This window comes from Muntiacus reevesi, chromosome 3, assembly GCF_963930625.1.
Source record: "Muntiacus reevesi chromosome 3, mMunRee1.1, whole genome shotgun sequence".
Classification (NCBI taxonomy): Eukaryota; Metazoa; Chordata; class Mammalia; order Artiodactyla; family Cervidae; genus Muntiacus; species Muntiacus reevesi.
In genome coordinates this window covers 104,065,419-104,207,075 of record NC_089251.1, presented here as the reverse complement: position 1 = coordinate 104,207,075, position 141,657 = coordinate 104,065,419, and the positions used below count along the sequence as shown (strand labels likewise).

The 141,657-nt window shown below is 55.1% G+C and overlaps 1 protein-coding gene and 1 non-coding gene across 3 annotated transcripts; one reads left to right on the top strand and one right to left on the bottom strand.

Moving 5' to 3' along the window:
- Nucleotides 1-31,524: 31,524 nt before the first annotated feature.
- Nucleotides 31,525-133,940, bottom strand: PAX7 (paired box 7). 2 transcript variants are annotated; one of them, XM_065927482.1, is made up of 9 exons: nucleotides 133,856-133,940; nucleotides 131,062-131,297; nucleotides 130,367-130,496; nucleotides 128,956-129,090; nucleotides 78,533-78,732; nucleotides 70,664-70,829; nucleotides 69,281-69,483; nucleotides 38,395-38,641; nucleotides 31,525-31,640 (listed from the first exon to the last, which is right to left on the bottom strand). In XM_065927482.1, the coding sequence occupies exons 1-9, from the start codon at nucleotides 133,938-133,940 to the stop codon at nucleotides 31,525-31,527; spliced, it is 1,518 nt and encodes a 505-aa protein (XP_065783554.1). The 2 variants fall into 2 exon arrangements, with proteins under 2 accessions (XP_065783554.1, XP_065783555.1); XM_065927483.1 differs by having other exon boundaries at nucleotides 128,956-129,084.
- TRNAG-ACC (transfer RNA glycine (anticodon ACC)) lies at nucleotides 114,421-114,492 on the top strand. Its single transcript has one exon. It is a non-coding gene; the product is annotated as a tRNA-Gly (tRNA).
- Nucleotides 133,941-141,657: the final 7,717 nt, after the last annotated feature.

Genomic DNA, 141,657 nt, shown 5'->3' with positions numbered 1-141,657 from the left:
CAGTCTTCCTTCTCACATTTATTCCTTCTCTGCGTTTTGCTTTATGAGTTTCTAGTTATCAGAGTAATAGAGCATCTGTTTGGAGAGTAAAAATTGAATCCTGTAATTCCATTCTCAGTGGAGATTTTTATGAACACTTTAACAAATTTTTTAAAAAGTTTTTTATATTGGCATGTAGCCAATTAGCAATGTCGTGGGAGTTTCAGGTGGACAACAAAGGGATTCAGCCATGTGTGTGCCTGTATCCATTCTCCCCCAAACTCCGCTCCCATCCAGGCTTCACATAACGCTGAGCAGAGCTGCCTGTGCTGTCCACACATCCATTTTAAATACAGCAGTGTCGAACACTTTTATACTAGCTCTCCCTGTCTGCCTTCTCTGCACTTCAACACGTTGGAGATCATATCAGAAAGAGAGGTTTTCTGTTCTCAAATGTTTGGTTCATCGTTGGAACATCCAATTCCCTGTGCTGTTAAAAATGTCGTAAATGTCCATTTTAAAGGCTGCAGGATAGCTAATTGAGTGCAAATACCATAGTTCCCATAACTATCTCCCTATTGTTGCACTTCAGGGTTCTTCTCACTTTATTTCAGTTTTCTGGGTGTTCATTTAGAGAGAACTTTGCCCCCATCATAGGTTTTATTTCTCCCTGAGTCTTGGATTTCCAGGGGTGGAATCCCTAGGCCAGTGATTATGAAGACGTTCAAGGATCTTGATTCTCCCCATTTCTTTCTCCTCCAATCGGTTTTATTTTAATGTGTGGCTTAGCCAATCCTTCCTCCATAACGGATAGGGCTCTGACCCGAGAGGCATAAATTTCACATTTGTTTTCCCTAAAGCGTCCCTGAAGTCCCTGAAGCCAGGACCATTAGAACTTGGTTTAGATGACTTTCCAAGGTACCCAGGATGGCCCTTCCCCACCATCAAGGCAGCTCAGTGAAGGATAGAGAACTCGGTCACGTGCAGCAGACTTGTCCCCACCCATTCCCAACACCATCCCCATCCCCGTCGTTTTGTAGCTGAGCGCTGAAGAATTGATGCTTTTGAACTGTGGTGTTGGAGAAGACTCTTGAGAGTCCCTTGGAGATCCAACCAGTCCATCCTAAAGGAGATCAGTCCTGAATATTCATTGGAAGGACGGATGCTGAAGCTGAAACTCCAATACTTTGGCCACCTGATGCAAAGAACTGATTTCTTAGAAAAGACCCTGATGCTGGGAAAGATTGAGGGTGGGAGGAGAAGGGGACGACAGAGGATGAGATGGTTAGATGGCATCACTGACTCAATGGACATGAGTTTGGGTAAACTCCAGGAGTTGGTGATGGACAGGGAGACCTAGAGTGCTGCAGTCCATGGGGTTGCAAAAGTATCGGACATGACTGAGCAACTGAACTGAACTGAACTGATCTTGCAAAAGAGCTTAGTCACACTGACCATCCATTATTTTAAAATAGAGTTAATCCTCCACTTCATCAGAATGCCAGCTGGTGATTTCCTAAGGTTGCTAAAGTTCTAAGAGGACTTTGCTTTCAGTCATTCATTTACTTGATACATATTTAATTGATGCTGAGTCAGGTTCTAGATTTGGTTCCCCACCCCCACAGTTCTATTTACATGCATTGGTTCGACAGAGGCGTGAGCTGGGGTCAGACAGTCGTGGGTGTGGTACTTGGGCAAGTCACTGAACTTTTCCAAGTGTTTGTTTTCTCATCTGTAAATTGGGAACTATAATGGTAGCTATAAGGTGGTTATAAGGATTAAATGATAAATATATCACATGTACTTCAGTTCAGTTCAGTTCAGTCACTCAGTTTCCCCATAATCAGTGTGAATCAGCCATAGACACACATTTGTCCTCTCCCTCTGGCACCCCATCCCACCTTTCTCCACACCCCATCCCCCCAGGTTGTCACAGAGCACCAGCTTCAGAGCCAGAGTTTTCAGCTCTGCCACTCCCCAACTGTGTGATCTTGGGCAAAAAAACTAACCTCTCTGTTATGCAGGTTTTCCATCTGTTAAGTAGAGTTAATAGTAGCCTTATAATATTGTTGTGAAGATTAAATGAGATAATGGCCCTTGCATAGTGCTTGTAACAGAGAGTAGATACTTAATAAACATTATTATACATATAGTGAGAGTTTGTGATAATTTATAATAATATACAAACTTTCCTTCCTGCTTCCCCTCAGCTCATACCACCTCCTCCCTGGATGTTTGCACATTCATCTTTCAATACCCTCGTGTCTGCTTCAGGCAGAGTAACTTAACTCAGCCCCAAATAACAACGTTTCTCAGTGATAGACATTAAAGGACTTGGGGTTTCTTGATGAACTGGAAGAATTTTTCTTTTAATATCTTAAAATCCCTTAGCAAGTTGGGAGCCTCTGCAGGAGAAAGCGGAAAGTCACACCTGCTGAAGTCTTGCCGTGCGCTCTCAAAGTCAGTTCTCATAGCCTCTATGCAGGAGACGTGTCATTACCTCCAACCTCCAGGTGAGAAAACAGAGGCACAGAAGCCAATTAATTTGGTGAAGATCAGAGATCAAGAAAGAGACGGCAGTTAGGGTCTGAAACTCTTGAGTGCTTGACCCTGAAACCTGTATTCTTTCCACTGGAACAGCCCATTTTGCTTTCTGAGCTGGAACATGACCTGGTTTTCATCTGGCCCTGGGGTCAAGAGGCAGGTGAGAGGGTGGATGATAAGGTAGGACGGGTCAGAGCGAGAGGATGTGGTCCAAGCTCACCAAGTCCCAGGAAGTATTTTCCCAACAAGTAGCTGGATGGCAGGGCAACAGGTCTGGAATTGCTTTGGCAATCTCCCGCGTTGGTCTAGAATACCTGGTTACTTCCTCTGTGACGGGCTGAGTGTGTGAGGTCCTCCACACAGAGCACTCACAGGATGGGACCTAGTTGAAGCAAGTGAAAGCGCTTGGAAAACAAAGGTAAATGTACTGAGAAAAAGCCAGGGCCTCTGAGCCCTGCATCCTGGCCTCCCCGTTTCTCCTCAGGCCCTTGGACCTCTCGGGGAGAAGGCAGGAGGACGGCCACGCTGCAGGGGGGACGGCTAGGCCAGGCTCTTGACTAGCCCAGGATGGACTGGGCACAAGCCTGAGTTACCCGCGAGGAGGGAAAGGCAGGACGCGGCTGGAGGAGACACGAAGTGAGAACGAAGTCGGAAGGCACAGCAGGTGAGAACCGCGGCTTGAGGACAGCAGCTGGGGGCCTGGGAGGGCTAAGGCCCCAGCGAAGAGGGTGGATCCCGGCAGGAGGCTCAGAACCGAGACGGAGAACTGGGTGTGAGGTCGGAGGTCCGCGCTTAGGTGGTCTGCATGCGGGTCTAATGGCCCAAGAGGTCGCCCAAAGCGCAGACCAAAGGGATGGGTTGTTCAAGATGGCAGGGCTTACAGACACAGGGCAAAGACGGATTCGTGCGGGAATGACCTTCATCAAGGTCACCCAGCTTGGGCAACAAATAGAGAATCCCACTCAGGAACTAGGACCCGCTGGCGCCTCCTGCGGCCAAGGCTGCTGAACCCCAAAGTTGTCTACCTGACTCCCAGGGCTGGAGCAAGTCCCAGGCAGCGGCTGCTCACCCTTTCATCTCCGGCCATAAAGAGACAACAGAATGGAAAAATAATTAAAAAATAAGAGTGGAGGCTGGGGAAGGGGGGGTGCCTTGGTAGGGGGGAGAGCGGAGGGCTGGGGAAGCGATTTCCAGAGCCGAGAGGGATGGAGGGTTAGCTAGGCTGGCGCTGAGATAACCAACAGATGCGATTCTTCAGATAAGCGTAGCAATTTAGATAAATCTCAGGCTTTGGCGCTGGTCGCCTGCGTCCCCTCTCCTCCGTCTGCCTTTTTTCAATTTTATCTCTGAGCCAAGGGAGGGGCAGGGGAGGGGAGGGAACTCAGAGGGGTGAGGAGACGGAGGCGGGAGGGCAGCGAGGGGGGCCAACTTCATCTTCAGGGACTTTGGCTTTTCTTTTTAATGTGTTTTTCCCAGAAGGTGGGAAATGCCAACACACACTCGGAGACCTAGAAGGCGGCCTATGTTTTTTAAAAAGCGGCGGACAAAAATCAAAATATTTGAAAATGTATTTCATGGTAATTATGTCATATTTCATGGGCTGGTGCCACTACTGAAAGAGAGGCTGAATGCCTTAATTTGTATAGAAATTGTAATCATTTGTTCATTTCAAGGTGAAAATTGCATTTTTTAATTTAAATTGTATCCTGCATGATAGTCTATTATCTAGTAAAATTGTCTCCATGTCTGAATGCCTTATATGCAGCTGCAATGCTTGTTACAAATCCACTTATATTCATAAAAGCAGGTGGACATCTCAGGAAATGGAAGCCGTCGTGCGTGCGTACGTGCGGGTGCGTGTGGATGAGGCGGCTCCTCTTGCCCATCGCACTCCGGTCCCCTCCCACATGCTGCCTCCACCTCCGACTCTCAAGTCAGCATTTCCAGATCGGCTTAACAAATGATAATTAGCTGGAATAAATGAGGAAGCTGCACAGTGGGGAGGAAGGAGCCGGGACTGAGTCAGGGCTCCGGGCAGGGCTCTCTCCTCCTTACGTTCTACCCCTGGGTGGGTTGCAGCTTTGATTCTCGCTCCGAGCCTCAGTTTCCTGTCTGTAAAGGCAGACAGACGTTTGGCTTCCCCTGAGTGAAGGGTCTGTGCTTACTCGGCAACAGGGTAATTAAGGGTCTGGTTGTTGGGATTTCCTCGGTGGTCCGGTGATTAAGATTCCGCCTTCCAGTGCAGGGATGTGGGTTCGATCTCAGGATCGGGAAATAAGAGGCCACAGGCCTCGGAGCAACTAAGCCTCTGTTCCGCAGCTAGAGTCCCTGCGCTGCTACGCAGGATCCTGCAGGACCCAACAAAGATCTCGCTGCCTCAGCTAAGATCTGAAGAGTCTGGCTGTCTTTGCCCTTGCAGGCTGTGTGACCCGACACAAATTCCTCAACCTCTCTGAGACTCAGTTTCCTCATCTTTAAAATGGGGCAATGACAAAATCTGCTTCATCTGGTTGTTGTCAGCAAAGGAGGACCAGTAGACCAAATCCGCTCGACACTTGTCTATACAGCCTGCCAGCTTCTAGGGGTTTCTACGTTTTTTTAAATGTTGAAAAAGAAATTGGAAGCAGAACAACATATTGTGACATAAGATTACATAGATTCAAATTTAAGTTCTATAAATAAAGTTTTGCTGGAACACAGACAGGCTCATGGGTTTAGCTATGGCTGCTGTCACCCTGTATCAGACTGAGTGGTTGTAACAAAGCCCATATAGCCTGCAAAGCCTAAAATGTCTACTATGGGCCTTTATAGGAAAAGATCGCCAACCTTCAAAATAACTTAATAAAGTGCTCAGTCCAGCATCTGGGATGTCAGAAGCATCAATCCTTGTTAGCAGTTAGTATAGGCTGGGAGATTTAAGGAAGTTTGAGTGTCAGGAAGACAATCAGTCAACCAGTATTTATACAATAGTTACCATCTGGTCATAGATACAGAATTTCTCTTTGGGACAAAACCAGAATGGGGGGGGGGGGGGAACCTCATTTTCCCAGGGGAATTTTATCCAGAGTTTAGAAAAATTCCATTGCATTTTTAAAAATTGGGAAGTGCCAGAAGGGGTCCTGGAGCAGAATTAAGATGGTCCTTTCCATCCACCTACTCTGGGCCTTAATTTTCCATGTAAATGGATCCCTTCCAGCAAAAGGTACAACTCCAAGTCCCCCATACCACGTGCGTGTGTGAAGGGTCAGCATGCTCCTGGGCGGAGAGCTGCTGCCCAGGTGGTAGATTTCTTGCTCTCCTCTCACTGCGACAGTTTCCTCGGCCATTAGGGGATCCTGTTCAGAAGCACTTACTTCCATCTTTGGCTTCCCAACCATGGAAGCCCACGTGGTCCTCGTGGTAGAGAACCTGCCTGCCAGTCAGGAGACACAAGAGACGCGGGTTCGGGAAGATCCCCTGGAAAAGGGCACAGCAACCTACTCCAGCATCCTTACCTGGAGAATCCCATGCACAGAAGAACCTGGCAGGCTACAGTCCATGGGGTCGCAAAGAGTTGGACATGACTGAACCAACTTTGCTCGCGTGCAGAAAAAGCCCACTCGGCTTCCCAGGTGGCCCTTGTGATAACGAACCTGTCTGCTAATGCAGGAGACCTAAGAGACTTGGGTTCGATCCCTGGGTTGGGAAGATCCCCTGGAGAAGGGCGTGGCAACCCACTCCAGTATCCTTGCCTGGAGAATCCCGTAAACAGAGGAGCCTGGTGGGCTACTGTCCTTGGGAACACGAAGAGTCAGACACGACTAGAGCACGTTACTTACCATGCACGCCCTCCCATCTTTTAGTCCAGCTCGTTCCTTTTTCCCCTCCCTCTTTCCCTCCCACCTTCCCTTTTCCCCTCTCCTCTTCACTTCCTTCTTTCCTTGCCTCTTTCATCAAACAATTTCCAAGTATCTTGTTGTCCCAGACACTGTCTTGAAGGAGGCTTTATGTGGTCCCTCTTAATTCCAAGGCTCCCTTCAGCTCAGGAGGAAGACTCTTACACTCAAACACAAGCTAAATGTCTTTGGTGAGTGACTGAGTCTCTGAGTCTCATTTCCCCAACGAGAAAATGAAACTAATAATTTTCCTGTCATAGGATTATGGGGGAGGATTCAAAGAGATGATATGTGTCAAAATGCCTTGTCAACTGTAAAGAGTCACACAATTGTTATTTAAAAATTTATCTTTTTCAGGACTCAGGCTGCAGAAGACTTGCCCAAGACCACACAGCTAAAAAGTAACCAAATGAGTTTAACACTAATGCCTGATTTGTGGACTGCAGGTTTTTGTGTCCCCTCAAAGTGATGGTATTTGGAGATGAGGTCTTTGAATAATTAAGGTTAGAGAAGAAGACTCGAGAGTCCCTTGGATTTCAAGGAGATCCAACCAGTCCATCCTAAAGGAAATCAGTACTGAATATTCATTGGAAGAACGGATGCTGAAGCTAAAACTCCAATACTTTGGCCACTTGTTGTGAAGAACCGACTCATTTGAAAAGACCCTGATGCTGGGAAAGATTGAAGGCAGGAGGAGAAGGGGACAACAGAGGATGAGGTGGCTGGATGGCATCACTGACTTGATAGATATGAGTTTGAGAAAACTCCAGGAGTTGGTGGTGGACAGGGAGGCCTGGCGTGCTGCAGTCCATGGGGTCACAAAGAGTCAGACACAACTGAGTGACTGAACCAAACTGAAGTCATGAGGGTGGGGCCCCATGATGGGATTAGTGCCCTTTTAGGAAGAGGAAGGGCCATCGGAGCTCCATGCGCACTGAGGAGAGGCCATGTGAGCACACAGTGAGGAGGCCGCTGTCTGCAAACCAGGAAGAGAGCCCCCCCCAGAGCCTGACCATCCTGTTGCCCCGGCCTCAGACTCCCAGCTTCTGGAACCATGTGCAAAAAAAATGCCTATAGCTAAAGCCCCAGGCTATTATAATTTGTTATAGCAGCCCAAGTAGACAAAGACATCTGGGCTCTTCACCGTCTAACACACTTCCTCCCTGGATGTATTTAATTTAATTATTTAATTAATTTATTTAAAATTTTTATTTATTTTTGGTTGCGCCGGGTCTTCTTTGCTGCAAGGGGGCTTTCTCTTGTTGTGGTGAGCGGTGGCTACTCTCTGCTTGCGTTGCGTGGGCTTCTTATTGTGGTGGCTTCTCTTGTTGTGGCACTGCAGGGCTCTAGGCACATGGGTTTCAGTGGTTGTGGTCCACGGGCTCTGTTGCTCCACAGCAAGTGGAATCCTCCCAGACCAGGGATCGAACCCATGTCCCCTGCGTTGGTAGGAGGACTCTTAACCACTGGACCGCCAGGGAAGTCCTCCGGATATATTCTATGAAGGGAAGAGAATGCCAGCCTCTGTTTGCAGCCTGGAGAAATCTGGGGTAGGAGAGAGTTAGGGTTAGAGCTCCAGGGCCTCAGTTTCTCCCCTGCTTGTCAATACTGGCTGCGTGACAGAATCAGCTGGGGAGCTATAATGACAGTATCAGTAATGATGCCTGAGCTTCATTCCCAGAGGTTCTGATTTACTGGGTCCAGGAAGGACCTGGCCCGTGGTACTTTATCGTTCCTCCCCTGCCCCTCCCAACCGTCCCTGTGATCACACAGGGTAGTTCTGGGTGGAGGCCCTTCCCCAAGCAGCAGCATCTGGGCATGAGATTATCCTCATCCTTTCCCATCACCCCAGGGGACATGAACAGGTGCTGGAATGGGGCGGGGGGAGTTCACATGGCAAATCCTTCCATGCCTCGTACCCACCCAGAATTCCTGGAGGGCTCCCAACACTGCGTGCCAACTCCTGAGAGTCTGAGAATGTGGAAATGATTCAACCAGAGTGGATCCGGGGGCTTGAGAGCTGGGGCCCTGAGCCTGCACGCCTGGCCAGGGAGCAGTCATGTCACTGAAGAGGAGCTAATGGTGGACGGATGGGCACTGGGGAGGAGTCTGCAGATGGTTGCTTTCTTGACAGTATTCTCAACATGTTTAATTGTTAATGACAATATTTACCAATTAACCAGGGGCCTGCTGTCCTCCAGAGGCTTTGCTTACATCATCTCACCGAGGATCGACTAGGTGCCAGTGTTGCCTCTTCACCCCGCCTCCTCTTGGCTTCTGGCACCATCTGTCTTCTGGGTGCCCAGCTGCTCCTTCACTGATTCTTTCCCCAAATTCCTCTAAAGGTTGGAGTGCAAACAGCCCAATCATTGGTTCTCTTTTCTTCTATTTTCTTGGTTCTTCTTTCCTTCTATTTTCTATCTCACTCGCTCCCTCAACGGTACCAGCCAAACTTTAAAAACCAACCAAACTTCCAAAGTCACCCGTGAAGCATCACCCTCTTCTCCAGATATAGGAGCATCACGTGGTGCTGTCTCTACCTGGGAATTCTCAGCTGAGGGTGGCTAAACAGGCCTGTTGAATCTCTGCTCCTCACTTTATTAAAATAAAATCCAAACTCTTTGCCAGTCTATAAGGCTCCCATTATTTGGCCCCAGCCCACTTCACCCTTCCAATCTCCTACTGCAAGCGTGTGACCAGCTGGCTGACTGAATGAACAAATGAGTGAATGAACTTTCTGGGAAGGGCCTGGATTGAGAGTTAATACATGGACGCAACCTCCAATGACTCTGAAAGTTTGGACGACCACCCCCCTTGTCCTCTCTGGGACTTTGCTTTCAATATTTGTTGGACTGTATTTTCCTATGATGCAGGTAGTGTTACACTCATTTTTAAAATCTGTTTTTCATTGAAGGATAATTGCTTTACAATACTGTATTGCTTTCTGCCACACGGCAATGTGAATCAGCCCTAGGTATACACACGTGCCTCCCTCTGGAGCCTCCCTCCCACCTCCCATCCCACCCCACCTCTAGGCTGTCCCGGTTTGAGTTTGCTGAGTCAGACAGCAAATTCCCACTGGCGTCTATTTTACATATCATGGACACAGGATGGGGGGAAGAGGAAGGAGAGGGTGGGATGAACAGAGAGAGTAGCATGGAAACATACATACCCATTTTATAGGTGGAAAAAAAATTGTCTTGGGGAGGTTAACTGCCCGACCAAGGTCACCCAGTGGTAGCTGAGAGGGCTAGGGTTTGAACACAGGTCTCTCTGGTTACAAAGCCCATGCCCAGTTTTCACTGCACTTCTGCTCTGAATGTGCCGCCATCCTGGCCAGACCCCTCTGCTGGCCTCCAGGTTGGGACCAGAGGCACAACCAGCAGCTGCTGGAGCCTCCCCCTTCCCCTTCCTTGCAGCTGGGAGCCGGGGCCCCTCATTCTGCAGAATCATCCATCCCCCGGGACCCGGCCACTCCCAGACCAGCTGCGCAAGCTTGGAGAAGACACTTTCCAAGCCACAGCGTACCCAGCTGAAAACATGCACGTAGCCCCATCCAGCTGTCTTCCGGAAAGAACCAGATCAACTGCTACTCTGGTAAGGATGGAAAAATTCCGTTAATTTAATGAGTCTGGACACAGTGTGGGATGACTGAAGCCTCAGGCTCCCAGCCTCTGTGTGATGGAGCTAACCCTCTTCTGATCCTCTCCTAATCCCAAATTTCACAACTTCGGCACAACTGACATTTGAGTCAGATAATTCTTTGTTGCGGGGGCTGTTCTGTGCGCTGTAGGGGTTGAGTGGTCTCGCTGGCCTCCACTTACCACGCAGCAGGCCATTCATCCTGGTGTAACAACCAAAATGATCTCCAGGCTGCCAGGTGCCCCTGGTTCAGAATACAGGGCTTCCCGGGTGGCGCGAGTGGGAAAGAACCAGCCTGCCAATGCAGGAGACATAAGAGACTGGGTTCAATCGCTAAGTCGGGAAGATCCCCTGGAGTTGGAGAATCCCATGCATAGAGGAGCCTGGCAGGCAAAGAGTCGGGAACTGAGTGACTTAGCATGCATGTGCGCACACTCGAGAGTCACTAATCCTAGAAGTGAAGTGAAGCGAAAGTCGGTCAGTCATGTCCGACTCTTTGCAATCCCATGGGTTATACAGTCCATGGAATTCTCCAGGCCAGAATACTGGAGTGAGTAGCCTTCGCTTCTCCAGGGGATCCTCCCCACCCAGGGATCGAGCCCAGGTCTCCCGCATTGCAGGCGAATTCTTTACCAGCTGAGCCATAGGGCAGCCCAAAGCATAGCTTGATCCTTATCTGTCCTTACAGGATGTTAACCATTATCCTAGATGGTTGTTTTCCAGGCATCAAGCTTCCAGTTCTTGATAGTTCATGTTGAGCACCTACTAAGTGCCAGGCATAGACTAATGCAATCCTCACAACAGCCCCCTGGGATGGATATTATCATATCCTGTTTTACAAATGACGAGATAGGCACAGAGAAATTTATGTGAGTCCCTTGACCTCTGTTCCTGCAGACCATCTGCCACAGTCAGGCTGCCTGCTGACCATGTGACCACATTCATTCGCTCTTAGTGACTTTGCAAGTCACAGGGTCATGACGTCAGGTTCCCATGAGGAAACTGAATTTCACGCGGTTTCCATGAGATCACCCAGTATCCTATAGCCGCTGTAATGGGTAGAGCCTGGGTTTGAACCCAAGCTTCATGGTGAAGCCCATTATCCTCCCACTTCTCCCAACTAAGACTTGTAGAAATACTGTCAACTTGATAGGACCTTTAAGATTTTTTAATACTCAACAAGTATTTATTGATGCCCATTCCATGCTGGAATAGACCCCGATGCTGGGAAAGATTGAAGGCGGGAGGAGAAAGGGTTGACAGAGGATGAGATGGTTGGATGGCATCATTGACTTGATGGACATGAGTTAGAGCAAGCTCCGGGAGTTGGTGATGGACAGGGAGGCCTGGTGTGCTGCAGTCCATGGGGTCGCAAAGACCATGGGGTCGGACACGACTGGGCGACTGAACTGAACTAAGCATGTGTGGTGAAGGATCTGGGCTCTTCCTCATCTGTTAGAGAAACTTGCTGAAGTATCTAAGGATAAGATGGGTTGGGATCTGGGATTAGTTCCTAAGTATGGATGTGGAGGGGAGGTGGCCAAGGGTAGAGATGAAACGAGCTTTGTGATAAGTTGATAATTCTTGAAGCCAGGTGATGGCTCCATCTTTACTGCTGTGGAATTTCCCATCATACCACATGTTTGGAAGGTGTGGATACTGATTCCTTGTTTGGACTTAAATCCCAGCTTCACTTCCTTCCATATCATCTTGGGTAATTTTCTTGTCTCTCAAGACATCTGCAAAGTGAGAGGATGATGATTTGTAGTTTGCAGGTTGCTGTGAGGATTAAATAAGATAGTACAGATTATACGTGGTAGTTTCCGAGCAGAGGAAGGACCTGGCCAAGAGCAGGGCTCCCTGGGGGTCATCACAGCCCTGTCTTTCTTTACTGCAAAGATCTCAGTGTCTTCAAGGGCACGGGGAGACCCATCATCATGGCAGAACTCCTCCTAAAGGTATCCTTGGCCCACCTCCTGCCCTGGTCACCAAGCCTGTTGTCTGCCCTGTGATGGCTCTGGAGGGACTCTCACCCTTAGTTACCCACAGAACAAGACGAAGACAAAACTCCTAATCCCCATGAAGGACTCTAAGTTTGAGCAAGTCCCCTTTCGGTCCCAGCTGTGACGAGGCCTCATCTGGAATTTCTGGTAGCCAAACTGTCAGCAAGATCCTTGCAGAAGCTACAGATGAAAGGCCCTTCCTGCCCCCTGGGCCCTCTCCCCGCTCTCCCTCCGCTCTCCCGCAGTGGGGACGGCCCCTTTCCTTCATCAGCTGTCTGTGCTGGTTGAATTATTTCCATGTTCTCAGGCTCTGTGGGGAGTTGGCATGAGATGTTGGGAGCCCTCCAGGTATTCTGGCTGGGGACAGGGCACAGATGGGCTCCCCATGTGAACCGCTCTCCACTCGGTCCCCGTCCTCCTCGTGTGGGTTGACGGGAAGGGCTGGGGGTCGTCTCATGCTCAGAGGGCTTGACTTAGCCCCACCCCTCCTGAGAGATGAGACTCAGAGCAGGACCCCCGACTCCTCGTCATAAAATGGGCCGTCTTGAGAATAAAGACTGACAGTACATGCAGGATGTTCAGTACACTATCTAGCACCTATAAAATGTGCTGTTAGCATCATCCACAAGAATACTGAGTGCCTATGCATGTACACCCGGAATTAATACAATGTTTTAACTCAACTATCAATCAGTTCAGTTCAGTTCTCTTGCTCAGTCGTGTCCGACTCTTTGCGACCCCATGAATCGCAGCACGCCAGGCCTCCCTGTCCATCACCAACTCCCAGAGTTTACCCAAACCCATGTCCATCGAGTCGGTGATGCCATCCAGCCATCGCATCCTCTGTCATCCCCTTCTCCTCCCGCCCCCAATCCCTCCCAGCATCAGGGTCTTTTCCAATGAGTCAACTCTTCCCATGAGGTGGCCAAAGTATTGGAGTTTCAGCTTCAGCATCAGTCCTTCCAATGAACACCCAGGACTGATCTCCTTTAGGATGGACTGGCTGGATCTCCTTGTAGTCCAAGGTTTTCTCAAGAGTCTTCTCCAATATGTCAATTTTAAAAAGCTATGTGATTCCCCCAACCCCCCCTCCCCCAAAGGGTATCATTAAAAACCCACTATCTTTAGCAGCTTCTTTCAGTGATGTTAGACACTTCCAAGCATTAAAACTGTCTGCAGAACTTGGGGGCCAAGAAGGCACCGAAGCCTGGGGTCCATGGGGAGAAAGTTTATGGATCAGCGGCCACCTGGACCCCATTTACCTGCAAGTGGAAAGACCTCAAACCTTGTCTTTCCAGCCATAGGATCAGATTAAAAAGTTCCTGTGAGCCAGATAGTGTGAGAGAAATCTCCATTTTCTTTTCTTTTTTTAAAAGTAATTTTATTTGTTTATTTTCAGCTGTGCTGTGTCTTCGTGCTGCATGGGCTTTTCTCGAGTGCAATGAGCAGAGATTACTCTGACTGTGGTGTGTGGGCTTCTGGCTGCAGGGCTTGCTCTTGTTGCCAGTCATGGGCTCTAGGCACGCAGGCTCGATAGTTGTGGTTCATGGGCTCTGGAGTTGTGGGGCCTGGGCTTAGTTGCCCTGCGGCTATGGGATCTTCCTGGACCAGGGATTGAACCTGTGTCTTCTGCTATGGTTTTTCCAGTAGTCATTTTTGGATGTGAGAATTGGACTATAAAGAAAGCTGAGCGCAGAAGAATTGATGCTTTTGAACTGTGGTGTTGGAGAAGACTCTTGAGAGTCCCTTGGACTGCAAGGAGATCCAACCAGTCCATCCTAAAGGAAATCAGTCCTGGGTGTTCATTGGAAGGACTGATGCTGAAGCTGAAACTCCAATACTTTGGCCACTTGATGTGAAGAGCTGACTCATTTGAAAAGACCTTGATGCTGGGAAAGATTGAAGGTGAGAGAAGGGGATGACAGAGGATGAGATGGTTGGATGACATCACTGACTCAATGGACATGAGTTTGGGTGAACTCTGGGAGTTGGTGATGGACAGGGAGGCCTGGCGTGCTGCGATTCATGGGGTCGCAAAGAGTCGGACATGACTGAGCGATGAACTGAACTGAACTGAACTGATCCATACTGTCTTCCACAGTGGCTGTATCAACTTACATTCCCACCAACAGTGTAAGAGGGTTCCCTTTTCTCCACACCCTCTCTAGTGTTAGCTGTTTGTAGACTTTTTGATGATGGCCATTCTGACTGGTGTGAGGTGATATCTCATTATAGTTTTGATTTATTCTCTAATAATGAGTGATATTGAGTATCTTTTCATATGTTTTTTAGCCATCTGTATGTCTTCTTTGGAAAAATGTTTAGGTCTTTTTCCAACTTTTTGATTGGGTTGTTTGTTTTTCTGGCATTGAGTTGTATGAGCTGCTTTATATTTTGGAAATTAATCCTTTGTCAGTGTTTCATTTGCTATTATTTTCTCCCATTCTGAGGGTTGTCTTTTCACCTTTCTTATAGTTTCCTTTACTATGCATCACCCTGATACCAAAACCAGACAAAGACAACATACAAAAAAGAAAACTACAGGCCAATATCACTGATGAACATAGATGCAAAAACCTTCAACAAAATTTTAGCAAACAGAATTCAGGAACATGTCAAAAAGCTCATGCACCATGATCAAGTTGGGTCTATTCCAGGGATGCAAGGATTCTTCAATATATGCAAATCAATCAATGTGATACACCATATTAACAAGTTAAAAGATAAAAGCCATACGGTAATCTCAATAGATGCAGAAAAAGCCTTTGACAAAATCCAGCATCCATTTATGATTAAAACTCTTCAGAAAATGGGCATAGAAGGAACCTACCTCAACATAGTAAAGACCATATATGATAAGTGTACAATAAACATCATTCTCAATGGTGAAAAACTGAAAGCATTCCCCCTAAGATCAGGAATAAGACAAGGGTGTCCACTTTCACCACTATTACTCAACATAGCTCTGGAAGTCCTAGCTACAGCAATCAGAGAAGAAAAAGAAATAAAAAGCATCCAGATCTGAAAGGAAGAAGTAAAGCTTTGTTTGAAGATGACATGATACTGTATATAAAAAACCCTAAAAATAATATCAGAAAATTACTAGAGCTAATCAGTGAATTACCTGATTAACTGGAGAAGGGAATGGCAAATAACTTCAGTATTCTTGCCTTGAGAATCCCATGAACAGTACGAAAAGACAAAAAGATAAGACGCTGAAAGATGAACTCCCCAGGTTGGTAGGTGCCCAATATGCTACTGGAGATCAGTGGAGAAATAACTCCAGAAAGAATGAAGAGATGGAGCCAAAGCAAAAATGATACCCAGTTGTGGATGTGACTGGTGATGGAAGTAAAGTCCAATGTTGTAAAGGGCAATATTGCATAGGAACCTGGAATGTTAGGTCCATCAGTTCAGTTCAGTCGCTCAGTCATGTCCGACTCTTTGCCACCCCATGAACCGCAGCACGCCAGGCCTCCCTGTCCATCACCAACTCCCAGAGTCCATCCAAACCCATGTCCATTGATGAGGCCATCCAACCATCTCGTCTTCTGTCGTCCCCTTCTCCTCCTGCCCTTGATCTTTACCAGCATCAGAGTCTTTTCCAATCAGTCAGCTCTTCGCATCAGGTGGCCAAAGTATTGGAGTTTCAGCTTCAGCATCAGTCCTTCCAATGAATATTCAGAACTGATTTCCTTTAGTATGGACTGGTTGAATCTCCTTGCAGTCCAAGGGACTCTCAAGAGTCTTCTCCAACACCACAGTTCAAGAGCATCAATTCTTCAGCACTCAGCTTTCTTTATCATCCAACTCTCACATCCATACATGACCACTGGAAAAATCATAGCTTTGACTAGACGGACCTTTGTTGACAAAGTGATGTCTCTGCTTTTTAATATGCTGTCTAGATTGGTCATAACTTTCCTTCCAAGGAGTAAGCATCTTTTAATTTCATGACTGCAATCACCATCTGCAGTGATAAGGCAAATTGGGAGTTGTCAAACAAGAGATGGCAAGAGTGAACATCGACATTCTAGGAATCAGTGAACTAAGATGAACTGAAATGGGTGAATGTAACTCAGATGACCACTATATCTACTACTGTGGGCAGGAATCCCTTAGGAGAAATGGAGTAGCCATCATAGTCAACAAAAGGGTCTGAAATGCAGTATTTGGATGCAATCTCAAAAACGACAGAATGATCTCTGTTCATTTCCAACACAAACCATTCAATATCACAGTAATCCAAGTCTATGCCCTGACCAGTAATGCTGAAGAAGCTGAAGCTGAATGGTTCTATGAAGACCTACAAGACCTTCTAGAACTAACATCCAAAAAAGATGTCCTTTTCATTATAGGGGACTGGAATGCAAAAGTAGGAAGTCAAGAAACACCTGGAGTAAAAGGCAAATTTGGTCTTGGAGTACAGAATGAAGCAGGGCAAAGGCTAATAGAGTTTTGCCAAGAGAACACACTGGTCATAGCAAACACCCTCTTCTAACAACAAAGAGAAGACTCTATACATGCACATCACCAGATGGTCAATACTGAAATCAGATTGATTATATTCTTTGCAGTCAAAGATGGAGCAACTCTATACAGTCAGCAAAAACAAGACTGGAAGCTGACTGTGGCTCAGATCATGAACTCCTTATTGCCAAATTCAGACTTAAAGAAAGTAGGGAAAACCACTAGACCATTCAGGTATGACCTAAATCAAAACCCTTACAATTATACAGTGGAAGTGACAGATAGATTCAAGGGATTAGATCTGATAGACAGAGTGCCTGAAGAACCATGGACAGAGGTTTGTGACACTGTACAGGAGGCAGTGACCAAGACCATTCCCAAGAAAAAGAAATGCAAAAAGGCAAAATGGTTGTCTGAGAAGGTCTTACAAATAACTGTGAAAAGAATACATGTGGAAGACAAAGGAGAAAAGGGAAGATAAACCATTTGAATGCAGAGTTCCAAAGAATAGCAAGGAGAGATAAGAAAGCCTTCCTCAGTGATCAGTGCAAAGAAATAGAGGAAAACAATAGAACAGGGAAGACTAGAGATCTCTTCAAGAAAATTAGAGATACCAAGGGAACCTTTCATGCAAAGATGGGCCCAATAAAGGACAGAAATTGTATGGACCTAACAGAAGCAGAAGGTATTAAGAAGAGGTGCCAAGAATACACAGAAGAACTATACAAAAAAGATCTTCATGACCTAGATAATAACAATGGTGTGATCACTCACCTAGAGCCAGACATCCTGGAATGTGAAGTCAAGTGGGCCTTAAGAAGCATCACTACAAGCAAAGCTAGTGGAGGTGATGGAATTCCAGTTGAACTATTTCAAATCCTAACAGATGATGCTATGAAAGTGCTGCACTCAGTATGCCAGCAAATTTGGAAAACTCAACAGTGGCCACAGGACTGGAAAAGGTCAGTTTTCATTCTAATCTGAAAGAACCATGAACTTCCAGATGTTCAAGTTGGATTTAGGAAAGGCAGAGGAACCAGAGATCAAATTGCCAACATATGTTGGATCATAGAAAATGCAAGAGAGTTCCAGAAAACCATCGACTTCTGCTTTATAGACTATGCCAAAGTCTTTGACTGTGTGGATCACAACAAACTGTGGAAAATCAAGAGATGGGAATACCAGACCACCTGTCCTGCCTCCTGAGAAATCTGTATGCAGATCAAGAAGCAACAGTTAGAACTGGACATGGAACAACAGACTGGTTCCAAATTGGGAAAAGAGTACGTCAAGGCTGTATATTGTCACCCTGCCTATTTAAATTATATGCAGAGTATACCATGAGAAATGCTGGACTGGATGAAGCACAAGCTGGAATCAAGATTGCTGGGAGAAATATCAATAACCTCAGATACACAGATGACACTATACTTAGGGCAGAAAGTGAAGAACTAAAGAGCCTCTTGATGAAAGTGAAAGAGGAGAGTGAAAAGTTGGCTTAAAACTCAACATTCAGAAAACTAAGATCATGGCATCTGGTCCCATCACTTCATGTCAAATAGATGTGGAAGCAGTAACAGACTTTCCTTTTTTGGGCTCCAAAATCACTACAGATGGTGACTGAGGCCGTGAAATTAAAAGACGCTTGCTCCTTGGAAGGAAAACTATGACCGACCTAGACAGCATATTAAAAAGCAGAGACATTACTTTGCCAACAAACGTCCATCTAGTCAAAGCTATGGTATTTCCAGTAGTCATGCATGGATGTGAGAGTTGGACTCTAAAGAAAGCTGAGTGCCGAAGAATTGATGCTTTTGAACTGTGGTGTTGGAGAAGACTCTTGAGAGTCCCTTGGACTGCAAGGAGATCCAACCAGTCAATCCTAAAGGAAATCAGTTCTGAACATTCATTGAAACGACTGATGTTGAAGCTGAAACTCCAGTACTTTGGCCACCTGATGCAAAGAACTGACTCCTTGGAAAAGACCCTCATGCTGGGAAAGATTGAAGGTGGGAGGAGAAGGGGACAACAGAGGATGAGATGGTTGGATGGCATCACTGACTCAATAGACATGAGTCTGAGCAAACTCCAGGAGTTGATGATAGACAGGGAGGCATGGTGTGCTGCAGTCCATGAGGTCGCAAAGAGTCAGACATGACTGAGCAACTGACCTGAACCGAACTGAAATGAATCAGTGAATTTAGCAAAGTTGCAGGATACAAAATCAATACACAGAAATTGCTTGCATTTCTATATACTAGCAATAAAAAATCAGAGAGAGAAATTAAGGAATTAAATCCCATTCACCATTGCAACAAAAAGAATTAAATATATAGGAATACTTTACCTAAGGAGACAAAAGAACTGTATACAGAAATTCATAAGACACTCATGAAAGAAATCAAAGATGACATAAACAGATGGAGAGATATTCCATGTTCCTGGGTAGGAAGAATCAATATTGTGAAAATTTCTGTACTACCAAACACAATCTACAGATTCAACATGATCCCCATCAAATTACCAATGACATTTTTCACAGAACTAGAGCAAAAAAATTCACAATTCATATGGAAACACAAAAGACCCCGAATAGCCAAAGCAGTCTTGAGAAACAAGAATAGAGCTTGAAGAATCAACCTTCCTGACTTCAGATTATACTACAAAGCTACAGTCATCAAGACAGTATGCTACTGGCACAAAAACAGAAATATAGACCAATGGAACAAGATAAACCAATTCTTAAAGGAAAAGATAATCAACAGATGCTAACTCTGAGATGACCCACATATCGGAATTATTAAAGACTTTATTTATATTTATAATCATACCCCATGAGGTGAAGTGATCATTCTTCATTTAAAAGGGAAGGTAGAAATTCTTAGCAGAGAAATAGAAACTACAGGAGACAACCAAATGGAAATTTTATAACTGAAACATTCAATATCAGAAAAAAATTTTAAAGTCACTTGTTGAGTTTAATAGCAGAATAAACACAATAGAGAAAACAGTCATTGAAGTGAGAACAGATCAATAGAAATTACCTAATCCAAAGAGCAGAGAAAAAAATTTTTTTAATTAACAGAACCTCAATGACCCATGGGACAATAAGAAAAGATCGAATATTTCTATCATGGGAATCCCTGAATAAGAGGAGAAAGAGATAATAGGATAAATACTAAGTAAAATATAATGCCTGAAAAATTCCCAAACTTAAGTGAAAAAGCATACATTACAGGTTCAAGAGATTAGTAAGCCCTGCAGAGGATAAGCCCAAAGGAAACCAGGCACAGGTACAGATGAACCTATTTGCAAAGCAGAAATAGAGACACAGACATATAGAACAGCATATGGATGCCAAAGAGGAAAAAAAGGAGGTGGGGTGAATCGGGAGATTGGAATTAATGTGTATACACTCCCATTTATAAAATACATAAGTAATGAGAACCTACTGTATAGCATAGGAAACTCTACTCAGGGCTCTGTGGTGGACCGAAATGGGAAGGAAATTTAAAAAGTAAGGAGTACGTGTAAACATGTAGCTGATTGACACTGCTGCACAGGAGAAGCTAACACACACTGTAAATCAACCACACTACGCTGCTGCTGCTGCTAAGTCGCTTCAGTCGTGTCCGACTCTGTGCGACCCCATAAACGGCAGCCCACCAGGCTCCCCCATCCCTGGGATTCTCCAGGCAAGAATACTGGAGTGGGTTGCCATTTCCTTCTCCAATGCATGAAAGTGAAAAGTGAAAGTGAAGTTGCTCAATCATGTCCGACCCTTAGCGACCCCATGGACTGCAGTCTACCAGGCTCCTCCATCCATGGGATTTTCCAGGCAAGAGGACTGGAGTGGGGTGCCATTGCCTTCTCTGAACTACACTATGATAATTAAAAAAAACAAAAACCAAGTCTAAATACAAATTTAATCAACCTTCTGCAAATAAAAGATAAAGAAAAGTCATTAAAGCAGTCACAGTAAGACTACATGTTACACAAATGGCAACAGAAATGTAAGAAACTGTGAATTCCTTAGAAACCACTGAGGCCAGAAGACATCACGACAATGTCTTTTCAGAATGAAAATAACCACCAACCCGGGATTCTATACCTAGCAAAAATATCTTTCAGAAATGAAGATGAACTAAAGATATTCTTAAATGGAGGAAAACTCAGAGAAGTCTTAACCAGCAGATATGCTCTAGAAGAAAGACGAAAGGATGTCCTGGTTGAAGGAAACTGATACTAGACAGAAACTTGAACTTCAGGAATAGAGGAAGAGCAGCAGACTTGGTGGATACTTGGGTAAATATAACAGACCATTTTTCTCCTCATAAGTTCTTTAAAATACATGTTTTGTTTTTTTTTTTAAAGCATTATATTATTTGGGAAGGTTCAATGTATATACATGTAACACACACAACTATAACATCAAGGGTTGTAAGGTTATGTTTTATGTGAAGTTGAAAAATATTAGTTTACAGAAGCTAATATAGAAATTATAGAAATTTCCTACAGCTAAGAAGACTGTTAAGAAATTATATAATATATATATAAAATAATTCCTAGAAAGAGTGGAAGTGAAAGTGTTAGTTGCTCGTCATGTCCAACTCTTTGTGACCACATGAACTGGAGCCCCCCAGGCTCCTCTGTCCATGGAATTCTCCATGCAAAAATACTGGAGTGGGTAGCCATTCCCTTTTCCAGGGGCTTTTCCTAACCCAAGGATAGAACCTGGATCTCCTGCATTGCAGGTGGATTCTTTACCATCTGAGCCGCCAGAGAAGCTGCTTAATTTCTAGACCAACAACTAAAAAATAACATAAAGAGAGTCAAGAGATAAATTAAAATGAAACAATAAAATATATTTTAAAAAATCCAAAATAAGGCAGGAAAAAAGGAACAGGGAAATTTAAATTGAAGTTATAAACAGAAAATAATGAAATGATAGACCTAAATCCAACTTGTGTGTATTATGTGTACATATATTGAACTTTCCCAAATAATATAATACTTTTAAGAAAGAATCATATAGTTTAAAGAACCTAAAAGGAGAAAAATGGTCTGTTATATTTATTTATGGTTCAGCTGGTAAAGAATCTGCCTGCAGTGTGGGAGACCTGAGTTCAATCCCTGGGTTGGGAAGGTCCCCTGGAGAAGGGAAAGGCTACCCACTCCAGTGTTCTGGCCTGGAGAATCCCATGGACTGTATAGTGTCTTCAGGAGCTTATTCTTTAGTTTTTATTTATTTTATCACACTGTCCTATTTAGGAAGATATCAGGGAGAACGTTCCTTTAGCAAGTTTTCTCGTTCTCATTCACACTGGTACTTGGGTTACTTATCAGGTTTCCCATTTTCCACTGGCTTCTAGGAAGCTACAGGAACCTCTCTAATATTAATAAGCATTCCTATGGTAAAAGATCTTGCGGTCACATAAGTTTGTGAAACACAGGGCTAAAGAAAATTAATAAATTTCTTTACTCTGTGTTATTTAATCTTTATAACTACCTTGGGAATCAGTACCATCATTATGCCAGTTTTATAAGTGACAAGAAAACTGAGTCTTTAGAGAAGTTTAGACTACTTGCCCAAGGTCAGGACTGGAACATAGGATGTCTGATTTCAGAATCTGCTCTCTTAAATAGAAAAATTATGTATATGAAGCCCTGGCACAAAGGAAATGCTCATCCTTATGGCATGGGCAACTCAAGGGCTTCTTTCAAGCCTGGCTTCACAAAAGGAGGGAGTGTGGTCCCAGTCCAAACCAAGGCATCCGCCATCCCTACTTCAACTTTTACCTAAGTCCTTCTACTTGGGAATGCTCCTGCCAAAGCCAGTTTTATCCAAAGATGCTCCTGGTGACCCACAAACTGCGTACTGATCTCCTCACCCTGATTTCTCCTGGATCCCACCTCCCTCTCTTGGAGGCTTTCTTAGAGAGGTAAATTTTCAGGACTGGGGAAGAGGGCCTCACGGACTTTGAATACACCATGGAGGTAACTGCTTATTAGTCACTTGTGTGCCCGTAGAAGTGGAGGAGGTAGAATCAGACAGATAATTTTTGTGCTAAATCTCTTGTATATTCCCCTGTAAAAAAATTTTGCATCCATACCCTTTCCCTGCCCTAAGATGGGCAGAATGGACTCTCCTAACTCTTAATTTTGGGCTTACTCATGAAACTTGCCGTGGCCAATAGGTTGTTAGTAGATCTGATAGGAAAAAAGCTTGAAATGGGATTCCCCCTCCAAATGCCCGTAGAACTCTGGTGATCTGTAACTAAGACCCAGAATCTCTTTTCTTCATGGCCCACCCAGAATAATTATTGTCAGACTTGCAACCTGAAGTCCAGCTGCCCATCTGTTTTACTTTTCTACTGGTGCATAAAAAATTACCACAAATTTAGTGACTTAAGACAACTCATTAATTATCTGACAGTTTCTGTAGATGAGAAGTCTGGGCACAACAGAGCTGGGTCTCCTCTGCTGAGGATCTCACCAGGTTGCATTCGAGGTATTTGCAGGGGCTGTGATCTCATCTGAAGGCTTGATGGGGAAGAGTCTGTTCAGGGTGTTGGCAGAATTCAGTTCCTTCCATAGGGCTGAAGTCTCCTGTTTCTCATTGCCTGTCAGTCAAGAGTCACTCACAGCTCCTAGAAGGTGACCTCACATCCTAGCAATGGCCCTCTTTTAATATAGCAGGTCACTTTTTTTTTTTTTAAGCAACTTTTTATTGTGCATTGAGATGTAGCTGATTAAAAATGTTGTGGTAGTTTCAGGTGAGCAGCAAAGGGACTCAGCCATACGTATACACACACCCATTCTCCCCCAAACTCCCCTCCCATCCAGGCTGCCACAACATTGAAAGCACACTTCTTTAAATGCAGCAGGAGACCTCACTGAAGGCTGCTGTGATGAAGTCCTCTGTAATGTAATGTAATGACATAAGTGACCATCCCATCATCTGTGCCAGATAACATAACCATATCAAAACAGTGACCATCTCCGCATCTTCACAGATCCCGCCCACCTGCAATGGCAGGGGCCAATACAGGGCATTTACGCCAAGAGGTGGGAGTCTTAGCGAACTTCAAAGAGTTCTGCCTGCCACACCATCCATGCCTAGCTCAGCCAAGCCACCACGCCGTCCATGCCTAGCTCAGCCAAGTCGCCACGCCGTCCACGCCCAGCTCAGCCAAGTCGCCACACCGTCCACGCCCAGCTCAGCCAAGTCGCCACACCGTCCACGCCCAGCTCAGCCAAGTCGCCACACCATCCACGCCCAGCTCAGCCAAGTCGCCACACCGTCCATGCCTAGCTTAGCCAAGTCACCACCAAACTGTGAAGGTGAGAATGAATGCTTATGGTAAGCCACTGGATTTTGAGACAGCCCGTTCCACTGGCTGTTTGATTATTGTGGCAATGGCTGGATGATACTCTTCTTTCCAAGAAGCACTGCCTCCTAGTTCACACAGTGTCCTGCTCCCATTTGGGGGAGGCAGTTTGCTATGATGGGCAGGGTACTGGGACCAGTGAGGTCTGGGTTTGAATCTCTGCTCCTCTCCCTTCTGGCTGGGGGCCCATTTCCTAATCCAAATAGTGGGATCTGCAATGCCTACCTCATTGGGATATTGGGAAGGTTAACTAAAACAATGGATGAGGACCACCTGGCACATAGTAGGCCCCACAAATGTTAGTGTTTTCTCTCTCTAAAGCTCACTTTTCTAGCCAACATTTCCTCAACTTCAGAGGGTGGATGTGATATGCACTCTGGGAGGGACCACTGCACTGCTGACCCCTGTGGGTTACTTGGATGGTGTCTCATCGCCAGCCAAGGAGCTGATCTTCAGGGCTCTCTGACCTTGTATGGACTCTCTGTTTGAGCTGGATTGTGGAAGGCAGCCCTCCTTGGTTTCTATGGGGTAGAGACCCTGGATATCCACCCTCAGACAAGACCCCACCTCCATCTCTCCAGCACATTAAAATTTTAAGTTAATTTAAAAGTGTGACATGGAAGCCTTCTTTTGGAGAGTTTGGTCTTTTCCACTGACCAGCAGTGTGAGCTTGGGCAAATGACTTCAACACTCTGATCCTTAGTTTCTTCCCCAGACATTGAGGGTGAGAGTCCAACCTTACAAGGCTGTTATGATGATGATATGACAAAATCTGTGTGCCTGGGCCCATCACCCGAGCTCTGCAGATGGAGTTCCCATTCCCGTAGAGAAGAGACTGTCTATGTCTGTCCTTTTATTGCTACTCCCTGCCCTTCCCAACGTCTGAGAGAAGAGCACAGAGGTGGTGTTTAAGGAAATGTTTGCTCTCACCTTCTCATCTTTAGCCTCATTTAGCCCTCGTGTAAACCCCCTGCAGCAGATGTTGTAGTCAGGAAGGTTGTTCCCAACAGTTCGGCCTCTCACCTCCCAGACACAGGATGGATTACACTTCCCTGCTCCCTTTCAAGTTCATTGGGGCCATCACACTTGCTTTGGTCTATGAAGGGTGAGGAGAAGTGACCCAAGTCCCTCGGGTGGAAGCTTTAGGAGATAGCACACGATTCACCACCTCTCTCCTTCTGGTACCAGTGACCAGTAACATTCAAGATAATGTCCATTCTCTATCAGGCTGACTATGGTGAGTCTTGAACATGAATATGAACAAGGAAATATGTACACCTTTGGTGTTTTAAGCCACCAAGTTTTGGGTCATTGCTACTGCCTTCCAGCCTGTTATCGTGTGACAGATTTTAGCTCCACCTGAAGGATGATGGGGAGTAGCTTGTCTACAGTCACACAAAGGGCGCCTGGAACCAAGGATGGAGCTTCACCTGGGACAGCACATTTGATTCATTCCAGGGGAGGGAGTGGAGGTGTCCGGAGGCCTGAGTGCACTCTCCTGATGCCCCTTGCAAGTGAGTTCCTGCAACCTGCCCCAGACACTTACACGATCAGGAGCAGGAGGGATTTTCTGTGCAGAGTCAGCCAGTGCCAGCCTGGGGAGTGGATGGGACGGAGTTGTGGGAGCTGCACTCTTGGGAGGATGAGACATTCTAGACTTAACTTGGGAACAGACAGGATTATACACAGAAACCCTAGTCTCTGTTTTGGGTTTCCTCCCATCTCAAGGATCCATTTACTTCCTGCCTCAGGAAACTCTTTCCTTCACTAATAAATTTTCTCAAGGAAAGGCTGTGAAACTCACCATAATGTGTGCCTCACAAATGAGACTGGCACAGAGACGGCTATATTACGCAGCACTGCTGTAGCAGAACCTGGCCGGTACTCACTTTTCTGTTAGTAATAAATATCCATTCTTCCCTTTTCCCTTAGGTACAGAAACCTGATTTTATTCTGGATATTAAGTATGTGCCTGGATACAGGGCTATGTTGCTCAGCTTTCTTTGGGATACCAACAAAGGTTGCTGAGTGGGATCCCAGAAAGCTCCCTAAGAGGGGATCAGAGAGCTTTCTGGGGGTCTCCAAGGGCGGATCTGGGTCTGAGGCAACTTGGCATCATAAACCGAGCATTTAGCAGTTTGTGCTGCTTCCCGAGCACTGTTGATGGACAACTCCTAGCCACCTGGGCACGCTCCAGGCTGCTTTGAGATCAGCCTGTGGCTCAGTTTATTGTCATGGTAACCTAGAAGATCTTTAGATATCGCCAAGTCTGCTTTTTAAAAAATATATGGAAATAGGGTCTTATGGGGAGAGAAAATTGTCTCAGGACCCACGAGTCATATGCAGAGGTCAGAAGTAGAACTTGACTAGTTCTTGACTCTCCCCCATATCTTCCCAATTTACTGAACAATTGCTCAGTTGGGGTGGCAGGTAGATAGGGAGACAGACCTGAGGTGAATTGTGGCTGAGAGCCTGATTCTGCCATAAGCTGCCCGGATTCCTTAGGGGGCTGGTATAGGCCTCATTGCACTGTAGGGATTCTATGTAGAGAAGGATGCCTGGCAGCCTTCCAACTGGTCTGACCTTGGGAAGAGAACTTGGCTGGACTGGGTGGACTCAGGCTCTTCCTTCGCGTGCACGTTACCAACCCTTCATGTACATTATCTCCCCCAAACTCCTCCATCTCGCCCCCGCCCTGTTCAGATGGTCCATGTAAACCGGCGCCCCGGAATGACACGGGTGCCCTGGTTTGGAGCCAGAGGAAGGCGTGTGGAGTGATGAGGCTAGTCCTTGCCCAGAGGCCCTTTCACTGGGCTGGCGCACCCATCTCCTAGCTGATGTGAGTTGCTGCTGAGGGCTCGCTGCCATTCCTTTCTCTGCAGAACTGCCCTCAGCCCACAGGGGCCACTTTAACCAGAGGTGCTTGGCCACATAAACCCTTTACCCACGCATCCCATCCCCAGGCACAGCCAGCAGCCAGTGAATGACTGATCTGTGCAGCAAAAATCCCCTGGTCTCAAGGTGAGGCGACCTCTGTTCTCCGATTCTCAGTCCAGAGCTCTCTGCAGGGCCAGGCTGGGGCTAGACTCCAGGCCAAAACCTCCTCTTTGCCAGGCTCCTTCCCCTTCTCCCATCCTTCTTCTTTCACCCCCTTAAGCAGGGCTCCCCAACTTCCTGGATCTAATGGCTGATGATCTGAGGTGCAGCTTATATAATAATAACAGAAATAAAGTGCACAAGAAATGTAATATGCTTGAATCCTCCTGAAACCATCCCCCCTGCCCCAGTCTGCCGTGGAAAAATCACCTTCCACGAAATCAGTCTCTGGTGCCAAAACCATTGGGGACCACTGCCCTCAAGGATTTCTCTTGAAGGCTCTCCAATAATTCACCTGCCCCCCCAAATCCCTCATATCAGGCTCTGCTTGAAAGGCAATAAGTAAACTTGTGAGCTGTCTCTCACCTTGCAAATTCTGTATACTGACACTAGGAGAGACCACAGAGGGTTCTATGTTTAGTGGCAGGAAAACTCTGGTGGAGAGAACTGAGGTTTCGCCAGAGAGATGTGTCCACTGAACAAACACTGATGAAGCTCTTGCTATGTGTCCAGCATCTGCTTAGCACTGGGAGACCTGGTGGCGCGCAAGAGAGACGTCGTTCCTACCCCCCAAAGCACACTCTCTAGATTAGGTCAAAGGTCGTCCTGACTGCCCCTCAGTCCCTTTTAAGGGCAGCCGCATGCACTCGGAGATCAATTGAGCACGTGGAGCCCCGGAGGTGCTTTTCATTTCTTTTTAATGTATATGTAACAGTTACGCCTGAGTTACAGAGGAAGCGCTTACAAGCAGGTAGTTAAAGCAAATGCCAGTTTCTCTTTCTAGTCTACTACTCCATATAGCTGAATAAATTATGGTGCGATTATACTTAAACACACAGCTTCGCGCCCACGCGGACATCCCACTCACACTCTCACGCACACACACTCACTCCCACATGGAGGAAAATGGCTGTGAGTCAAACACAGCAGCAACCAAGTTGCCATTACTAGGAAGAAGGAATGATCTAGAGTGCTATGCGGACAGTTCCCGGGTCGGGATTGGCCTTATCGATACACAGATGTCTCTGAGAATTTGAAGACAGTGGCTGGAGGACCCCCGTTTGGCCTCGGTTGTGGCGCCTCTGCGGGAGGGGAAGGAGAAGGTCAGTCAGCCTCAAAAAGCATCCAACAGTGAAGGGCCCGTTGGGGGCTTGAGGAGAGCATCGACCTGAGAGAGGCCCCAGAGCATCGTGTCTTTTTCGGGCCATCGTGGAGTTTCCCAAGTTCCTGGATCCACATCTCTGAATGTGCCGCCTGCCCCATGTCCAACAACACAGGATTTCGGTGGCGTGATCAGAGGCACGAATCTGCCATGTTCTCAAGCCATCACCAGATGGAAAATCTGACCCTCTCGTTTTCCTTCTGGGCAAACCTCTCTCTTGATTACTCTCTCCTTCTCTTTTGTCCCCCCCCCCCCCCAATCTCTCTCCTCCTTCACGTTCCTCTGGCAAAAGAACGGCAAATGTAAATCAAGGAAAACATCTGAGTAAAAAAAAAAACATAGCTTGGTTCTTACACATCACTTTTTTTTTCATAGCAATAGAGAAATACCAAATGAAAAACAAAGCAATAAAAATGAAAGAACCCAACAAAGCCCGGAATGTATAATCTGAAACACACGATATGCAGATACATCCTTACAGATGGTCCCTGGCGCTAGCACAACACGCACTGTGGGGGTTTCCGTTCCTTTTTTTTTTTTTTTTTAGTATTTATATATATATTTATAAAAGTCAACTTCCTATAAACGAACAGCACATCACCACGTTTGCAACTAATGTACAATGCGTTCAGAAGAGGGGCCCCGTAGGTAGGACCAATAGCTACTTGTGAGAAGTTGGAGGAAGTATGTTTTATTTTGCTATGGACTCTATTTACAGGGCTGGAGCGGGATTGTTTCTGGGCCAGCCTCGCCACTGGGATTCAGACCTTTCTCAGCCTGTGGTCAACCCTCAAGAGTTGGAAGCTTTATAATTCTCATCCAGTATCATCTTGCTGGTGAAGCTGCAAGCTGCCAACACCAGACGGGATTTTACAGACTGAGTTGGTTAGACACATTAATACACTTAGGTTTTAGGGAAAAAAAAACCTGTCAGGGTCTCTTTCTGAGGAGGGTGGGGCCCCTGGGGGAATAAGCCCCATTTTCTACCAAGATGGTCGCTTGGGAGAACTCCAAAGAAGATGGATGTAAGAAGAAATCATTTGATTTACACCCATTTTGCCATCGGAGGCAGATATTTGGGATTGGTCCTAGCATTGGAATGTCACTTCCGGGGGCGGTGGGGAGCTGGGTGGTTTTGATGTCATCAGCCTGAGATCCCTGCTGCTCCCGGAAAACCTAGGGCATAAAGAGATGCAGAGGATTGCTGAGACCAGCTTCCAGAGGGGAAGACTGACCATTCAAGGAATGTGGATGAAGGCTGAAGTTCAGCTTAAGGAAGAACTGCTTCCTGGCTATGACAGCTACAAAAACACGGACCGGGTCACCAACAGACAACACACATCCTTCCTTCTTCTCCAGAGCTTGAAGAGCCCAAAGTCTCCGCCTTGGATGCTCCCGTTGAAACTTTGGCTGAACTTGATGGGCCACACATGTCTGGGTGTCCACTGCTACCAAAGAGTCTGTTTGTCCCCAGTTAATCATAGGCTCCTCAAAAACCAGAGATACAGGCCACCTTGGTCATGGTCCAGGACAGGCCTGAGACTGCGGAGTCTGAGGATGGGAAGCAGGTGAGAGCATTTGTCACAGAGGTGATGTCCATGCCGGAATGTGTCCTAGTATCTTGCCAACCCGGCGCCCCAGTAGTGAGGAACGCAGGTTGATTCCCAAAGCGGCAGCCTTTCCCTCTGGGAGTGTCCTGTGAGCTGAGGGCGAGGCATGAGTTGGGCAAAGAGGGGGCGCCGGGTGCCCGGGAGGGGCCAAGCAATCTGCTCCGGTCTGTGCAGATTCACTGCTGTGTCTCCTGTCTCAAGTGCCTTTGACCCAGCAGTACCTGATCCAGGTGATCCACGTGTAGATTGTGATGATGGTGATGAAGATGAATATAATTTTGATCAAGGGTGAAGGTGGTGAGAAGCTACAAGGGAGGCCGTAGTCAGGGGCTTGAGCCACTCCCCTGAAGGTCTCAGAGTGTAAAGAGAAGGCAGCTGGGGAGAGCCACTGGAGTGGCCACGGAAGATGACCTCGCCCTCTTCTCCGGAACCTTTGGGGCCCCTCTCTGCCCAGGGCCCGGGGCTTAAAGACTGACCACATCTCCACGCCCGGGTGTGCTGGGTCAGAAGACAGAGCCGTCTCGGCCGAGAATGGGTCAACACTGAAAGATGCCAGTCTGAGTGGGACAGGGACATGCCCCTCCCGCCCCCCAAATGCCAAGGGGACTCTGTGGTCTTGTCTGTGGGGCAAGCAGTCCCTGATGACCCAAGAACCCTTCTCTAGAGCAGAGGGAGGCGCCATTCCTAGAGGGCAGGGCATTCAGGGGATGGGCCCGGGTCTCTGAAGGAGGCTTTGTGAGAATTCGAAGCTCCACAGGGTGTGGACTTGAAGGCAGACCCCTGAAGCCTTTGGCAACCAAGGTTTGCCGCTCACAAGCAGGGGAACCCCGGCTATGAAACCCTCCTCTGAGCCTGCCTTGTCACCCACGTGTCCTCAGGACTTGATGTCCTCCCCCTGCCATCTGATTCAGCAAATGAGAAAACTGGAGGGTCTGTGTGCTCCCCAGATCCCACATGGGGTGGGCAAGGTTGGAACTGGGGCATCAATGTTAGAGCCTAAAGCTGCTTCCCAATACCCGACCTGGGTCCTGGGACCCTGGGCCAGCCCACTGCCAACAAGCCCCACCCATGTTGGCCCTGCCCCCCTGACCAAGCCTCTTCCTGGTCCTCCCAGTCCCCTTGCTTGGGCGAGATTTCCCCCCTCAACCTGGCAGAGGTGTGTGGAGAGGTCCTAAAGTCCTCAGAATTCGCGGATAATTCCTGGGAGCACCCCAGGGCCAAGGTCCCCCCCTCCTTTGCTAAGAAGGACGAGCTATGGTTCAGGCCCTGAGCCAGAGACCCACCCGGGAGGGCTGGCTCCCAGCACTTCCGCTGAGATCAGCCCCATGGGCTCCACCTCTGTCCAGGGCACACGCTGGTGCTGGGGTCAAAGGGCTGCTGGACCTCATCCCAGGCAGCATCGTCCTTTGGCTGTCCAATGTGCTCTGCTCAGGGTGAGCTTTGATCTCTGGGTCTGAGATGACAGAGCCCATGACAGGGTTTGGCTGGTGCAAGACGGTGGGTTGATCAGTAGACCCTCCAGTGGGGAGACCGAAGGGGCAGACTCCAAGGGGGTCACTCCAGGTCCCTGACCACAGGTGAATGGTGGGCAGGCCGCCTGTCTCCAGAGGGCTGGCCACAGGGAGGGAGTGGACTCCTTCCTTCCCTGGCCTCCGGGGACCCCAGGGCGAAGAAGGGACTGAGGGTGGGAGGCTCGGGGACCAGTGAGGGTTAGGCTGGGGACTTGGGCTGGGGCAAGTCGCCCCAGGGGCCCTAGTAAGCCTGGCCGGTTTCCACGGGCAGGAGTCCCAGCACAGCCGAGTGCTCCCCGAGCTTCATGCGACGCTGGGTGGACAGGCTCACGTTTTTGGCCAGGTAATCAACAGCAGCTGGGGAAAAAAAAGAGAGACTCCTAGAAATTGATGTTCTTTTTGCCTGTTAATTCAATCTGTCCCACACCTATTCATCCATCCATATATCCATCCATCCGTCCATTTATCAATTCACCCATCCGTCCTTCTCTGCATCTACCCATCTCTTCTTCCATCCAGCCATCCTCAACCATATCTTTATCCATCTATCTGTTGTTCATCCATTTCATCAAGCTGCCTGTTCACTTTTTATCTGTCTATCCACCTGTTCATCTACCCACCCACCTATCCATCAATTTCTTCATAAGACTCTTTCTCTCACTTCCTTTCCAAGCATTCAGCAAATATTTGCTTCCCACACTGTTTACCCAGCTCCCCTATGGGCTCTGTAGGAAAGTACATAGGGCATCCCATTGTCTAGTGAAGAACTGTCCCTTTCCCCAACACGCCTCTACCCATCCCTGTTCTGAGGCACGTCCAGCGAGTCCCCTGGTGTCCAGGTAGTAGTGAGGGCAAGGTCCTTCTGCTTTTCTGGACCCTAAGCCCAGCTCACGGCTGAGGCAGAGCAAGACCTCTCACTCAAAAATGAAGGGAGCTGAGGGGTCCATGCAGGAGGAAGGGCCAGGAGCCTGTAATGCAGGGAAATGAGACCTGCAGCCTTGCCAGTTCTGTCACCCAGAGGAGAGGGATGAGAGTCTGTGGGCGTATAATCACATGTGTGTGAACCATGGAAACAAGCATCTCCTTGGAGTGAGGGACACGAACAATACTTGCACGTGTCTGTGTGCACAGACACGGGTTAGGTGTGTGCACCCGCGTGAGGTGAACAGTGGGAACACACGCAACTGCACAGGTGAGTTCTACCTCAGCCAGGTTCACGCACCGGGCGTGTGCAGGCATGCCCACTTGTGTTCTGCGCCGACCCTCCTCACCATGCCTGCCTGGGGCTGCAGCAGAAACCATCCTGGACCAGACAATTTGCCTGGCATGTGACCGAGGCCCCTTGAGGCAGAGACAGGCTGCCTCCTAAGCCAGAATTTGCAGCTCTGGCCGATAATCCTACCTTTGAGGACCCCTCCGATCTGGCGGTGAGAGGAAGCTGGAGAGAGGGCTCCCCTCACGGTCCCCTGCCCACTGAGGGGCCCGGTAACACTCTCCATGCCTTCCCAAAGTTGGGGGGCCCCTGCCTGGGGTGGGTGGGTGGAGCTGGCAGGTGACGGCATGGCTGGAGGGCGAACAGGGGGCTGAGATGGGCTGTGTCAGTAACTGAGCTCCAGGGGGCCCTGCCGCCCGGGGCTCAGATGCCCTACATTCCAACTCTGCACCTGTCGGTGCTCGGTGCGTGACCCGGGGACACACCATCGCACCTTCCCAAGCATCGGTTCCCTTGTAGGATAATAACAGCACCTGGGCTGAGGGTTACTGTGATTAGATGAGAAAATTATACACAGTGTCAGTCAGCACCACGCCTGGTGCTGGCTGGCTGGATGAGGGCTCCTGGGCTGGGGTGCAGTGAACGGGCATGCCCCGTGATGGGGGAAAGAAGGACAGGGACAGTGAACCAGGCAACTCAGGCTCCCGACTACCTCCTGCTCACCTGGCTGTGGGCAAAACACTTTGTCTCTCCAGCCCTGCTTCCTTGTCTGTAAAATGGGGAGAACAAATTCCAGCTTCCTCAAGGGCGGTTTTAAGGACCAAATGAGACAACGTGCTTTAAGATGCCTGGCACAGGGGGATCCGGGCTCCGCTCCCTGGATTCCTGTAGGATATACGCATGCCCTGGGGCCTTACTGGAGGCCTGGCCTCCACGCCCCGCAGCTTCCCACGCTGAGCCCCCAGGTGTTGCCTCTAAGCTTACTCAGCCTCCAGGCTCCTAGTTGGTGGGGCAGAGTGGTGGTGGCCCACCTTACCCTTGCCTAGAGTCTGGCCCTTACTGTGGGTGAGGGTGAGAAAACCTCCCATCTCTGGTCTCAGGGGGACCTGGCAGCTGTGACCACACCATCTCTACTACTTGGGGTCTGTCTTATCTGGGTCCCAGGTCTCGCCCAAGAGGAGGCCACGTTGTCAGAGTGGTAACAGGAAGCGGGGGGCAGGGAAGAGTTAACATTTCCCCAGAGCTGGCTCTATGCCAGTCCCGCTGTAAGCACTTTACTTGCATCATCTCACTTAATTCCCCCAATACCTCTGTGAGGCTGGGATTATTACCATCCCCATTTCACGGATGACAAAACCAAGGCCCTGCCCTGAGAGGTTGCATAACTTGAAAGATCCCACGGTTCCTAAACTGTGGAGCCATAATTCAAATGCAGGCAGTCTGATGCTAGCTGCAAACCACCCCTGCCAGCCCACGCAGCAACCTCCTGCAGAATCATCCCTGGTCCCCACACAGCCTTCAGAATGTATGGAACACTCTACAACCCAAAGCCTGGAATGGCCCCATTCTCTACTCCAGGCAAGGCAAGGGACTTGTCTAAGGGTCAGCTCTTCCTGCAGGAGTGGCAGAAAGGTCTGGCTTCGAATAACGATGATGGGAACTGCTAAGTGCCAGGCATATCTCATCTAATTTTTTCGACAGCTCCATGCTTTAGGTTACAGTTGTTCCCATTTTACAGATGTGGAGACTGAGGCTCAGGAAGAGCCACTGGCCCAGAGGCACATGTGAGCCGGAGGAGCCTGAGTTCACGCTGCTTATGCCTCTGGCCACTCTGTCTCTTCCTCTCTGGTCTCTCCCTTTCACCGGCCATGGCCCTGCACGCTGCAGGTATTTCCCCAGGCCCTGTTGTCAAGACGAACAAGGAAACAGCAAGAAACACCAAACTTTACGGATGGCTCAGCTAGCTTCAAGGGCACCCGTCATCCCACAGAGGCAGCCTCTGCCCGGGGTGGGGCCGGGGTCCCTCGAGGGCAGGGCTGTGACACTTCCCATCACAGCCTGTCAGCGGCCCTTCCTGTCCCTCTGTCTCTCCGAGCCTCCCCTCCTCTGCCTCGTGCCCGAGTCTGGGCTCTCAACGTCTCAAATTAGATTAATCAGGAGTTGGCAGGAGAGGTGGTGGCGATGCCAACCAGTAAACAAACCTCAGCCGTCAGCGTCTCGTCAGCCGGCGGCCCCAGAGGAGGACCCTTCTAGACACAAATTCTTATTAGACTTGTCAGATCTATTAAAATTCTTTTCACACTTCTGCGTTCTATCAGCCCCATCATTAGTACGGCCCTGGCCTCTGGGAGCACCAGGGCCATATTAATCTACCGTGTGCCCTGTTCCTGCCCCCCTGCCCCCACTCCCTTTAGGGACGGGAAGAGACAGACAGATGGACGGATGACGGCAGGGAGCAGGGCAGGAGGGTGTGAAGTGTCCCTGGGAAGAGGAGAGGACCAAGGAGAGGAGGTGGACTCTCCTGCTTTAGGGTTTGGTCCACCTGACCCCAGGCACGCCTGACAGTGATGCTCTCCACGGTCAAAGGGGCGGCCCTGTGCGCCGGGAGAGGTACTGTTTGGTGGTCCCAGCCAACCTCTCTGGGATCCCCTTTCCTCATCTGCCCAGAGGGAATAACCCACACCCTGCACCGCGTGGCGGTGAGGATGGAGTGCCAGACCCACAGTAGATGCTCAAGGAACGATCACATCTCCGTTCTTTACACACACACATGTTGTAAAGTCATACCCTGAAGCCATTATAGACAGAGAATAGTGAATACACACAGAAATAAACCTCTGTCCTTGTACAGATACATGTGAACTTGTGAACAGGACTCCACACCCAGGGCTAGTGTGCGTCACTCCTCAACATCTTGCACAAGTTTGTGGTTTGACTCAAAGAGAACTAGGTTTGAAGTTAGGAGACTTCACGTTCTGTGTGACCATGGGGAGCGTTCCCAGCCCCTCTGAGCCTTAGCTTTGGTGTCTGTAACCAGAGGACAAATAACCTGGGGCTTTTGAGGATTACAGGAAACGAAGAACATGCACTTCACCCAGTGCCCCGTGGGCTAACTCACGCACAGGACAGGTGTGGGCAGATGGCAGCTGGCCCTGGGCATACACAGTGTGGCTTAGAGCATGAGGCTGTCACACATGGACTATGGTGAATTCAGCCGCCCGTGGATATGGGGAGGTGGGCAGTGGGAATCCCACGTGGCCCTGGGCTGTCCCAGGATGTCACAGCTGAGGGGGATGGTACCGTGGGAAAACATCAAGACAATGGAACCGAATCCCTGGGCCCCCATTTCACAGATGGCAAAACTGAGGCTCAGAGACACAGGTGACTTGCCCACATCAGGGTGGTGGAGGGGCAGGCTCTCCCTCAGTCCTCTCCTGGTGGAGCCTCTGTGGGCTGAGTGGAGGAGAGTGGGGTCTGAGCCCGGGTTCCCCTGGGGAAGGGCTGGAGGAGGTGGCCCAGGAGGAGCTCTGAGCAGCCCCTGGCAGAGCCAAGAGAGGCAGGGTGGGACTGGAGGGAGATGACTCGGGGGGAGCTGGAGGTTGGAAGGGTGAGGGGGTGGGGGTGAGGAGCAGGCAGGGAGGAAACCCGGCCAGCTCTTCCCCAGCGACGGGGAACAGAGCTCCCTTCTCGCCTCGCGGGCCCTTTTCCTTTTGATCCCCCCTCCCTCATGACCCCCATGCTGACTTTGGGGTTAATTTTATTTCCGAGTTGGGCAGGCGCCCCTGGAGTCGGGCACGGGCTCCGGGTGTGACTAACGCCCGCCCCGGGCCGGGGCCGCGGCTGCCGCTGGAGCCACACTGAACTCTTTATCAAGAGCATGTGTGCCCCGCTCCACGCCCGGGAATGCAGGCCGGGCCACGGGGTCATGCTGGCCCCTCTGCAGACACCACCGTGCCCGCGTGCGCACCCAGCTCTCAGACGTGCAGGCACACACACACACGGACACAGTTATACACACATCACGAGTTCACACCCAGAGGCACACCTGGATCCCAGTACGCACGCTCAAGCATATCCATACCTGTTTGTACACTGCACACACATGGACTCCAAATACACTCGCTCCAGCATACGTACACGGCAAACACATGTACACACATGTACGCACAGCCACACACATTCCGTATTCACACACAGGCACACACACACTCCACAGCGCAGGTCACGCACACAGGCGCCCCCCCCACACTGAGCCACACGAACACGTCTGAACACACATTTCCACACACATGCATATATGCTATGGCCACATACACTCACATGACCAAACGTGTACACGTGTTCACATACAAACCCACATGCAACCACACGCACACAATATGCTCACTTACACTCACACATTTAATCATCACGGGAACACATACACTGTGTCACTCACACATTCACGTATGCACATATATGCGTACTCACCGGGACACAAAACATGTGCACTAACACGGGTGTGGCAAAACACACACACACACACTGCCATGTACTCCTGACGTGTGCATTCGCGCTCACCTAGATACACGTACGTGAACACACGCATCCACGGGGAGGAAGCCACGAACACAGCTGGGAGGTGGAGGCCCGCACAGCTGGCCCGCATTTAGCCGTGGAGGCGCGGCTGTGTGAGGGGCGGGGTCAGGAGGCCAAGGTCGGGGGCCAGGCCGGGGCTGCGGAGGGGCAGCGAGGGCCCTCGCTGGGAGGTCACACCCTGTTGCCACACGCCCTTCTGATTAGTTTGACACCAGCAGGTGACGCCTTTGCCGGGGGCCGGGCAGGGGGCCGCGGGACCTCACCCCCACCCCGACCGGCGGGACGGGCTCGGCGGCCGCCCCGTCCACCTGGCAGCTGGGGGCGCCGGCCCGGCCTGAGGCCCGCAGTCTCTGCTCCAGACCAGAGGCCAAGAGCGTGGCGCTCGGGGCGGGCTAAGAGCCCGGCTCACAGTCTGGGGAAACCAAAGCTGGGGTGGGGGGTGGGGAGAGAACTTAAGACACAGTCCTGCCCTGTGGGGGGGCGGGAGAAGGAGAAAGGAGCAGGGTCTGTGCCCTGGCTCCCCAGCACTCGGCACGTGCCTGGTGCAAGCGGGGAGCTGCATGTCACCTTCCGATCTGATTTTCTCTTAGATTTAAACCTGTAATTTGCTTTAATTTAGTGGTTGGGACGATCCCTTGGAGGAGGCAATGGCTACCCACTCCAGTATTCCTGCCTGGAGAATTCCACGGACAGATGAGCCTGGCGGGCCACCGTCCCTGAGTCTCAAAGACTCGGACACGACTGAGCGACTATCATGATCACATTCACAGTGACTGAGAAATTTTTCAAAGTATTTGGAACAACTTGAGTGTGTAAACCTTCTTCCTCCAGTTGTAAATTTCACGAAACAAAGGCAGACCGAGTTTTTCCAGTGAAAACTTAGTAACTGAAGGAAAACGGTCTGGATTTCAAAAAGAGTCTATGAAGAAAAGAATGTAAAAAAGTCTTACTCATCATGTCATGTGGATTACATATCGAAATAATCGTCTTTTAGATATACTGGGTTACATAAGAAATGTTAGTAGAACTCATTCCACTTGTAAAAGGTGGCTAGGAGGAAATTTAATGATACTGGAGGCTCGTATGACATTTCTGCGGGACAGCGAGGCTCCGAGCCAAGAGGAGCGTGAGTGCATGGGTCCGGGGCTGTATCATCTCAGGACGGCAGTTCTGCTTTTCTGGGCGTCAGTTTCCTCACCTGTGAAATGGGCGCCCCCACCCAACACCACCTCACAGTTCTCTACAAGTAAGTGGGAGGCCCTTGTGGGGGGGGCGTCGGGACAGGGAGGGGAGGGGCGGCCCGGGGCGGCAGGCACTCACTCTGGCCGTACTGGCCGTACTGGTAGCCGGCCACGGGGTCCACGCTGTAGCCGGTGGTGCTGTAGGTGGGCGGGCAGTAGGACTGGGAGGTGGGCAGGCTGTCTCCCGGCTTGATGGAGTCTGCCCGCTGGCTGCAGCTGGCCGAGATGGAGGTGGCGGAGTCCAGGCCGCCATGCAGCGGCGAGATGGAGAAGTCGGCCTGCGGCTGCGGTGGCACTGCACTGGGGTTGCTCAGGATGCTCATCACCTGCGGGGAGAGCGTCAGGGCAGGGCGGGCGGGCCCCAGGGCGGACCCTGCAGGGGCCAGCAGGGTGCAGGGGCGATGCCGGGCTGGCCTTGGACAGACCTTCGCTGGAGTCTCTCCCTTGAGGCCCCTGCAGCCTTGAGATCCTCCGTGTACCTGGCTTACTTGCCTTTGTGGGGAAGACGGTTAGGGGTGTGTCCGGTTAAATGCCGGCCCAGGGAGCATCCCTGCATTGAGAGCTCTGGGGGCAGGGCAGGCCCCACTCCCCTCTCTGTTCCCGGCCCGAGGGGCACCCTGTGCTTGTCCGCTGAATGAATGAATACATATATGAATGAATGAATGGACCAGCTAATTATGTCTCTTCCATCAGACAGGGAGCTCCCCTAGGAACTGCGTCTCCCCCGTAGACCGGGATGCCCCCATCTTCCGACACAAAGGTTAGAGAGTCTGGATCTGTCCAGCATCGCCCCCCAGTCCTGTGCTAGGCCGACTACACTCTCAGCTTTGAACATCTGCGCCTACACGGCCAGTGGTTCCAAGTGCTTTCACAGGTGTCTGTGACATGGGCATGACGGAGGGCACTTGGGTGGCTCGGGGGTCCAGCTCTTGGAGAGAGGGTAGTAAAGGTGGCTGGGGAGGAGAGGGCAGGGGCCCGGAGTGACCTGGCCAATCCAGAGGCGAGCAGGGGGAGCGGAGGGAGAAGCAGTCTTTCTGGACCTGACCTGCCAGGCTGGGACCCCAGTGATCTCCTGGTAACGCCACCTTTTATGGGAGGGAGGGGCCCAGGCGAGGCCCGCCCTGCTGACAGCCTGCTCTGCATGGAGCCGAAGGGCCTCGCTGCCGCCCAGGCTGGGCACACGGTGGGCTCTCTGATGACCCCACCCGACCCCTGGGGAGAAAGCGGACTTTGCGCGTTGGAACGGTGAACTTTTGGCGGATGGGACACCTGGCGAAAACTTTGACCTTCCCGGGTCTGACTCATCCCTGCTCCAGGTGCGAGGCATCACCCAGACAGAGGGCACCGATGTGGAATCCTCAGGCCAGGGCCAGATCCTGAGCTCCTCCACGTGCTAACCCTTAGCCCCTACGACCACCTCTATCCTCAGAGTGTGGCTGGGAGGCCGAGATAGGCTCTGCACGTGGGACGTGCTCAGCCATCAGCGGCCCCAGATCCTCTAATCCTCCTCATCTTTCCCTCCTCTAGCAACGGACGCAGTGTGACTCTCCAGTGTAGAGTCCCCCAGAGACGTGTGGGGCGGAGTCATGATACCCATTTCTCAGATGTGGAAACCGAGGCCCACCCAGAGCCGCGTCTTCCCCAGATCTCACAGCGGGTGTGCCAGGCCTGACCCCTCTAGCCTGACGATGTCAAGTCTGACTCTCGAGGAAGGGTTTTAGACATGTGGCCACGGTAGAGGTTCTCACTCCAGATGTGGGTCCCCTGGGGGTGTGGGGTGGGGTCCCAGACCCCCGGGGGGCCTGGCTCCTCAAGAATGCCATGAGCACAGCCTCGCCTGACTCTCCCGGCAATGCACCCAGCACGGGCCTCCCAGCCTTGGGCGTCACCCCTCCTCTGTCCTTTCTTTCCTCACCCCACCCCCAGAGCCAAAGTCAAGGACACAAGGTCTACTGTGGCTGGACTTTGTCTCCACCACAGCTGGTGAGGCTTGGGTGGGATTTTGCAGGATATCAACCCAATGAGATGCAAAAACACAGGTGGAGCTGGGTCTGTTGTTTCCTGACTGTTGCACTGGGGTCCTGGGCCTGAGGAATTTGCTGGGTGTGTGTGTTGGGCGGTCTGGGGGCACACTCAGGAATCTAACACTGCTCTGGGGTGAGGAGACCCGATTCTCTTCCAGGTTGCCTGTCAGTTTCCCAATCTAGATCTCGCTTCCATCTAAATAAAGAAAATCACCCTCCCTCCCACTGCCTACGCCGTATAAGCACAAACACTGCTCCTCCTTCAAGGAGCCCTGGCCCCAAGAACAAACTTAGAGGCTCAGGGAAAACATACAGGTCCCATTTCCCCTTCTTTGAAAGGATCGTTGTGGGGTGGGAAGCCTCTTGTGAGGGTCTGTCAGTTCTGATGAGCCTCTGGTATAATCCTTCTCTTTACATATCACCAAGATGCCAGGCCCAGCAAGGATGGGATGGAGGAGACAAGTGGGGAGGTATTTGGGGAGAGAAGAAGGATGCTTTGGAGGACAGGCTGGGAGGTGTGCATAGATCCATAGTCACCCTGCAAAGCAGAGATCTGCAGACAACCGCCCCAACAAATCTGACTACATTGCTCAAGAATTATCTCTGGCTCTTTGGTACCTCCCAGATGAACAGGGCAAAGCTTCGTGTGACTGGACCTCCACCTCCACGTCCCAACTCCCCGCACTCTTTCCTACCTTGCACTTTATGTCCCGGCTGTCCCAAACCAGAGAGTGTTTCCTGAAGACATCCTTCCTTCCTTCATTCACTTATTCATTCATAAGACACTTCACAGGGTGTTACTATATGCCAAGCTAGACACAGGGCTCAGCTCTGAGCTCTTTGAGGGCAGAATGGAACTGTGTTTCGTCCGTCATTGCAGCTCCCGTGTCTACGCTGTACCTCCTACAAACTATAAGCTCGGAAAATCCTGTCAAATACATGCATGTTCACTTAACAAATATTTATTGAGCACCTAATATGTGGAAGATGCTGCACCAGGCACTGAAACACAGTAATGAAGAGTAAAGCTCCATGACCTCCAGGAGCTGCCAGTCAAACGCAGGAAGATGAAAACAAACAATATAATTTCCAATACCGATCAGTGCTAAGGAAGAAAGACAAAGAATGTGGAGTAGTCAGGGAAGATGTCGCTAGCAAGACCAGAAAAAATCAGGCAGGGGAAGACAGAAGAGAGTGTTGTCCAGGCAGAAGAGCCAGCAAGTGCAAAGGCTGGAACACGCCTAGCAGGTCTGAGACACAGCAAGAAGGTCAATGCTAACCTTCCTGGAATGCTTTGTGAGAAGGGGTTCGTGTGGTGCCCAGGGGGCTTGGACCCTGCGCCATTAACAGACAGCTCAGAATCCGCTCAGGCCCAGGGAGCTTGCTCTGTAATGGGATTTGCCCTGCAATATCAAATCAGGTCCACATCTGGGCTGGGTGTCAGTGGCGGGTGTGGAGCATCTGCTTGCTCTCTCCCAGGGTGCCCGGAAGTCTGGGGATCAGAGGGCTTCGTTGCGTCCAGCCTCCCGTCTCAAGGCATGACCACTTCCAAGATGATGGGGTCAGACCCCTCCAAAGAGAGGTGGAGCTGTTTTACCCTCATTCTGCAGATGGGGAAATCAAGGCACAGGGAATGTGAAAAGGAGTGCCCAAGATTGCACCGCCAGGAAGTGGCAGAGCTGGGACTTGAACCTGTGTCTCCTCACCCCGCGCTGTGATCTCTCCCCACGGCAAGCTCAGCCGGAGAGCATGGGGAGAGAGGCCCGTGGCAGCCCCGCAGGCCCACATGGCCCCCGCCAGCCTCAGGAAGGCCCATGGACCTCTGCGGATGCCCCTTCACCCCAGGAAGCAGGAAGCGTTGGCCCACAGTTAGGGGCCCAGCCAGAGGTCTGGGGCCTGCAAACTTTTGAACTTGAGGAAGTCCTGATCTGATGCGGTAATTGCCCCCCTCAAGAATGCTAAGGCCTCTCCCCCAGTGGGTTTTACTTTTTTCCCAGTGACCTTGCTTTCACTAATGTATTACTTCTTGGTACCTTACCGTTACTAACTCAAAATCAATACCGACCTCCACATCTGTAAGGTTTTATCTGAAGGCAGATCTCTGGGCTGTCCGTCAGGCTGAGTGACAGCCATCCCTTCCTCCCACCCCCCCGAACCCCCCTTCGGCTCCCCCTGCTCTAAATCAGTCCCAGCCTCCACCAGACTGAATCAACGAGGGGCCGGCCTCACCTCCCCGCGCCCCCACCTTCCGCCCGCTGGGGAGAGGCTTGTAGGTTTTGGGGGGTGGGGGCCACGGGAACCCAGCAGCAGCCCCCCTTCCACATCCTCTGCTCACCGCCCCCTCCCCGGGGACCTGCCGGCACTCCCCTACTTTAAAAGAAGGGGATGGGAAAATGTAATTAATTCCCTCCGTTCCTGAGCTGGCCCCGAGGGCCTGGGACCGGGGAGGCTGAGCTGTGAGATCTGCACCCTCTGTGATAACCGAACGTGGCTTTGGGAGCGAGGCTGCAATTAGAAGGGCGATCGCCATCGTGGGCGCTCCGTGGCCCGGCTCGGGGTGGGCGAGTGGGGGTTGTGGCAGGATGGAGGCAGGCAGGGAGGGGCAGGCGCCGAGGTGCGTGTGGGCAGGACGGCGGACCTGGAGGTGAAACTGGGGCTGGAATGATGCCAAGGACCACAGGACCAGCAACCAGGCGGTAGGTCGAGAGCCCCACCTCATCCACGCCAGAAGGAGACCCTGTGGCCTGAGGCCCTGGCGGATAGCAGTTTCATCGAGGGCACTTGGCCATGCAGGGCTCTGAGGGGTCTCCCTGCAGCACTGGGAGGCCAGGATGTCTGCATGAGCATCCACGCTCTATTGCTGACTGGTTCTGACCCTGGGCAATTTCTATAACCTTCCGTACCTCAGTTTTCTCATCTGTATAATGGGAATGATAATAACTGTCACTACCTAATGGGTTTTTGGAAGGATTAAATGGGTAAACGCACATAGGATGCTTCAGTCAGTGCCTGGCACATTACTGATTCTTGGTAAATGCAAGCTGATCCCCACCTCTCCCTCTCTCCACAACTTCCAACTGGATTACTTGTGCCGTGGCTTGAGAGAGGGCAGATCCAGGAACTCCTCACCATCAGGGACCCTGTCTTTTCCCTCTCTTCTGCCTCATGGCACACAGCAGACAGTGGGTGCTTTCTGAAAGAAGCGTCACTCTGCTTGCACTCTGGAAAGGAGCAAGATGGGCCACAAGGAAAGGTCACACCTGCTCCGGGGGATGGTCTGGAGGGGCAGTTCATGGCCTGCCTTGGTCCCCGAGGGTCCTTGGACCTGCTCACTTGTAGACAGTGACAGCGAATCTCAAAGTCCTAATGGAGAACCAGCAAGGTCCAGAACTCACGTACCTGCACAACACACACACCATTCACAGGGACACACACCTGAATCCCAGAAGGTGGGGCAGCTCAAGATGCCTCTTCTCCAGACTGCCAAAAAGCCATTCATCAAAACCCCAATAAACCGCCATGATAAACCTCACGTACGCCCTTCTACCTTTCTTAAACTCACCAGTGCACTTGTACACACACGCACGCATGTAGATGCACCCAAATACATACTGGAAAGCTGGGAGGCACCCTGGAGACTGGCCACAGCTTCAGAGGTGGGGAAGCTGAGGCTCACACAGGCTCAGCGGCTTGCACTCAGGCAGTGTCACCTCCAACGAGAGGCAGTGTAGCCGGTCCCAGGACCCATGACAGTCACCCTGGGCTCCAGTTTGGTCCTAAAAGGACCAGCTGTCTTGGCGCACTGAACACATTTGTCTCCAAGTCCCAGAGCCGGCTACACCTCTACCTGGCCTACCCTCTCACTAACTCATCCCTCTGACTTCCGCAAGTTCTGGGAGGGGCGTGTTTGGGGGCAGCCTCTTCCTCTGGTCGAGGAGAGAAGGTGAGGGCACAGCTTGCCAGGGACGCAATGCAGTTTCCGTCTGCATGACATGAAGGCTGTCTCTTGGGGCCCCAAACCACCCCAGGCTGGGGCTGAGGTGGTGAAGCCCAGCTCACGACCTGCCCTGGTCCCGCAGGGCCCCGAGTCCATCCCCGTGCCCCGCTAAACCCCACAGGGGCAGGCTACACACCGGGGAACAGGCACAGGGTGGCCCCACGAGGGCTTGTCTGTTGAGATAGCTGCTTCTCCCCCTTGGCCGCCCGGTGCCATCGCCTGCAGAGTCTTCTAAAACGACGATGCCAGCACCCCGTCCCTTAGAGTTACGGCTCCCAACCTCTTCGGCACCAGGGACCAGTTGTATGGGAGACAATTTTCCCACACTCCAGGAAAAGGGGATGGCTTCAGGATGATTTAAGCACGTTTACATTTACTGTGCACTTTATTTCTAATCCAATGCCTCCACTGATCTGACAGGAGGTACCGGTCCGCAGCCCAGAGATTGGGGACCCCTGCCTCAGAGATGCTGAATAGTTGACCCGAGGATCTGGGAATCAAGATTTTTAAAAGTTCATTCCCCAGGTGGTTCTGATGCTGCCAAGTTTGAGAATCACGGCTCTCAGATCGTCACTATTATTGCTACACACACAATATGACTACACATCCACACTCACGTGAGTGAAATCACCGGCTCGCACACAGAACACACACAGACACTCACACTGAGATATGCAGAGCATTACACGGATGGACCAACACGGACACAGAGGGGGACACACGTGAACACCTGCCGGCCCCCACGCCGTCCACACACTGCACAGATGCGCACGTGCACACAGAGGCAGCCTCTCAGCTCCATAACCGCCAGCTCACTGACGCAAGCTTCCGTGCCTACATCCACCCCCGCCACCCACCCCGCCCCCGTCACCCCCGACGGCTGCCTAGACACACATCACACAGACGCACCCGCCCGTCCGTCCGGCCGCCTGTCCCCAGCTCCATGCTGGGATTAGTGCAAGCGAGAAATCACCCGCCCAGGCAGCCGCCCCCCGCCGCTGCCCCTCTCCCCGCTCAGTTCTCAGCTAAGAGGATCGGGGCCCCTCCCCGCTCCCTGCCCCCTGTGGCCAGCGGTAATGGGCTTCGGGTGCTGACTTTGAGCTTCCAAACAAGATTTCCCGCAGGTCCCCCTGTCCCCGCCTTCCATCTCTCTGCTTTATGGCCCAAGCCCGCCCCCCTGCACCAGCCACAACTCACACCAGCAGCTCCCCCGCAACCAGGAGAGCTGGCACCCCGCAAGTGCCTCTCCCCTGCCCCGACGCTGGTTCCCCTCTCACTGTCCCCACCCAGCCTCCAGGGAGGCCCTTCTCTTGCATAAGCACAGAACGCTTCAGTTCCCAAAGCCACCTCCCTCTAGGCCTCGTAACTATTCTATGAAACTGTGAGCCCCCATTCTCAGATGAGGAAGCTGAGGCTCAGGAGGGTCTCAACCAGAGTAACCTGGGGGACGAGTGACCGCACAGGGGCAAGAACGCTTGACCCCTGACATCTAGTCCAGTGCTCTAGCCCTGCACTGGCTGTGGTTGTCATTTACCGTAGATGATTCTGGGTCATTCTTAACTCAGAGTGTGTGTCTGTGTCTGTGTGTGTGTATTATACGGGCCCACATGGGGATACTGCATGTTTGAGAGTACTGTGGGAGTGCACATACGCATGCTCACGTGAAAGTACTGTGTGTATGTGTATCTGAATCTTCTATGTGTGTCTGTGAGTCCATGGGCACCTATGTGCGGGTGTTCAGCGGGCATGTGTGAGTGTTGTGCATGCACACACGTGTCCCCATGACAGTGCGTGCAGAAGGAGTTCTGTGTGTGTTTGTGGGCTCATGTGAGTGTCGTGTGAGAGTACTGTGTGTGCACGTGTGTGAGCAGCACGAGTGAGTCACGTGTGAGTGTTCCTGTGGATGCTGCCCGCGTGTCTGGGCATATGTCCAGCCTGCCCCCGTAGGTGACCTCTCCGAGGGCGCACGCTGGGGCCTGGAGGCCTCAGAGGCTCACAGCACGCTCAGGAGAACGCCGGGCCCTGGACCGCCACCTCTGGCCCCGCTCCCAAAGCCCGCCGGCTTCTCGCTCCCCTCCGCGGGGTAGCTCAACATGAGTGAAACTCGCTCAGTCCGTCTGACCCTTTGCGACCCCATTGACTGTCCACGGGAGTCTCCAGGCCAAAGTACTGGAGTGGGGAGTCTATCCCTTCTCCAGGGGATCTTCCCGACCCAGGGATAGAACCGGGGTGTCCTGCATTGCAGGCGGATTCTTTACCAATTGAGCTATCAGGGAAGCCCAGGTCAACACAGGGGACCCGAAAAGACTCAGGAGTCAGGTTCTGTGTGATTGGAGAGGAAAGCAGGGAGGGTAATTTCTGCAGAGGGAGGACTCAGCCCAGGCCTCCTGGTGTGTGGAGGGGGACACGCAGACAGGGGAAGCCAAACAAGGGCCTCTCTGAGAGAGGACTTTCAGCCCGACTGGGGTCCCCCTTCCTGCCCTGGCCGCAGAGTGACCTTGACCCTGGGTCTGACCAAGCGCTTCTGGAGGCACACGGCTGTCCTGTTCCCACGGCCCATCACACAGCGGGGTCCAACCAGTGCTTACGCATGCGTGTGTGTGAGTCCGTGGGCGCGTAGAGTGTGGGTGTTCTGTGAGTGTGTGTGAGTGCCGTGCGTGTGCACACACGTACCCATGAGAGTGCGTGTGCGTGTGAGTTCTGTGCGTGGGCTTGCGAGCTCGCGTGAGTGCCATGTGGGAGTCCTATGTGTGCAAATGTGTGTGAGCGTGAATTCACACCCGTGAATGTGTGAGTGACGTATCTTTTTATCCCCAGCACAAGGCCTGGCATAGACTGAATGGATGAAAAGAAAGAGAAGGTTCCTCCCCTGCCCTCAGCTCTGTGGGTGTCAGAGCCCCCTCTTCACCTCAGGGGTCCTGCAGGCTTAGCTGAAGGCTGTCTAGAAATGGGGGCTGCATAGAAAATGGGGGCACACATTGAAAGTGGGGGTACACATAGAAACGGGGTGCATATAGAAAATGGGGGTGCACGAAGAAAATGGCTGGGGTGCACAGAGTGCCTTCCCACTCATTGTCCAAGAAGCTAAGGTTCTCTCTCTCTCTCTTACACACACATTTCCAATGTCTGGTCAATAAGATGTCAAACTCTGTATCTCTGGAAACATCTAGCAATACCGGTGGGGCGGGGGCGGCTAGGGCGTCCCCCTCCCTTGGTGGACCCGGGTTGACCCCAGCCTGAAGGCGCTCGGTGCTAGGATGGGTACGGGGGCCCCGGGCTGTGGTTCCTGGGCCCTGGCGGGTGCTGGAGCCAAGCGGGTGCGGAGGGTTCAGACACTGTCTCCGATGGTGCGATAATGGGGGGCCGGATTAGCGCAAGTCCGCTCGGAGCAGCGGCAGGGTTGGAGAAGGAAGGGGCCGATCGCCGGGAAAGATATGACTATTTAAAGATAATGATTGCATAAATTTAATTAGCACACTTTCACGCGGCAAATGGCCGTTTTGTAATTAATGTATCTGGCCTTACTAAGCATGAAAGATGCCATCTCCTCCCCCTCCCCTCCCGCTCCCCTCCTCCGCGGCCCTAATGAAAGACAGAGAGCAAGTGACAGAAGCAGTTTGTCAGCGGCTCCAGGTGTCGGGGCCTAATTGGCTGAGCTGGGGGGCGGGGGGCAGCCGGGAGGGCCGAGGGGGAGGGGAGAGGAGGTGGGGGACAGGGAGGCTTGGGCTCTCCGCGCCCCGGCGGCGTGGGGGAGCTCCCCCTCAGTAATTACCCGAGACTGGACGCAGATTGGCCATGGCAGGGAGTGAGTGGTGGCAGGGAGGCCTCGTTAGAGCCTGGGCAGACAAGCTGGCTCGTATCACAATGCGTTAGGGACTCGCCGCCCTGACAGCTCAGGTCCTGCCGGCCCTCGGAGGAGCAACGCCCCGTCCGTGCAGGGAAGGAAGAGGAGCCGACCTCAACTTTCTCTTCTAGTAAAGCAGCCCCTCTGACCCAGAGGCTCACAAGGAAACCTGATCCAACCTTTCCGCTCTTAAGCACCTACTGTGTGCTGTGCACCTACTATGGGTGCGGGCAGCACCGCCATTCACTCCTTGGCACAGCTGTCCGAATGATGTGATTCTAGTCTTTGCAGAACTGGAATGCATTTCACCATCCACAGCAGCGTGCTATGCCTGCGGCAGCCAGAATGCACTTCATGCCAAGTGTTTGTTGAGGCCTTCTGAGAAGAAAAAGGAAGGGCCAGCCTCAAATCGTCTTCTTGTTGCTGAGTTGCTACGTCATATTTGACTCTTTGCGACCCCGTGGACTGTGTAGCCTGGGGCTCCTCTGTCCATGGGATTTCCCAGGCAAAAATATTGGAATGGGTTGCCATTTCCTCCTCCAGAGGGTCTTCTGGACTCAGGGACCGAACCTGTGTCTTTTGCGTTAGCAGGCAGATTTTTTAGCACTGAGCCACCAAGGACACCTGATCAAATCATCTCAGGTTCAGTGAAGGGTGGCTATTGGCTCCTCCATGTTACAGATCAGGAAACTGAGGCTCGGGGAAACTAAAAATCTCGTCCAAGTCTGTACAGTTGGGAAGTGGTGGGCTGGGATTTGAACTCGGAATTCTTTCTAGTATTTTCCTCCTGCAGGGCCAGCTCAGTATCTCTCCCACGGTACCACGCTTTGCAGGCTGCCTAAGATGCTTGCCTGGTCCCACGGGAAGCCTCTTTGTTAGAGGGGTAGAGCAGTCAATTGCAGCAATGTCCCCAAAGTTACAGCTGCCTGGTTTTCTTGCCGGGGGAGCAGCTGATGGGGTGGAGAGGGTGTCAGTGGCCCTGACTGACCCTCGGTGGCTATGTGCGCCCACCTCTCTGACAACGACTCTCCACCCGCTTCACCAGCTGCCCTCTGCCAGCCTCTACCACCAGCCCCTGCCCGGTTTTCTTGGAGGAGGGCAGGGCAGAGAGGCCTTGAGTCAGCCTCATCTGGGTGGAGCAGGGCCCAGCCAGCCCTCTCCCGGACCAAATTCAATTTCGAAGCTTAATGAGTTTGCAGAGGAGCCGGGTGAGCTCACGGCCGCCACTCCTTGCCGGCTGGGTGGTTCCCGGCCGGGCCACCGAGCGCGCAGCGGCCCAAGCGGGGAGAGCCCTGGGCTCCGTTGAGAGTGGCGGGGGCACTGAGCGAGTGAAAAATGTCAGAGCAAATTGCTCTTGACAGCGTTAATATCTGCACCTCATAGCAATAATTACATGTAAATAAATAGCAAAATCACACTCAGCTGGAGGCAGCTTGGGGAGGACGGGCGCTGCAAAGGACCAGCTGGGGACCCTGGTCGCTCTGCTCCATCCTTTTCTTCCCTTCTGAGAAGTCTCTGCTCCCCGCCCCCCTCCAACCAGACTGCGCTGCAGCACGGAGCAGAGACCGCAAGATCCTGGCCACCGCCATGCTAAAAACGGAAGGGGAAAGAAAACATTTGCGTCCCCCCACATTCTCATCCACCTGGGGGACAGCTGGGCCAAGCGTCCTCCCAGCCTCTTTCCCTCCTCGCCCTCTGAACATACATTCTGTCTCCTGGTCTCTCTAGAGAGACGCCGCTGAAATCCACATCTCGCTCCAACCTCTCTCCTGGGCAATGCCCGCCTCCTCCACCCCCAGCCTTGACCTCCACGCAGACCCAAGTCCTCCTTCTGCGCGCCCTGTATCTGCTGGGGTTACATCAGCCTCTTGGTCACCCAGACGCCACGCGTCCAGTCCTCTTTGCCTCTCTCTCCCAGCCTCGACATCCACGATGCTGCGTGGCATCACGTACCATGCCGAGGCACGAGAGGACACAGCACACCTTCTGCAGCATCGACTTGCCCTGGTGCTAACTGACTTTATCATGACGGCCAACAGACACGGCTCCACAGTGGCAAAGCAGGCAAAAGGAGCGTGCATTTATTTTACAGATAATACATGAGAAGTCTGTGACATGTTACACACCACTCCCAGGGCCTTCGGGGAGGGGGGCACATTTTGGACTTTGCAGTGAACCTCCAGAAGTCCAGTGTGCATCCAGAGTTGCTTCTTGCTGCCATGTTTGGGGACCTCTGGGTTTGGTTTGGTCTGTTGTCTGTAAAAGCAAGGACTATGTCTCATCTACGTCTGGATTCACGACACTTAGCAAAAGGCCTTTAGAGGCGTTTGAGGGAAGAAAAGAAAAGAAACAAAAAGTAAAAGGCCAGGAGGAAAGGGAGGAGGGAAGAGAAAGGCATCGGAAGGTGGAAGATGGCGAGGAAGCTGGTGCCCAGGAAGGTGACAGTCCCGAAGGGCCTGGGATGACAGGTAGCGGGATGGAACTCAGGGGTCCACCCTCTCCTTCCCAGAGGACCCAGAGGCTGCTTCTGCAGGGGGACCCAATCTCCCTCCCACTTCCTGCTTGTGCCGGAGCGAGTTCCCACGAGTCAGCACTCCCCTGCCCTGGGAGAAGGAGCTCAGAGGGCCAGCCCGCCAGCCACTCCTCCGCCCTGCCTGCCTCGCCTCATGGGGCAGGGAAGCAAGCTCCATTCTTTGCGAAACAAATATCTTCTCCGGAGCAGCCCCCGCGTCCCGCACCATCTTGTTTAACTCACCGACTAATCCACTTATCGAGGATAAAGCGCCTGTGAATCCCCATTTGATAAAGGCAGCCACAAAATTAGCAGAAACGTGCCCACGGCTCCGATGTACCAAACAAACAAGAGGCTGGGGACGGCCATGGAGAGATGTTGTCTCTTTGCCGGCCCCAGGCTGGGAGAGATGCCGGATGAGATAGGAGCTTCTCGGCTGGCGCTTGGGGCTGGGAAGGCAATGCCCCGGGTTGTTTGAGAAGGGGGTGGGGGAAGGAATCAGAATGGAGTGCCCACCCCGTCCTCTAAGGCATGCACCCCAATGCAGTGGGTTTCCCAGCTCCCAATACAATCCAACTCCACGACTCCGTACTGACTGCACTTCCAAAGGTAACCATCCGAGCTAACGCGGCTTCAATGCTGACTCCATGCCAAGCAACATTCTAAGCGTTTCCTGTGTCAACTTATCTACTGCTCACAATATCCCTGTGAAACAGGCACTGCTGTCATCCACGTGTAATAGATGAGGAAACTGAGGCAGGCCCAGAGAGGTCAAGTCACTTGCCCAAACTGTAACCTCTGCTCCCACCTGGAGAGTTATCATCCAAAGCACTACCATTCAACCACGACCAATCGGAGCTCCACCTGCGTCTCCAAGAATGGTCCCCGACTCTGACAGCAGTCCCCAAACCACCTGGCAGTATCCCCAGCCAACTATAGTCCCCTCCTCGGCCACTCTCATAAGAGCCTTCAAGTGACTGAAGGCCGTATGCCCCCGACATGGTCCGACGACTGTCCAGTTACCTCTTGGGGTAACTGCCAGAGCCAAACTTGTTCTTCTGCGCCCAGGTCCACCTTTAGTGCCTCTGTCACTGGGCCTGTAGGGACCTCCCTGCAGGCCCTCGGAGGTCTCTGCTTTGCCCCAGGGGGCTCTGGATGCTTTGCTGACATGACCTCCTAACCGTGGTTGCAGGGTGAAGGATATCACAGAGATAGGAGAACACGAGCTTGGATGAAAAGTCAGCTCGTCTGAATTTAAGTGGCCCCTCCAAGAGTGGCTTTGAGGGAGGGTCTTCCCTGCTCTCGGGTCCAGGAGGAGGGAGGCCCAGGTGAGGACTCTGGAAGGCTCAGACTCTGTGCTGCCCACACACCCGCCAACTCTAGGGTGGAGAGCGGGAGCAGGTCCCAGCCTCGGGAGCGGGGACATCAATCACAGGGGGCCCCTGTCAGGGTGGCATCTGGAACTAAAGAGAAACACCCATCAGAGGCCAAGACTTTTCACCCCTGGTTCTGGGGGCTGGGAGACCAACCACCGCCACGCCAGGAGGCCAGCGCTGGGAGCGGGGCATCAGGGGCTCAGGCCGGGGCTTGGGGTGAGGTCCCTGCTATGGACACCTGGCCTGTAGGTGTCCACGTGAGGGGAGAGGGAGCCTAGGTGACTGATGCGGGAACCCGAGATGCAGCTCCTTCCCTCCCCAAAGCTACGCAGCTAGCAGGTGGCGGGGCTGGGAATCAAACCTGAGTCTGGCTGCAGGGCTGGGTCTGTGTCTCCCGCAAGCCCTCTGCACCTCCACCTCTGGGGTCCCCGGTCCTGTCTGGGCTCCGGGGCCCCATCCCACCTCCATGAGCTCATCTCCCGCAGCCGTGTCTCTGACGCCATCAGTCCCGGCTCCCCGTCATCTCCGCCTCTCCTGGCTTCTGCCTTTGCTTCCTGTCCTCGCCCCTCTGCCCAGATCTGTACGTGCTGTCCTTTCTCCTTTTCTTTCTCTCTGTCTCCAGGCGTCTCTCTTCCTGTCTCCATTCCTCTGTACGCTTCTCCCTCAGATTTCCTCACCATCTTCCCACCTCCCTCCCTCGGCCTCCCCTCCTCCCGCTTCCTGACTATCCTGCCTGCCTAGCCGAACCCACCTTCCTTCCCTCCATCAGCATCTCACACCCTGATCCTCTCTAAGGGTCTGTCCACTTCCTCACCCCTGTGCCCACACGCCTCCAGGAGGCAGCGCCCCTTGAATCAGCCCTGGAGCTCGGGTGCCAGAGTCGAGGTCACCAGGTCAGAAGGCGAGGCTTGAACCCTGGTCCAGCTGGTTGTCAGCCCAGGCTGGAGGAATCCTCAGCCAGCCTCCCCTGCTTCTTCCCCTGAGGGGTTTTGGTAGCTTTCCGCCAAAGCCCCTTCCTGTCCCTGTCCTCTGCCGCCCAGGGTGGACCATTCTGAGTCACCCCAAAAGCCCAGGAGGCATCTGAGAGCTTGGAAGAAACAACGAGGTCATTTCGGTCAATGCTTCTCAAACCTTCCTGCACGTGGGAATCCCCTGGGAGCTTGTCAAGGTGCAGAGCAGATCCGGAGAGGAGAGAGCTCTGTTCTGAAAGCCCGGCATGGAGGGAAGAATTTAATCTCTGACATTGGGCAGACCGGGCTTTTGAATTCTGACACTGTTCCTTGCTGCTGGCCTTGAGCGTTGCCTCTCCAAGTCTGCAAGATGGGCATGACGAGTCCAGGCCCCCAGAGGTCAGTGAGAACCAAACAGTTAATGGGGGTGGAAGCACATCATTGACCCCTCTGGTTCTGAACAGATGGGGGACTTCTTGTCACCACTGAGGACAGTATAAAGGTGCTGGAGGATAACCCCATTTCTTTGGGGGTCAAAGCAGAGTGGGACCTCAACTGGGACAGCCACTTCCCCCAGAGGCTTAGAGAGGTAGCCTGGAGTTGACTGAGGGTGGAGTCAGCGTCCAGGGTGTTCAGGGAAGGACGCCGGGGAGTTAGGGGTGGGGATGGGTGCTATGTGCGATGGGGAGGCGAAGGCAGCCCCCAGGGGAGGCTCAGGAACTTCTGCCCCGGGGCATCACGTCTCAATTTCAGCCCAGATGCACACTCTGTGTAAGACGCTCACTGGTGTTCTCATGGGACCTTAATCCTCTGGTGCCGCAGGTCAGACCCTGGTCTAGCACGAGCGCTGGCCTCACGCTGAGCTCTCATGCTTTCTGCTGGCCCCCAACAGGCCAGCAGGGGAGGGACAGGAGCTGGGGAAGCGATGGATCTCCCTGTTCAGTGCGCCCCAAAAGGCTTCCCAGGGTTTTCTGTCAAACTGGGGATCACCCATGCAACTTGGCTGCATACACCGGTCCACTGACCTGAAAGGATCTGGGCATGGCCACGCCCACTGTGCCCTAGGAAAAGCCCGGCTAATTCCTGAGTCTTTCTAGGCAGTAATAGCAGGTGTCTATCGTAAAAGGAACCAGACGATTAACCACTTCCAGGAAGTCATCAATTCTGGAGATTGCTGAAAGGGGTCTCAGTTCAATTCAAACAGCCCTTCCCCTGAGTCACTTCCTAAAGAAGGGGGTTTGGGGGTCAAGGTGCTGACGAGAGGTTGACAAGGTGAAGACTCCCTAATCCGCTGCTCAGGATGTGCCAAACCTCAAAACAGCTGCCTCGGATGGTGCCTTCTTTAAAACATATACTCCTGTCCCACAACAGGGTCCTGTGGACTGCAAGGAGATCCAACCAGTCCATCCTAAAGGAAATCAGCCCTGAGTAGTCACTGGAAGGACTGATGCTGAAGCTGTAGCTCCAACAGTCTGACCACATGATGCGAAGAGCTGACTCACTGGAAAAGACCCTGATGCTGGCAAAGATTGAGGGCGGGAGGAGAAGGGGGCAACAGAGGAGGAGATGGTTGGATGGCATCACCGACTCAATGGACATGTGTTTGAGCAAGCTCCGGGAGATGGTGAAGGACAGGGAGGCCTGCTGTGCTGCATCCATGGGGTCGCGGAGAGTTGCACACGACGACGGAACAGCAACAACTGATCTGTCCTGGTGGAGCCTGGGGAATGTCTATTTTTAACAGGCATTCCTGATCATTCTGATGCACAGTTTTGGGAACCACTAACCTTCCAAGAACCCACTCTCCAGCAGTCTTGACGAAACCAGATCCTGCCTATAACCCCAAGATGAGGGTTTGCCTCCCCTCGACTCTGCCCCCTCCCCCGCCCACATCACCTGGACCCTGCGGGCTCTCCCTGTCCCAAACAGACCAGACCGCCCCGGGGGCTGAGGATGGGATTGTGAAGGTTCCCTTTTGCGCTCAGGTTGCATAATCTGGTCACCTCCTGGATTTCCCCGGTGGACCCCGGCGAGCCAAGGAAGGTGGTGGGAGGGCAGAGCTGGACGGGCAGAGCTGGACCTCCAGGTGGTCCGCCCAGCCGAGCCTGGTGGCCCTGAGGAAGGCATGCTTGTCCGGTGGGTACGGGGCGGGGGGCGGGGGGCAGCATAGACGCTTTCCTGCCACCACACCCCCTCGGCTGGGGTAGCCCTTCCTCTCTGAGGGTTTCTGGCTCCTGGTTTGCCCGCTTGACTCTTGCCAAACTAACTGGAAAACCTCTGAAGGCAGGGGTCAGCAAACCCTGATGCCCAGGGTCCAGTGCAGGCCCCCCCTGATGTTTACTGGACCACACTATGTGCCAGGCTTTGTGCTGAGGACACGGGCCCCCAGGAAAACCTGGTTCTTGCTTTAGGGGGAGATAGCAGAATCCAGAAAGTCAGCATCCGGAGGCAAAAGTGCTACCCTGGGAAAGAGTGGAGGTCACTCAGCCTGGAGGACCGACGCTTCTCTCTTGGACGAAGGGAAGAGGGGTTGGTAAGTGAAGGGGGGCGCGGTGAGGATGTTCCAGCAAGTGCATCACTGGCTAGCCGGGGACCAAAGGAAAGCAGGCTGGGGGCGAGGGGAAGCGCTCGCTGCCCGCCCCGGGACTACGGCCTCCGCACCGGGCCCCACTGGCCGCCGCCCCGCGCCGGCCGGGCGTTCTGGGGGCGGCTCGGCCCGCTGCTGCTCCGCGATCCCGGCCCCGGCCGCAGGAGTTAAGCGGGCCGCCGAGCCCGCGCGCGTCCTTATCTCGGGGAGACAGTTGTTGGGAATCACTTTGACTGAGTGGTTTTGTCTCCCCGCATTTTCCACTGTCAGGCGGCCTCGGGCCATGGATCAAAGGCGCCGCTGCGGCGGCGGGGCGCGGGCGGGGCGGCCGCGCGGATCCGGCCGGTCCCCCCTTCCCAGCCCGCGCCCCGCTCCACGCCACCCCCGCCCCCGCCGCGCCCCGGGTCCGCTGGGCCCGGGACCGCACCCCGAACCGCACGGGCACAGAGAGATGGGGGGGTGGCGGACAGAAGCGGGGCGGAGGGGCCATGGGGGAGGGGCTGGGAAGGGGGGAGGGGGGAGGGGAGGGGAGTGAGGGGGGAGGGGAGGGAGAAGGGGGAGGGGAGGGGGAGGGGGGAGGGGAGGGAGAGGGGCCATGGGGGGGGAGCTGGGGAGGGGGAGGGGGGAGGGGAGGGGAGTGAAGGGGGAGGGGAGAGAGAGGGGCCATCGGGGAGGAGCTGGGGAGGGGGGAGGCGAGGGGAGGGAAGGGGAGGGGGGAGGGAAGGGGGTAGGGGAGCGGGAGGGGGGAGGGGAGGGGAGTGAGGGGAAAAGGCGTTTGCGGGCGGGGCCGGAGAGGCGTGAGAGATTAGGGGACGGAGCATGGGGGAGGGGCGGGGCGGGAGGAAAAGGAGGTGTTTGGGGGGGAACCGGGAGAGGCCTGAGATTAGGGGACCGAGCCGGGCAGGGTCTGGATTTGGGAGAAGGAGAGATGGGGAAAAGGAGAGTGGGACGCAGCCGCAGCCGGGGCCAAAATGGGCGATGGAGCCAGAGAGCTGGCGCTGGAGGGGAGACAGGCAAGGCGCAAAGGAGAGCAGCAGCCAGTTTCCCATCCCCCGGGCCCAAGGGGAAGTTCTCGGCTGAGCCGGGACCTGGAGGAAGGCAGGAGGTCCGGCCGCCCTCCTTCCAGAGGCCCGGCTGGCCCTCCTGACTCGCAAGGAGACAGAAGCAGAGTGGCCATCTCTGGCTGAATCGCCTACGAGGTGGGGGCCACACTCGGACCTCCTGGGGGACCCTGGCCCAGGTCTCGGATACTCCCAGAAGCCCCAGAAGAGGGGGCCCCCTCTCCATTCCTCCCCATCAACCCCGACCCCACAGAAAACACCCCTGGAGCAGCTCAGAACACCTGCCCCAACCCCCGAAGGTGCTGGAGAAAGGTTCCCAGCTGGGGAGATGCCCCGGGGAGGGAGAAAGGGCCAGGAGGCAGGGTCTGGAGGGAGGGGGAACCCTGGGGCTGTGGTTGGGGCAGGTCAGGAGCCTAGACCCAGAGGCAGGAAGGAGCAGGGAAACTCAGAGGTGCCAGGAAGAATTGGTCTGGGGCCCTACACCAGCTCCCCTGCATGGCCCTGGGAGCCCCCATCTGCAAATAGCTAGGCCACAGGGTACCAGATGCCGACTTGCTGTGTCTGTCAGCACACATTCCTCAGACTAGCGCTGAGATGGGAGCTATTTATGAGTCCCACCTCACAGAGGGGGAGACTGAGGCAGAGAAAAACCTGTTTGGAGTCGCCCAGGTAGAAAAGTGGCGGCGCTGGGGCGGGGCCCAGGCCCAGGGGTCCCGGGGCTGCTGTCCTGATGGCTCTGCCCTCCTACCTCTTAGGGCGCTGGGAAAAGCTGAAATCAAAGGGTTTAAGGACCTCAGAGATCTCACCAGCGAGGGGAAGACGGACCATTTTTGTGACATGTACTGGCCAACAGGATGCTCTGTGGGGCCAGGTTCAAGTAGAGGCCCCAACACTTGTTAGCAACTGACCTTGGACAAAGTCACTAAACTGCTTGGTGCCACTGTTCCCCATCTTGTCTGTAAGACAGAAATAATTCCAGATCCTCCCCTTCCAAAGTAGACGTTATGGCCATTACATGCGATAATCCGTATGATGGGCTTAGGACAGTGTCTGGCCTGTGGTGTAAGCGCCCCCAGAACTGAACTATTATTATTATTACTGAATATTTGTCGTGACACTTGGCTGACAAGGGTCTGTATAGTCAGTCAAAGCTATTTTTTTTCCATTAGTCATGTACGGATGTGACAGTTGGACTGTAAAGAAGGCTGAACGCTGAAGAATTGATGCTTTTGAATTGTGCTGGAGAAGACTCTTGAGAGTCCCTTGGGCTGGTTGGAGACCCAACCAGTCCATCCTAAAGGAGATCAACCCTGAATATTTATTGCACGGACTGATGCTGAAACTCCAGTACTTTGGCCACCTGATGTGAAGAGCTAACTCACTGGAAAAGACCCTGTTTCTGGGAAAGATTGAAGGCAGGAGGAGAAGGGGACGACAGGATGAGATGGTTGGATGGCATCACCAACTCAATGGACATGAATCTGAGCAAACTCTGGGAGATAGTGAAGGACAGGGAAGCCTGGCGTGCTGCAGCCTGTGGGGTCGCAAAGAGTTGGACACAGCAGCGACTGAACAACAATATTTGTCTAGTAATACAGGTACTTTTAATACACTGATAAAGTGTGATAAATGCACAAGGAAAGCACAAACAATCCAGCATGAGGGGCTGAGGGAAGGCTTCCTGGAAGGGGCCAAGTCCTAAAAAGTAAGTAGGAGTGGGTGTGAGATGATGACAGGGCTGTGGAGGAGACCTGGGCGGGGGTGCACCAGGTACAAAGGCTTGGAGGCAGGAGAAGCCTGGCCCTCCGGGGACCCTCAAAGTCACCCCTGCCTCTCCCTTCTGGGGACTTGCCTGTCCTCTGAGGTCCAGTTGTCCTGCCATCTCGGAATTCTCCTATCACTGGGGACCCCAGGGATGGACCTGAGCAGCTCTGAGTCTGCCTGCTGTATTCATTGCTAATCTCTCTTATTTTCTTCCCGCTATCGGCTGGGACGGTCTGGTTCAGTGCACTCCCCGTGCTAATCAGAAAGGACGACAGATCTGTCTCTTTGCATTCTTTCCCACCATGCCAGGCAGGTCTGGTTGGCTGAACCCCGGCCTGGTGGGAAGCCCGCCAGGCTCAGGCTGGGGCCCCAGAAGGTTGGGGAGGGCTGGGAGGGGGTACAGGCTGGACACAAGGGCTGGCCCCCACCCAGAGACCAAGAGGCCGGGACTCGTAGCTCCGTTTACAAAGAACTCCCGGGAATCACGGACTCTGCACAAGAAGGATGGTTCCTAACTAGCAGGTGGCCCACTGCATTCACCGCGCAGATGGGGAAACTGAGGCCCAGAGGGGCGAGGTGTCTACCAAGGTCACACAGTGAGTCAGAAGTAAAGTCCGGAGGGAACTCAGATCGGCTGACTTTCCAGCCAGTGACCAGCACTGGGCTGGGCTGAGCCAGGCCTCCAGTCCCAGAAAAGAATGGCTAATTCAATTTCTTTTTTTTTTTTCCTTTTCCATTATGCTTTATGACCGGATATTGAATACAGTTCCCTGCGCTCTACATGGGACCACGCTGTTTATCCGTTCTATATATAATAGTCTGCTAATCCCAAACTCCCAATCCACCCCCGCCCCGCACTCAATTTCCAACTAGGGCAGGGAGAGGCAGAGAGGGAACAATGTCACTTGGTGAGTTCCCCCTCTGTTCCAGGCACTGTGAGGCGTGTCACACGAACCATCTCGTTTATTTCTCGGAGTAATCCTACAAGTGACTGGTATTGGCCCCATCTTCCGGAGGAGGAAACAGACTCAGAGAGCTCATGTAACTTGCCTGTGGTCACACAGCAAGTAAGTACAGACAACCTAGGGTCCAAACCCTGGTCTTATGATCACTTCCCTGAGCCCAGGATGTGTCTGGATTAGACACCGTTTCAGCATTTGCCATATTAGTTGCTGCATATTGGAAAAGACCCTGATGCTGGGAAAGATCGAGGGCAGGAGGAGAAGGGGACGACAGAGGATGAGACGGCTGGATGCCATCACTGACTCAATGGACGTGAGTTTGAGTAAGCTCCGGGAGTTGATGATGGACAGGGAGGCCTGGTGTGCTGCAGTCCATGGGGCCGCAAAGAGTTGGACATGACTGGGCAACTGAATTGAACGGTCCAGTCTGCACCAGCCTTCTGCTCCTTCCCTGATTTTCCTCTAAGCAAATGCTACAGCTACCCCTTTGAGAAGCCTCCTCCAAGAAGCCTTCTTTGACCACGCCCTCCCTGTTCCGAACTCCTCTGCTCGTGCCATCCTGTCTGACCAGAAATCCCGCTCAACTGTCAATAACTGATTCTCTCATTGTTCTTTGGTGAGTCTCGCCCAGAATAGATTTGGGAAGAGGAGAGACAGCCGTGTGTATTTCTTTTTTGCACCTCCCTATACTGCGTGTCAGGCTTCCCGGGTGGTGTCAGTGGTGAAGAAGCCACCTGCCAATGCAGGAGATGTAAGAGACGTGGGTTCCATCCCTGGGTCAGGAAGATCCCCTGGAGGAGGGCATGGCAGCCCACTCCAGTATTCTTGCCTGGAGAATCCCATGGACAGAGGAGCCTGGTGGGCTACAGTCCAGAGAGTCACAAACACTCAGACATGACAGAAGCGACTTCGTGCGCGCATGCATACTTTGTGTTAATAACAGGCGGTAAACAAATGAATTTGAAGGGAATTGCACGTAATGACATTCAGACTAACTCACCAGCTGCCTTAGAAACCTTGGGTACAGACCAAGCTGCGTGTAGCATGGCCTGCAGTACGCCTAGGGGCTCACCAGCATTTGTCGGAGGCCCACTGCGGACCAGACGCCGGATGCTGTGTCACCAGGATGAATCATCACACACACAGAGTATGAAGACCTTGGTCCCTCCATCCAGTGGTGCATGGAAACATCTAGATCTCCCCTTCCCTGCCTGATTGCACCACGCCCGGGGGAGGGGCAGAGGTCAGCTCCCACCTATGCCTTCTCAAGGAGAGGGGTCTTGATCGCTACAGATGCATCATGGTGGACCAAAAAAAAAGAGGACCAGGGTGTCTGTGGAGGGCAACCCTCAACCTGTGGCTCTCATCCAGACTCAGGGAGGTGGGTTCAAGATCCTGTCTCCCCAGAACGCCGTTCAGTCCTCTAAGAATGGGAAAAGCCCAGTGCGTGCATGCTAAGTCACTTCAGTCGTGTCCGACTCTTTGCAACCCCATGGACTGTAGCCTGCCAGGCTTCTCTGTCCATGGGATTCTCTAGGCAAGAACACTGGAGTGGGTTGCCATGCCCTCCTCCAGGGAATCTTCCTGACCCAGGGATCGAAACTGTGTCTCCTGTAGCTCCTGCACTGCGGGCAGATTCTTTACCGCTGAGTCACAGGGGAAGCCCAAGGGGTGCCCTCAATGATAAAAAGGCCCCAAAGTCACCCAGAAGCCACTTCCTAGCAGGACCTGCCCCATAGGCATGACCTGCTCCCATCAGTAGCGTTCGGGAAAGTTCCCGATCCCGGTCGAGCCTGTCTGTCCGCCCGCCGACTCTCCTCCCCTCCCAGTCCCCCCCACCCAGGAAGAAGGGGTGAGAAAAGCAGAGACATGAACACGGGTCTGTTTTCACAGGAGAGGAGGGCCCCTCCCTGTGGGCTGGGGCTGGGCTCTGACTGACGTGAGCAGGTGGCTGTGTTTGGCGAGCAGCCTCCAGGGGGGAAATAACTGAGCCTTTCCCACTGAGGTGGGTTAACCGTGGACAAAGGGAAGCTGGATGTGAGAGCAGGATCTTGGCAGGGTCTGTCCCCCTGGGGGCTGGGAGGGCTGAGGATGCCCAGGACCCCAAGACTGGCGCTCTGAGCACGTGCTCATCCTTGCTCTGCAGTGGGCTTGGCTGGAGTCAGGCGGAAGGGGCGCTGGGCTGCGGGGAGGCCTGATTAGCGGAGTGGACACTCCCCACGGCCCCCAGTTGGTACCCCGATCAGGGCTGTGACCAGGGCTGGCAGATCTGTGACTGGCTGGGGGCGGGGGGTCTGGGAGCTGGGCTGTTACTGATGCGGTGAAAGCCAGCTGGGGAGGGCAGATACTGCAAAAGGGCATTTGGCTTTAGGTCCAGGAAAATCTGGCCACAGACTCTGGGTCATTTCCACAAGCTGACCGCTGCCCCTACACCATCACCACTGGTCGTCGTGAGAAATAGGTGGTGGGGTGACTCAGATGGCTTTCCCCTAATCCTGGGAAAAACCAGTGTCCTTCCAACCGGGGCTGGTCACTCCTTCCTTCCCAGCTCATCCTTCCCCGGGGCCCGGGGGCGGACGGGGACAGATGGCCTTTCCAGCGCTTTCCACCCCCTGCACCCTGGCGTCCTCTCTTCCCAAGACTGGAAACCAACTCGGGCATTTTCCAGTACTGAGGGGAGGGGGAGAAAGAAGAGATGGGGGCCAGGAGAAAAGAGTTGGGAGGTGGGTGGAGAATTCATTAGGCGCCTGCTACAAGGCAGCCCACTCCGGTAGCCTTGCCTGGGAAATCCGTGGACAGAGGAGCCTGGCGGGCTACAGTCCATGGCGTTGCAAGAGTCAGACACACTTAGCAACTAAACCACCACCACCACGTGCCGGGCACTGTACTCAGATTCTCCTTTAGTCTTCACAGCACCCCTGGAAACGTAAGTGTCATCACTCCCATTTTCAGATGATGAACGGAGGCCCAGAGAGGTTAAGCCAGTGACCCAGGCCCACACAGCAACTTGGAAAGAGGCAGAACCAGAACTCCAACCTGGCTGCTCCCTGGCGGAGGCTGTGCAGTTTCTCTTGCCCCAGGCTTCCCGGGAGAGACCTCCCGGGACAGGGAGAGCCTGGGAGAGACCCTGAGAAGGCGAAGGGAAGGAAGCTGGAGGCAGAGGAGCCTCTGGGAAGGGAGGAGGGGGAAGGGCGGGGCAGGGCCCAGAGGAGCGCTCACTAGGCTGGGGTTAAAGCCCCATGTTCCTACAACCCGCTAAGCCGGAGAAATGAATTCTGATCCCTCCAAAACCCAACCTTGGAAAATGTGCGAGAGAAGGGTCTCCTTTCAGGGGAGCGGGAAATCCTTCACACCTCCTCCCGACGCCCCGGTAATGCCAGGATGTCCCCAATCTGCTTTGAGGAATGGAGAGATTAAGAATAATAAAAAAATTGCAATAAAATATGTGTGAAGGAGGGGGTAATTGTGGACAAACGCAGCATTCAAATTCATTTTTCAGCTCTTTTACACACCATTTCAATCTTATTTTCTGCTTGTTAATGAGATCTTGTTGCCTGGGCTAGGCAAAACCTTCCAATATCAGGACGTAATTGCACATAATTTTCTCTCCTACCAGTGATTTGCATCAGTTTTTAAAAAATTCTGGGCTATTTAACACCCCACGATCCCCCTCCCCGTCTTCCTGCCTACAAATCTCCTGCTCCCTCCTCCTTCCCCGTCCCTGGTCCAGCAAGACTCATTTTAAATGCTTATTATAGACACAGCGTTGCCAATAAAGGGGGAAAAAAAAACACACAGAGTGGAAGTGAGGGGGAGAAAAACGCAAAAGGGAGTTTCCAGTGGCCACTGCGTGAGGGACCCGGGCTCAGCTCCCCATCGCCAAAGGACCGCCTTGATCTTATCCTGCCGAGGGTGAGGGGACGGTGACAAGCGTGGGTCAGGCCCATGTGCCTGAGACTCCCATCGCCATCACTCACCTCTGTGGCCTTCAGCAAGTCACTCAACCTCTCTGAGCCTGTCTTCCCAAGTTCCAGGGGGCTGGAGTCACTTCCCAGAAGCCAAGGGCTGATAAGGGACATGGCATCCGTCGATGATCAACTCATGGAGTGTCTCTCCTTGCTGGATCGGGTCCCCTGGAGGCCTCAACGGATGCCAGGAGGGTAGCGGTGGGATTCTACTGTGGAAAGGCATTCAGGAGACTCCACCAATAAAGAACTGGAAGGCTCTGAGCCATGTCCCCGCTGATCTAGGGAGGGGGAAGCTGGGCTTTTTGAAGACGCAGACCATGAACCTGGCCAAGTCATTAATTGCCACTGTGGCCTCAAAACGCAGTTTCCCCATATGGATCACAGGACCAGCCTTCCGGGGCAGACACGAGAGAACAGCGTAGCAGGCTCTGGAGCCAGACCAGTTGAATCCCAGCTCAGCCACCTTTCCAGAACCTACCAAGGGGCCTGGCAGGTGGGAGGGGCTTAATTAGTATCTGTTAGACGGGTGGATGGATGGATGAAAGTTGAAAGTTAGTTGCTCAGTCCTGTCTGACTCTTTGTGACCCCATGGACTATAGCCTGCCAGTCTCCTCTGTCCATGGGATCTCCCAGGCCGGAATGCTCGAGTGGGTTGCCATTCCCTTCTCCGGGGGATCTTCCCGACCCAGGAGTGGAACCCAGGTCTCCCGCATTGCAGGTGGATTCTTTACTGTCTGAGCCACCAGGATGATGCTGCATATCTCCTTTTCCTCATCTGTAAACCGAGGTCACCAAGCCTGGCTGGATGAGAGCTGGTGCGACCTTTAGCTCACGCCCGGCTGGTCCACGGTCAGCACTCGCTCCGTGGAAGCCGTCAGCGTCTCTCTTACGGGAGATGCAGTGATCACGGCCGTGTGATTAACTTCACACTTAGAGACTGCTTTTCACTTTTCGTTAGTTCCGTAGGGGGTAGATTGTAAATATGTAAATCTCTTTACAGGTTCCTCCACGTTAAGCTCCAGAGAGGAGCCAAAGGGGATGACGCCCGGGGCGGCATGATGGAGCAGGGGGCGGCATGGTGGCAGAAACGCCTGCTTCCCTGGAGGCGCCCGCTGCAGGGGCCATGGGCCCGGGGTCCCAGCTCGGCCGCGACCCCGACGCTGAGATCTGGGTGATTTTCTCCCGCTCTCTGGGCCTCAGTCTCCACTTCCAACTCGGATGAGAAGCTGCCTCTAAGAAAGCCTAGAGAAGAAGGCAGCCCCAACTGCGGGCTGCTCCCCCAGGGCATGGCGGCATAGGCCCCGCAGAAGCCTCAGGACAAGGCGGCCTGCCCGTGGCCTCAGGTCCTCATGACCCTCAAACTAGCAGATCCTTGCTCCTGATTCTTTGCTCAGAAGCTTGGATAGGTCAGCACTGATTATGATTCCGTGGCCTGTCTACCCCATCACACTGGGAGCTCTCCAAGACTCAGCTGTGGGTATTTCCAGCACCAGACTGGGGCGTCTGCAGCAAGGGGCCTCTCTCCCGTCAGACTCTGGGATCGGAGCACAGAGCCCCCGAGTTGCTCCTCAGGGCGGGGGCTGTGTCTCCCTCATCGCACTGGGGGATCCAAGGACCCGAGTGGCCTCTCTCTCTCTGCCTGTCACCCCTGAAATTGTGTGCCACTCACAACTCCGATGCAAGGGCTGGTACGAACCGCTCCAGCTGCAGGAATGGCATCACCGGAAGGGGTGTCACCGAAGGGTCCTTTGGTCCCAAGCTATCCTCAGCTGGTTTCTAAGAGCTGCTTCCAAGCAAAGCCAGGGCTTTAACCGGCTGACTCCCAATGCCACCAGGCTGGTGGGTGAGGGCCTGGGCCCCGAGGGAACCAAGCCTCAGGGTCATCTACTCCTCTCAGCAGGCTCTTGCCCATATGACTCAGCCCCGCCTGTTGGCCCCTAGCCTGAGGTCCCAGTCTCAGTGTTCTCATCCACGACATGGGCTGAAGGAGCTTTTCTCTCCGCTGAGCTGGATGGAGTGAGATGGTTTCCCCTCACTGCCCATCAGTTTCAAAAAGAGAGCAAGGGTGTGCGTTTCTGCGAGGCAGGAGGGCATGTGGGTGGGTCGATCTCAGGCTGTAGAAGTGAGGGTTGAACCCAGGCTCTGTCCTTGGAGAAGATCAGTACCGAGGGAACGCCACAGGGCCTCAGGAAGTTTAGCTGTCCCCACTGAATGTATTCAACGTGTTGGCAGTAGACACGCTGCCTGCCGTGCTGTTTGCCGAGGCTTCTTGCCTGTCTGTCCGTTTGCACCGCCAGCCCCGCTAGAGTAGGGAGGTCCATCCCTTACGTTCACTCAGTTACCCCAAGTGCTGAGAACAGTGCCTGGCGTGTGGCAGGCACTCTGTGACCAGGTGTTATATCAGAGCCAAGGACAGGCATAGAGCTGAGGCGGGTACATGACTTCTGCCATGAGATTCCGCTGGGAAGACTCTCCGTGGGATCTCTGAGGCTTGAGATACCCACTGCCCAGGCTGGGTCCGGGACCAGCAGCGGGTCCCCGGCCAGGGGAGAAGGCAGGTCCTCCCCAGGCAGCCGGCTGGCGTGACGAGCAGGCGTGCAGCAGGGCCCCAGCAGAGCCCGAGCCTCGTCCCTTCGGGCTTTTGTAAGCGCAAGAGCCGAGGCTCTCTTGGGGGACGGCGGACTGTGGTCCCGGATGGGGGAGCATGCTCCCATGGCCCAGGTGGGGCCCGTCCTCTCCCCGTCGCTCGGGGGCAGCTACAGAGAAACGCCTCCTGATGGGAACACGAGACAGCACGATGCGCCTGTCTTGGTGGAGAACCCCCGGCCTCCCGCTCCCAGGACCACACAGATGGGCTGCAAGTGTGAAGACGCTCAGACGGCAGAGGACGTGCACAGATATCAGAGCTCAGAAAAGCCAAGATCGTCCACCGAAGACCCCGACACAGCCCCTCGCGCCTTCAGGAAGCGTTTGCAGCGTGACCCCGGCGGCGTCCACACCTGGAAGCGCACCCAGCCTGCCCTGCCCGCAGCCCCGGCCCCGCCCTCCAGCAGCTGCTCACCTCCCGGTCCCCTCTGTCAGAACCCCCGTCTGTCTTCACACCTTTGGTGGGAACCTCCAGACGGGTCTCCACAGTTGCCTCGATCCATCACGCCCCACCCGACTGTCCGCCCGGAGGGACGGGGCGGAAGCCGGGGACCTCTCAGAGGAGGGCAGGGACACAGCCAGCTTTGGTCTGGCTGCCCACGGCCGCGGCTCGGGCTCTCCCTTCCTCCCCTCCTCGCCGCCGCCGTTTCTGGGCCCAGACAGCACCCAGAGCCTCCTTATCCTTTAATCTCAGTGCTGAGCCGCGCTCCCCGAGCGAGGGGCCCCTTAATCTGCTGGTCTCTCCTCTGCCCTGTGACGAAAGTGCTGCTTTCGGGGCGAAAGCTCAGCCCACGCTGAGACGGGGGCGGGGGGCCCTGGGGAGAGCAGCAGAGGGGAGCCAGGCGCCCCGGACGCGCGGGTCCGGCCCGGCCGACAAGTCCGTGCCCGCGCTGTGAAGGGCGCTGGAGGGCCCGCTCAGACTCAGCACCCTCTTCAGATTTCCTCCGATTTCTCTTGTATCACGAGGCTGGGCCCGAGCCCCATTCTCGGGTACAGGTGTCCTGGGCCTCTGCAGTTATCCCTACCCGGCCGGCTCCGGACCCCATCATGTCTAAACCTGGCTCTGGAAGGTTAGCTTGGCCAGTCAGCCCTCGGCACCAATGAGATGGAGCTGGTGGCCTTGAACCCCAAAGAGACCACGGAGGTTCCACTGGGAAAACATTCTGGTGACAGACTGCATCACCCCCACCAAGGGGGGCCCAAGAGGGCTTGGAGCTTTACCACGGGGAGCTCTGCCTTCAGCTGCTTCCATTCACTGGGCACTCACGACTCTGCACTAGACCTGGGCTAAGAGCTTTACCTCGGTCATCTCAGTCAGTCTTCTCAGCCCTATGATGTACGAGCTAGCAACGCCCCCATTTCGTGGATGAGAAAACTGACCTGTGGAGAGGGGAAGGGACCTTGCGTGCGTGCGCTCCACACGTCCGTTTCCCCACCCATGAAATGGGGATGACGCTGGCTCGAACCACACTCAGACGGTGGAGCTGAAATACCGTCAGCCCTCAGGCACGCTCAGTCGCTTCCGACTCTTGGCGACTTCATGGACTGTAGTTCGCCAGGCTCCTCTGTCCGTGGGATTATCCCAGCAAGAATACTGGAGTTGCCACTTCCTCCTGCAGGGGATCTTCCTGACTCAGGGACTGAACCCACGTCTCCAGCGGCTCTGCCATCGGCTGGTGGAGGCTTTATGACCGAGTTGTCTGGGAAGCCCCAGTAAGCCCTCAATGACACACATTAGCTAAGGCAGATAGCAACGTCCCTCAAACAGGCAGAAAATTAAAGGGTATTAAGCAGGGGAAATATTTTAGACCAATGGTGGCTTGTTTTTCCTATTCTGGCCAGATAGTAAATGTTTAGGCTTTGCCAGGCCATGTGATCTCTTTGGAAACCACTCAACTCTGCCATCATCAGAGCACAAAAGCAGCCATAAATATGTAAATGAGTGGTCATGGCTGTGTTCCAATAAAACTTTATTTACAAAGTTAGGTAGCTGGATGGAAGTGACTGGTGGGGATGCAGCTGGCCTTCTCTTTGGTCCCTCTTTGTCTTTAGGTAACCGATTTCTCATATTAACATATTGTCCTGGCGATGGCTGTGGGGCGAGGGACGGAGAGAACTAATGTCTATTTGACCCCTATTTTCTGCCAGCTCTATGCTGAGTGCTTTGACCTCTTAGCATGCTGAAGGTAGAGAAGGCCCTTCTTAGGAGGTTAGCAACTCTTTATTTAATCACTCTTGTTTAATGGGGGATACACCAAGGTGCAAAGATGCTCACTAGCCCAACTCTCTGAATAGTGAGGCTGGGGTCCATCCCCCGCTTCCAAGCCTCACCTGTCCTTACAGCTGTTCAGATAAGTTTGCATCACACGTATGCCCACCACAGACATGAGACAGGTGCCTCAGAAGGTGGGAGGCAGGGCAAAATGAGCCTTGGATTTAATTCTTTCCCTGTGGATATGAGAGCCTGTTATAGCAACAAAAATGAACTCAACAGTTCTTCCAGTTCGCTCTGATTTCAGGCATCACCGAGTCCTGCTCCCCGGGCTCACCAATAACCACATCAGCTCTAGCTTGTCTTTCCAGCTTCATCTAAAGATGGTCCCACCACTTCTAACAGCTCCATCAGGCATGGAGTGACTTAATCAGCAGCCAGTCACACGTGAGGGAACAGAGTAACAAGACCCAATGGGAGCAGAGTTCCTGGGCTAGAACCATCCCTCCGCCCAATGGATTCTCTCCACCAGTAGGACGCGGTCTTGCCCTTCACCCTCTGGTCACTCCTGGTGACCAAAGGTGGGAGATGGAGCCCAGGGTGAGATCTAAGAAGGAACAAAGCCCCACCCACAGTTCACACCGCCTAGGAAACAGTGCAAGGCTTCCATCAGTGCAGTGAAAATGCCTGACTTTTACGGTCTGGACAGTCATGAAGCAGGTGATGGGCCAGTTTAACAAGCTCTGGGTGGTGAGAAGTATGGAAACCTGTGATGGAAACCCTTTCTCTGCGACTGCTTGCTGGGTCACCGATGCCTGCGACTCGCAGATGACAAACCCAGGGTGAAAGGCTCACAGAACAACGGCAAGTGACGGTGGGCGCACACCCCCCGCCCCGCCTCCCACGTAAACCCTCTCAAGTTGACCAACAGCGAGCGACGTGGCGGAAACCAGAGACTTGTTCCCCAAGGGAGAGCCACCTGTGTCCCCCCAGAACCCTCGCTGGATGGGCTGGCAAACCTCTGGCCCCTGGGACCCTGGACAGAGAGGCGGGGCCCCCTACCTGAGGCGACAGGCCGTTGCTGACGGGGTTCATGTGGTTGGAGGCGGCCGCCGGGCTCATGAAGCTGTCGGAGTAGCTGGAGAAGCCGTGGCGGGCTCCGTAGGCAGAGCTGGTGTCCGCGGCCGCGGCCGCTGCGGCCAGGCCCCCCTGGTGCATGGTGGACGGCGGGAGCGGCTGGGGTCTGTGCACGGTGCTGCCCCCGTCTGCAGAGAGAGCCAGCAGAGAGCCTCAGCCAGCGGCCTGGCCCCAGAGGGCAAGCGGGGCAGGCGCCTCCCATCTGCAAGGCAGGACCCCAGCCCCCTTCTCCCGACCTCCATCCGGCAGAGTGGAGGCAGGGGGCTGCCTTCTCTCCCTACTGGCGATGGGACACCCGGCTTCTGAGCAGGACATCAGCAACTGGCAGGCCCCGACTGATAACCGGTCAACATTCCAGACGACTTCTAGGCACCTACTGCGCACCGGCCCTGTTCTCAGTGATTGGCACATAGTAGGTGCTCAGTAAACCTTATCTGGGCTAAAAGTCAGACCTCAGCGAGGACTCCGTCAGTCTGCTCGGGGCTCTTGGTAACATCTGGTGAGCACCCAAATCACCAATGCTTTCACAAATCCCATGTAAGGGTATGAAGCCAGAATGATTCCCATTTTACAGATGAAGAAACTGAGGCTCAACGGGCTCAGGGCCTGCCCTTGGGCAAGGTGACACGGCTGGGGAGCAGGGGCCAGGGTCTGAATGGCCGCTGAGCTGCTCTTCTCTGTCACAGCCTCCCATGTGGTCTTCCAGCAGACGGGACCGCCACTGTGGGCGATGGCTCCGTTTCTCACCTAGAATCACACAGAGGCCTCTCTCCCCAGCTTCTAGAACTCCAGCCTGCCCATCCTCTAAGAGGAAGCCATGGCACAGAAGTCAAGCAGTGGGTTCCTGCTGTGCGCTGGGGGGCTGGAGCAGAGGAAGCAGGGAGGGCGGACCCGGGGGCAGGGAGCAGGCAGGCGGGGCGGGGGCTACTCTCCTCTACCTACAGGGCCCACCACCGTCTCTTCTGAAATTTATAAGACCCAAGAGATTCATGTGACTTTAAAGTTTGAGAAGCTCTGTTGGACGTGTGCATGGAGGTGACCTTGCTTATCTTCACCTGGATGCAGAGGGAAGAGGTTCTACAGCAGGACACCGTCTCTTTTATCTTGACTGTCCACATCAAAGCAGACAGACGGTCATTAAAAAGCAAGAAAAACAAATAAGCTCTCTCCCCTCCTCCCGCCAAAGAAAACGATTTTTATCCCTTCTTTGTTGAGGGGAGTGGGTGGGGGCTGGGGAGGGAGGGGAGATGTGGGGGGCGGGGCGGACGGAGGGGCGGGGCCGAGATGCGGGCTGCAGCTGTCACTCACCTTGGGAGATGGTGGTAGTGGGGTAGGTGGAGTCCGGTAGCTGGTAGGGGGGCAGCGTGGGCATGCCAGTGGGCGGGAAGCCACCTGGCAGAAGGTGGTTGAATGCTGCCAGCTGGTTGGCTCCTGCCTGCTTACGCCAGCGGGCACGGCGGTTGCTGAACCAGACCTGGGGGACAGAGAGCGGAGGGTGGAGCCCTCAGCCTGGTTTCCGGCAGGGCGTTGAGGCACAGCTGGAACCCGGCCCCTGCGCCATCACCCTGGGTCCAGTCAGTGTCCTCCGAGGGAGAGCCCCACCTTCCTGCAGCTCAGGACAGTTTGCAATGCACGTTCATGGGCAGGATCCCATTCTAGCCTCATGACCACCCAGGGAGGAAGTCATTATTATGATCCCCATTTTACAGATGGGTAAACTGAGCCCCAGAGAGCGTGGGGGGCTTGCCCGCATGACAGGGTGGCCCCGAGTGACTCTCAGGCCAGTGCTCTTTCCCTGTAGCTGTCCTGCCCTGAAGGAACTCAGGGGGTGACCATCCTTGTTCACCCACGTTGCACACGCCTCGTCTCCTCCAGGAAGCCCCCAAGGAGGAGGCCACACATCCAGAACCCACCTGAATGAGACCCACCTGCCAGACTAGAGGCGAAAGCTAGTTCTGTGTCTGGGGTCTGAGGCCCTGCTTGGCTTACGCTGCACAGGCCCCCTGAGTTAGGAAAGCCCACCCCCCGACCCCCACCCCAAACACAGGGACGGATCGATAACCTAACGTCTCTGAGTCTCCCTTTCCTCCGAGCCCTGTGCTAGCGCTTCCTATGTCTGTCCATACACAGGCCCAGAGGCCTGCCCTCCTAGTCCCCCTGACCCAGGGGGAAACTGAGGCTCACAGAGGTGAAATCACTTGCCCATGGCCACATGGCTAGTCTGTAATGGATGTGAGGTTCAAAGTTCAGTCAGACTGACTTTCTAGAACCCTCTTGTCTGGATTTGCAGCAAGTTCCCTGAAATGGGCCAGAGAAATACAAGAATGAGTGTGCAAAACGGGGCTCCTGAGAGAAGGTGCTTCTCCACCTTTGGGACTTTGCACATGCTGTTCCCTCCAACTCAAACACTCTTCCCAGTGCTGGCTCCTTGGCCAGCAGAAACACCTCCTCCTGTTCCCCCGAGGACTGGCTGCCTCAAAACTACTTTAGGCTAATCTCCACCCCCTTTTCTCAGGAGACCTCCAGCTGTGAGCTCCCTTACTCAAACAATTATTGTCTATATCTGTTTTTTGTCTCCCCTCTGGCTCTAAGCCCCACAGGCAGAGACCAAGCAATCCTGGCCCCCTGCTCACACCTCTATAGGAGTCCTTGTTGAAGGAATGAATGAATGGAAGGCAGAGGTGACTCTGGTGTGTCTTTGCTGGTGCTGCCCAGCCCCCAAGGCCCAGTGGGGAGTCGTCCCCTTCACGGGTGAAGACCTAGGCCTCCCCGGCACAGATCACTCGAGACCCCCAAACCTCTAGTCCGTGTCTGCTGACCTGCGGGAGGGGGAGTCTGAACAGGGGTGGAGGGGTGTTTGTGTCACCTCATAACATGTCTTTTCTCTGAGGGGAGAAACGGAATTCGGTTTTCTGAGCTGGATGAACAGAGCTGCTGGCTCTGACCTGTTTAGGGTTCACAGAGAAGGGAGATGCGTTGGCCAAATAAAGATAAGAAACTGGCTTCCGCATAAAACGAAGGTCCTGGCTGCTCCCACCTCCCCAGGGCAGCGAGGGCTTCCCCAGGAGTGTCCAGGGCGGATGAACGTGTCTGCCTGAGGCTGGCTGTGAGCTGTTTTAAGTCAGCACTTTTCAAAGGGCGGGGCTCCTGCACTCTGAGGTGGAGAGACCTCCCCGAAGCGAGTGACACGGTCTCTTCCCGGCCTGGGGTGTGTGGAAGAGACTTTCTCTACTGGGGGCTCAACATCCTTCACGCCTTCCTAACACTCATCAGGGCCTTCCTCGTGGCTCAGCTGGTAAAGAACCCGCCTGCAACGCAGGAGACCCCAGTTCGATTCCCGAGTTGAGAAGATCCCCTGGAGAAGGGAAAGGCTACCACTCCAGTATTCTGGCCTGGAGAATTGCATGGACTGTGTAGTCCTTGGAGTTGCAAAGAGTCAGGCACGACTGAGCAACTTTCACACACAACATTCATCAACCTCCCTTTCTAAGGCCCAGGGAGGACGCCCTGGCCGGTGACGCTTTCCTGAAAACCCTTCCCACGTCGTCTCGTGTTCCCTGTGTGTGTGTTTCCAGCTGCCGTCCTTCCATGAGAACGGTGTGTGTGCGTGCGTGCGTGCTCAGTTGCTCAGTCCTGTCTGACTCTTTGTGACCCGGTGGACTGTAGCCCGCCAGGCTCCTCTGTCCACGGGATTCTCCAAGCAAGGATACTGAAGTGGGGTTGCCATGCCCTTCTCCAGGGGATCTTCCTGACCCAGGGATCGAACCCACATCTCCTGCATTGGCAAGTGGATTCTTTACCACTGTGCCACCTCGGAGGCACCTGAGAGTGATATGCATGTTTGTTTTAAAATACACTGATTTTATTTTATCCTTTTTTAAAGTAAATGAAGATATGGATATGCAAAAGTGGCCCAAATCCTGAAAATGCTGGAGAATGATTTATGTTTGGGACACTCTGCTGTGGTTTCGTTTGTTCAGCGAGGGTCATCTGCAGATAAAGAGGACTCAGCTAAGGCGGAAACGATCTCCCGCTTTCTCTGCTTGGCTGCCTCACTCCTGCTTTCCTTACTTCCCTCCTTCCCATCTCCAGCAGCTCCCGGGACTCTGCTCTGCTTCAGGCAGGACAGCAAGGACAGAGGGTGAGCAGGACACGGTCCTAGTCACAGGCTGCCCTTGGCCTGGCCACGCGACAGACAAGTCAAAGGACAGCTGCTCTTCAGTACAGTCAGCTTAGACGGACTGGCCTGCGAGGTGCCATGAGGAGGTCTGAGGAGGGGCTTCCAACTCCTCCCAGAATCTAGGAGGACTTCCTGGAGGAGAGGACATGCCTTTTGCTTTCTCTCTCTCTCCTCTTCTTCCTCACTGCCCTATTTCCACGGGGTTGCCCCCAACCCAGCAGGCATCTCCATCTTCACAAAGTGTAACAGGACACAAGAGTGGGGGCTCTGGAGTCTGACCAGTTGCCTGAATTTGAATCCTGCCTCTGACTCTTAGCTAAGATGGGCAAATTCTGTTATTCCTCTGAGCCTCACTTTCTTTGTTGCTAATAGGCTCAGTTTTAAAGAATCCTCCTGCCAATGCAGGAGCCACAGGAGACCTGGGTTTGATCCCTGGGTTGGGAAGATCCCCTGGAGGAAGGCACAACAACCCACTCCAGTATTCTTGCCTGGAGAATCCCCATGGACAGAGGAGCCTGGCAGGCTACAGTCCATGGGGTCAGAGTCGGATACGACTGAGGACCGAGGACGTGCACAAACGGCAGCCCCTACCTTCTCGGTGGTTCTGGACCTCAAAGGAGTTAACACAGGCCACGTGCCTATTTAGAACAGCATCTCTAATGCTTATTTTGCTGGAAAGCCTCCGACGTCTAAACTGGAAGGGCTCTTAGCCAGTACGGACTGCAAGTTTCCTATTTACAGATGGAGAAACGGAGGCTCCCGGAGGGACAGTGGTGGACCCAGATCCACCCAGAATCTCTGATCAAGGTTGAGTCCTTTGAAAACAGAGCCTGAGTTTTATTACTCATTTTTGGTCCTTCTCTCCACATCTTGCTCTGGGAGCAGGACCCTGTAGGAAGTGTCTGATGACTGAGTCGAACGTTTCATCCGGCCCTTCTTCCAATGCAGCCCCGGGGAAAAGAGCATGACAGACAGAATCGGGCTTGGGTCCCAGGACAGCCACTTACTACCTGTGTCTTCAGGAAGTTGCTTCTGCTAGGGAAAGGTCAGGTTTCTCATCCGTAAAATGGAGAGACTGACTGTCCCTGCCTCTGAGGATCACGGTAAGGATGATGAAGATAACACATGTAGGGCGTTGAGTGGTGTGCCCGGCACACGAGAAAGGCATCATGAATGTCATCCAGTGTAACGAAAAGATTCAGTTTAAGTTATTCATTAGCGAGTCCCGCTAGTGCCTCCCAAATGGGATTCTATTCAGAGCTCCCGCCTGTCCCCAAGCAAATAGCAGGGCTCCAAACTGGGACCAGATGAGCTGCACGCAGCCCTGGTCCCTGGATGCCATTCATCTGGAGGACGGGATGTTCTCCCAGGCCTTGTGGGAGACACCTGGGATGGCCTTGGGGCCTATCAGCTCTCAGCCTCTGTTTCTAGAAGAAACACGCAGACTTCGGGATCTTGGAGCTCAGGAAGAAACAGATTTGTTTACCTGCAAGGAAGATGTCTGCGAGGTGGGGGTCGGGCCCCCAGCTGTTTAGAAATGAAGACTCCTCCGGGGAAAGGAGACACTGGTCCCCAGCCACGTGTTCTCCCGCCTTACGCTCCTTTTCCACCCTTCACGGTGGCAGGGCTTCCTGAGGACGGAGATGGGCATCTCCGCCAGACATTGGGGGTACCATAATGCCCCGCAGGCTTCCAAGGGAGGCTCCTGACCCTCTGCTGGGGGGCAGGGCTGGAGGGGAGGCAGAAGCGGTGCCACACGCGTGACGGAGCCCCGACCTGTGCCTACCGGCTTCCGTGCTGATTTGGGCGCCAGCCCTGTATTCAGCAGGGATTTCTGTCTGCCGAGTCCCTGGTGCCTAGAACAGTGCCTGGCACACGGGAGGTGCCCAATATGACTGCTAGATGAATAAGCCTGGGGTTTTGAGGGTGGCCAGAAATGGAGCTGCTAAGAACAGGTGAACTTTAGCAATCACAGCCGCTGCTCAGGGCACTTCCTGAGTCTGTGTGGGTCTGTTTACACGTTGCCATTTAGTCCTCGGGACGAAGGGGACCCTGTTATCATCGTCTCCGTTTTGCAGAGAAGGAAACCAAGGGCTGAGGGGTGGAGCTGAGATTCGCGTCGAGGCACCTGAACCACTCTGGCACCTCCCAGTGCCACTGAAACAAGACGACGCAGGATTGTCGGATCCTTGAACTACAGGCTCTCAGGATCAGAGGCCAAGACCTCAACAGCATCCAGCCCTAAAATCCACGCAGTGCTCAGGGGGCTTCACGGCCCCTGCCGTCCCGTCCACGGCAGGGACCCTCTCACCGGGCTCTCCATCCCCCAGACATCGCACTTTGGCGTGAACACTTCTGCCGACGGGGATCTCATCACCTCCCAAGGCGGCTCTGACTGTCAGTAAGTCAGGATCCTAGAACTTTAAGGAGCCTTCATGCTCATTTAGTTTGGTCCCTTTATTTATAGGTGAGAGATTAAGTCTCAGGAAAGGAAACCGAATCTGTTGAGGGTGACACAGCTGATCAGAGGCAGAAACCAATGGGAACCCAGCCCGTGGCCCCTGGTCGTGGGTTTCTGTCCCTTCATGTGAGACTTGGGACATTTTCTGGCTGGTCCTGGTCCCCCTCCCCAGCCCCGCTCCAGGGCCTCTCAGAGCAGCGAGTCCTCTGAGGCTTCTCTTCTCCAGGCCAAATGCTCTATCACTTCTGTCTTGATTTGGGGGGTGGGGGCAGTCAGTCTTTGTTCCTTCTTTAAAACTCAAAATGTATCGATCCCTTCTTTGCTGGGATCAGGCCAAGTTCTCAGGCCATGAGTCGGGGAAGGGCCAGCCCCGCCCTGGAAGCACTGAGGGTCTGCGAGGGGAGCACCTCGTGGAGGATGGCTGCCTGGGCCCCCTCGCCGGGAGGCTGGCTGCCTGGGCCCCCTCGCTGGGAGGCTGGCTGCCTGGGCCCCCTCGCCGGGGATGTACCTGGGCCCCCTCGCCGGGAGGCTGGCTGCCTGGGCCCCCTCGCCGGGAGGCTGGCTGCCTGGGCCCCCTCGCTGGGAGGCTGGCTGCCTGGGCCCCCTCGCCGGGGATGTGCCTGGGCCCCCTTGCCAGGGATGTGCCTGGGCCCCCTCGCCGGGGATGTGCCTGGGCTCTGGCTGCTCCCCCCTGTTCTCAGCCCCCTCCTCACCCTTGGACCTTGAGTGACACCTGTTTCTGAGTCCCCTGGGCCAATAAAGGCACAGCCCTGGCAGCCAGGACGTTTTACAAGGAGCGGTCAGGCCCCAAGGTGGTGGGAAGCAGCCGTGGCCGCCAGACGTGGGAATGAGAAAGCGCCCAGGAATGTGTCCAGGAGAACAGCTGCAGGGGGATCAGAGGCGGAGGAGGGAGGCCCGGACCGGGCAGCTCGGGTGTCACCCCGAGGGGAGGGGGCTGGGACGGGCCGAGCTGGCTGCAGCCGCCCATCCGCGCCTCCCCGGGCCCGCTGCGTGGCAGCCCAGGGCCCCCAACTCCAGGGGTGGGGGTGGGCAGAGGGAGGTACGCTGGTCCCCGGAGCGCTCAAATGCCCGTTTGCTTCTAGCACTTTACTCCTTTCAAATGCCAGGCTCGGCTCTGAGTGCTTTTCTCCTTTCCAGATGGAAAGAACCTGGGCTTGGCATCCACAGGCTGAGCGCCAGGCGCAGCTCTGTACACACATCCCCAATGCCGTATCACTTCTCAGACTCTGTGCCTGTGATGAGTGACCATCCTGGCCTGACAAGGGGGTCTGAGGTTGCCTGGGGTCACGTGGGAGAAGCCCCCCAGCAGAGATGCCCAACAGAAGCTGATCCCTCTCAGATAGGATAGAAGAGCGCCCAGTGAGCAGCTGGGGGCAGCCCCTTGGTAGACTCAGCGCCCCATTCACGGAGGGGCCAGGCCAAGACGGGCTCCCACAGGAACTGCTCATCAGCCCCCCCTTCCTCCTCTGCCCCTCCCCGCCCCCCGCCCCGACCCAGCCAGGCCCCCAGAGACTCTGACTTAGAGAACTACAGACATCATGCAATCTGAGAACTCAGCTCTGGGAGAGGAGGCGGGTCCTTCCCCCATCCCCACGGCAGGCCTCGAACCCCAGACAGACACGGCTCTTTCTGTGCCTCACCTTCCCCAGGCCCACCGATCAGGCACGACGCACTTTGCGGCTGTGGATGCCCAGAGGGTGTTCAAAGTCTGCTCACCCTTCCCCGGATGCTTCTAACTGGCCAGGAATATGCACCCAGGCAGCTTGCATGCTTCCCATAACAGGAAACTCACTACCCATCCTAGGAAGCTAGGTCTGTTCTGGAAAGTTTTTGCCCTGAATCTTTCCTCCCCTCCTCTGAGACTGGGAAGTTTTCCTATTTCCTGAGCTCCCTCTCTTGTGGCTGAACTACTGTCCCTCTTCCCTCCGTCCCTTGCCCTCTCCTCCTCTCCCTTTCCGTCTCTCCCTCCATCCCTCCTCCCATCGTCTTCCTGAAGTTCTTGTTGGCAGGAGGAGGGAGGCAGCCCAAGTCCTCACGGCCCCTCCTGGCATCCCTGGGGCTGTCCGAGGATTGGTTAGTCAATCAACTAACCTTTGCTGCCCATTTACTCTGTACCAAGTGCTGGGGGCATTACGTGTCTACACAGCCCCTGCACCACGTGCTGAAAACTCCCCACTCCCACTCCGGGGGGACCCCCTACCCCCCCTGGCCACCCCCTCTCCCAATCCTGCTCCCCAGATGACGTGTGTGCTACGGTGCGTGCTTAGCCGCTTGAGTCGTGTCTGACTCTTTGCGACCCCATGGACTGTAGCCCGCCAGGCTCCTCTGTCCGGGGGATTCTCCAGGCAAGAATCCTGGAGTGGGCTGCCATGGCCTCCTCCGGGGGATCTCCCCCAGCCAGGGATGAACACGCGTCTCCTGCCGCCCCTGGCTGCAGGCGGCTTCTTTCCCACAGAGCCGCCGGGGAGGCCCCTCCAGAGGACGCCCGCAGCGCAGAGCCCTGCGGCGCGCTCACCTGCACGCGCGCCTCGGTCAGCTTGGTCCGCTGCGCCAGCTCCTCTCGGGTGTAGATGTCTGGGTAGTGGGTCCTCTCGAAGGCCTTCTCCAGCTCCTCCAGCTGCTCGGCCGTGAACGTGGTCCGACTGCGGCGCTGCTTACGCTTCAGGGGGAGGTCGGGTTCTGACTCCACGTCGGAGCCCTCGTCCAGACGGTTCCCTACGGCCAGGTGAGAGGGCAGGAGAGGGCGGGGGGCCAGTGAGACGGACGGGAGCTGCGTGCCCACCTTCGGGCCCCCACGGCACTGAGGGTCAGAGCCCTCTGAGCACTGGAGGGACGTCCCTCACGCGCCGTGTATCAGAGCGAAGGCCGGGGCGCGACCTCCCTGCCCCCCCACGGGACTGGGTAAGTAGTTTGTGGTCCAGCCACATAAAATCAAAACCCTGTAGCTGGGCATTTAGGTTATTACCACTGACGTGAAAGGATGCCCATGACATAGGACTCAGGGCGTGGTTTCAAGATGAAGCACATTTGTCAAAATTCCTAGAACCGAATTCTCCAAAAGGGGGAGAATTTTCCCCATATATTCACCGTACCTCAATCAGCATGACTTTAAGAAGAAGGCAAGGAACAAACCCGTGTGCAGAGACGAAACCCACTTTTGAAGAAAGCCTGTGTCAGATGTCATGGAACACTACACTCAACAGATAAACGAATGCGAACCTTCAGGGCGACAGAACTTTTGTTTTCTTTTTGAGATTCGTTTACAGTTTAATGTTTTTAAAATGATGATCATTTAGACAATGACACTGTTGCATTTTGGGAAAACAGTGCAGAAACTTAAGTAGAAAAAGAAGCCGGAAGAAAGGGAGGGACGGAGAAAGGGGGCAAACGCTTGTGCCCGGGGCTGGCAGTCAGGAAGCTCGGATTCCAGCTTGCTTCTCTCCCAAGTACCCTGGTCTCTGACCTTGGGCCTCGGTTTCCCCACTTTTCTCTATGAAAGGTTTAGACTGTATGACTTCCACACCCACGCCCTTCCTGGGAAGTTCCAGGATCACTGAGTGATCTTCCAGGCTGGAGGGGGCGACCTCACCTGATGATCTTGGCCATGACCATGACTCCCACCCCATCATGCCCAGTAATTTCCACCCTGGAGCCTATGGGTGGGGGAAGGCCTTTGCCTCCTTTGCAGAGAGAGCTCGGGGGTCTGGGGCCAGCTCACTTTCTGACTCTGAATGGGCTGTCAGGCCAGGCATCTACTCCTGTTCTCTGTCTGGGTGAGGAAGGCTGCAGGAAGGGCTAGATCAAGCTCCTAAACAGGCAGGGCGGAACACACCTTGGGGACTGAACTGACTCTCTGCCCACAAAGCTTGGGCCCCTTGCCCATCCCTGATCTGGCAGAAGGAATGCTAGCGAGGGGCTCGCTGGGGCTCTGAAACCGCACCCTCGGGGGTCCTGGGGGGCCTAGAGGGAGCAGGGGGAAGGGGGCTGGTGAGAAGAGGAGACCAAGGACGGGAAGAGAGAAAGCAGGCAGAGACCAGCGCCCTCCCCGCCACGCCTCGCGTCACTGTCCTCTCCCCTCCTTTGCCACGGCCGCCTTCGGTGTTCCTGGAAGTGTTCTGTTTCCTCCTTCGCTCTGCGGAGCGCTGACGCAGCACCAGCTCTGTGCCACGCGCGGACTGCGTGCGCCAGCCGTGTGCGGGGAGCTCACCGGAGCCAAGCCTCAGAGCCTCAGGGTTTATGTGCCTGCACCACAGACGGGAACTGAGCCACGGAGAAGTAACTGAAGCGCCCGTCTCCGTGAGGGTCCAGGCCACACTCAGCCCCTGCTCTCCTGTTCCCGTCCTGTCCCTACCCGATGGCTTCAAGGGTTGGTGACACGAATAGGTCGAGGCCCCTCCCACAAGGGACAACCTTCTCCCAACCCTGCAAACAGCAACACATCTAAGGCAGCCTCTCAGACGCCAAGCGAGGCTGAAGGAACAGGCCTTCCAGGCCGGGGGAAGAGTGCGTGCGTGCAGAGGTCTGGAGCGTCACAGCGCACGGTGGGCGATGCTATCGTGGGGCGGCACCCACGGCCGGCAGGTCTCGGGCAAAGCCCCTTTTCCCCAGACCACCTCTCCTCCATCCTGCGGACACGGCCAGCTTCCCAGGGGGCGCTGGTGGTAAAGAACCCGCCTGCCAGTGCGGGAGGCACGAGAGACTTGGGTTCGATCCCTGGGTCAGGAAGATCCCCTGGAGGCGGGCATGGCTCCCCACTCCAGTGTTCTTGCCTGGAGAACCCATGGACTGAGGAGCCTGGCGGGCTAGAGTCCAGGGAGTCGCGAGGAGTCGGACAGGTCTGAAGGGACGTAGGTAACGGCCACTGGGAAGTCATCCCTGCTTTTCACTGGCCTCCGATGATGACGCCACACAGCAGGGAACCAACGGCAAGGGGGACCTGCCTTCACCGCTGCCTGTCTCACCCCTAACGGCAGGGACCTGGTGGGTCCAGCCCCCCTCTCCCAGCGGCCCAGCTTCCCGTCACCGAGGGCGTCACGACGGGCACGGCTGGCATCTGGGGTGCTTTCCCCAGCATGGCTGGGGCTCAGAGCCAAATACAACTAATCCCAAGGATTCATTTGCTGAAACTCACTGCATAGTTTCAGTTTTCTGACATTGACAAGGAGAGAGGGCCCTTGGGGCCTCAGGAGGAGGAAGCAGAGGCTGGCAGGAAGGGAGGCCTGCCCACAGACAGGGGATGGGACAACCAGCTCTGTCCTCCAGTGCGGACCTTGGACTCGGAGCTGAGACAGGGAGCAGGGTTGCCCGGGGCAAGGCCTATCAGCGGAGATTGAACTCAGAGCTGCCAGGTCAGACTGGGGAGGAGATGAGGGCCCCAGCCTGATGGAGGAGGCATAGCCCTGTCCTGGGAGAACCCCCAGCCTGACCAAGTCTCAGTGCAGTTTAGAGCAGTGCTGTCCAACACAACTTTGCTGTGATGATGGAAATGTTCCAGGTCTGCGCCGGTCCATGTGGTCGTGGTGGACACCTGTGGTTCTGAGCACTTGAAATGTGTCTAGTGCAACTGAAGATCTGAGTTTTTCATGTTGTCTCATTTTCCTGCAAACCTACATCACCACGCGGGGCTGGTGGCCACCCAAAGTGACAGCATGTCTTTAGCACCATCGGTCTCTCTTTTTAACAAGGAGAGGACAGAATTCAAGCTCGTTCTGCCCACACTCGTCTCTGGTAGAATTTAATGACCTCGTTTGTTTTTAGGATATTCGTTTGTATGGGTCCCAGCTGTTTATGGGCTTCCCAGGGGCACTAGTGATGAAGAACCCGCCTACCACTGCAGGAGACTCAAGAGATGCAGGTTCCATCCCTGGGTCGGGAAGATCCCCTGGAGGAGGGCATGGCGACCCGCCCCAGTGTTCTTGCCTGGAGAATCCCATGGACAGAGGAGCCTGGCGGGCTACGGTCCGCGGGGTCACAAAGAGTCGGACAGGATTGAAGCGACTTTGCACGCGTGTACCTATTTATAGGACGTGATACGTGTATTCCCTTTAGAAGAAGATCAGTTTCCTTGAATTTGGCTTTTAAAGATACTTTTGTACCAAGTAGAATATTCCTTAATAATAGGGCAGGTGGGAATCAAAGTCATGCTTGCAATCAGCAAATGACCGACGGGGGATAAGTTCAAGGTTCTTCTGATACCAGACCTTGCCCAGCCTCAGAGCCTTGCCATCCAAATGACTTCGGGCTTTCTAGGCGCCTTGTGGAATTTTGTGTTTATTTCCCTTCGTCTCCCTGTCCTTTCTGCCCCTTATGCAGCACAGATCTGGGAACTCCACGGGCCCAGAGACACCCGGGTGGAGACGTGGACCGGGAAAGGCAGAGCAGGTCCCTGCTCTGGGGGCCTGAAGATCTGGGGGCTTCCCTGGAGTTCCAGGGGCTAGGACTCCATGCTTCCCCTGCAGGGGGTGAGGGTTCAATCCCTGGTCAGGGAACTAAGATCCCACACGGCCAAATTAAGTAAATAAAAATAAAAGAAAGAAACAAAAACACAGCCACTTTAAAAATGAGGAAAGCATGGAGGGATCGCCCCGGATGCTGGTGGTTGTCATAACAACCTTCTGGATGCTAAGTGGGGAGAGCAAGGCCGGGAGATGCAGAGAGAGCTCTAGAGAGCGGGGCGGGGGCCTGTGACTTCAGGCCCTGGGAGGGACCTCCCACCCCCTCTTGGCCCATCCCAGGGGAAGAAGCCCCCTCCCCTATTAGGTCTGTCTCCTTCGTCAGCGTGCCAGCCTCATGCAGACCTATGAAGCGGGCACTGCTGAAAACAGACAGGGACGTGGAGCCCAGAGGCTCAGTAACTAAAGAGGCCACACAACGCGTGAGCCTCGCTCACTGCTGGAGAGGGGTGGGGAGGGAGGACACACCGGGAGGGGGTCTGCAGGGCCCCCGGGGCAGCTCTGGTCTGGTGCAGAGTCCTTCCCTGGGGCGCCTGACATCTGGATTCTGAGGTCTGTCTCCGCCCTTGCTGCGCAGCTTTGGACACGCTGCCTCCCCTCTCTGGACCTCCACTGTCTCAGAGGGAAAAATGAGGATAGTGATAACATCCTTGCATTCCTCACTGGACTGCACTGAGAACAGAATGAAATAATGACTTTCAGAGGAATCTGGAACCTGTAAAGGGCACAGGAAGGGTTACCATTATTATTGCTAATTATTGATGATGATGTCATGACGATGACGATAGAGAATCAGGGGCCGCAGGGCTCCGCTGCTCATCCAGCAGAGCCCACAGGGTAAAGTCCTCCCCTGGCGAGCCTTCCTGGGCCCACCCAGGCCAGGCTGGTTTCTCCGCTCACCCTCGGAGTCCTCCAAGCTCCTCGGGAGACAGCAGGCTGGCCTGTGTCTGGTGCTCCAGGTCCCACTGGCCCGAGAGGAGGGACACAGCGAACTCAGATGCTGCCACTTCGCCTTGGTTTCCCCCGTGCTGCCCCGCCCCATCCCCACCCCTGGGAACCCTTGAGTCTTTGAGTTAAATTAATCAGATGGATTAGGTGGACTTGGCTACAGAGAGGCCCTGCTGGTGGAAGCTGAGTCCTCCACGCACCGAGAGCCTCTGGGTGCCGCCTGGGCCGCCAGCACGGGGAAGGGGACACGTGGGAAGCGTGGGCACGGGCTTGCATCCGTTACAGAGGCTAGACTTGGGGGGCGGGCTGCAGGGGAGCAGTCTCCCAGGCAGCTGCGGCTCCTCCTCTCTGACTCTGAAGCAGTTGTGGATGGAAAGGCCCCACAGCGGGTGGGACAGAGCCTGGGACCGGTCTGGAGGTGACCCCAGGCGAGGAGTACGATGAGGGACCCTCTCTCTGGGTTCCCAGATCCTGTCTCAGTTGGGGAGGTGGAGAGTCCAATACATTCCCTCCCTTGGAGCCCTCCCAATCTTAGGAGGGTGACACAGCCTCTGTCTTAGGAGACTCCCGATCTGATGGAGGAGGCGTCACCCCTGCACTGGGAACTTCCCAGTCTGGTGGAGGGAACACTACTTCCCGATGAGCTGGGGCCCAGACTGCTGTAAAACTCGGAGACAGTTCCGTGTGATTTTAGAGCCTGAGGACAGAAAAAGAGGGGAGAGGCTTCAACAGGTCTGCTCCGGCTAGAGTCCAGCCCAGGCCAGAAAACCCCTGGGGGGCGACTCTCTGGTTCTCAACCCCAGCCTCTGCCCCTCCTCCGAAGCTTCCTGGCTTTCGCAGCCGCTGACCGTGAAGGCCTCAGTTATGCCAGTGAGGCCCCACCACCCTCAGGCCTGCCCACACATCAGATTCATCCCCCCGCTCCCTGTCCAGCTCTCTGCTTCCTAAACGACCCAGCCAGGCTGCCTCACGCCTCCCTGCCTTTGAATTCCAGCCCCCTCTGCTCACAAAGCCTCAGCCTTCGTTGGCGCACTCCTGCTCATCCAGCAGAACCCAGCTGGCGGGTGTCTGTCCCTCCGCCCCTACAAGTCCTTCTGGGTCCATCCAGGCCAGGCTGGTTTCACTCGCTTCTCATCCTTGGAGCTCTCGGAGCTCCTCCGGAGACATCAAGCTGGCCTGTTGCTGGGTCTCTTGGTCCCGCTGGACCAGGAGATCGCGAGGTGCAGCAGAGCCTGGGCCTGGCACCCAGCAGGGGCTCGGCAAACCTTCTTAAATGGATAAGGGTTAGCAGAATGGCCACAGCGTTCCTTTCAGACAGACACTCTAGTCGCCACTCTCCCCTTGTACACACACTCTACAGTTTACAGGCCCTTCCAATGTTCCAACACGATCTCTCCCGACGGAGGGTCAAGCAGGCGGGATTAGACCCACTTTACAGATGGTGGGTGGAATCTAGGTCACTGCAGCTGGGAAGCCCACCCAGGACTCAAGACTCTCAGGCCAGTGGAAGCCAACTTTGCTATAATTCCCAGGTGATGGAGAATTCCATTTTGGATCATGAAAGCTAAGGCAGCTTCTGCTCCATTCTACCCCCGACCCTCAAACTTTCTCTGTTCCCCATTTGCCAAAGGAAAAGTCTGGAAACAAGATGGTCACAATTTCGGGACCTACCCACCTCTCTCTCAGAAGGCAGGAGGGAACTGACCACCTCCAAGCCAAATCCTTTTCATCCCAGATCTGCGGAAGGCAGCAGTGAGACCCTGAGACTTGGGGTCCTCATCTCAGCTGCCCCCAACTCAGAGACGCCTTCCCATCCCACTCCTGAGCCCCCACCCCCACTCCCACAGCCTCCCAGCTCAACCTTTATTACAGTTTAACATAGGCCGGCCCGGAGCCGCGGCAGAGAAATGAATCACATAATAGCTGATATGCGTTTTAATCAAGTAATTCGGGCAGAGCCGAGAGCCGGCGAGTGCGGGCTGGGTGTCCCTGAATACCAAGCAGGCCTGGGCGCAGGTCTCGGAAAATGGAAAAGTCATTTACAGCTCAGCTGGGGGCCGGCGAGCAGGGGCCGCGGCAGGCGTCCTCCCGGCCCCTCTGCACGAACTGCTCAGCTGTGACCGCACGTGGTGCGTGCGGCTCCTAGGGTCCCTCTGCAGGGTCCGGACCAGACTGCTCACAAGGGGCCGGGGGACCGGGCAGGGATGGAGAGGCGGGGATCGGCCCCAAGTTACACCTCCCTGGAAGCGACCCCTCCTGTCCACCTCCCCGGCCCAAACTGCTCTGGGGTACCCGTCTCAGCAGCACCCAGGCATCCAGACTGCAGACCGTCGGGGTCCTTAATGACCCCTTCGCTCTCCCATCACGCCTCCCAGGCAGCCAGCCCAGCACCCAAACCGGGAGATTCAGCATCCTTCTTATCTGCAAGCCCACCCCCGGCCCACCCCGGTCCGGGCCCAGGGTCTGTCCATCTCTCCCTGGACTCCCACGGTTGCCTGCTGCCCCAGCAACTGCCAGCTTTGCACAGGCTGCGCCCTCCGCCTGGAGCACCCCCTCACCCCCCTTCTGGCCCGCCCTGTGCAGCAGGCCACCAAAGAGGGGCAGTGGACAGCACAGGCCCCTGACACAGTTTGCCTGGGTTCTGTAGATTTCACGTGTGTAAATATGGACAATAATGGGAATTCCCTCTCGCTGCTCCAAGACCCACTTTCCTTGCTTTGCGGTTTTTCCACAGCGCACATCACAGTCAGATGTGCTAAATGTTCCTTTTCACTGCCTGTCCCCACCCCCTCCATCATCCTGGCCACCACTCGAGCCCAAGTTCCAAGCAGGAGGGCGTTTTCTCTGCTGAATCCCCAGGGCTTGGCATAAAGTGGACACCCGAATATTTGCTGAATGACTGAACGAGTAAGCGAGTGAGTCTGTTGAGGCCATGAGAGAGTGCCAGGGACAAGTGAGTGCTCAGCATGCGGGAGCTGCCGTCAGTTTCGGACCACTCCTCCAGGAAGCCTTCCAGACACAACCTCTCCGTCTGAGTCTGGAGTGCTTGCTTCTGTGCCCGCGTGGCTGGGGCGCAGCCAAGCCGTCCACATGGATTCACTTCAGTCCTGCTCTCCCAGAGGCCTCCCGAGGGGGCTGGAGGAGCTGGTGACGTGGGGAATCCAAATAGGTTCTATCTGACTCCAGATCTTAAGCTATTTCTCAGCGACTGACTGACGCCCAGCGTCACTCTGCCAACTCAAGGAGGGGAGGGAGGGGAGGAAAACGTGACAAAACTTTTCCTTCTTTGGGAAGTGTCCATCTAACCCCAGAAGACTACCTTAAACAAACAAACAAACAGAACCGAACCTTTGGTAGATGATTTGCATTACAAACAGCTGGTCCATTGGGGTATTCTCTGATTGTGGCTTCTGTGCTCGCAGTATACTCCGGTCCCTGGGCACTAGAGGGCGCTCTTCCTACATTCCTGCCAGGAAGGGGCATATCTAGGAAGAAGGAAGTAGTACTGCTAAAATTGTACTGTGTTGTTGTAGTTCCAGGATTCAGAGCTATGTTTTTTCTCAAGACGGATCCAGAGATCCTGCTGCCCTGAACTGTGAATCACACATTGTGAAGCACAAATCATGTTTGGAGGAGAACACAGTTGGTAAAGGGCCGGAACTGTCTGAGCCAAGGTCACTCTGTCAGGGAAGACTTCCTGGGGACACAGTTTAAAAGCAGGTTCACCTGCTTAAGGCAAGAGGCTGGGCTGAAGGCAGGTGCTGGGCAGACAACAGAGCTTGCTCTAACGAGGGGGGTGGCCAATGGGGCCTCTTCTCACAGAGTGCGGCCGAGGCTGCAGACCCTGAGGGGAGGTGGGCAGAACAAAAGCTGTGCGGTCAGATGGACCTGGGTTTGAATTCTGGATCTGTCTCCGGCCACTATCGATCCTGAATGTGTGACTGACCTTCTAGCCTCATTTTCATCCCTTCTAAAACAGGGGCAGTGATGTGAGTCAGGGAAGAAGGGAAGACAGAAAGCCGTCTGGAGGCTGAGCTCCGGGAGTGCGGGTGACTGAGCTGAGCTGAGCTGAGCTGACCCATCTCTCTCATTCAGCCAGAAGCCTGGCAGGCGGGCAGCCGGCCCTCTGGGCTCAGCACTCAACGTGCCGTGTGACCTTGAACATGTCACTCGCACCCTTGGAATCTCCATCTCCCCATCCGCCCACTGGGAGAACTGCCACCCACCTGCCCCTCAGGGCGTGGAGGCAGCTGCACAGATGGGAACTTGGAGAAATGCCACGGGGCACCCTTGATGCAATGATCGCAGCCTGCTCCCCCACTAACTCAGCAAAGTTACTCACTCCTCTGGGCCACAGTCTCCTCTTCCGCAAAATGAGGGAAATCACAGCACGGACCTCACAGAGTTGTCACACATGAAAATTAGTTGAATTACTGCAAGACAAGGCTTACAACACTGCCATGCATACAATAAGTGATCGGTATATGCTAGTGATTATTGTTATTGCTATCGGTGCCTGGACACAAGGAGAGCTTCACCTGTCTCAGTAGCCCCTGGAGACAACACATTTGCCCGGAACCAAGCACAAAGGCAAAGAATGCATGAATGAATGAATGAACCAATGAATGAGCGAACAAACAAGTGAATGAATGAATGCCTCTCTGTCATTTCTTCCTTATTCTCCTACGGTGGGGGCTTTGCACAACCACAGTCACACCCACAGACCCCACATCCCATCTGCAGGTGGGGGGGCCCACGGAAAGGAGGGAGTGCAAAGGTCTCTGGTGAGCCGTCCAGCTGGGGCACCAACGCTGGCAGGGCCTAAGGGGCCAAGGAGGGCGGCAGGCCCCCGGGAAGCTGGCCCGGGGAGGCCGGGGTGAGGCCTCAAACCCAGTCAAGGGGAAACGGCAGCAGCTGGGGCCCCGGTGAGCCAGATGCAGCCGTCCTGCGTGGCAGGAGGGAAAGGCAGCCTGGCCACCCGTCCGCGCCCCACAAAGCCGCTGTGAAAGGGCCGTATGCCTGCGGAGCCAAGCCTGTGGCCTTCCTTCCCCCACCTCCCGGGTCCCCTCGCCCCCTCCTCAAAGCTGCCGCCGCTAGAAAGCCATCACAGGAAGTGGGGTGGAAAATGGTTTCAGAGCCTGGTTCCATCCACCAAGCCTCCTGCCTCCAAGCTCAGCCCTGAGAAAGGGCTTAAACCAGGGTCTCATGGAACCCCAAAGACGGGGCTCTGTGACCACACAAAGCCTCGTACAGCAGGAGTATACAGTAAGTGCTCAATATATGTTAGTTATTATTGTTACTGCATGAAGGCCACAGGAGAACAAGCATGAAAAGAGCTGCTCGTGCGTTCTGAGCTCTGTGCGAGTCACGTGGTCCCAGAATAAACCTGAGATGGGCATTTCCACGCATTCCCTGCTCCAGAGAGAAGGCTCGGGAGCCTTAGAGCAGTGACGGTGAAACCTGGGCGGCTTGCACCCAAGGCCCTGTCTTCACCATCAAGGTGAGCCTGGCATTCAGGGTCCTCCCTGTCCAGGCCCAAACATGCCTCCCCTGCAGGCTAGGGCCAGGCCTTTGTACCCTGCAGTGGCTTGGGATGCTGCCCTCCCACTACTTCCTACTGTCTCACTTCCTTCATCCTTCAAGTTTGGACTTAAAGTTCACCTAGTCCAGGAAGCCCTCCATGACTGCCACACCCTGAGCACCCTCCTGAAATCCCTGTGCCATTTGCCCCCCGTGGCACCCTGTCAACATGGCCCTGACCCCTGCTGAGGTCAGATAATGAAGTTTTAAGGCCTGTGTTCTGTTTTCCAATACGCCTTATCATCCAGTTTGTAACAGGTTTATTTGGACTGCTTGAGAATGGGAACTAGGTCTCCTCCATCAAGCTGGGGCAGAGTAGAGGTTATGCTTCCACGATAAGATGGGGGTTTCCTTAAGTTCTAATCTATTAACATGTTTCTTCTATTATAACTGGGCATGACCCCAGGGTGGGGTGACTGGGCACACCTCTGTGTTCCTATCACTCTAGAGCGTTCTTAATAACAGCAACCAATACAAACTGCAGCCATCAGCTAAACAAAGACACCAGGGACCTTCCCATTGCAGGCAAAACAAGGAGAAACAACTCAAGTTTCCCCCGAGTCACAGGTTCTCTCTCAGGACCCTGGACTGATCCCTTTCCCTTCGGGAGTCACTTCTGGCCGGCCAATGTCCATCTGACCCCACCCTCATCTTTCTTTGAATGGGCCTTCCAGAAAACTCTAACATCTTGTGGAACCTTAAGGGGCACCCACAGGCAAAAGCCAGGGCAATTCAAGTCCACTGCCATGGAAACGAGCGGATTTCTGAGAATCCCGCCCCTTTGGAAGAGAACCACTCTCTTAGAGGCAGACAGGGCTGTGAGCTGATTCTAGGACACAAGTCTGAAAGTGAACCAGGATCGCTGGGAAAACAAGCTGCACCTTTAACGTTGCTTAATGAAGGCCGGCCTCCCTCCCTGGAGACAGAAAGCTTTACCTGGGGAGCCCACCCAACAGGACAGACTTCCCCTCCACGGACCAGCACCAAAGGGCAACCCGAGTCCCATCTCCCCTTCTCGCTGCCTCTGGGAACTCCAGATTAAAATAAAGAGGGTCCCTACAGACATGCCTCCTCACCCCTGCCACAGGCACCTGAGACCATGGCCGGAGGGCGGGTTATTACTTTACCCAGAGCAGGGTCCCCAGGGAGCCTGTGAGCTGTTTGGAAAGATGGGGGCTTCCAGATTGGAATCCTGACCTGTGCGGCTGACTTCGCCTCCAACTAGCTGTGTGACTCTGGCGTGTCCCAATCCCTCTCTGGACCTCCTTTTGCCCATCCCTGAAAACCTGAGGTCGTCCTGGGTCTCGGGATGAAGCTGAGAAGGGGGGCTGGATGGTATCTGATTTATGCATCACTTCCCACTCCAGCATGATTCCTGGCATACAGGAGGGCTCGGGACATGCGTCTGTGGCTAGACAAGAGAATGCCGGTGGTCGAGGGTAGCCAGGAGCTCCGGGGGGACTGTGCTGCTAAGGAGGGGGTGCAGGGTCGGCTACAGGACGCCCCAAGGTCATCTGGTTCCTGTGGGGGTGGGGAAGGACGGACTTCATGACCCTGGGATGCGCACCACAGTCTGCCTGGGGCCATCCCTGCTGGCCAGCGCTCCCCGCCCCGTCTTCCTCTCTTGGGGCGGGGGTGGGGCAGGCTCGCCCCTGCCTCCCCCTTCCCGCCCCCGCCCTCCCCTCCCCGCCTCGTCCCCTCCCCATCCCGTGTCTCCGGCTGGTCGCTGGGCAGCGGGCCTTTCATGCTCCCGCTGCCCCCTCCCCAGCCTTGCTCCCCGGCAACCTCGTCCTGTTGTACCCCCATCAATCTATGGCAGCCCGGCCCCTCCAGCTGGCCGGCTGGGCCGTTCCCAGGCAGAGCGGGTCCACAGTGGAAGGTGGTGGAAAAATGTGGACAAATTTCTGATTTGCAACACTCTGGGAAAGAGTTTATTGCCATTGTTTGAGGACGAATGTATAAATAAAGCAAGGCGAAGATTGCAGGGGGAGGCTGATGAAAGGCAGAAAACGAGAAATTTTATGGCCATAAGGAGCGTGCTCTAATGGTGATTTCTGAGGCACCAGACCATGGTACTTACTTAGCCAAATGATCGCTGTGAAGCTGGGCAAGGCGACTTATTTCTTAATTACGGTTACGTATTATGTCAGGCGGACCCCCAGCCCGGGAAAACTTGGTCTTGAAGCAGACACCAGCTCGGAGCCGGGTCCCGGGGTTGGGATGCTGCCGGGTCCGTGGGAGGACATCACTCGCCCCCATCAAGGGCAAGGTGCTTCCCAGGACCCGATGCCCTCTCTCTCTCTAGGCTCCTGCACCCAGACAGTAAACCGTCCGCTCCACACACAGGGGCTGAACACGTGTAGGTTCTGAACCAGCTCTGGGTGATACAGCAGAGGATGAAATGGACGAGATGTCCAGTTACAGAAGAAATCAGCAAAAAGCGGCCAGGGCTCATCTGGGGCTCCTCCCGCAAAATGAGTCAGCAGGCAGGACAGCAGAGGGGAGGAGGCAGGCGGTGGGGCTGGAGGGCGGTAGAGGGGAAGAGCGATGGCTTTGGCTGTGTCACCTGGGCCAGGTACCTCTGTGAGCCTGTCTCTTCCCCTGAGAAAAGAGGGGGCAGGACTAATTTCCCTCCGTTTGGCTCTAACATCACACGGTTCTGAGATTCTGGGATGCTGTGATTCCATTATTTTTAGAGTTGGTGGGGTTGGTTTTTTTCAAAGGTGAACAGCATCTGTCCTGTGAAACACTCTCGTCTTCTCTTGATGGTTCGCGTCTGTCACGTGACGCAGTAACAGAAGGAGTAGGGGAGCTACGGTTTATTCAGAGTCTGCTCTGTGCCAAGAAGTCAACACGCGTTGTGGCCTTGCACGAAATTCTCAGTCACCTCTTGGAGCCGGTGCTCCTTGGTGAACGCTCAGAAAAGGGCAGAGACCTGCTTGGATACTAACTGGCAAATCCTCCCTTCAGCCCAGGTGGGTCCCACGCCAGAGTCAATGAATGCATTTTAAGTAAACCAAACTGCCTCGCCAGCAGCTCCTACAAGGGTGGTTCTCAAGCTTTAGGGCACCGGAATCCTCTGGAAAGTGAAAATCACTCAGTCATGTCTGACTCTTTGTGACCCCATGAACTATACAGTCCATGGAATTCTCCAGACCAGGATACTGGAGTGGGTAGCCTTTCCCTTCTCCAGGGAATCTTCCCCACCCAGGGATTGAACCCAGGTCTCCCGCATTGCAGGTGGATTCTTTACCAGCTGAGCCACAAGGGAAGCCCAAGAATACTGGAGTGGGTAGCCTATCCCTTCTCCAGTGGATCTTCCCTACCCAGGAATTGAACTGGGGTCTCCTGCATGGCAGGCAGATTCTTTACCAACTGAACCATTGGGGACTCAGATATGAAACAGAGATTTCTGGGTCACCCAGGGAAGTTTCTGATTCAGTAGATGGAGCCTAAGAAGCTGCATTTCCAACAAGTTCCCTGGGGACGCCACCTCCGCTGCTGGGAGCCACGCTTTGAGAACCTCTGCTCCACAAGAAATCAGGGAAAAGTAGCATCAGCTAACAAACAAACCCACGCTGCTCCAGGAGACGGAAAACGTACCAGTCTTCTTCCTCCTACCAGAATGGAAGGGGACAGGCTGAGCGAGACCGCAGACCCTCACGGCACCAAGGCCCTAGACCTTTCTCAGAATGACGAGGGAGAAGACGGTCAGCCCACAGAGGACCAGCCAGGCGGTCAGCTCAGCAGGTGAACTTTCTTCTCCATGGTCCTGCAGCCTGCCTTGGTGGCTGGGTCATCAGACCCTGGACAGACCACGGGGACGCCTGGAACCCTACACAGGGCCCTGCCTGTCCCTGCTCCACCCCAGCCTCTGCCCACTCCTTCTATCTACCCTGGCTCCCTTCCTAAGCTCCCCTCCTTCTCCCACCATCTCTCCCTTCGCCATCAGCGATCGGATGGGCACTGTTACTAGCAGGGGAAAGACCTGCCGACCATCAAACAGTGACTTTGAAAGGTTTTAAAAGTCAGGGACCCTGCCCCACACCTGCCTCCTCCCTGGCCCGCCTTCCAGCCGCCCAGCTTGAATTATTTGGAGAGTCGTTATTTCTGCTCCAGAAGAACAAGGATCTTTCTGTTTTGTTCACTGCTTTAATCCCAATGCGCAGAAGAGGGCCTGGCCCATTCAAAAAGCTCAACAGAGATTTGTTGAATGAATGAATGAATGAGTGAGTGAATAAATGCACATTTATGGAATGAATGCACAGCCCCCTCCAATATGCTCAGATCTCTGTCATAACTTGGAACGCTCCGACAGATGCCAACGAAGGCTTGTTCTTCAGGCCAACATGCTCGTTGGTGACTAGGTTAGAATCATCCCTCACAATGATCTCATTAGAAATGTATTTATGCATCGTCAGACACTTGGCACCACGCTGAAACCCCCGGCTAGCCAGCTGAACAGTTCCAAGAGGTCTGGAGGATCGCTGCTCCGTAAACCAACACACAGGTACTCCACTGAATCCCTTCATCCACATCCAGATGCCTGGTCCACTCAGAGGTAGCCCAGATGCTAACGCGCTGTCTGAACGATGCTCGCAAAACAGCCTCCGTGGCTGCCACGGAACCCCTCAGCCACCCTGGACTGCAAGTCTCCCTGCGAATTATCAGACACCTTTGGAAATGGGTGGCTGGAGGAGCCTGTTTTTAAAGGAGTTAAAATCCAATTTGATCCTGCTGCTTACGCCTTTTCTAGTTTGATGTGCTTTTGATAAAAAATTTTTTTTGATCAATAAAAATAAAATCTGTTACTCTCACCCTGGGACAATTATTACTCTGGGCTCAGTTTGCTGAGTCTTGATAGAATAAATAATGTTATTTTCCCCAAACGTGGCCAGCCATAGGTCAGGTCTGTTAAACCAGCAGGGAGGGAGTGGAACCTGAAAAGACACTGGTTCTCAGACGGCAAAACCGTGCTTCGAGATGGTGAGGGATTGGGCTTCCCAGCTTCCCAGCTCTGGGGAGCAAGTGGGGATAAATCTCCATGAGGGTGAAGCAGCGATAACAGAAACTCATGATGCTTCTACCTGGTGCCAAGAGCTGTGCTCGGCACGCATAACCGACATCCTCCCAGGAGACTCAAAGCGGGCAGGCGCTGATCCGGAACTGACTCTAGGGACAAGACTCAGAGAGGGGCAGTGACTTACCCAAGTTCACACAGCTGGCCCGGACTTGAACCTGGGGCCACCAGGAGCCTGAGCGCACGGTCGGACCCCTTTGCCTCCATCTCCCTTTCACTGGGGGAGGGCAGTCACAAGGCCCGGGAAACCGCGGAACAAGTGCAGGCCGGGGCCTCCTTCTCTGCACGCTGGCCTTCTCCCCCTCTCCCCGCAACGCCACCCTGGGCTCGCTCCAAATCGCCCCGATACGGGGCTGCTGAACAGACCGGCGCTCTCCGTCTGGCCCGAGGCAGGCTGGGCGGGCCGCAGCCCTTGCCACAGCAGGGAACATGGTGGGAAGGTCTCCATCCCGTGCAACATGGGTCCCGTGGAAGGACCCACACCCACTGCTAGCCACGGTCCCGCTGGACATGGAAGTCCATACGCCTACAACCCCTGGGACCTCTACTTTCTGCTAGATATTTCTGAACAAGAGAGCTGATCTTTTACTGAAAGAACCTGACGTATCCTGCAAGAGCTCGGGGCGGGTGTACTGAAGGAGCAGGGATGGCTTGGCGACCTCAGGCTGAACCAGACAGGTAACACCAGGCGCCGAAGGCACCTTCCAAGGGTCAGCGGGGAAAGAGAGGGAGATGTCCAGGGATTCTGAGAGTGAGGGGCTTGACAAGGTGCCTGGAGAGTCGGAAGGTGTCAGGGAGCGCGGTGTGGAGATGGACGCTGGCCGCAGGTGAGGGACAGAAATACACAGTCCCAGGGCTGGTGTGTGTCCAGCTTGCGTGCCGTGTGCTAAGCTGCTTCAGTCATTTGCGACTCTTTGCAGCCGTGTGGACTGTAGCCTGAATATTCATTGGAAGCACTGATGCCAAAGCTGAAGCTCCAATACTTTGGCCACCTGATGTGAAGAACTGACTCACTGGAAAAGACCCTGATGCTGGGAAAGATTGAAGGCAGGAGAAGGGGACGACAGAGGATGAGATGGTCGGATGGCATCACCGACTCAATGGGCGACTTTGAGTAAACTCTGGGAGTTGGTGATGGACGGGGAGGCCTGGCGTGCTGCAGTCTGTGGGGTTGCAAAGAGTCGGACATGACTGGGCCACAGAACTGAACTGAACTGGAGTGGACTGTAGCCCGCCAGGCTCCTCTGTCCACAGGATTTCCTAGGCAAGAATACTGGAGTGGGTTGCCAGGCCCTCCCCCATGGGATGTTCCCGACCCAGGGATCGAACACACGTCTCACATCTCCTGCGTTGTCAGGTAGGTTCTTAACCACTAGCGCCTCCTGGGAAGTCCTTGGGGGATCTTCCCCTTCCAGGGGTCGAACCTGAGTCTCCGGCATGGCAGGCAGATTCTTTACCCTCTGAACCACCAGGGAGGCCCCGTGTCCAGCTTGGATGGTATTAAATACATTCCCTCCTCCCATCCTCACAACTTGAGCAGAAAGGAACTGTATCGTTCCCATTTTGAAATGAGGAGACAGATGGTCACACGAAGGCTATAACTCAGAGACAAGGCAGAGTCCGGGTGCAAGATTCGAATCCCAGCCAGCCAAGCCCCGGTGACGCTGGGAAGGGGGAGGCCTCCCCCAGAGTCCGACTGTTACCCTCACAGCCCTGCTCGCACGCGGCCACGGGTCCCCCCAGCCCCCCACCTCGCCCCCCACAGGCCGGGCCGCCTGCCCTCTAATTAGATTCCCCTGGAAATAAGACTGCATTGTACCATTCTGCTGAAGGCAAACGGATTTTACAATGTCTTTTCTTTCCTCCTCTTTAATAACTCGCAATGTCTCAAGGAGGTTTTACTTAGGGCCTGCACGCTGGAAAATTATTCTGTCTCTCATGCACTCGTTTTTCTCTTGAGGAAAATTGAAAACTGGATTTCTCCTCCACTGCTGGCCCCTGCTCCTGGCCGATCTTGAGCCCAGAATATGCACGTCCTTTCCTCAAACCCTCCTTGGAACCTTCTCGACCTCAAAAGCAAGGGCCCCCCTGCCTTCCTGCCCCACAGCCTGGAAAGCCTGGCAGCCCCGCTCATCTCGGGAACAGCGAGGAGCCTTTCAAAGCTGAGAGTGGGTGGGGGGCGGGGGGTGCAGCGGTCCGCTCTACTTTGAGATACTTTTTGCCTCCGGAGAACTGGACCGGCTCCAGCCACTTCTGAGGTGGGAGCTGGGTGAGGCAGGCCCTTTATTGGGCCCATCGGGTTCCCGTTAAGTGTCAGGGAATAAATCATAAACAAATGGGCCCCATTTCCATTTCTGAAAGCATCCCAGCCCTGCCCTGGCCCTCCACATTGAAGGGTACATCCCTTTAAGTGGTGCCTGATGGGACGAGAGGCCAGGTGGATGGTGTCACCTCGGCGGCCAGCGGGCACTCAGTCTTCAGCCAGACCTGTGGCCACGTGTGGCGGACGGACAGACGGGCAGACAGACGGATGCCCCTGGGGAACGGCGGATCTGGGCTCCGAGTGGACAGGTTTCATAAATTAGTGTTTGAGAGCTCTTGCCCAAGGGGAGCCAGGAGGGTGGAGGGGAGGCAGGAGGGTGGAGGGGAGGCTGAGTGCAGAACAAGGCCTGGCTGGGGCTGGGCCGAGGGTGTAGCTGGCGCGAGCACGGCGGGGGCTTCGAGGGTGATGGGCGCGGCGGGACCGTGGGGCCGGGCACGCAGGACTCGTGGGACAGAACCTCTCTGGCATCATAAGCAGGGCGACTCCTCCTACACCCCCACCACCTCCCAGCTCCCACCGCCCCTGCTCCCACAGTGGAGGCTGGAAATGGGAAAACGACTCAGCTACACCCGCGCACATAATTCATCTGACAGTAACGGGGACCATTTGCCAGGCAGCCAGGTCCAGGCACTTACGGCGGTCTCACTGAGTCCTGGCAGTATTCCCACCAGGTAGGCATTGTTACCCCCACTGTACAGAGGAGCGCTCTGGAAAGCGGAGACACCATTCCCGGCGGTTACTGCTGGGAGTAACCAGGAAGCCCTTCCTATGCGCCTGGCACTGTTTAAATGTGAATAAGTGAACTCCCCTAACCACTGCAACATGTCGTAACGACTATTATTCCGTTTACAGAAGAAGAACCCAAGACTCAGAGAGGCAAAGCCTGAGTTGATCCTAGGTCCCGTTGCAGGCACCAACCTTTCTGTTTGTGGACGGGAGGCTTTCCCAGATGAACTCGGTCTCTGATGTTTGAAATCCTTTTGTCGAGAGAGTCTGTTAGTTCAAGCTAAGAGACCTGAGAGTCCCAACTCATTAGGATTCAACTTATAGTTGCAAAAACCCGAGACCAGAGAGGGGGTGTGACTTGCCTGAGGTCACACAGCAAGTCAGTGGGAGAGCTGGACTGGCCGTCCTCTAGAGACCCGTAGACACGTTCAGGTACGTGAGCAACGGAGGGGAGGGTGGCCAGCAGCGGGCCTCCCGGACAGGGCTCTGCAAAGGGTGCTGCCTGTGTGGCTGCTGTTTAGCTAAGCCCGGGGGCCACTGACCCAGGACGGATGTTCTGAGTCCTAACAACGCCCTGAGCTCCTCCCAGCCCTCTGCTGCAATCCTGGAAGCAATACTATGGGCTGCCACCGCCTGGCTGAGGATGCTGCAGACCTGGGAGTTGGGAAGGAAGAAAAAAAGAGAGGGAGGCCAAGCGCCAGGAACTGAGTGTTGTCAGCCAGGCCGGGGACTGGAGTGACCTTCTTGTGTTCCCCACGTGGAACCAGAGGTGGCCAGCGAGACACGGTTTCGGAGACCAGTGAGCCGGGAGTCCGAGTCCTGGGCGACCCTTGGCCTCTCTGAGCTCCAGCATCTGGGAGGCAGGGGGGTGCCCAAGTGACGCAAGTGTCTGAGGACAGGAAGGCAAGGGAGACACTCGCTGTCCCTCACCCCCATCTATCCCGAGGGCCCCCGAGGAAAACAGACACAGGCACTGGCTACCTCCTTGTGGGCCCCGACACGCTGCAGGAAGAAACTTGAGGAAGATGGGCCTGGCCGGGGAAGGGACTCCACAACGGCTGAGTCACTGTTTGCGGACGCTTACCTAAGATGTGCCCAAACAAGAACCAGGCAAGATCCTCCTCCAGGGCCTCCAGACACACCTGCCGGTTCCAAAATCAGGACAAAGGCCACCCTCCTCGTGGAGAAAGACATGCCCACCCGGTGCCACGCACGTGCTCCATGATGGGAGCCGCGATTACTTTCACGAGCATTTAACACGCACCTACTCAGTACCAGGCGCCTGCTCACGGGCTCTCCCGCCTAAGCTGCCATCCATCTGAGAGGGTTCTCACGGTTCCTGGTTTTGCAGGTGAAGAGGCTGAAGCTGGGACGGTGTGGCTCGGGCATCCGTGTGATGGAACACCCACAGCTGTTTCTGGGCTCTCAACCTGGGCCACTCACTAGAATCCTCTGAGGAGCTTTTTTTAAGAAAAAAAAACACTGCTCCCTTCTGATGTAATGGTCTGGGGTGGACACTGAGGTTTTTAAAGCTCCCCCATGTGACTCTTCTGTGCAGCCAGGGCTGAGAACTGCTGCTCTAGGTCTCCTGGGCGTTGCTCCAGAATTTCGCATCTCCTAGTTAGCTCTGGAGCTGAAGAGACGGATGGTTAAGAGAGTTCAGAGGGCCGGCATGAGGACTGGGAGCATGTATGCCAGTGACCTTGGCTGGGGGAAGAACGGAGCAAAGTCTGTGGACTCTCCCTAGCTAACCCTGGTGCTGGCTGGGTTGGCTCAGGGGCCCCAGCCAAAGGTCACAGGTGGGCAGGAGCTCCTGGGACTGCATTGGGGAGGTCATTCACGCCGTCCTCCTGCACCACGTTCTCGGAGAAAATCCCACCCTGGTCCCTAGCTAATCTCCCTCCCCCCGCCCCCCACCCCCCAGGCCTCATGACTTGTAGAGACTAGTGGGTGGGCATTTCCTTAAATCTGACCTCAGTCCTTCCAGCTGCACCCTCCAGAATCTGTCTTCTGAACCTGTCCTCCCTGGGCTCCGCCATGGTGGGGGATCTAGCTACGCCTCTTGGGAAAAGGGTTTGCCTTTAAGGGGCTGCTGCAAATTGAGGGATGTGTTTAGTCCAAAGAATCTCTCCTTCCCTTCCAAGCCTCTAACAGAGGACAGAAATGAAGATGAATAACAGAACAAACTTCTTCCCAGCCCTTCCCTTCCTGTAAGATTTAACACCTGACCAGGCACCTGAGGGCGGGTGTTGCTGCTGTCCCCCACTGTACCAACGGGGAGCAGGCACAGTGAAGGCCAGCGGCTTGCCCCCCCTCACGCCTGGCTAGCTGTGCCAGGGTCAGGACCTGAAACCAGCTCCTCAGCTCAGCCGCTAATTCAAAGGCAAGCAGTCGAGAAACTGTCATCTTTGGATCTGCAGCGGGAGGGAAGAGAGTCAGACCAAAAGAAGGACTGCCCAACCTCAGACGTCCCAAGCCCTAGAACCAGCTGTTCAGAGGGAGTGGTCGGATGTCTCAGGGGGCTCTTCTGAATGACCCCCAACCCAAAGCATGCCTGCCCCCGAAGCCTACCACTGGAGCCAGGCTCCCAGATACCCCCACCACCAAGCAGTCTGAACTTCCCCCCAGGTGAGCCGGAGAGGAAATTCAATCCTGTTTCCTTTTCTCTGAACTTGCCAAGAGCTTGTTTGCTCTGAGAGGCCCGTAAGGCCTTGGCTTCCCCAGTTTCAAATAAGTGACTTTCACAGCCTGTCTTCAGGTGGAACGCTGCCACGCACCACCTGGGCGAAAGGCTGAACCCGGAGGACTTTGCCAGGAAACGAATGGGAGGCTTCCGAGCTCCGAGGTTGGGTGGGGGCCTCCCAGAGTCCACGCGGGGCCCCACCGTGCCCTTCCCCCACCCGGAGCCTTGCCACGGCCACTGCTGATGTGGCGCTGACCCCGACTGGGGGCCCGAGATGGGCAGAGCGGGCTGGAGGCCCCTCACACCCTGGAGGATCCTGCCGGGCAGCTATTAGAGGGAACGCGTCACTAGCAGGCGTGTTCACCCGTGCTGTTTGCCCTGCTGGGCCTCGAGGCAGAGAGTACACGTCCCCGTGCCCAACAGCCTCTCCTGTGGTCCCCACAGGCCAGAGTGCTCAGGTCCCCCTGGACCGAAGCCAGACCCCTGTGTGTGGACGGGCTGGGGCAGGGGACAGGCCTAAGGTTTGGAGCTGCAAAGCTGGGGGCTTTTCTCCTCCAGATTAAAGCGTCATTTCGAAACAGAATCATTATTTTGAACTGGCAGAAAATAGGTGCAAGTTTTCTGCACCTATTGGGCCTTCCCTGATAGCTTAGTTGGTAAAGAATCCGTCTGCAATGCAGGAGACCCCAGTTCAATTCCTGGGTCGGGAAGATCCGATGGAGAAGGGATAGGCTGCCCACTCCAGTATTCTGGCCTGGAGAATCCCATGGACTTCATAGTCCATGGGGTCACAAAGAGCTGGACACGACAGAGCAACTTTCACTTCGGGTGCAAATAACCACGGCTTGCTTTCTCCTGCAGGAAACGCCACCATTGCTGCAGCTGAAACACCCCGCTCCCCGAGCCTGCCCGCACCCACGTCTGCCTCGCTCCAGACACAGGACACCTGGTGCCTCAGCCTTCCGTGTTGGCTGGAGTCCTGGGAAGGACACGCGCCATAGGTGTGTTGTCAAGGCTACTGGGCTCCAAGAGCTCCAATTTCAACCGCTCTCAGCCTCCCCCGGAAGTAAAAATAGTCAGCCGCCACATTTATCGAGAGCTGCATCCAGGCCGCCTGCTCTGTGTGTGCGTCATGCCATCCAACCTGCTCAGCCCCCGTCTGTGATGGAACTCCATCACAGGAAGGAGTGAGCGGACACGAGGGAACGCAGGCCTAGAGATGAGGTCACTTTCCCAAGGACACAGAGCAGAGTCAGGACTGGAATTCAGGTCCAGCTGACTCTGGAGCCTGGGGTCTCAGATACCACCCTACGCTGCCACGTTGGAGTCCCTGGAAGCAAGAGGTGGTATCTCAGGCTGGGTGTGGTCAAGAGCCTGGCGTGGCCGCTGGGTGAGGCAATGCACTGTCCTCAGGATTTGGGGTTCACCTGTCATATGTCCAGGGGAACAGTACGTGTCCAGGGGAGCAGGTCCCAGAATAGGAGCTCCTGGCCTGCCCTCCTCTGGGCCTTACACTTTTCATCTGTATAATGGGGGCAGAGAGCTAGCTGACCCCAAAGCTCCCTGCCCCAGCCCGGGTCTGACACTCGATCAGTTACTGTGAGGCTCTGAGTTACTGATGTCACCCTTCCGGCCTCAACTTCCCCTTACGTAAAACAGGGTGCCGACCTACAGAGGGCAGTGAGGGTCACAGCCTTGGAAGAGCTTTGTAAACTGTAAAGTGAAGTGAAAGTCGCTCAGTCGTGTCTGACTCTTTGCGGCGCCATGAACTATACAGTCCATGGAGTTCTCCAAGTCAGAACACTGGAGTGGGTAGCTCTTCCCTTCCCCAGGGGATCTTCCCAACCCAGGGGGCGAACCCAGGTCTCCCACGCTGCAGGCAGAGTCTTTACCAGCTGAGCCACAGGGGAGTGCAGGCCAAAGGAGAAGCCGGCGGTTACTCCCTAAGTGGACTCCGGGCAGGGCTGGCTCACCCTCAGCCCCGGGAGCACCTCCTCTCCCCCTCCCCCCGCCACCAAGCTTCGTCTTCCCTTTTCCGGGTCACCGGCTCCCCGTTTGTCATGCCTCCTGCTCTCCTCCGGGTTTGGAGGACTCTCAACAGTTGGGAAGGAGAAACCCAGATGTGGCTGTAGGCCGTCCGGGGGCCAGGAGAGGGGTCAGCGCCGCCTCAGAGGAACGAGATCATCTTTCCAGCAAGATGGAATCAGTACTGGCCCTGCCACTAATTAGCTGTGTGACCTTGGGCAAGTCACTTAACCTTTCTGGGGCCTTTGCCCCTCCATCTGTGAAAGTGAGAGGGTCAGACTAGACGCCTCCCAAGCTGACATATGAGATGGATCTGATGCTGGGCAAGTTCCTTTCAGATCCAAATCGCAATCCCAGTGCAACGACCTGGGGAAGCTGGGCGTTTCCCGATCCTGGATGGGAAAGAGAATCAGAGCCCCGGGACCCCACATTCTTCACGATGGGTGAGGTGCGGGTGGACATCTCTCTCTCCGCGCTCTCTCTCTAGTGGAAGGAGAAGGAAAGGCCATGGTACCTCATACGAGCCACTGAGGATGGGCTGGGAGCAGCCGGCCCTAACGTCAAGGCCATGTTGAAGTCTTGCAACACTTCCTGGCCTGTCGGGAGGATGTCAGCACTGCTTATCTTTCCAATGGGGCCAGAAAATTCTCATCTGGAGTCTGTCCTCTGAACTCAGCAGTTGTATTTTAGGATGGGGTCAATTCCTCTGCATACCCCAGAATATTCCAGAGGACTTAGAAAGTTCAAATTCCAGCTCAGCTACTTTCTATCAAGAGACTTGATGGAACATTCTACTTCTCAGGTCCTCAGTCTCACCATCTGTAAAATGGGAGCAGCAGGGGCTCCTGGAGTTAGCAGGTGAGAGTCATAGGCCCAGAGCTGGGCACATCAGTTCTCACCTGTCAGATCAACAGGGCCTGAGCAACTGACAAAGCCCACGGCTTGTGAGGCATCGTGAAGGAAGCAGCTTCTGGTACCAGCCTCCAGAAAATGATGTCCTTGACGCACGAACTGTTTGAGCCTAGAACAGTGCACGCTGCCCACTTTGTGAAAATAAATACATGTATGGATGTGCACATTTCCCTGCAGAGGAGTACCTGGAAGATCAGACTCCCAAATTAGTCACAATATTTAACTCTGGGAGACAGAAAGAAGGAGATGACAACTTAACTTTCTATATCCTTCCTATGTTTGACTTCTGTTTTCACACGAAGCAGGTAATTTTTTATAATGAGGAACTAACAGGTGCTTCCCTGGCGGTCCAGAGGTTGAGAACTCACCTGCCAGTGCAGGCGACACAGGTTTGACTCCCGCTCCAGGAAGACCCCACATGCCACGGAGCCGCTAAGGCCCTGTGCCACCATTCCTGATGCCTGCGGGCCCCGGAGCCGAGGCTCTGCGGCAGGAGAAGCCACTGCAGTGAGGAGCCCGCACCCCACAGCGAAAAGCAGCCCCTGCTCGCCACGACCAGAGGAAGTCCGAGAGCAGCAGAAAGACCCAGCGTGGTCAAAAAATAAAATAAATACATCTTTGCTAAAAACAAGAAAGAACTAATAGGACGTTAGAAACCAGCTTTCTTTTTGCTCATTCCAAGCAGAAGTCTGACCTGCAGCCATCACCTCTCTTACAGGGTAAGAGAGCAAGCAAGCCAAAGCAAGAACAAAGAAGTGAATACAAACTCCACATCCTGACGACGGTTACCTAAATTTTTCGCATCATCACGGAGCATCACTTAGGGCATCCTACAAGGCTGCTGGGACGCAGCCATCATCTTTGGGTCTGTTTTGAGGACAGGGTCACCAACGCTCAGAGAGAATGAGAGGCTTGACCAGGGCCCTCTACTTCAGAAGCGCTCACTTCAGGCTCCAGGAGGTCAAGCCCGCCCCCAGCCCCCAGCTCAGGGAGCTCATGGAGAAAGGCCGCCTCCCTGGCCCTTGAGTGCCCACCCTGCCCTCCCTGCCATCCAGCCCCCGGGCAGCCCCTGGGACACTGGTGCTCGCCGGGATCAGGTTGTGCTCGGCCAGGGACCAAAAACAGAAGAACGCCACCCTGAGCTCTGAGAAGCTGGCTTCCACCCGCTCCCTGGAAACGTTCTTCGACTTCAAAACGGGCTGGAGTGTAAAACCAATGACGTGTCCTGTGCCCGTAAACAAACAGGCAGCCGCTTGGCCCCCTCCTCCCAGTGCCCTCCGCTCGCCCCCTGCCACTCGAAGGCGCGGGCAGAGGGCAGGGCTGCGCGCCATTGTCGCGGGTAATTAATTGCGGTAATAAGGGGCTGCCCTCCGCTTCAAAGCCCGGCCGGCTGGGGAGCCTGGCGCCTGTGTGCCGCCGGAAGGCAGCGTGGGCCCCGGCCGGCCTCTGCGCCTGGCCCTGAGGACCCACTGTGTGCCGGGTCGGCCCCAGGCCGTTGGCTTTTTCTAACCCTGTCTGCTGGGTGTCATTCATCCTGTCTTACAGATGAGAAGACCGAGGCTTAGAAAGATTCTGGAAAGATGCACAGGAAACGTGAGCTTGAAGAAAAGAAAGACAAACTCATCGCCCTCCCCTCTCAGCCTGCGTACCCCACCTCAGGCACCGCTCACACCATGGGAGGGGCATATCCTGTCTGTCTGTCTGTCCCCCACACCAAACAAGGGCCCCCAGGTGGCTCTCGGCTTCAGCCCAGCACCTGGCATTTAGTCAGAGCTCAGCAAAGACGAACTGATGGACTGACAACGGGCCAGTGACGATTTCCATTCTCCATCACCCCCCATTCTGTGACCCCCACCTTACCACATTTTTCTTTTGATCTTTCCCCTGCAGCACTCCTGAGCCCCTAATATGCCCCACGCTCATACAGGCTGCTTTCACCCACACTATTTCACGGAATCCTTATTAAAACCCCCAAGAGAACAGAATTCTTAGCTCCATTTCACAGGTGCGAAAACTGAGGGTCAGAGGGAAGAAACACTTTCTTCTCTGGGGGGAGCTGGCTGACCACTGCTTCTCCCCTAATCCTTCCTACCTCCCGATTACCCTCCCGCCCCTCCACCCTCACCCAGCCCCTCCTCAGCCTCGTGGTTCCAGCCCGGATCTGCCCCACCTCTGAGAGCCCTTCTGTTTTTTCGCTCAGGATTCCTAAGTCCAAGGAGCCGGGCTTGTTTATAGCCCTGCCTGCCCTGTTGCCTGGGTCCCAGCTCAGGTCAGCTCTCTGGGGCTAGGAGGGACTTTTGAACATGCTAAATACAGGTTATAGGGGTCAGAAGGTCACAGCCCTTCCTTGGGGGACGTTTGACTTGAACCATCCATGAAATAGCGACTGTTATCTCGGGGGGCGGGCTGTGGGGAGGAGAGGCAGATTTCTTAAATTATGATGATGCTTCGACCACCTCCCCATTTCGCCACCCCACGCCCCCCATGCAGGCCTCACTCATCCCCGCCCCGCTTTGGTCTCTCTGGGTAGATTCAGCATCTGGATTTCCCGTTTGCTTCCCTCTAATGCTGCCTTTCAGCAAGAAAGGAATATGGGGTCTGGGGGACCAGCAGAGCAGAAGTGAAGGGAGGAGGGGATATTCGTTGGAGGCCTGCTTTGCTCTGGGCAGACTGGAGTTTGACGGGGTCTCACCTCCCTTTCACAGGCCAGGTGACTCGGCGGAAATCACCCGTTGGCAAGTGGCAGGGCCAGGGGACTGGAGATCAGTCTGAAGCTAAGTGTCGGGACTCCCAGGGCGGGACGCTTGGTTAAGACTCCGTGCTTCCACTGCAGGGGGGCACGGCTTCCACTGCTGCTCGGGGAACTAAGGCCCCACAAGCCACGCAGTGTGGCGAAATGAAGTCAGGACCAAACCCCCAAGTCAGAATCGGGCCCACCTCGGCGACCCCTCCACTGGTGGAAACTCCCCTGCCCCGCGGCCCTAGCCCCAAGCTCCACTTCCAGGAGCACCTAGAAGACTCCTCAGCCAGCAAACACAAGTACCCACGCCCAAGAGGCCTCCCCAGACGCTGCCTCGAAACAGAGCCCTCCATGCTTTTCCAGAGAGAAAAGTCCTCCTCCCTACCCACCCCGCCCCTTCACAAAGCCGGGGCGAGGCTGAGATGGTGACATAGCTGAGCCTCAGAGAGCTGCTCCTGCACCCCAGGGGGGAGGGTGACCAGCCAACCCAGTCTGCCCAGGACTGAACCTTCCCTGGGGATGTGAGAGCCCCAGGGCTGACCCAGGACAGCGCCACGCAAACCAGGGCAGCCTGGGCCCCCAGGGAGGGGAGGCCCGAAGCAGAGGCCAGGCTCCTGGCTCCCAGGCAGCAGCGTTCTCCTGCCACCTGCCGCCTGCCTCAGCTTCCCTCTCTTCCCCCATCCCTCCCTTTCTCCAGGGGCCACCAGCACGGAAGAGGAGGGCTGCCAACACCCCTCCTGGTGCCGCCACGAGGGAAGTCACTCAGCAGGTGGAGGCAAGGCATCCGGGGTGGTTCTCTAGCCCGCGATCATGAGGCTCCCTTTTCGGGCCCCCTCAGCACTCAGGCTGGGACAGGTGTGGGAGGGGGCGAGCGGGAGGGGAGGGGGAGGCAGGGCCAGAGGGACTGGCCGCACTCCCAGCAGACGCCTGGTGCCGCCCCCACTGCCCACCCGTCTCAGGAAAGTTCCGGATTTAGGGGGCAGGTCGTGAGCACCTACCCTGTCTATGGTATTGAACCAAGCAGAGGGGGTCAAAACAAAATAGAATGCAGCTAACTCGTCCCTGGCCTCCAAAAAAGTTCTAATCTGGCACAGGAAATGGAAGCACAGAACTAAACCCACCAGGACAGTGACATCTGCAGGACACACGCGTGCTCATTTACACATACAGTACACAACACACACACACAAGTGCACACACACTACTGCCCACGTGTACTCACATGCACACACATGCACACACGTACACACACAACACACACAAAGACACACACTACTGCCCACGTGTACTCACATATGCATGCACATGCACACACGTACACACACAACACACACAAGGACACACTACTGCCCACGTGTACTCACATATGCCCACACATGCACACACGTACACACACACAACACACACAAGCACACACACTACTGCCCACGTGTACTCACATATGCACACACATGTGCATGTGCACATATACCACACAATTGCGCACACTATTGCCCACATGTACTTGCATATACACACATGCACACACATGTACACACACAGCACACACTATTGCCCACTTGTACTTGCATATGCACACACATGCACACACAAGTGCACACACTATCACCCATGTGTACTAGCATATGCACACACATGTCCACACATGTACACATACACAACACACACACATACTATTGCCCACGTGTACTCACATATGCCCACACCTGCATCCACATGTACACATTCACAGCACACACTATTGCCCACGTGTACTCGCATGTGCACACACATGCACACACGTACACATACACAACACAAGGACACACACTACTGTCCATGTGTACTCACATGCACACACATGCACACATGTACACACACACAGCACACACTATTGCCCATGTGTACTTGCATATGCACACACATCCCGACCCATACACAAACACATACACACTCCCCATCCTAGTTCGAGGGAACCTGGAGTTTTTCTCCTTCTGGTGTCTGATCTGAGTGACAGGAAGGGATGCTGGTCCCACTTCCAGTCCAGCGCCCTTGCCAGCTCTTCTCCCACAGCCCGGTGCCCCAAGATTCAGGCCACTTCCAGACAACTGCTCCCCCCAAACACCACTGATTCTCTCTGATCTGAGTCACAGCCAGCCGGCTCAGAAGACTGCTTATCACTGGGACTAAGATTTGCCTTTGGCTTCAAACTACATCCTGAATGCAGATCCTGGAAAACAGGGCGAGGCCTCAAGCGTTAGCCAGGCTCGGCGTATACCCCAGCGGCATCTTCCTTCTCTCTTGTCTCACTTCCCACCCACGACTCGGGGTGGGTAACCCCATCCTCAACATGAAACATAACACACATCTGCACCCCCTCCAGTCCCCGGGATGCAGTAAGTGCTCAATAAAAGCGGTTACGAGGAGGCGGCGCGATGGAAGGAGACCCCAGTCTCTCGCCCATCTCCAGAAATACCCACCCTGGGGTCCCTGGAAGACCCCAGCAGGCTGTGCTGGGCAACATATGGCGGGGGGAGGGGCGGGAAGGCAGGTGGGGGCAGGGAGGAGGAGGAGGAAGGCTGTACTTAGGAAAAAAGAAAAACCCACACAAAACCGGTGAATTCCAGCCGATTATTATTTCTCCTGCTGCAGATGCACATTAATGCAGGAGAAGCGGGATGGAGCTCCAGGCTGGGGGAAGAGAAACAGCTCCTTTTAACAAGCCGTTGTCTGGCTTGATCTTGTCACTCTGAAGAGGGCCATTGAGAGGTATTCATGCGTCGGCCCTGGGGGACAAAAGGGGCCGGTACACGTACTGACTGCTCAGTTGCCCGCGGGCCTCGGGGCCTTTGTCTAACCTTCCCTTAATAAACTTTTGGGAAGAGTTCATCAATCCGCCTCAATAGCTGATGTTCTCATTTTCAGAGAGGGAAGAAAAATAGCAGAAGGCTGGCGTGGCTTTTTTTTTTTTTTTTTTAAGGAGGCATTCTCAATGAGAAGGGGAATGGAAAAGAGAGAGAAAAGGAGAAAGCCGGCGGACACCCCACTTTAAAGGGAAAAAGAACACATCACAACTACAGCCACAAATCCTAGACGGGAGCCCAGACAAAACCGCTATTCACAGGGGCCCCAGGCCTGCCTGCATCTGAGCGTCTCTGGGCCACTGGCACTGGGTCCCTTGGCTGGAAAGGCTGAGGTCGCCGCTGCAGGGAGTCGGGGTGAGAGGAGACTTTTCTTAGAAGGAACGTGTGGCTCAGAAAGGACAACAGGCAGGCGCCTTCTGCCCAGCTTCTGTGTGAGATCTGGCTCCCTTGGTCTCCTCCCCATTAGCTGGTTTTTAAAAGTGGGAGGAGGTGTGTGTTTGTTGTTTTTTTTGTTAATCAAGAGAGTGATGGGGTGAGGTGGGGGCAGTTTTTCCCTTCTGAGCAGTGTTTCCTTCTGCAGTTGCAGTCTCCAGCCCATTTCCCGCTAAAGCTCTGCTGAGGTCGTAGGAAGTGTCCCCACGCGTGCGTGTGGCTAAGTCACTTTCGTGGGGGCCGACTCTTTGTGACCCCGTGGACTGTTGCCCGCCAGGCTCCTCTGTCCATGAAATTCTCCAGGCAAGAATACTGGAGTGGGTTGTCCTCCTCCAGGGGATCTTCCCGACCCAGAGATCAAACCTGCGTCTCTTACGTCTCCTGCATTGACAGGCGGGTTCTTTACCACTAGCGCCACCTGGGAAGCCCAGAAAATGCTCCCCCTACTCCTCCCCAAAGGAGTAAGACCTTGAAATCCCACCCTGCCCCCATTTCCATGATGCATGGTGAGGTAAGGAGAGTGGGTTGAATTGGGGAGAAGAAAGGCTATTCCAACATTTCTGCCATGCTGGACGCTATACTAATTTTGACTCTGTTTGTGTTAACTCACTTCTCACCACTGTGCTACTTTCTAACACATTTTTTTTTCTCATTTTACTTGGGGAAACCAAGGCTCAGAGAAATGATCCCTGATCCAAAGTCCAAACGCAAGTCTTCTCTAATCCACATTTTCAAGTTTTAAACAAAGCTGCCTCTTACATTTTAAGGTGTTATTTATAGTCATAATAGTTACAGAAGTCACACTTTGAAAGGTGCTGGGCATTGTGTCATAAGACTTTATGGACATTATCTTCCCAAGATTCCAGGGAGATGGGTCCTTTTATTATAACACCCATAACACAGAAATGGTGACTGAGGCACAGAGGAGAAAGAGCTGGCAGGCAGCCCAACGGGCAAAGTCAGATCTGGACTCAAGACTGTCCTGACTCTGGGGCTCCGCCTGGATCCCCACGCTGCTGTGAGTACGACGAAAAGCAGATGCAGAAAGATGGAAGCAGATGACCAGACGAACCTGACTTCTACTCCGACAAGCCTGGAAGTGGTTTCCTAGGTCCTGGTTCAGTTTTGCAGTGCAGGCTCACACACACACACACACACACACACACACCCCTCCTCGAAGTCTCCCCAGTCCTGGTTCAGTTTTGCAGTGCAGGCTCACACACACACACACACACACACACACACCCCTCCTCGAAGTCTCCCCAGTGGCTCTAGTTCAATGTTTTACAGGCCTAATGAGTGTTGACAAGTTTAATGAGTTTGTTTTAAAGAGGGGAGGGGGGACCTGGTCAAACTGAGATTTCCGAGTCAAATGAATTAGCGGAGGCCGCCAGACTTCAGCTGACAGGCCTGGAAACCCTCCCGCAGCCCTCAGCCTTGAGCCATGGACCCTGGCTCCCTCAATGGGAGCAGGGCCCCACACCAGCTAGACCCTGGGGGCTCCGGGGGTCTCGGCGGCCCTCGGGTGCCTGGGTCCCAGTCAAAGCCCCCCTTTCCACAGCCCCCTCCCTGCCAGCCCACCCCAGAGGGCCCCCCTTCTGCAGGACTCTCCTCCCCCACTGAGTCCCCAATGAGAAATTTGATTCAAACCCAGTTTGGCACTTGTTTGCATATTGATTGCGTGGTAATTAAGTGGCTTCATCTGAGGAGGGGACGCGCCACCTGCATTTCTAAGCTTCCCAGTCAAGGGCTGGGACAGGGCGGTAGCCCTTGTTTCTGACCGTGCAAACTGGAATCCAGGGAGACCAGCGTCTGGCTGCTAGCAGGGACTCAAGTCATCCTCCTTTAAAGCAGTATTTTTTCTTTCTTTCTTTCTTTCTTTTTTGTGCTGTTGAGATGAATTGGGAAGGAGCTTGTACAAATCTGACCAGCTCCAGATGAAAGAGCAGAGTTAAAATTAAATCATAATAATTATGCCAAAAAGAAAGGAATACACATGAGCTTCTGATGTGACTGTGTCACGGTAAGCACGTGCAAAGCAAGCTCAGTTCTCCCTTTGACTGGCCCCTCTTGAGCCATGGTTGTGGGGAGGTGGTCGGGGGCTGACCTGAAAGCCAGAGAGGCTGGGATCAAACTCCTTCCGCTTCTTTTTCTAGATCTGATCTTATGCAAGTGACTTTAACCTCTCTGGGCCTCAGTTCTCTCATCTGTAAAATGGGTTTAATAAAACCTGTGATTTTATTAAATCACTCCAGGGTTGCGGGCGCCTTAAGGAGGGCGATTGACCAGCACACAGGTGAGTCCTCCACCCTGCTGAGGTTGTTTTCCAGAGCTGCGTCGGGGTTTGATCCCTGGGTTGGGAAGATCCCCTGGAGGAGGGAATGGCAACCCACCCCAGTATTCTTGCCTGGAGAATCCCAAGGACAGAAGAGTCCAATAGGCTACAGTCCGTGGGGTCACAAAGAGTCAGACATGACTGAGCGACTAACCCTTTACTTTATCTTAGCTGGAGAAGAGCTCGAACTGTCCACCTGGGATTATCACAGCCTCGCAATCTAGTCCTGCTACCTCCCAGCCCACCTAACCTTGCTGTTTTCTCTCCACCAGCCCCTGCTACCCGTGAAGTTCTCCGGGGGCACCTGGCCACCTTCCCACTCGCCGGGAAGAAGTGGGTGAGCTGAGATTCAGGAAGGAGCAAGGCTCTGCATCCTGGCGAGCTGGTTTCGCTTTATTCTGCTGTGTTTGGTCATCCACTAAGGAGAACAGAGCCGGAGCTGATACATCTCAGGCTGGGTCACAGCATCCAGCTGGGCCCAGCTCTCTCCTCTCTCCCACACGTGATTATTTATTGGGTATTTCCCCCTGGAAGGGGGCCCCCTCCCCTTCTTTAACTTTCCCCTAATCTCTGGTCTAAGGCGGTGAACTTGTGAGCGGTGTTCTCTGGAGTGAGAATTTCTTTACAGCCTGTTTTCCCCTTCCAGCTGGGAGGAGGAGGGGGTGGGGCGCGGGGGGAGGGCGGGGGGATGGGTCACTCCGAGTCAAGTGGGCAGACCCTACGGACCGCCTCTCTGGACAGGACTGCGGTGCCTCTCTGGTGATTTCTTCACTTCCTAGGTCTTGCCATTGTTCAGGGCTGTAGCCAGCTGCGGGCGTTAATCTTCGGCATATTTGCAATCCCAAGAAAGAAAGGCCCCGCGTGCAACAGGGCTGGGCCGGGGGCCCAGGGAGTGGGCAGAGGCTGAGACGCCAGGGTGAGGAGGGGGACAGACATGTGACCGCACACACGTCCACCCGCCAGGCCCCGGGACAGAGGCTGCCGCCATGCATGCTGGCATCTGAACCTTTTGTTGTTCCTTAAACCCTTCCTGGAGACCGGAGGAGAGAGGCTGGAACTCAGGGCAGCCCTGGTTTTCTTTCTCAGCTCAGCCACTAACTAGCTAGGCGGCTTCCAGCAGACTTGAGCTCTCTGAGCCTCAGCTGCCGTCTGTAAAATGGGGGCAGGTGTATTTAGACCCCAGAGAAACGCACTGACCTCTCCCACGCACAGCGGAAAGGACATATCCCCAAGAGTACATACATACCCAGGGCCGTCCCCCCGACATCGCCAACAGATGCACACCCATATCTACACACCCACACACCCCTGAACACACTCACACGCCGTTCTCACACCTCACATCACAAGGACATACTCACACATACCAACATCCCAAGATAAAGCCCCTGCCCTGACTTTCCTGGAGGTCTAGTGGCTAAGACTCCATGCTTCCAATGTAGGCGCCTGGGTTCAATCCCTGGCTAGGGAACTAAGAATCCACATACCGAGCAGTGTGGCCAAAAAGTAAATTGATTAAAAAGAAAAAAAAACAAAAAAACCCACCCAATCTAACCAGAACCAACTCTACCTCACCCTGACTCCTAAATATGTTCCATCAGCGACCATGTGTACACAGTACAGTTCCAACAACAAAATGCACCCACAAAAAAACACTCCCTTAACAGACACCCCAGCATCTACCTTCTAACACACTCCCCAAGGCCACCTTCGATTTCTCAGTTCAGAATGCCAAATGCAAATCAGAAATGTGCCAGGATATTCCATTAAAAAACAGATCATCAAGCCGTCTTCTTGCTGAATCTTCTGTTACTGACAAGCCCCTGGCTCCAGAGATGGGAAAGCCACTCCCCAGGGACACAGGACCCTGTGAATCAGCGCAAGGCATTCCGAAGTCAGATGCCCGCCAAAAGCTGGTGCGTCAGAGCAGGAAGCGTTCATGGCGCCCGGGCTCTATTTCTGGCTCTGCCATTTGTAGGCTGTGTGTCTCTGGGGAATCCAGCAAACCTCTCTGAGCTCTGCTTTCGTCTTCAGCGTTGGGATAATAAATACCCACAGGGCAGGGTTGGGGGGTTAAGTGAGATGAGGCACCCGATAGAGCATCGCGAGGTGGACAGGACGACAGCACAGTTTTCCAACGAGACATCCCTATCTGTTTGTGCCCCAAAGGCTGAATACTTCCTTGTGCCTCATGTTTTGAATCTATAAACGAGCATCACAATAATCCCTCCTTCAAGGTGCTCTTGGGAGGATTTCATGCATTCATTCCTGTAAAGGGCTTAACGCAGAGTGCTTGGCCCATAGTAGGCTCCCCATGGGCTATTCTCCCAAGTAGATGTTCAATAAATGGCTGTCTCTCTCCTGTCATCCAGGTCTCAGGTCAAATATCACCTCCTCCAGGCAGGCCGCCCTGATACCCACTCTCCCACCCCACCCCACCCCACCCCATCAGTCGTTTCTATTAGGACTCTGCTTCATCCTCTTCAAACCTTTGTCCACCCTCTGAAAGTATTTCCTGACCTGAGCACGTGCGTGCTGCCTCCCTTCCCCCAAGGTGCAAGGTGCCAGGTCCAGGGAACCACGGCCTTGAGTGGTTCTGGGCTGTTGTCCCAGCCCCTGGCACAGTGCCCAGCACACAGTAGGTGCTCAGCACAACGTTGTGAGAATAAAGCGGTAGCTCTAGCCCCACCCCCTGGGGCACCGGTGGTGAGGGAGGGGAAGGAGGATGGTGGGGTTGCAGGCCCTTCCTTCTCCTCCCATCCTCCGCCCCCTTGCACCCCGCCGCCCCCTTCCCGACTGGGGAATGTGATTCCCGGCCGCCTGCCGGCCCAGCCTTTCCGCTGCCTGCTGCCAAGGGGCCCAGTGAGCCCTGCTGGCTTTACCTGGGTGTTAATCCCCCAACAATCCCCCCTGGCCTGACCCGAGAGCCAGCCTCCATTCTTGTCCTGGGTCTAATTAAGTGCCTGAAATGCCACTTCCCCTTTCAAACCAGGCCCCTTTTCTCCAAGGCGAGGCAGGTAAAGCCCAGCCTGCCGCTTTGAAGCCGAGGAGGCCGGAAGCCCAGGCAGGTGCAAGAAGGGGAGGGGGGAGCACTGAGGGGCCTGGTCTCACCAGAGAGGACAGACACCTGCAAAGCCCCACCTCAGAACGCTCAACCTTCTGAGGCTCCTGAGCGCTAGCAGGCCCAGGAAGCCTAAGGGTTTCTCCCTCGAGGAAACGCACACACAGACCCGTGAGTGAAGCCTCAGTGCGGGGCGCCAGGGTCCCCTCGGAAGCCTCTGTGGTCCTGGGTTAAGCTGACATGATGTCATCTCCCTTCGGGTTTCCCTGCTGGCTCAGACGGTAAAGCGTCTGCCTACCATGCGGGAGACCCAGGTTCAATCCCTGGGTCGGGAAGATCCCCTGGAGAAGGAAACGGCAACCCACTCCAGTATTCATGCCTGGAAAATCCCATGGACCGAGAAGCCTGGTGGGCTACAGTCCACGGGGTCCCAAAGAGCCGGATACGACTGAGTAACTTCACTTCACTTTCCTTTAAATATACATTTGTATCTAGATGGGTGGATCGACGAGTATTGATATAATCTAGATATATATATATACGCTGAGACAGCTATACCTACCCCCAGTCTCAACAACATTATCTCTAGGGAAGTGGAGGATTCTCAATTTTTATCTTATATACTTTTTTTCTGCTTTGAAACATTACAAGCATTATATGGCTTCTGTAATATATTTTAAAATTCATGTGAAAAAACATATGCATACCTATTTTCCAGCCCCTGATAAAACAACGTATGTTTGGCTCGGGAAACTCTCTTCTCGGCCACTTTTACGGATCCCCTATGCCACACAAATTACTTTCAGGCCTGTTATCTCATTTTAATCGCACACTCCCTGGGTGCCAGCCCTCTTTTCTCTGTTTTCACTCATTCACTCCTGTAGTAATTCTTGCTGTCCACTGGCTGGATGGGAAAAGCAAGCCTCAGGGAGGTGAAGCGACCCTCTCAGGGGACACGGGGCAGGGTGCTGGGCCGGGTCTCACTGGTTCCTTTCACGGCCCAGCAGTGGCTGCCTCAGGATGCGAGCGCTGGGCGCCCGGAGCTGAGATGAAGGTGAGTGTCTGGAGGCCATTCCCGCATGTGGGCAGAGCCTGGCACAGGGCAGGCGGGGAGCGCCCTCAGTCCCACGGTTCTCGGCATGGTGCCTTGGCAGAACACCCCTTCCATGGGGGCAGGTGACAGGAATAAAAGGTGAGGCACCCAGAGGCTTGGGAGGGATGTTCCCTGCATGGGGTCTGGCCCCCCAGTCTGGAGGTCGGTCTCTGTTCTGACTCTCTTCTCAATCTGCTGTGCAACAGGAAACAAGTCTCTTTCCCTCTCTGGGCCTCAGTTTCCCCATCTATAAGCAGGGCGTTGCACTAGACCAATGGCTCTCAACTGGGGAGGCCATCAGAATGACCCGCGCCCCGCTCCCCTCAGAAGTCCCAAGTCGAGACAGCAGTGGGTGTGCAGGCTTGGCAAAAATGCCTGGGTGACTCGGGCACACCCTTCTGCCCTTCCATCTCCCCTGCCCTGTATTCAATCCTCCTTCCAGGACCAAGCCAGACGGCGCTGCAACCCAGCCACGCCACCAGTGTCCCAGAGAGAGGGCAACCGCCTCCCCGTGGTCACAGCAGACGGGGCAGGGACCCCACGGGCTGGAGTCCAGCCCAGCTCTGCCTGCTCTCCCAGAGAGACCGCCCAGCCAGGAGAGAAAGTTCCCTAATCAGGGCAATAGAAGAGGAGGGGGAACCATTTGTCACCCGATAAGCAATATCAGCTTATCTCTGAAGACCAACGACCACAGCCTGGGGCTGCGATTCCAGGCGTAAACAGAGCCCCTGCCTCCTCCCCTCCAGAGCAGCCAGGACGGTAGTCGCGGCTCCTCTCCAGGACAAAGTCCTGTCTCACCAGAATTTCCTCTATCAGTAATTCTGACTTCCTCCCTGCCCCCCACCCCCGCCCCGTGCAGACTCGCTCAGAGCACCAGCGCTTGGAGGATCCTCACAGACTGCGTCACCCCTGAAGCTCCTGCGTGGAACCCCAAGGCTCCAGGGAACACCGCTGGAGAACCGCTAGGCTGGTTGCACCTTGCCGTTGCTCAGACAGGAGCGGGGACCAGAGACACTGTGTCCAGAGCTGCTGCAGTCAGCGCTGAAGCCAGGGCCGCTTTGGGGGGGGGGGGGGGTCTGAGTGCCGGCCCTGGCCAGGACCCTGTGCTCACCTTCCCTTGGGGCTTTATTTTCTCTTGCTGCTAAAAGGACTCTTCCCAGACCCTCGGAGGGCCAAATCGGCGGCCTCCCTCAAGTCTCAAGACCCCAGTATGTGCTCAGGGGAGGGGGGAGGGGACCAGCTTAAGCCAGAGTCTCTGCGACGCCTGAGGATCTAGGGGAGGCCACTGGGGGCTGCTGGGGGGGGGGGGGCTGCGTCATTCAGAAGCGCCAGGAAGCACAGCGGGGGTTGTGCCCTTCAGGCTTCTTGGGGGAAAAGGCATCAAAGTCCTGCAGACCCTACTAGGGAAGACGCCCCCACGGCCTTCCTCCTTGGGCACACTTCTCTGTGCCTCAGTTTCCCCCTCTGAAATAGAACTTGAAAGCATGATGTGCTGTACGGATGGGAAAGGGCTGTATTTACACGCCCTTCCCCGAAAGCCTTCAATTCCCGGAAATGAGATTTCCACCAGCTCATTTTGACCCTTCACCAAAGCAACTGCCAGCGGACCAGGGTTATTTCTTCCTCCTTTGGACTCTCTCTGGCTACGTCCTCTCTGGACCGCAGCTTTCCCATCTGTGAAATGACCTGAAGGCCGTTCTAGATGTACAGGCTCAACCCCCTTACCCTTTGGGATCTCAGTCTAGAGAGGAATTCCAAGGTCCCTTGAATTCACCCAGCCAGGCATGGGCTCAGCATACATGGGCATCAGGTGGGAAGAATCTTCTCTCCCTGCCTCTCCACCAAGGCTGGGGCTCCCCTTTCCTAAACTCCCTCCACTCAGCCTCTGTGCCTGTCTCGAGTTAACCTCCTAGCTGGCCTCTGCACACCCTCCGGGACACACTCTGCTTAGTCCATCTCTGCCCGGCCCTGGCTCCCTACTGCTCCCGGAGTAAGGCCTAACTCCTTCACTCTGCCTCGAGGAATCTACAGTCGGGGCTCCGGTGGGATTACCCCCAGCACAGCTTGCAGGAAGGAGGGCTTCATAAACACTTGTGGAATGAAGAGACAGGCAGCCTCAAAGCTCTTCCATGTCATACGGGTCAGGGTCTGGACCTACTCCTTTTCGGAAGAGAGGAACTGGGGCTGAGGAGGGGAGGTGTTTGGGGGCCTGCTTCCCTCATCCCTGGAGGGTGCTTCCGCATCTCCCCATCACCGCCTGGTGCCAACGTTCCTCCCTCACCTGCCAAAGCTGCCTTTCTCTGGGAGTGGGAGTAGGGCAGAGCTCCTTAGGAAGGAAAGTCTGTCCGCACATCCGACAATGCTGTGGAGTTCTATTTTTGCCTTCTTTGGCCTCTGTTGAATGAAGAGCAGCCCACTGACGGCTGATTTCTTTTAGTTAAGAACTCTATTCCTTGGCACCCAGCTGAGTACCTGCCATCACCCCCACACACCCCAGTCCAAATACGGTGATCACTTGCAGATTTCTAGCCCGCATTATTTCTGAAGCCAAAGGACAGTGACCTGTAGATTGAAAGAGGCCTTGGAGAAGGAGAGGTGGAAGGGATTGGAGAAAAATATCAATTCAGTCCCTCAATCGGTCCTGTGATTTATGTCATTATACTGTTGACTCTTTCCAGCACACTTCGCACGCAGGTGTCATCCATGGGGCCATTTTACAGATGGGGACAGTGAGGCTCTCAAGGGAACTCACTCAAAGTTACGCAGACCGTGCAGAAGTCCAGGACTTCTTTCATCTCCTCCCTCCCCGACCTCTCACTCAGGCCCCTCCTCCGCCGCCCAGCAGACGGCACTCATCACAGGCCTAAGGTGGGCCCGCGGGGCTGACTTTCCGAGGCCTCTGGACCCCAGCCCCTCGGTTCAGGAGGAGGAAGGCAAGGCCTGAGAGTCAGGGCCGCGTCGCTGGCCAGCAGTGCTTCACCCCAGACACCTTTCTCCCTTCTCCCAAGCCCCCTCCCAAGAGAGCCGGCGACGCCAGGCTCCTGTGCGACATCCCCAGCCCCGGGGGCCGCTGACCCAGCAGAAGCCCCCAGCCCGCCGGAGCCTGGCGCGCCCCGGCCCGGGCTCGGGCTCGCGGTGGGGTTTTGCGTCCTGTTTTGTTCGGCCCCCGGCCCCCCTCCCGGGGTCCCAGCGCGCCGGTTCTTGACTTCATCCACTAAGTCAATAGCCCGGGCGCGGGCGGGCCGCTCCCCCCGCGCCGCCCCCCGGTTTTCTTCTCGGGATAATGGGGGCTCTTTGTGGCCTAATCAGCCTCCTGAGGGGCCGGGAGGCCGGGGGCGCTTCCCCCGCGGCCGTCGGTGAAAATGAAAGCGGGATTAGGCCGGGGCCTCGGCCCACACCATAGTAAGCGCCACCAGGCATTCGCCCCTTCAAAGCCCCTTTGGGGGTTTGGTTACTTTATTTCTAAAGTTGTTTGTATTTCTAAAGTGGCCATTGAGGCGCAAGCGGGACGGGGCGACAGGGCGCTGGGAGGAGGGGGCGGCGGGGCGGGGAGGATCTCCCTGCTCTCTCTACCCCTCCTCCCTCTCCCCCTGGTCCCTCTCCCCGTCCTCCCTCTCCCCCTCCCCCTCCTCGGACCCGAGGACGGGTTTCTAAAGAGCCTTTCCCGGCCCTGCTTCCCGCCCGCCTCGCGAGGTGGGGAGGGGTCTTAGCCCCACTAATCAGATCGGGAAACCGAGGCTCCCGCTAGAAGATGCGTTCCCGGGATTCAAACCCACCGCGCAACCAGGGGCGGAAAGGGGGGTTTGTGTGGTTTTTTGTTTTGTTTTTCGGTGCGGGGAGACTCCCAGGGCTCTCAACTCCGAGTGCACCAGCTAAATCTCTTGCTGTCGCCTGCCTGTACAGGCCACCGAAAAGAAAATCCCGACCCAAACGCGAGGCGACCCCCTGAGGGAGGGAAGTTCTGCCACACCTGTTCAAGAAAGTTCCAGGACCTCCTGTCTTGGGACTCACTCTCCACCAGAAATGGGGGCGCAATAATTCAGAATCTTCCCCCATCGCCGAGGATGGGAGGGGTGGCAGAGATTTTGCACTTTGACTTTTGCCGGCAGCTGAAGGAGGAACAGAGAAGGGATACAGATGGGGGTGGGGTGGGGGGCGGCAAAAAAAAACGAGACTAGCTGCCCCCTTCTCCCAAGTGCAGACACTGGGATTTATTTCTGCCGGACTTTTTGACCCTCCGAAGGGTGAATCCGCGCTCAAAAAGTCCGGTCTAGGAGGGAAAATATAAGGATGAGGGTCGAGAGGGGGGGAAGGGAGGGGGAGCTTAGTGCAAATTCTGGGGTCAGGCTCTAGTCCGGCAGCTGGACCAGCCGTGGGTCAGTTGTACCCACGGATACAAGAGAGATCCGGGGATACAGGCTTTTTATAGGTTTTCACTGGGAACCAGAGAGTTCCAGAAGCTTCCTTAAGACTCCCAGAAGGTTCGTTAAGACGCCCCCGACCCCTCCCAACGCGGAAACTGTCTCTCTAGAAAGAAAACTCTAGCGTGAATCCCAGGTTCTTGTCTAGGCGGCGCAGAAGATTCGGCGCGGGCTTCCAGGATCAGCTTCCAGGCAACAGGCGGTCTGGCCCCATCTCCGCGCACACGTAGAGCCAACAGCGCACCCAAACCCACGAACACTCACTCTTGCCGTCTCTCCACCTTCCCCAGCTGCCCAGGGTCCGGCGGTCTGAATTCCAGCCCCAAAGCCATCACATCCTCTCCACCTGTCACCCCGGGTGACCCTAGTGGCGAGGGCCCCGCGGAAGGATGGCCGCCCACTCGGCTGGGGCTCTGTTGGGTCCGAGTCCCCCGGAAAGGCCCCCAGAGGGGTTCTGGGGGAGATTCCAAGCCACTTCTCCGCGCCGGCGCCCCACCCCCTTTTCGGCCCGGCCCAGGGGCCTCTTTGATCTCCGGTGAGACAAAGAGCACAGGGAAGGCCGGCGGCTCCGGCCCGCGGCCGGCCGGTCCTCCTCCCGCTCGAACACGCGGCGCGCTCGGAGGCACCGGCAGATGCCTGCGGCTGCCCAGATGAGCTTGGAGGCTGCGTGCCAAATTCAGCCACGGCCCCCAAACACATCCTGCTGTTGTGTCCGCCGCTCCAGCTACCCACACACACACTTCATCCCCACCTCCGCCAGCATCCACGAACACCCAGACATACACAGGTAGCCAGGCAGGTAGGTAAACACTCACACAGACACACGCACTGAAGCACGCCTGTTTATCACCAACCTTTTATTTTGTGTCTCTACCACCTGGCTCAGAACTCCACCAAGGCAGGGGGCATTCCTGATGTCTCAGGTTCCCTGGGCACTTAACACGAAGCCTGGCACATAGTAGATGCTCAACAATTTTTAATAGAATGAATGAAGACTTGCACACCCCCCCCCCCCCCCCGGCAGAAGCTGTCTTTTCCCCCCTCTTATTTTCTCTTCCTTTCCTTCTCTCTCTTTCCCAGGGACAAAAGAGGAGCACAGCCTGGGGTTATTTCTGCAGGTAACAGCCTCCTAAAGGACCCTTCCAACCACCAAATGGGGATGGCTTTGGAAAGAGGAGGAAGCAGCTACGGCCGGAGGCCGGCAGGCGATCAGCCTCATCTCTTGCCCCACCCCACCCCATCCACCATCCATTTCCTCCTCCTGGACGCCTGCTCCTGGAATCCCAAGCTCCCTCAAGAATCCCGGAGTCACCAGAAAACATGTGGATGTGAAGTTCTTAGTGGGGTGTGGCCTCTAGCAGCCCAGAGAGAGATCCTTTATATTCTGTCTGTAAAATGCCTCCTGTATGAACCTCTGTGAATGGCCAATTTCTCAGGTGCTATCCGATTCTCAAAGGGGTCCAGGGCCCCCCAGAGGATGAGAATCTTTGGCTTGGTGCAATTCTCTGGTTTTTCATGAAAACAAAAAAAGACCCAGAGGGGGCTAAGAGAGTTGTTCAGGATTTCATTGCTAGTGAGTTGGGGGGTGGGGGTGGCAGAACCCCGACTCCCTTGGTCCGCGCAGCGCTCCTGGCCCCTCCCGGATTCGCCCTGCTGGGTTCAGGCGGAGATTGGGAGAGCAGGCCCTCGGAGGCGGGAATCCAGCTCTCAGCTGCCGGGAGCGGGTGGGTGAGAACCGGATCCAGAACTGCGCGAAGCGGGCAGCTCGTCCAGCTCTGTAACTCTGCTCACCCTCCGGTCTCCGCGCTGAAGCTGCGAGCGGGGTGATGGCCTGGGCGCCATCTCCTCCCCAAGCTGGGCGTTTCGAAGGGGCTGCTAAAATCCGCAGGCGGTGAGCCTCCGTCTCCGCGCTGCGCAACCCGGGCTGGGACGTCTCTTTAGCGACGCTCCGAGAAAGGGTTCTCCGCCCCCTCTCGCTCGCGGCTAGTCCCAGAGGGGCCAGGCGCGCGGGCCGGCCTCTTTCCAGCACCCGGGTCGGCCTCCCGCCCGCCCCGCCGGCCCGACTTGCTCGCCTCTAATTAAGCGGCGGGATCTCAGCGAGCCGCCGGGCCGCGCTGTAATATGATGAGCTGCCTTTGTGCCCGTGTCACCGAAAGCTCTTCTGATAAGGGCAAGCCGCAGAGGATCAAAAGCACGGCAGCGGCTCGCCCGCCTCCCGCCGCCGCCCGGCCCTGCGCGCTCGCCCTCTCGGCCCGCGCTCTGCCGCAGGCTGTCTCCGCGCCCCGCGGTCCCTCCTGATCTGCCCGGCCCAGGCCGGCCTTTCGGTGCCTCTGCGCCTCTTTGTCTTCCTGCTGCTGCGCGCCTCCCTCGCCCTGCACGAACGCTCTAGGCAAGGTTCTCTCCTCCCGCGCTGGTCTTTCTCTTAATTTTCTCTCGCGCGCTCTGTTCCGACGCTCTCCACCCTCTTCCTGGCTGTCACCCCCCTCCCCCCCGCCCCGCCTCCGTGGGTCTCCCGGGTCTCATCCCTCCTTTCCTCTCGACCCGGGCTCGGGCCCAGCACACCCCGAAGCCCCGGCCGACCACATCTTGGAAACGTCCAAGGACTGACCCGCAGCCCCAGGGAAGCTGAACCAATTCATCCTCAGCCCCTGGCAACCCGCGGTCACTCAGCTGCCCAAGAGAGCAGCCCAAGGCGCCCTGGAATGCCCTCGAGGCCTCTGGGGAGCAAGACTTGGGGTGTACGCAACTTCCCCTCATCGCTCCCTCGCTGCTGTGGTCGGAGACACCTCACCGCTCCCGGGGGGGCTGAAGTTTCAAGTGCAACCCCCCACCCCGCACCCCCTTCCTTTGGCCCCCGCCTCCCCTTTGCCCTCGACCCCGTCTCTTCCTCTTGCAGGCCCCTCCCCTTGGCTAGCTCCTCTTTCCCCCTGCGCGCTCTCCGGACTCCCCCCTGCCTAGCCTCTCCCTTCCCCCCACTTTGTTTGAAGTTCTGGAGAGATCTATCTACTAATGGGGAAGTTTCCCCCTTAGGTCACCGTTCTGCCTTGATTCGATTTGGGAAGGCGCGTTCCCTCCCTCCCCCTACCCGACCCCAGCCGGGGCCAATCGCTCCGGAGCGGGTCAGAAAGCGCTGACCCCATTTCCACCTTTCCTCTTTCAGCCAGAGCTGGGGCAAGGAGGGTGGGGGGCGGAGAAGCAGAAAGGCCCGCGACAGCAAAAACTGGGGGCGGGGGGGATTGTCCCAACCTTCCAGCCCCTCTCACCCCAACCCCAACTGGGTTTCCCAATTACCTTGTTAGTCTGGAGTGGAAGACAGAGAGGAACTATTTTTATGGAATCCCTGGAATGTGCCCCCCTTAGTCCTGGTCTTCCAGGCCCCGAAGCCCCTGGAGAACGACCCCTTTGGGGTGTCTCTTGTACATCCCACTTTATAGCAGGAAGGCTTCCCCGCACCAGGGACCGTCTATTGTGTGGTGTGAGTTCTCTCTGGCTTTGGACGCTGCTTGTCCCAGGGCCAGAGCCAGAGCCCAGGTTCCCGTACATTTCATGTTTATGTCCTTACTCCCCATTAGCAATGAAGCCTCATCAACTTTGCTGATGATGGTAACTAGAAACTCCAAACAGGCAACCTAAAAGGAAATCTCATTTGCTCAGTGCTCTCTCTGTATAAAAAATATATGCTTGTATATAACATTATTTATATAAAATGTACTGTGTGACAACTATCATTTTCAGAAAGACGTCCTTAAAAAAAAAAAAAAAAAGCCCAAATAATCACCTTACTGCTTTAAGGCTACTGTTATATGTGCTTTTAAATCCTTCCATGTAAATTCCACTGAAAAATTTGGAAAGCTGTGAAAGGGGAGGGGGCCGCGGGGGTGGGAGGGGGGAGGTTAATCCGGGTTTAACGCTGAGATGCCGTCTTAGGACCAGGGTTAGCCTGATTGCGTTATCTCTTCCCAACATTTGAGACGCCCATATTTCACCCAGCCAAATAGCTCGGAGAACAGCGCAGATGGCCGCCGTGGTCGCGCCTCAGGAAAATGTGTTATTAATATCTAAATAACTTCCCAATACTGTCTGGTAAATCTCCTCTCCACCATTCCAAATGATGGATTCGTTTGAAGTCTTCCCCCAGCCTCATCTTTTCAATGTCTCTCTCCTCTCTTCTTAGCCAGGCTTATTTCAAACTGGTAAATATCTAATTCCTTTAACGGCTGTGCCTTGCACACCAAGTCTTTTAGGTACAAACGCCTGGAAACAGCCGGTGCGTGGCGGTGCGCGCCCGGGGGTGAACAGAAAGCCCGCGTGCCCTCGCAGCGGGGGACCCCACTCTGCTCCGAAACGCGTTCGGAGAGGGGCCGCGCGGGAGCCTCAGTCTGGGATCCGAGCCCCCTCCTTGGCGCGCCCCGGGGACCCTCTCCCGGTTCCCTGCGGAGTGCAGAGGCCCCCTCCTCCGCAGCGCGCGGCTCCCGGCGGCTCGCGGCTCCGAGACCCCACCCGCAGCCCTCCGAAGGCGTCCCTCGCTCTCCGGGGCGGGTAATTACCCTCCGCTCGCCTGTTCTCGCTTGTTTCAAGTTTGTTTTCTAAATGTCTTCTATTAGATTATGTTCGTTCATTCCCCCTCCAACCTTATCTCCTTCTGTCTCTTCTCTCTTTGCCCGTCACACTCGATTTAGGCACGAGTTTATCTGGCAAACAGTTTGCCGACTCTGTTTATTTACCGTGGGTTCTGGGGCTGCGAGCGCGCGCGCGCCAGGGTTCGCCTTTGTAATAGTTATCTCATTGTTGTTCTTCGTTAGTCCCAGCTCCCTCCGCCCCTCTCTCGTCTTCGGTTGGGGGGAGTAGAGGAAAGACAGGGGGAGTCTTGTCAGCCCAGTGTGGGTTCGCCCCTCGCCCAGGGCCCCCTCCGCCGGGTAGATCCCCCCTTACCCCGCGCGCCCCCTCTCCGCTCCAGCCATCCCCCCACCGCCCCGGCGCGGCGCAGCCTCGCCCCCTCCCTCTCCCCCTTCGGTCTCACTGAATATCCACCGCCGAGCGCTGCCTAAAGCCGGGGAATTGCCTGACACCCTCCCATGTTCCTCCAAGCCCCCATTATGCGAAGCTGATCCCACTCTGAACAGCCTCAAATCCCGCCTGGACTCTGTTTGATTAGATTGCCAACCCGGGGTAATCCTTTGATTTGGTGGAGTGTCAATTACCTTTCTCTAAACACACATTTACAGAGGAGGGAACTTGTTGGTTTAAATCAATGCAGATTGTTTCTTGATAAATGGACTCTCTTCGACCCCTCCCTCGCTCGCTCTTCCGAGGGCCCCTCTCCCTAGGGGCCCCTCCCCTCCCCTTTCCCCTTCTCGCCTATCCAGTAAACAATGCCCCTTCCAGGTGTGAAGCCGAAAAAACCGTGTGGGCTGAGGGGAGCCCTGCCCCCCTCCCCCTATTCATTCGCTCCCCCGGAGCCTAATTAAATTTGGCAGGTCCTTGTACACACAATCAAAACAGCTTCCTCCGGTGTAGCAAACGACCGAAAACCGCATTAGCAGCTATCGCTGCTGCCAAATTAAATTGTTTCCCACCTCCTTTTACAAGTGTCTAAAACCGAGACTTCGGGCTCTCCCCTCCTTCCCGCCTTCTCCGTCATTTCTCATCCCACACCTGTAAATTCGCTGCTTTAAAAATGAATTAAGGAAAAACGCAAAGAAATACAAATCTGCCTCTCACACACACCCTTGGCCCCCACTTCAGATGTCAACAGATTCTCAGATGGACTTCGCCCCCTCTCCCCGGGAGAATGCACACTCTTCTTTTTAAACTTGTGACTTTCCCCCTTATTTCGTATTAATGGTGACCCAGATGGGCTTTCTACCCTAGAGACCAACTGCGGTCTGATCCGGTCAGTTTCAGCCTAAACTTGTCAAATGCAAGAGGCCTCTTACTGATTATTACTGTTGTTACTCTTTTTCTAAATTATTTCTTCACACTCACTCCCTCAGCTCTCACAGAAGAACAGTTGACTCTGCAAACCCCTATCAAATTTCCCACAAGCATCTCCCTGGACTCAGGTTGGGAAAATCTTTTTCTTTCCCCATCCCTCCTCAAAGCCTTTCCCAGGCTGGTTCCTGCCTGGGTCTGCCCTGATTCTCCTCAGAGAAGGGGTGAGGAGGACAGAGGCCAAGTGGCTGAGGGCAAGGAACCTTTTCAGGTGTGCTGAGTGTGGCCGGAGCTCCTTTCCACAGTGGTCTGAGAATTCTCACAACCAACAATCCTAATAACTCAGTCTTAACAAGGATAAGAGCAAAAAAAAAAAAAAAAAAAAAATATGAACAGCCTCATGAATATCAGCCCAAGGGGAGCAGGAGTGAGCTGTTCAGAGATGAAAGTGCACAGAAATAAAAGCTCAATTTAATCTGCTTTAAAACCCTTCAACTTAACGTTTGTGCTTCAAACTCTGAGAGTGAGGACTGATTGCGGATAAATAGTTTCTTACCATGCCTGGAAGCTATTACACCCCTCTCCAACACAGTTTCCTATTCAGCAGTCCCAGTTTTCATTACCAGCTCTAATAAGTCTTAACATTATTAAATGCCAAGCGGACGATAGGAAAAAACGGACTCAGGGAGGGATCTCTCTTTAGCGCTTAAAGAGGAGAGCTCTTAAACCCCTTCTTGGGCGACTCCCCGCCATGAGAGGGGCAACCCCCGGAGAAAGCATTTGTCAAGAGCAAGAAGCCAAAACAAAGTTTGTGGGTGTGCACCCCTCCCCCTGCTCTGCCCAAGGGGATCTCTGCCTCTCCCCACCTGGCCCACGCGGGTGGAGGCTGGGAGGTCTTTTCACCTTTAACTTGGCCATGAAACTGACACCTGGGGCCTGGGAGAGAGATGAGAGTTTCCAACTGGGTGGTTCACCAAGATGCCAGTCACTGGCCAAGGTATTCACATTCAGAGCTGATAGATACCATTTGTCCCCAGATGGAAAGACAGCCCCTCCTTCCCAGCTCTCACATCATCCATTCCGCCAGTCTGCGATCACACCACACATCCACGCAGACCCCCACGATTCCGTTCCAAAGTCTGGTGGGCAGACAGCCACACTGAGAGACACATGCACTTACAGGGGCCATCCAGCTCCCAGCCACAGGGCTCCACACACCCCAAGCCACACGGCTTTCTGGACACCCGGCCCACCGCTTTCATTTCATTTCTGCAACTCTGCTCCTGGACTCCTAGGAGCACCAGTGCTCTGCAACCGCCAGCCTCCTACTGAAACCCCTGGGGACCTGGAGCTCCCCGTTACACTCAGGGAAAACCTCTGTCCAACGAAACTGCTTGACGGCTGGTTCTGTAAGCCCAGGTCAGCACTAGAAACCCCTGGATTCCTTTGAGCCAAAGGCATCGTCAGACCAGACTTGCTACCCTCTTTCTTTCTCTTCCGTCTCAGGAGAAATGCATCTGTTGTGCTTACTCACAGACTGAATTGGACATACCCGTGCCACACACACACACACACACACACACTTAAAAGTCTCTCCGAACAAAACCAAACCTCTTCTTTCCTCCCAGGGTGCCTCTCAGAAGATGTCTGCAGTGCTGTATTTGACCAGGAAAGATTATTCCAGTTCTCTGTCCCCTCCCAGCCCCCCACAAAGGAAGTCCAACTAAGTCCCTTTCTAGTCCAAACTGAAACATGGAGTGGGTCCCCACACAGGGATCCCAGACTGCCTCTGCCCAGCCAGGGGCTCCTTGGCATGCAGGTCCCCATTCCCCCCCCCCCCCCCCGCCCCGCAGACCCCAGGCCCTCCGCAGCCTCCGCGCAGCGGGGTGCCGGGCACAGCCCGCTCCCTTTCTTTCCTGGCCTTTTGTCCCGGTGGGACTGGGCTCTGCTCGGGGCCCTGAATGTCAATAGCCCGCCCCTTCCCCAGCCCCAGCTTGCTCTCACACGGGGCCGCCCCTGCTCCCCCCTCCCCCTTAGACCGGCCCGTGGGGGCTGGGCCTCGCTGGGACTTGTCTTTGGAAGCGAGCTTTGTCTGTGAAGTTCATCTTCAAGGTTGGGAGAGGCTACTGAAAACCAGAGGGAGACCCGGGGAGAAGTTCCAGGGAGGCGAGGCGAGGAGGACCTCAATAACCCCCTGCAAGGAAACTCCAACAGAATTGTGCGCTTGAACAAGTTTCGGGGTTCAAGACACTCCTCCCCCATTTTTTCCAAAGCCACTTTTTTTTTTGGAGGTTATAATAGCCATCGCCTTTCCTGTTTGCCTGCTCCCTCCCCGCGCTGTGTGTCTGGGGGTTTAGCTTCTTTCCCTGGTCCATCTTTGTGACTTTGGGTCTTGCGTTTCTATTTTTTTCCATGACCATCCCCCCCTCCCAAACACACTGACCAACTCTCAAAGAGGCCTGCGGAGGCAGTGGTGATGGGGAAGGACTTTCCTTTCTCCTGAAACTAACCCGTCAGTAAACAAAAGCACACCCCCCCTTTCCTGGGCGTGCAGGCTCTTGAAAGAGAAATGCCTTCCCTAGCTCATCTCCGAAGCGGCGGGGCTCAGACTCCAGCCCCTCTAAAAGCGGGGAGAGGGCGTGGTGGAGCCCGAAACTCTCCCTCCCACGGAGACCCCACCCCCACCCCGGGTATCTGGGAGCTTGGCCTCCGCCCCTGGGCCCACTGGCGCGTGCCCGAGAGGAAAGCGCCTTCAAAATGTAGGCTTCTGCCTCCGCGCTGTCTGTGCGGCCCTGGCGTCGCGGGTCGGAGAGTGAGGCGGCGGCCCACGCGGCCCGCGCTAATTTTTATTGATTGCAGCGGTCAGTCAACTGTCAGGCGGGGTTTCAAGGGACCGTTTAAAGAGCGTGTGCGGGTCTGGTTAACAAATTCATTTAGGGAGCCGCGGGCCGGCTCCTCCTTCTTCGCCCCCGCCCCTTTGCCCAAGTTTCCTATAAATAATAGATCGACACCGGGACTGGCAGCCAAAACGCCGGCCCCCGGGGACGCACGACCCGGAGCCCTCGGCTGGAGCGGGCGCGCCAGGGTGCGCGGTTCGAGGCCCCCGGCGCCCCCACGCGCTGCCGGGTCCCCGGGGACGCAGAGGCCGGCTGGACCCCCCTCTGCCGCGCACCGGCGTCGCGGGAGCCGCTCCCAGCCCGGCCGGGGGGCGCACCGAGGGGGCGCTCCCCACACACCCCGACAGGCTCTCGTTCCGCCCGCCGGTGCGCCGGGACAGCGCCGCCACAGGCCCACACGCAGGCGCACCAGCAGCCCCGCGGGCTCGGCGGCCCCGGCGCGGGGCGGCCCCCTACCTTTGTCGCCCAGGATGCCGTCGATGCTGTGCTTGGCTTTCTTCTCGCCGTCCTCCTCCTTCTTATCCGCTTCGTCCTCCTCCTCCTTCTTCCCGAACTTGATTCTGAGCACTCGGCTAATCGAACTCACTAAACCTCAGAAATTCAAAGGCAAAAGAGCGGGTATAAGTCGTTGGGGCCCTGGGAGAAGTCAGGAAGCGCGTTTCCCCTCTAAACACACACTCAGGGGGACTCACACCCACCCCACCCCAATCGCAGGTAAACAGCTAGGCTTATTGGGAGGCGCAGGTACTGTCACTCACACGGAGACCCCCGGGGCAGGACTCCCCACGCGGTGGCAGAGGCTCCCACCTAGAGCTCCCTATTGGGTCTCTGCACACTTGGACTTTGCACGATCACATACCCTCCGTCAGTCAGTGAAAGTCACTCTGTCGTGTCCGACTCTTTGCGGCCCGGTGGACTATACAGTCCATGGAATTCTCCAGGCCAGAATACTGGAGTGGGGAGCCATTGCCTTCTCCAGGGGATCTTCCCGACCCAGGGATCGAACCCAGGTCTCACGCGTCGCGGGCAGATTCTCTAGCAGCTGAGCCGCCAGGGAAGCCCAAGAATACCAGAGTGGGCAGCCTGTCCCTTCTCCTAGATGCACTCATACCCACCCCACCCCCAGGGCCTCCCGGAGCCCCTCCAGCTGCTGGCTGCTCCCCACACTCCCAGCTCCGCAGCCCGAATGCTCAGGTGCACACACGTATACACTGGGGGCACTTTCCCACCTGCCGGCAGCAAGATCCGGGGCCTCCACGTTCGGGACCCACTGGGGGCCGGTGGCAGCAACAGCACAGAATTGTGACTTGGAGCAAAGTCCAGGGAGCTTGTGACCTACCCTTCTAGGCTGGACTCATCTCTGTAGGCCGAACTTCCCTTGTCGGCCAACTCTGTAACTTTTTGCTCAACTCCTTCCTCCCCCCTCCCCTTCTCCCTCCCGGCCTCCCTGCCTTCCTTTCTCCCTCTTTCCTCCCTCCCTCCCTTCCTTCTCCTCCTCTCTCCCTTCCTAACTTCTTTTACTCCCTTCCTCCCCCCTCCCCCTCTCCCTCCCGGCCTCCCTGCCTTCCTTTCTCCGTTTCCTCCCTCCCTCCCTTCCTTCTCCTCCGCTCTCCCTTCCTAACTTCTTTCCCTCCCTTCCTCCCTGCTCCCCTCTTCCTTGCAGTTTTAATTCCCTCCTGTGCCCTCGCCTCCTTTGCACTCTGGTGCCTTTTCTCCCAACTTTTTCTCCAAGTTCCTCATCATCCATCATCTCCTCTCGGCTCCCAGCTCCAGCCCCACACGACCCAAGCCCTGGCCCTGGGGCCTTGGAAACGGAAGACGCAGGCTGAGGACTCGGGCAGCTCTGCTGGCTCAGCGGCCTCCTCACCTGAGGGCACGGTGCTCCGGTCACAGTGCCCGTCCTTCAGCAGCCGGTCTCGGATCTCCCAGCTGAACATGCCTGGGTTTTCCCTCTTGTACTCTTCGATCTTTTTCTCCACGTCCGGAGTCGCCACCTGCTTCAGAGGTGGAGGTGGGAGAGTCGGAGTGGAAAGATGGGGTGGGGGGAGGGAGACACTTTTAATATCAACCTCCCAGGAGCCCCGGGGCCAGGCTGATGGCTCTGGTCACCCTGCCTCCATTCTGAGACTGGCTTCATCCTTTCCAGAAACCTGTTCCTGGCTCCCAGGAAGGCAGCTGGGGCTGGGGAATGTGCAGCAGGATAGTGATAGGTAATAAACTAGAAACCTAATTAGGATTCCGCCCCCCCCCCAACTATTCCATGCAAGACTGAAGGAAGATTTCCCTCATCTGGGATGGCAACGGGGTTCTGGGCAGATGTAGGGACAACATAGGAATGACTCAATGGCCTGTTGGGCAATCTGGACCCCAGTTATCCCCATCGCTGAGAAATTCAAATAATGGAGGAGGCCTGGGCTTGAGGACCCTCTTCCACTGCACTGCCCATAGGTAGCATGTAGACTCCCTACTGCTACTGGGTGACACAGGGTGGAGAGCGGGGCTCCAGCCAGGACCCCCAGCCACGGGAAGGCTGGCTGTCAGCTCTGCGGCAAAGACACTCACTCTGGGCTTGCTGCCGCCGATGGCCCCAGGCCGGATGGACCCGGTCTCCTGGTAGCGGCAGAGAATCTTGGAGACGCAGCCGTGGGAGACACGCAGCTGGCGGGAGATGACACAGGGCCGGATGCCGTGGTGGGCCATCTCGACAATCTTGTGGCGGATGTGGTTTGGCAGGGGTCGCCCGTTGATGAAGACCCCACCCAGCTGATTGACCCGGCCTTGGCCAAGCGGAGTCGACACTGGAGAGGGAAGGGGGAGATGAGGAAAAAGAGAGACCCAGGGTGAGGATGAGGATCCGACACTGAGTTCCGCCCTTTGGATTTCAGTTTTGTTTGAGCCCCGAGACCCCTGTAAGCAGATCTCTGTCCCCCACATTTGGAGCTGTGGCAGTTCAGATGTCAGGGGGAAAGCTGCCATGAAGCCAAGGGAAGGCCCGGCAGGGGTGGGGAGAGTGGTCACGGCCGGCTGCCAGAGTCCTCCGAGATGCCGCCTGTCCCCAGTCCTGCTGCACGAGGCGGGATGAGGACACACCTGGGGGGCCTGTGTCTGAGAAGGGGGGGAGAGACACGGAGGGGAGAGGGGAGAGCCCAGAGACCGTGCAGCCTGGGGACTCTGGAACCGATGCCTCCCTGGGCTGGCAGCCTGGACAGAGGGTCTGCTTGCCTCCTAGAGAGGCTGATAACGGGTGCAATGGGGCCCATCCGGTCGGTTCTGTGCTGTAAGTGGTCAAGTCTGATCCATTGGGTATCGGCCCCGGAAAGGCTGGTGGATTACTAGTATTTACAGCCCCGGCTTCTGCAGCAGAGCTGTGCTACCCATAACTGGATGGCCGAGGCGCAGCAGAGGGGCCGGCAGAGGGGCCTGCGACAGAAAGCCGCTGGCTGCTGTCCTCAGGGGCTCCTGGCTACCCCTCGAGGGACTCCACTTCCTTCCAACCCCTCTCGCAGTTCAGATTTCATTTGGGGATAATTTGGGGGTGATCTACTCCACTAGCAGCAAGCTCCTAAATCAAATACTCATTTGGCCTCAGACACCCATGAACTGTCCCTGCAGGATCGGGGAGGCCGGTGCACAGATGGGCCAGAGTCCCTTCTGGGAACCAGGAAGACAGACGCGGTTACTCCGTGTGAGCCGGGGAGGGGAGCACGCGGAGGAGGCTTTAATGCAGAGTCCACACAATTTCTTCCCAGAAGGTTGGGGGTGGGGGGGACACCCGGCACACTAATCCAGCCTCGATCCCCCCAATTTGGGGACTCGGCGGTTGCGGAGATCTGGTAGATTAGGACGATTTCACAGCCCCCGGGAGTGGAGGGAACTGGCAGTATAATTGGAAGAAAGGCGGCGAGCAGCGGCTCGGTGGCTGAGCTGTTCTTACCGCCTCCTCCCCTCGCTCTGCCGTTCCCCCCCACCATGGAAAAGTGGGTGCCTGAAGCTACCCTCGGATTTAATCAGAAATCGTGCGTCGCCAAGTCAGAGTGACTCGGTCTCCGTGGCGGGATATGCCATTAGCGCTGGAGAGCTCTCGAGCGCCCAACTTTATATTCAAGAGCCTCTTTAGCGACCGGCACTCGGCTCTCTTCAGTATTCTCCGTCATGTTGGGCAAATATTGTCCTAATCCGCTGCGCGGCCACGGCCGCCTGTTTTACTTGCATTCGCTACAAGAGAGCGCTGCGACAAATCCCCGGGCCGGCGCGCTCTCCCGCCTGCGTGGCTGCTCGCGCGCACTTGATCACGGAGCCGCTCTCCTCGCCGCGGTCTAATTCCGGGACCCGCGCCGTCTAGCTGCCGGAGGGACCCCCCCCCCTCCACAGATCGCAGGCTGCCTGCCCGGCCTTCCCTCCTTGCCTTGTTTCCCTTCCTTGCGCACAAGTGGCTCACACAATTATAAGAAGACTAATTAAAAAAAGTCGCACCTATCTCTAACCACGTCTGACATCCTGGGCTACCTACCCCCGGAAGCCAAGGGATCCCTCAGTTGACAGGTCGAAGGCCTAATATTAGTTTAAAAAGAAAGCAAAACAAAAACTCAGGAAATGGTCTCGGTGCGCTCCAGCCCTTGTTGGAGCCGAGAACCGGTCCACCCCGCCAGTCCCTCCGGCTCATCTCCGGTGCCGGGTGTTTAGGGAGGACACCTTAGAAAACTGACACTTTCCCCTTGTCTGGGCATTTCTGTGCCCTCTCGCCGTCTCGAGGTCTCTCCCGAGGGATTTCTAGAGTTCGGAAGCCCGAGTGGAAAGTTTCTGGGGGGCGGAAATCGTTACTGTTCATTACTTCAGTCTCGAAGTAATTTTTTTGTTTGTTTCCAGCCTCGAAGGGGAGTCCCAGTTAAGACAGATAAAACATCACACACTGTTATTTCAAAATAAAAGGGATTGTTAAACCATCCCGGGGTGAAAAGAACAATTCAAAACGAGAGTAGAAAGACCCGTAGCTGGCAGGACACGGGAAAGCAGAGAGTATTAGGTGGAAAGTATCTGAAAATAGTGGAATGCGCTGAGAGCCACTAGGACTTGAAATTGACCAGGACTCGAGATCGCCTCGGAGTTCAGCCTGGCGGGGAAAGGCCGGAACCCAGGACTTGCGACGCTGGGGCCGCCGGTCGGTGAAACCCACCCGAAAACGGGCAAGTGAGGGTCCCCTGAAACTTCCTGGGTCGGGCGCCGGGGTTCGGACCCGAAAGGGAAGGGAACCCCCGGCTCCCCCCGTGCTGGCGCCGCCGCCGCCCCGCGAAGACTGCCACCTCTCCGAGGACTCGGAGGCCCGGCGGAGGAGGGCGGCCACCCCGGGCGATCTTACCTTCCAGGGGAAACCCCGTGCGCGGGTAGTTCTGCCCCGGAGCCGGCCGCACCATCCTGGGGACCGTGCCGGGAAGCGCCGCCATTCTTCGCGCACGCCGGCCGCGGGTCCCGAGTCGGCAAAAATCGCTTCCCGTCCGCTCCCCTTCCCCCTGCCGCGATCTCTTTCTTTCCTCTTCTTCTTCGCCTCCTTTTTTTTTTAAACCTCCTCCCCCTCCCCTCGGCAAGCACTCCCCACCCCCCACCCCCGGCCGCGGCCGCCCGCGTCCAGAAGCTGGGGAGGGCGGGGTGGGGGTGAGGTTGGGGGGCGGAGGTCGGGAGGCTGGGGAAAGAGGGGAGGTGGCGACGAGGAAGTTCAAACAAACGAACGCAGCCACCCCGAGGCCTCCTCTGCCCGCCCCGCTCGGCCAGAAGTTGTGCGGGCGGATGCGCGGGGCGGCAGCGGGGGCCGTGGACCGGACGCCGAGCTAGGCTGCCGGGGGTGGCGGGGGGATCGCGGCCGGAGTCCGGGCCCCTAGCCTCGGACTGGCAAGGGCCGCGCTCCCGCGCTGCGGGCCAAAGTTTCTGAGCCGAGCGGCTGCGGACTGGATTCCTGTTTCCCTATTTATTTATATATTTATCCTCTCGCTCCCCCGCCCTCTCCTCTCCGGCTCTTCTCCACGCCTTCTTTCTCCGACCACACTCGCTCCTCGCGGACACGCCAGCTTTCACACCCCCGCCCCCCCCCACCCCGAAGATCTGGGGAGGGAAGAAGGAACCTCTCGGGTTTCGGGGGCCGGAGTGGGGGGGCGACCAGGGGGTGGCGGGGTCGGGGGGAGACGAGGGGAGGCGAGGGGCGAGCGATCCGCTGGGTAAGTTGCGCAGAAGTGCTGGCTGGAGCGCGCGCGGGAGGAGGCGGCGGCGAATGAGACGTGATGGGTTCGGACTTTTCTTTTATTCATGAGGAGGGCAGGGGGCCAGGGCGGAAGGCAGCCGAGGACCAATAACGAAGAAATCTTCTACGAATTTATTTTTCCCCCACTCTGTTTTTTAAGCCTCGACTCACCTTGCTTTGGGGGGAGCATCTGAACCGCCCGTTAAAACAGAGGGAGCAAAAGGCGGGGGCGTGGTGGGGGCTGGGGGGCGAGGGAGGAGGGGCGGGCCCCCGCCCAGTCCCGTGTCCTCCCCTGACGGGTGGGCCAGATCGGCCGGGCCCCCAGCCCCCCGGTCGCCCACAGCCCGGCTCTGCAGTCCGGCTGCATGGGAATGCCTGCCTCCCGTCGGCGGTTGCCTGGAGTTCTCGCCTCAGCTCTAGCCTCCCAGAGTCCGAGCCCAGCTGGATCTCACGTCTTCCCCCTGGTCTCACTCACACACCCTGACATTTCTGCCACGGGGGTCCACCTGGAATTGGCCTAGATGACCTGGGGGTGGGGATATGACTTTCTTGGCAAAGCTGCCTCTGAGCCCCGGTGTCCTATTCTTGCCTGGCCTCCTGCAGCTCTGGGAAGCCCAGGGGCTCAGAAAGCCCTCTGCTCAGTGTTAGGGACCCACTCCCTCCTCCCCTCCCGTCCCGGGCCCCCAGCCCTCACCCATCTCCAGCCAGGATTAAACTCCTGCCCCACTTCCGCTCACTCCCAGAAGCCGTCTCCAGCAGGTACTTCGCTGCCTTGAGTGGACCCGCAAGTTGGTGCCCAGGATCTGGGGGTCCAAAGGGTTGGCTTGGGAATGGGGGTACCCCCTGAGCACCCCAGTTCAGAAGTCCTCTGCTGGGGGGGAGGGAGCCCCAGTTAATCACTGACTGTGGGTGGGAGGTCCTGCCTTTCTACGCTCTCGCCACCTTCCCCAGGGCTGGAATGACCGGACCCTTCTGCCAGGGGGATGCCGAGTCCTAGGGGCGAAACGCCCTCCCAGCGGGGCAGGACGCCACGACTGCGGGTCTTTTGTCTCCCCCGAGAAAGAGTGTCTCCGGCCCAGCGCTGGAGGCCAGATACAATAAAGTAAACCCATCCCCCAAACTCACCCCCACCCCCAGCCTGCCCCCTGCCCGCCCTCTCCCCGTGCTGGGGTCAGCCCCCTCCTGGCCTGGCCTGGGAGCCTCCTCAGGCTGGCCCCGGGCACCCCCTCCCCTCCCTCTTTCCTCACCTGTGACCTTTGCCCCCTCAGCATGTGACAATCTCCTTCCTCTCCCCTCTATTTCAGTATTGGGGGCTGCTCCCGCCAGAGGTGGGGCGGGGGTGGGGGAGACCTTCTAGAAATGGGGGCCCGCTGCAAAGCTGTTACACTCATGCCCCCTAGGGGCCCCAGAATTGAGGGGGGAAGTCCAAGTAGCTTTAAAATTGGAAAGCTCCCCCCCCCACCAGTGCCTTTAGGAAACCAGGCTGCCTGAGTTACAGGGGCCCTGCAAGGTCTTCTGTGACCCTTTCCTTTCTGGAGATGCGACCCCACTGAATCCACTTGCCTCCAAGAGAGATGAGAAGGTGGCATTTTACACGGCAATGTGTGAGTCTGGGGACGATGAGTCAGCCTTGAGTCAGTCCCTTTTCCATCCCATCTCGCTGGCGGGTCTGGCCTGCCTTGACCTCCTGAGGTGGCTGTATGTAACACACACACACACACACACACACACATACATGTTGTTCATGCATTCATGCGTCCGTCAGTAATTTCCATCACGTGATGAAGAATTGAAGCCACCTTGCCTCTGTGCATGTGGGTGGAGTGGGTCAGCGTGTCTGTGTGTGAATACAGGCTTGTGCCCACGTCTGTGTGAGCCCTGGGGAAGGGGCGTCTGCGTGTAGGTCGCGGTGGGCGTGTGGCTTGTGTGCCCACCTCAGTGTGTGCTTCTAAGTGAGGGTTGGTGCCGGCGTTTAGGCTCTGCCGTCTCTTCCTTGTTGTCCTAGGGTAGCTCTAAGCGCCCATCAGGAAGGTGTGAGTCAGGACTTGCTCAGTCCCCGGGGTGAGAGAAGCCCTCTGGAGCGCTCTGAGCTCCGTCTCCCGGCGCACTTGGCCGCGGGGGCGGGCGTGGGCTCGTCTCCGGACCCAGTGGGGCGAGCGCGCAGCCAGACCTCTCGGTTCAGGCCCCCGACCAGTGGCTGCCAAGGACGGCGGCCCACTCGGGGGCCATCTAACTATTGGCCTGGTCCCTGCCCTCCGCTGCTGCAGAAGATTCAGCGGGGCGGGTTCAGTCAGTCGCAAGGGAGATTCCCACCTCTGCCCCCCCAGTCGGCGCCCCTAAACCCAGGCTGGCAGCGCCAACACTGGGTTTCCGTGGCTGGGGGATCCTGTGGGCTCCTGCGGGGCGGGCGAAGGGGGAGAAAGAGGGGGGTGTCTGTCGGAATGAGCGTGGCCGTTCTCGCCTGTTGGAGACCAATTTCACAAATGATTTTTGCAACAATTAAGAAGTGTGGCGGGGTGAAATGGCGATTTCACATCCAGCAGGGGAAAGGGGGGGTGGTTCACCTGGGCGCTGGGGCAGCCGCCGCTGGAAGGGGAGGGAACACTCCCCCTCCTCTCGGTTCTCTTGCTGACCCCCTGGCCCCGCTTTGCTCCCCAACACAGGGTTAACCTCCTCCCAGAGCCCCACTCGCTGCTGTAAGCCAGAGGGCGTCTGTTGGGCTGAAGGTGGCCGGGGAAGCGTTCCCTCCAGCCCCTCACCCCAGCCTCTCGCTTTCCCTGTTCATTCCCCTCCTCTTTCGCTCTCGCACACACTTTTCGGTCCCTCCCTGCCCCCCACAGTCTGTGTCACGGGCTCCTCTGTCTTTTTTCCCAGGCCCCTCTCGCTTCCTCTCGGCCTTCCTGACTTCTCCCCGGCCAGCTCCTCTCCTCCTCTGCCCACTTTGTCCACCGCGCCCCCCATCGCCGCGGTTTCCAGAAGTATGTGCGGTCCTCCTTGGCTCTCTGAGCCTGAGTCCCGGGTGGGGGGGGGGGGGCTTTGGTTAGATGGGGTTGGACATCGACCTTTGGGAAGACACCTTCCTCTGTTTGGCAGCTACCGTAATCTCTCAAAAGGAGGCGGTCCAGGCCCGGCCCAGTGTGGTTGAGCACCCCGCTCCCTGCAGAAACCACTCTCCTAGACGCCCTAAAGGCTTGAGCAGTGGTTCTCTACCACCACCTTGTCTGGCTAAGATCTCCTCCACCTCTCTTTGAAGGGCCACAACAATGCTAAAATAAGGACTCTCCCACTCCCACGTTCCCAAATGGAACACTCCAACCCCAGTTAAAATGGGAAAGACAAAGCCCCGAGGGTTAGGGGCAAGACCGCAGGGTGACTTCCGCTGCGGAGGTTGGTCTCTCTCTGGCTGTGGATTGATGAGACGTGAGATCAGTCCTGGCCACCGCTGGGGCTCCTTTCCCGGCCCCCAGGGGGCCAGGGGTCTCTCCCCCAGCCCCAGGGAGAGGACACTCTTTCAGATCCCTGTGCAGTGAGCACCTTTTGAAGGCGATTACCCAATAAACCTTCCTTTAAAGGGTGATAAATCCACCTTGAAAACCAAGGGTTTTGATTTTGGCAGAGCCTTTTGCATTTTCAGAGGCTCCAGCCGAAGACATCGACAAACGGAATTATTCAGTCTTCAAATGTTTGATAATGAGGGAGGTGGGGGCGGGGAGAGAAATGGAATATCTGCGAACAAAGGCCCCTCCAGTGGCGGCTCGGGCTCTCTCCAGGTTCCGGAGGCCAGAATTCCTCAGGGCTGTGTTGGAAGAGGCAGCCTTGAGAAAAAACACCTTTCTCCCCACTCCCCAGCATCTTTTATTATTTTTTTCCTCTTACAAAGGAACACTCTTCTCAGAGTGACCTTGAAATATTTGCCCAAACCAGAGGAGGAAGAAGAAAACGGGGGTGTTGCTGGGCTTGACGTTTTAATTTCCCCCAGAAAAGCAGAGTGGGGTGCCTTGGATTCCAGTTCCCAAGGTAAACAGCAACAGCGCACTCCTAACGAGGCTTCTCCCAGGCCCACTGTTCTTAGGCTTCAGGCGGCCTCCTCCTTCCTTCCTTCTTCCTGGGGCTCCGTCCTCCTCCCCCTACTCCCGCTCTTCTTTCTGCTGTCCTGAGAACCTCCTGGAAATTTGGAAGGAGGACAGTGAGGTCGAAGCTCAAGGTGCCGAGACGCCTGGGTCTCTCACTGACGTGGTGACTTGACCGCTGGGACCGTCCCGCATCCTCCTCTTCCTCCCCTGGACTTCCCTCTCTTATAACTGCTTTCCCGATGACCTTCAGAAATGCAGGCAAGGCCGCCTTCACAGTGTGCTCCCCCACATCTGTACACACCTTCCCTCTGCCCGTGAATCTCTCTTCCCCTGCCATTTCTGGGGTGGGCAAAGGACCTGCCCAGGAAGACGAGAGTGTCCCTTCGATCGGGCCCCAGTGGCCTAAGGGGCGTGGAGTGGGGTGCAGGTGACTGCGTGTCAGAGTGTGCGTGAGGACAAGTGAGCTCAGCGCGCCTGGGTACCCAGACGAGTGTGTGAGAGCGTGCGGGGACGTCTGTGTGTGGGCGTGTGTGCCTGTGTGTGTGCACACACACAGACCAAGGAGGTGGAAGTGAGTGTGCCGCAGAAAGCCCTGTGTGCTGGACCCACGGAGGCACCTGCAGAGGGGCGTCTGTCTCCTCCCAAGCCCCCGGCCGCCTGGACAGAAGACCACGTGTCGGATGAAGATGGGCTGCCGTCACTGGCCCCTTCAGTTCATTTTTCCAAGTTCAACTTGCCCCGAGTCCAGCGCTAACGGGTTGTCTACCGTGCTGACACGGCTACCTTATCACAGCTGAGCATCTATGGAACCGCAAAGCGTTTTCATTAAACAAATCCAAAAGAGGTGGCGGCGGTCTGCTCCAGCCAGCCTGGAGCTTGTGGCTCTGCACACGTTCCAGGGATGCCGCAAGCCCGGTCAAACTTTCCCTCCAGGCCCCCAGGCTTTGGAGGGCTGGGTGGGCCGGGATTGAGGAGCAAAGATCAAACACTGCTGGTTCCCACCTCAGATGGGCTTGTTGCGAAGGGGAAGCTGGTGGGATCGAGCCCCTCGGGTCCCCAGGGTGTCCTCTCCTGGAGCAGGCGCCTCCTCCGTCGCATGGGGCGGGGTTTCTTCTCCTGGGTTCAGGAGCACTTCCTCTGTGTATTTCCCGCTGTCAACTAAGTCCCCTAGTAGACGTTCAGGAAATACTCATTGGATAGATGGGTGGGCGAATGAATGAATCTGGCACAAGCAGGATGTCTGGACTTGAGAAAAGGCTGGGAGACGGGGGCTTGGATCTTGTGAGGCCAGTGATTTGTAGGGATATTGAACCTTTGGCGTGGCTTCTGTGCGCCAAGACTGTCTCAGCCTCTTGGAGCCTGAGAAGGGCGATTAGACACACAGGCAGAGAGAGAGACGCTCAGATGGAGCCCCAAGCATGGCTGCTCTGTGCCGTCTTCAGCAGCAGCGGCGAGTTGGGTGCAGACACCTAGGCTAGTGTTTGATCTGCACTCGGCCCTCAGTGGGTGCTGGCCCCACTCCTTCCCGCGGCCTCCCAAAAGGCCACTGCGTTCCTTTTGCATTTATCCCTGCAGTTCTGGGGCTGAGCTAGAACACAGGGTGCTCAAGAAAGGGCTAAACTGAGTGAGCATGTTGCTCTCTGACCCTGAGCCCCAGTGTAACTAGTGGTTTTGAACGGTAGCCCCATGCCAGGCATTCAGGAAAGCCGCTCCGGGCGGTAGACCCCGCGTCTGTGTTGCACAGAGGGGGAAGCTGAGTTTCAGGGCGGCCCAAGGTCCAGTTCTTTCTGGAGCTATTTTTCCTCTCTTCCCCAATAGCATATTGGACACCTGCCGACCTGGAGGGGCTCCTCTGATGTCATATCTTTTTTTGCCTTTTCAAACCAGTCCGTCCTAAAGGAAATCAACCCTGGATATTTACTGGAAGGACTGAGGCTGAAGTTGAAGCTCCAATACTTCGGCCACTAGCTGTGAAGAGCCGACTCATTGGAAAAGACCCTGATGCTGGGAAAGACTGAGGGCAGGGGGAGAAGGGGACGATAGAGGATGAGACGGCTGGATGGCATCACTGACTCAGTGGGCATGAGTCTGAGTAAACTCTGGGAGACGGTGAAGGGCAGGGAGGCCCAGTGTGCCGCAGTGCGTGGGGTGTCAAACAGTCGGACGTGACTTAGCGACTGAACACCAAAGGTCAAACTGAGGCTGATTCCAGGTCACGGAGCCACCAGGGGATAGGGAAGGATTTCACCTTAGTCTCCGTGACTCTAAAGGCTGCTCTCTTTCTTGCTCCATTTCTTCTCTTGGTAAACTGGGTGATCACCAGCACTGAGCACAGAGACTGGAATGTGGCAGGTGCTCAGAGATGCTACTGAATGAATAAATGAGTGAAACTGAGACAGCCTGATGACCGTAGGGTATTATGTTCTGTACGAGGGTCCGTGGGGGTGAGGAGGGGTGGGGAGGGGATGGCAGGACCAGACCAGAGCATGCCAGCGCTGGGAGGGAGTCTTTGAGATGACCTTGTCCACGCAATTTGCAGGTTCAGGAGCCCAGCCCCCTTCTGGGGGCCCTGGGGAACCCAGAAGATGCTTAGACCATGGGAGGAGGTGGCCAGTCTTGGGGGGGGGGTTACTCTGCAGCCCCAGCAAATGCCGGTCTTCATTGGAATGTATAGACGGAAAGGAGCGAGCACTGCATATTTGTCTAGGTGAATTAAAAGCACAATCCCCATTTCCCAGAGGGAGCAGTTGGTTCATATTTATACATTTAGTCTTACAGGTGTAAAATAGGTTTCCTTTATGCTTATATAATAATTTTTCATTTGAATTTCAAGGCTTTATTCCCTTCTTTGGATTC

What these genes read in the sequence shown, in the direction of transcription:
- PAX7 (XM_065927482.1), bottom strand. Translation starts at nt 133,940, where the DNA reads ATGGCGGCGCTTCCCGGCACGGTCCCCAGGATGGTGCGGCCGGCTCCG. An exon ending in TCGGCGGCAGCAAGCCCAGA is followed by an intron (nt 130,497 to 131,061) that starts GTGAGTGTCTTT and finishes CCACCTCTGAAG; the next exon opens with CAGGTGGCGACTCCGGACGT. An exon ending in CCGGAGCACCGTGCCCTCAG is followed by an intron (nt 129,091 to 130,366) that starts GTGAGGAGGCCG and finishes TGAATTTCTGAG; the next exon opens with GTTTAGTGAGTTCGATTAGC.